The 144179-nt window shown below is 36.7% G+C and overlaps 6 protein-coding genes across 6 annotated transcripts; 4 read left to right on the forward strand and 2 right to left on the reverse strand.

Annotated features, from left to right (window-relative positions):
• Positions 1–7847: 7847 nt before the first annotated feature.
• On the forward strand, positions 7848–30866 carry LOC585434 (Y+L amino acid transporter 2). The gene is made up of 10 exons (XM_785263.5): positions 7848–8614; positions 15035–15160; positions 17854–17950; positions 18653–18697; positions 20293–20416; positions 20759–20862; positions 21583–21679; positions 23998–24147; positions 25298–25475; positions 26887–30866. The coding sequence occupies exons 1-10, from the start codon at positions 8068–8070 to the stop codon at positions 26946–26948; spliced, it is 1530 nt and encodes a 509-aa protein (XP_790356.2). The 5' UTR covers positions 7848–8067; the 3' UTR covers positions 26949–30866.
• Positions 30867–37434: 6568 nt separating this feature from the next.
• LOC591610 (b(0,+)-type amino acid transporter 1) lies at positions 37435–60890 on the forward strand. Its single transcript, XM_030975062.1, has 11 exons — positions 37435–37912; positions 39848–40096; positions 42473–42598; positions 44548–44653; positions 50265–50309; positions 50945–51068; positions 52444–52556; positions 53665–53761; positions 54987–55139; positions 56866–57037; positions 60174–60890. The coding sequence occupies exons 1-11, from the start codon at positions 37636–37638 to the stop codon at positions 60284–60286; spliced, it is 1575 nt and encodes a 524-aa protein (XP_030830922.1). The 5' UTR covers positions 37435–37635; the 3' UTR covers positions 60287–60890.
• A 15255-nt stretch (positions 60891–76145) lies between these two features.
• Positions 76146–89394, forward strand: LOC579682 (b(0,+)-type amino acid transporter 1). Its single transcript, XM_779784.4, has 11 exons — positions 76146–76655; positions 79227–79475; positions 79891–80016; positions 80609–80714; positions 82328–82372; positions 83332–83455; positions 84844–84947; positions 85578–85674; positions 86107–86259; positions 87027–87195; positions 87891–89394. Exons 1-11 carry the CDS (start codon positions 76361–76363, stop codon positions 88010–88012), a joined length of 1590 nt encoding a protein of 529 aa, XP_784877.2. The 5' UTR covers positions 76146–76360; the 3' UTR covers positions 88013–89394.
• Positions 89395–94786: 5392 nt separating this feature from the next.
• Positions 94787–96477, reverse strand: LOC115920149. Its single transcript, XM_030975105.1, has one exon. The coding sequence runs from the start codon at positions 96349–96351 to the stop codon at positions 94915–94917; it is 1437 nt and encodes a 478-aa protein (XP_030830965.1). The 5' UTR covers positions 96352–96477; the 3' UTR covers positions 94787–94914.
• A 5455-nt stretch (positions 96478–101932) lies between these two features.
• Positions 101933–110003, forward strand: LOC575939 (regulation of nuclear pre-mRNA domain-containing protein 1B). The gene is made up of 7 exons (XM_774837.5): positions 101933–102181; positions 103331–103460; positions 104041–104153; positions 104850–105058; positions 105744–105870; positions 107967–108142; positions 108857–110003. Exons 1-7 carry the CDS (start codon positions 102031–102033, stop codon positions 109007–109009), a joined length of 1059 nt encoding a protein of 352 aa, XP_779930.1. The 5' UTR covers positions 101933–102030; the 3' UTR covers positions 109010–110003.
• Positions 110004–120157: 10154 nt separating this feature from the next.
• Positions 120158–138977, reverse strand: LOC579553 (b(0,+)-type amino acid transporter 1). Its single transcript, XM_030975967.1, has 13 exons — positions 138918–138977; positions 137018–137175; positions 136186–136351; positions 135340–135585; positions 133928–134053; positions 131211–131316; positions 130423–130467; positions 129987–130110; positions 129133–129236; positions 125132–125228; positions 123568–123717; positions 122659–122827; positions 120158–122013 (listed from the first exon to the last, which is right to left on the reverse strand). The coding sequence occupies exons 2-13, from the start codon at positions 137126–137128 to the stop codon at positions 121904–121906; spliced, it is 1554 nt and encodes a 517-aa protein (XP_030831827.1). The 5' UTR covers positions 137129–137175; positions 138918–138977; the 3' UTR covers positions 120158–121903.
• Positions 138978–144179: the final 5202 nt, after the last annotated feature.

Raw genomic sequence — 144179 nt, forward strand, 5'->3', positions numbered from 1 at the left:
AGAAAGATGTATATGGACTACCCTATATCTCTCACAGACAGGGCTCAAATTAATTTTTTGTCCACGGGGGCTCTTCCAAAAAAAAAAGAGCCCCCGTGAGCCTTCTCACGGGGGCTCTTTTAGTGCTGACGGGGGCTCTTATTTTTAATACATATTTACATTGAATTGGTACCCATGGAACTCCTACATTCCTTGGTATTTTATCATTATCATTTATTTAAGTCGGCATTTGCCCTCTTAGAAATTTACTTGTTACATAGCTGTTATTGACTTTTATCCCCGCGATGACATTCTCTCCATTTCTTCCCGTTCTGCACATTATGTCCTCCTCGTTATTCGTAGCAACATTATTACATTCTTTCTTTACTTTTAGTCTTTACCATATCCTTCCAAAACACAGGGGCGGATCTAGATTTTTGCTAAGGGTGGGGGGGGGGGGGGGGGGTAACCCAAATGCGAGACGATTTTGTTGTTGCTATTTTTAACCCCCGTTAGTGATGTTTTCCTAGCATCTACTGACATCTATTAATACTGTGTAGGTCTGGACACAAGATAGCATTTTTCTATGCACATCACATTTTTACTTTACTTAGCAGCCCAAGGGGTGGGGGGGTTAAACCCCCTAAACCACCTCGATCCGCTCCTGCAACATCTTTGGTGATCTTCTTCTCAATATTGATTTACTGGTCGTGTTACATTATTTGCTGGTCTTTTAGAATAACTAGATTTCAGAGGATTCACACTTTTCACAACGAAAAACTTCTTCATGTTTCAGTCCTTGCGCAATCGTCTCCAGCTCCAGCAAATATTGGACGTCAGCGTGCCCACCGGTACTACCGGGGCAGTATAGCCATTGCTGACGGCCGCATTATTTGCACTGCTAGCTTCCGTTGTTTGTATCGGTATTTATTCATAGAGATGGGAGAGATAGCGCCATCTAAGTTCCATTTGATTGGTTTAAGGTTTGAAAATTGATAGGCCTAGAATCTACTCAATATTGTGTTAAAGTTATATTAGAAAAGATAATCTTTATTTTATAATTCCACGGGGGCGATTTTTAATTCTGCAATCGCCCCCGTGAGCAACCTGACAGGGGCGATTATGGAGCTCACGGGGGCGAATCGCCCACCGCCCCCGTGTATTTTGAGCGCTGAGCTCAAATTAATTTTTTGTCCACGGGGGCTCTTCCAAAAAAAAAAGAGCCCCCGTGAGCCTTCTCACGGGGGCTCTTTTAGTGCTGACGGGGGCTCTTATTTTTAATACATATTTACATTGAATTGGTACCCATGGAACTCCTACATTCCTTGGTATTTTATCATTATCATTTATTTAAGTCGGCATTTGCCCTCTTAGAAATTTACTTGTTACATAGCTGTTATTGACTTTTATCCCCGCGATGACATTCTCTCCATTTCTTCCCGTTCTGCACATTATGTCCTCCTCGTTATTCGTAGCAACATTATTTACATTCTTTCTTTACTTTTAGTCTTTACCATATCCTTCCAAAACACAGGGGCGGATCTAGATTTTTGCTAAGGGTGGGGGGGGGGGGGGGTAACCCAAATGCGAGACGATTTTTGTTGTTGCTATTTTTAACCCCGTTAGTGATGTTTTCCTAGCATCTACTGACATCTATTAATACTGTGTAGGTCTGGACACAAGATAGCATTTTTCTATGCACATCACATTTTTACTTTACTTAGCAGCCCAAGGGGGGGGGGGGGGGTTAAACCCCCTAAACCACCTCGATCCGCTCCTGCAACATCTTTGGTGATCTTCTTCTCAATATTGATTTACTGGTCGTGTTACATTATTTGCTGGTCTTTTAGAATAACTAGATTTCAGAGGATTCACACTTTTCACAACGAAAAACTTCTTCATGTTTCAGTCCTTGCGCAATCGTCTCCAGCTCCAGCAAATATTGGACGTCAGCGTGCCCACCGGTACTACCGGGGCAGTATAGCCATTGCTGACGGCCGCATTATCTGCACTGCTAGCTTCCGTTGTTTGTATCGGTATTTATTCATAGAGATGGGAGAGATAGCGCCATCTAAGTTCCATTTGATTGGTTTAAGGTTTGAAAATTGATAGGCCTAGAATCTACTCAATATTGTGTTAAAGTTATATTAGAAAAGATAATCTTTATTTTATAATTCCACGGGGGCGATTTTTAATTCTGCAATCGCCCCCGTGAGCAACCTGACAGGGGCGATTATGGAGCTCACGGGGGCGAATCGCCCACCGCCCCCGTGTATTTTGAGCGCTGCTCACAGACCATGAGAGAAACAAATTTACCAAATATATGAATTAGTAGGCGGTTTCCCGGCAAATTTTTTATCATCATGTATTAGTCAAAACATATTCTTTCACATGATTGGTAATGAGAGCTTCCGTTTCATTTTTTAAAATTGGGGCGTTTCCAATACTGGTCTTTACCTTTAAAGGAAGTTCTAAATTAGTATTATCTTTCAAATGCCGTTGGAGTTTAATCTTTTTATTTTTTGGCCTGCAAATGGGACATAATAATGTAAAACAAAAAAACATCCATAGAATTTAATGCCAATTAAAGATAAACTCCAGTTCTTTTAATGGTATTGCATTGTGAAAGAAAAGGTGTGAAATGGATCAGAAACAGTTGATTATGTAGCATGTAAGTATTGGTGTGCACTGCAAGGTTCTGGAATCATCAAAATCATAATAAATTTGGCCGAGTCTTAAAGTAACAACCACTGTACACAGAAAGCTATATATGGGACAACACACATGGTGTCGGGGCTAGTACTTTCTTGATTTCCTTGTCTTTCTATGCTCATTACTCAGCCAGTATACATTTTCTTCCAAAATTGTTTGGCACATGTCATTTATTTGTAATCTTAAACATTCAGTGTAAGTTTCGTTTGATTCTTTGAGAATTAATTTTCTTTTTTTTTTACCGGAACTGGAGTTTATCTTTAATTACGTCTGACTTTTTAACATTTCGCCTTCCCTCTTAGAAACCATCAATGCATATTGGCCTGCATCCAGACCACTTTTATGAGCATTTACCATGTCTATCATGTTTGTATGCATATACTGAACCTACCATTTTGTTTTTGTACGTTCCTATGTAAGCTTTCCGTTTCTAGGATCGCGATCAAGTTTACAATGTTCGTCTTTCTTTCTTTCTTTCTTCATTCTTTTATCTATAACATAATTTTTCAAAAAAGTGTGTATAGGGGGGGGGGGGGGGGGGTGCCGGCAGGGAAAAAAATAATATTTATGTTTCTGGGGCTACTTTTCAACCTCTCCTGCATGAAAATGACATTCTAAAATTTGTTTGCATTGAACTCCATGCGAATTTTCGGGGGCTCTTTTCTGATTTTCTAGGGCTCTTTTGGGCATTTCGGGGGCTATTTCGCCCTGAGCCCCCGTGTATTTTTTCACTAGGGGGGGGGGGGGCTCGAGCTCCCCGAGCTTCTGTACATGTATATTTCAGCTATCTGTGAAAACTGCTCAAGCGAGCGGTAACCAGACAGGCTATGGTACTAAATGTCTTTTTTTTCTTTCTTCATTTTGTCCCCCTTGAACTCCTAATCCTATCTAAATTTATAAACACTGTCTAGAAGATTTCAAAATGTTGAATAATACTCAATTCAATTCATTTATTTTTCCTCTTTCAATCGTCATATTTACAATGATGGTACATTTTAACATATTCACATATTTATATACATAATTTTATAGATCAATTTGCACATACAAGGCATTAAAAAAATGAAAGGGAAGGAGGGCCGACTAAAAAGCAGAGCTCGTAGGGTGTAAGCCCCCCTGTAAAAGTAATTATTGTGAATTATTATTTTATGAGAAAAAAAACAAACAATAACAATAACTGATTCAGTAATACATAAAAAAAAAATCACTTTTAAACGCAAAACATTGATAAATACATACGTGTTGATAAAAAGAAACAATCAAAGTTGCATAAAGTCACACTACAAATTATATTTGATTGGAGAATGCAATAGCCTAGTAAATATTCAGAAGAAAGCTTTTAAGTCTCCTTTTGAAAATTTGTATCGAATTACACTGTATAATATATTGTTCATTTATAAAGTATGCTGATGACACTGCCATCACCGGTTTCATTAAAGCCCCAGTCCCATATAAAGCCGGACCAGCACGGACGAGCACGGACCACTCCGGACCATCCCGGACCATGGTCTGGGGTGATCCGGGATGGTCCGGGATGTTTTGTTCAAAAAATCGCAACCGCCGACCGTCTCCCCGGACCCAACACGGTACCACTACGGACCGCCCAGGACCGTCCGGGCATAGCCCCGGCAGCAGTACAGATCATTCCAGACCCAGCACGGAGCCGCCACGGACCGTCCCGGACCACCCCGGTGCCAACATGGTGCCAACACGGATGACACCGGACCATCCCGGTGCCAACACGGATCATCCCGGGGCTTTCCGGGATGATCCGTGTTGGCACCGGGATGGTCCGGGATCATCCGTAGGGGCGCCGGGGTGATCCGGGGTCAATAACTCACTCCCGGACTGCCACGGATCAACACGGACCGCCCCGGCGCCACTACGGATGACCCCGGACCCAGCACGGTGGCTACACGGATCACCCCGGATCAAACTATTGTCCTGGACCGTCCCGGACCACCCCGGTAGTTTTTGACCGTCAAAAACATCCGGGGTCGACTCCCGGACCGCCCAGGACCATCCAGAACCATCCAGGACCATCCAGGACCATCCAGGACCACCCCGGTGCCAACACGGTGTCAACACGGACCGAATCCAGAATCACCCCGGATGGGGTCCGGGATGGTCCGGGACGGTCCGGGACGTATATGGGACTGTAGCTTAAAGCCCCAGTCCCATATAAAGCCGGACCAGCACGGACGAGCACGGACTACTCCGGACCATCCCGGACCATGGTCTGGGGTGATCCGGGATGGTCCGGGATGTTTTGTTAAAAAAAAGTGTGATGCTTTTAAAGCTACAGTCCCATATACGTCCCGGACCGTCCCGGACCATCCCGGACCCCATCCGGGGTGATCCGGGATTCGGTCCGTGTTGACACCGTGTTGGCACCGGGGTGGTCCTGGATGGTCCTGGATGGTCCTGGATGGTCCTGGATGGTCCTGGATGGTCCTGGGCGGTCCGGGAGTCGACCCCGGATGTTAAATTCTTTTTGACGGTCAAAAACTGCCGAGGTGGTCCGGGACGGTCCGGGACAATAGTTTGATCCGGGGTGATCCGTGTAGCCACCGTACTGGGTCCGGGGTCATCCGTAGTGGCGCCGGGGCGGTCCGTGTTGATCCGTGGCAGTCCGGGAGTGAGTTATTGACCGCCCAGGACCATCCAGGACCATCCAGGACCGTCCCGGACCATCCCGGACCCCATCCGGGGTGATCCGGGATTCGGTCCGTGTTGACACCGTGTTGGCACCGGGGTGGTCCTGGATGGTCCTGGATGGTCCTGGATGGTCCTGGATGGTCCTGGATGGTCCTGGGCGGTCAATAACTCACTCCCGGACTGCCACGGATCAACACGGACCGCCCCGGCGCCACTACGGATGACCCCGGACCCAGCACGGTGGCTACACGGATCACCCCGGATCAAACTATTGTCCCGGACCGTCCCGGACCACCCCGGCAGTTTTTGACCGTCAAAAACATCCGGGGTCGACTCCCGGACCGCCCAGGACCATCCAGGACCATCCAGGACCACCCCGGTGCCAACACGGTGTCAACACGGACCGAATTCCGGATCACCCCGGATGGGGTCCGGGATGGTCCGGGACGGTCCGGGACGTATATGGGACTGTAGCTTAAGGGAGGAAATAGTGAGAATGAGTATTTTGGTCAAGTTAATCAGTTTGTTGAATGGTGCGATCGACACAACCTATATTTGAATGTTCAAAAAACCAAAGAGATTATTATAGACTTTCGACGTGGTGACGTTAATCATATCCCTTTGTATATTCATGAACAGGCAATCGAACACGTACATGAATATAAGTATCTTGGTACCTTGATTGATGATAAGCTACGATTTAATAAGAACACCAACGCTGTACACAGTAGAGCTAATCAACGGATGTTTTTTCTAAGGAAGCTCAAAAAATTTAACGTTGACAGGACGATCTTGCATCTTTTCTATCAGTCTATCATTCAAAGTGTTCTTCTATTCAATCTCATTTGTTTTTATGGAAATCTCACACAAGCAGACAAAACTAAACTCGAACGTCCTAGGAAAATTGCTCAACGTATTATCGGCATTGAATTACCACCCCTATCAGTTTTGTTTGAAGATCGCTTATTGACTAAAATAACTTCTATTATGAAAGACCCATCACATTTACTATTTTCTTGTTTTACTTTTAACCGCTCAGGAATCCGCCTTCGTGTACCAATTACCCGTAGAGCCAGATACAGAATTTTTTTATTCCAAATTCCATGCACATCTATAATGCACAATAGTAACACGAAATTCTCAGCTTTAAGCGAAATAATAGCGATTATGATTATTTGTTAACTTTTTCTCTAGTAAATAAACTTGTAGGGATTGGGTTGGACAGTTTTCCACCTTATCACCTTTGTGGGTCAAAACATCCGTTGTTTAGCTCTGCTGCTGATTTTGTTGTATTTTTCTGTCATGCATTATAATCTGATGGGAAATTATGCCATCTATTCTTCTCTATCTCTCCCCTTTCCCTTTGGACCCCTACCAACTCTCCCTATATTTCTCTCTTCTATCAGTCCTTCGAGCTTGAGCTCTCTTTTCCTTTCTCTTTCTGCTCGTATTTCGATTGTGATGCTGCTCCTATTCTACTTTCATATTCACATCTATACTCATACCAGAATTTATTCATGATGTGATTCAGAATTGTATTTAAAATTCTTGCTATGTATAAATCATATAACGTGCTGAAAGCCGGAGGACCGTACCTGGTCCGAGACTTTTTCTTATATAGTCTTGACGCCCTTCTGGCTTTCAGCACACGACAGGCGCGGATCCAGGATTTCTTAGGGGAGGGGGCCCAACTTTTTTTTTTTTTGCTCCCGAAAATTTGAAAATCGCGCCGGTCGAAAAGTCGCTCAGTGGGGGGGGGGGGGGGGGGGGGGGGGGGGGGGGTTACAGAGCACAATTTTTTTTTTTTTTTTTTTTTCTTTTTTTTTCTTTGCTCCCGAAAATTTGAAAAACGCGCCGGCCGAAAATTCGCTCAGTGGGGGGGGGAGGGGGGGGGGGGGGGGGGGGGGGGTAGTGAGCACATTTTTTTTTTTTTGATCCTCAAAAAAAATTCAATTTGCACCCCCCCTCCCCCCTTGAGCGCCAGGGGGGGGGGGGGGCCCAACCCCCCAAAAAGGTAAAAATCACGTGATTTTACATGATTTTTTTTTTCTCAAGGGGGGGGGGGGGGGGCCCGGGCCCCCCCCCCCCTGGATCCGCCACTGGCACACGACACCATGTGTTTGTCTTATGTTTTATGTATTACATGTTATACCAATGGAAAACAAATTTCTGTATTATAATTATGGACAATAAAATCTTGAATCTTGAATCTTGAATCTAATAACATATGAAAGAAAATTCCAGTTTTGGACCGAAAGGGCCCTTCGCTTGCCAAACTTTATCTTAGTATGGTACGACTGGCTTTGAGGTATAGGCAATGAATTAAGTTTATACATTTTCGCAGGTATTGTTAGTAATGTATTTCAAAATGTTTTTTTCATCCTGATAGATTTTATGTACCTGTTAAAGAAAACGACTGGTTACTAAGGCTACTAGTCATGGACAAAAGCGCATAGCTGTCTGAATTCCGCGCCCATTCATGCTCGTTGTGTGTGTAGTATTACATGCTTATACGGAGATTTGTTGACATACTAACTTTGTACGCGCTATCCACGTGGCTCATTCATTCTCACCGGCCGAGTATTTTCTGTGTGACTGCAAAGATAAAGACAAGCGATCGATAAACTCATATATATTCATCTGAAGATTCGTATTAAATCATTCTTAGTTTTGTATCTCCTATATTTGTAATAACTTTCTCGAGTGACATTCGACGAAATGGTTTTGGAAAGTGATCAAAATGGAGGAGGAGATGCCCCGAGAGCAGCTGTTTCGCAGCCTGCTGGAGCACACGACGACAAGCATGATGTCCCCGAAAGTAAGGGGGACTCGAGCAACGACGACAGCCGTATTGCTTTGAAACCTGAGATTGGTCTCTTCAGCAGTTGTACAATCATTGTGGGTTGCATCGTGGGATCTGGTATCTTCCTATCACCCAAGAATGTACTCGATAATGCTGGATCTGTCGGAATGTCCATGGTAGTCTGGGTTGTATCTGGTATATTCTCCTTGATTGGTGCTTTGTGCTTCGCAGAATTAGGTACCACTATTCCCAAGAGTGGTGGAGAGTATGCTTACATCATGGCCAGCTTTGGTGATCTTCCAGCCTTCGTGTTGTTATGGGTTACTTTGATCATCATTAATCCGACCGGACAAACCATCGTAGCTCTCACCTTTGCATACTATGTAGTGCAACCCTTCTACCCTACAGAAGATTGCCCTCCACCAGATATCTTCGTTAGATTGATGGCAATTCTGTGTCTAGGTAAGACGGAAATGTGTTCGAGAGGACATCTATCAGTCTATCTAGATCTACCTGTAATAGACAAGCTTTTCGTCAGTAACTCGACTTTATAATTTATTGTCATCTACAATTTTGTGATATTTGTCAATTGTCGTCTTATGTCTAGTTTGAGTATCCATAATTAAGTGATGATGATGGTGGTTGTGGTGTGTCTGGTGGTAGCAATGTAGCAGTGGTGATGATGATGGTGATGGATGGTGGTGGTGGTATATGGTGATGATGATGGTAACTATGGTGGTGATGATGGCGATGATGGTTGCAGTGGTGATGTTGATTCCTTGTGAAGATGGTGATACCACTGGTATTAACGTTGATGAAAAACCACCTCTATCAGTATCAGGAATAATCAACCATAATCACCACCATGATGATGTCATGATGATGATGGTGGTGGTGGAATGATGCACAACAGTAGACCGGGAGAAAAGCCGAATCAGAAAGATTGAAATTATATATAGTGATAAACGGCATTGATTCCATAGACTTCTTAGATCTGTTGCTAGTTTATCTTTTCCTGTTGTAATCATTTTATTTATAAATATCAAGACATAGAAAAGGGTTTGTAGACGTCATCCCTACTTGCCGAGGATGCGTGCCATACACAAAGAGCAGAATACACATAGATACAGGGCTCTGTAATACAAATTTACGATTCAATCATTAAATAGTAACTTCCAGTTAATTTGATGTCACAGATAGATACAGCGGATAAGCTGCAATAAATCGCTCAAGAGTTGAGATATGAATTAAATGCAAGCCAAGTTTTATGGTACTGGGCCCTGATGTCGTTTCTGAATTGAACTATGGATATTTTACAAAAATACTTGTCTGACACGAATCGCTGTAGACATGATGTTCGATTTTATTTTGTTAATTATCTAATGTAACTGGTGCTGCGGAATATTACGGATGAGAAGGAAATAATATGGCGATGATGAGTGCTTGAAAGGTTGCATCATCCTCTTGCCTCTGCACTTCTCAATGAGAGCTCCGCATCCTGTATGATGCGTTGGCGTTGATAGTGATACTTGTATTGTCATATTAGTTGGTACTTGATAACGGAAGGTAAGAGAGTTAGAGATATATAATAGAAGAGCGATGCCTTCGTTTCCCCCCTCAATGTTTGTTTATGCTTTTATTTGATATGGGTGGAATTACATTGGGTTATTAGTTTCAACTTTCAAGATTCAAGAGAAATAATTTCGGTATGGTGATCTAGACCCAAGTCCCTGTCTAGATGAAGAGGATTTAGTGATAATGTTACAAGCCCCTGTAGTCTGTAGAAGATGATGGCATGTCACTATTTCCCCGGGATCCATAGGGGATCGAACTGTGACTGGAAGTAGTAAAACAAACTTATCTTAATCAGGTTTTCTTATAATACTTTCTTTTACAAATTATGGTCATGATATTGATGGTGATGGTGATGAAAAAACGATGCTTGTATAGCGCATATCGCTCCCCCGGAGAATAAGTACAGATATCGAATGAGAAATTATTCAGAAAATACAATTCAAATCGGATACCAACTAAATCTAATCGCTCATGAACAGAACGTGTGAGTCTTCAACTCTTCAGTCTGTTTTTTTATTAGTCAGCTCTAACCCTCCTTAACAACACCAGCTTGTTAAATTTCTCTCTCCCTCTATATCCTTTTTTTCCTTCTCTCTCAAATGGGACATAGTACCTTTAACAACACCAGCTTGTTAAATTTCTCTCTCCCTCTATCCCTTTTTTCCTTCTCTCTCGTTCTCTTTAATGAACTTTGTGTGCAGGCATGTGTTTGAAATATGTTATTTCCGAATGAACGTAGATACAACGGAGTAAAAGGAAGTCTTAACAGTTGATGTATCATGCATAATTTTGTTGTAGTTGAAAAGAAACGCACTATACCATGTAGGCATGTAATCCTAGGTTATTAACTCCAGCTACCCGAGCTACCATACATGTTCAGAGTGATTAGTATTAGTACCATGCAGCGTTGCTACGATATAAAAGGGCAGGGCCGAGATGCATATGGCCAATGTTCCTGGTCCGAGAACTTGGCTGGCTGCATGCTGTATCACAGAGCTCAAGTGTTAGTGCGTGTATAATAATATCCCAACGACCTTCTGTCTTCATTTCTTTGCCAGTTCCCATTGATAAAAGATATAAAAACGTCCACTGTTGACACGAGTGACTAGTTATCGTGTACTAGTATTGTGTGACTGTTTGCTTTAGCATTCTTTGTGCATTAACTAGCGAGCACGGTGTTTACGTCTGAGCTGTTTCACGTCATCCATGCAAACGCGGGAAATCTGTAAATTTGGCGCGCCGCGTCGAGGTGGCTTGCTCCATAACAAAGAGTTTGTGCATCCTCTCACAATGTGTTTCGTATTGGTTCATATCATACCAAGATGAACTACTATATTAACTATAATAATAATGGTGATAATAATGTAGTAATAATAATAATGATATAATCATTTATATAGTGCCTGCTATATGAATATATTCTATGGTGCATAAAGGGAAAGTCCACCCCCAAAATAAGCTTGTTTCGATAGAGGCAGAATAATAAGAAAATCAGGTGAGTGAAAGTTTGAGCAAATTCTGAATGAAAATTAGAAAGTTATGAATTATTGAAGTTGTGATCAATCAAATACAAATTGGCAACTCTGTGACTTATTATACGAGCTCTCCTTCATTTGCTTTGTGCATAATATTCCATAAAATCATGTTTTCTTCGTTATTGATGACAGAATATATATTTGTTCCTTGCAGGGGGAGTATAGAAACATATTTGCAATTATTATATTTAGGGTGCATGTATGGTTGAAATTTTTCTTGAGGGAAAATGAAAATTTTAGATACTTTTAGTACTGAGCAAATGGAAGTTGAGCTCGCATGATAAGTCATAGAGTTGCCAATTTGTGTTTGATTTATCACTACTTCAAAAATCCTTACTTCCTTATTTTTAATCGGAATTTGCTCAAACTTTCACTGACCTGTTTCTCTCATTTTTCTACTCCTATTAAAACTAACTTAATTTCAGGGTGGACTTCCCCTTTAATACAAAGTATCACCAGGGAGGTGTTTTAACTCTCATATCCCTGGTATCACATTCTAAATGTCAAACAACAGACCAATACATGGAACTTTATTTATTTTGAGTACTAAAATGGGAAACAGTGTACATTAGAAATTTAGAATTATGGAAATGTTCAGGTTGTTGCTATTGCATTACACCTAATTGCTTCCAGTGTACAATTACACTCATCATATCTCATGTCTATAAACATGTTATCAATCAGTGTTGGGAAATGCTATAGCCTGCTAGCTGTTATATTAACTACACTGAAGAGAGACCAAAGAGAGAAATGAGTTTCATATTATGTGGGAAATTATTAGAGGAGAGGAGATCGATATATTTTATTGATTTGTGAGAAATTATCACACGCACTTGGTTGAAGTTTTACTAAATGTACTGGTGGCCTGCCTACGGACAGAGACGTAATTCATTTCTACACGTTCTGTTCTGAGGTCCTAAACAGTACTACTACTAGGCCCGTATGGTTTGGTTTTTTTTGGAACCATAGGGTTCCTTAAGTGAAGTCTTAAGTGAAGAAAAATCCTATTTCTGGGAGGTGAAAAGGGAAAAGTACCACTTCATGAATGAGAGATGGCGATCTCTCTCTTCGCGGTCGCGTAGGAAACACGAGAAAAGTAGTATTGCATTTATAGCACTTTTGATCACACAAATAAAAGTCTAACCTAGCTCTTTATATTTATTTATCTTGACATGTCGCATTTGAACAATGAGAAAACAAAGAACTTCTCCATTAATGAAATGAAAATATGGCCTGTTGTACACCCGATGATAATCAATATTCGTTGTTTTTTAACGCCAATCTCATTTTGACCAAGGACTATACGAGACTCTGCATGGTTTATGAGCATGAGATATTGCATCATTATTGGCAGATCGGACTGCTAGACTTATGCGTACAGGATTTTACATGGACCTCGCAAAAATATCAATATAATCTTCAGTACCAGCATAAATGATTATACTGACTGGGATATATTAATCGAAACTATTGATATTGTTAATGTTAGGATTTTGTAACTCAATAAACATTTTGCTACTCGTCTAAATGGAATTGTAGTCTCGAGTCTCGATTCCCCTTTGTATACACCTCGTATTGTCATGGAAATGACTTAATAAAATAAATATTGGCGCGCATTTGAAAAAACAAAGAGAACGAAAAAAGAAGGTCGAAATTTTATATCAGAAGCAAACACAATCAATTTCTCTCATCCGAAACAAAACACTACAAAATCACTCCTGCAAAGCGTTCAAAAATATAACTTGATTATTGAAGCCTCACTTCCTTCGCTTCGAATACGAAGCTGAACGATTAATGAATAGACCAAGGCCAATTAAATGCGTGACAATAAAGATGACGAAATATGAATGCTCAATTCCGCTAGTTCACGTGATCATAGCCTTGACGTTCAACTGTAATTATGGCGGGAAATATCGAAACCACTTCTAGATCTTGTACAAAGCAGGCGAGGTTGTTCATGTGACAGTGTGGGATACATGAGAGGAGACGAGATGAGAACACGATGAAAGAAACATACCATGTACATGCATGTAGGCATGTAATACTACGTTATTAACTCAAGCTACCCGAGCTACCATGTACATGTACCCTAGATGTATATCTAGTTAAGAGTGATTAGTATATAAAGTAGGATATAAACAGGGAGGTGAGACTTTAATATAAAGTACCAGTGTTGTAAAGGGCAGGGCCGACATGGTAGATTCCCGATAGAGCTACCTCATGGTATAAACTATAAATACATGTGTAATTGTGTTTCCTGTTCGGAGAACTTGGCTGCATGCTCAGCATGCATGTTTCACAGATCTACAGTGTGATACAAAGGAGTTACGAGCACGTGGACTACAACTAGCACTGAACTTCTGTCTTTATTTCCTTTACTAGTTCCATTGGGAGAAAATATGTAGAGAGAACCTTCGATGACACACGTTATTGTGTATTGTCTTAATATTTGCTTTGTGCATTCTTTGTCATTGGCGAGCAAGGTGTATATGGCGGGAAATATCGGAGCCACTGCAGTGCTTTTTTTAATCCCCCCCCCCCAACAAAATATTTATATATCCATATTATTAATCATCGACTATCGATTGAAATTAAAAATGGACTAAGAAGTATTAGATACACTGTTTGCTGTTGGATTTCCAGTATGACATGCCACCCATAACTCCCCTTGAAACCTCGCTAGTTGTTTACATTAGGAGGACATAATTAATGGTTACTTTGTTTATCTCGCAGTGTTTGTAACATTCATGCAATTTTTGAACAGTAGAAGTATAATGTATGGTATATGCAGGGAGATCCATGGTATATGTATGCTAGGTAAAGTGACTGAAGACAAGATCATTTTCAGATCAGTTATATCTCGTTTGAAATGGTCAAACGTTTGGTGAACTTTTCTTCATGTGCTTTCTGTTGTCTTGGCCCGGCCCGGCCTGGTTTATTAGTCAGTAGAAGAGTTGTTGCTACGATGAGTGACCCGTGCTCAAGGTGACTTTCTGACGCATAATGAGTGTTGTATTTCATCATTATTTAGTTCATTACTTTACATATTATTTATTACAAATTATTATTAATATCAAGTAGGTCTGACTCAGTACATCTAATCTACACGACGTAAATATTCTGTTTTAATATGTTTTCACGATAATGAATGGTGTATCTGCAAGATTCATGTGTAGCGCGTGCTAATGATAATTGATAATGTTTTGATCAGAGACTATACACTGGACACACCCGGAAATATATTGACGCACACATCTCTATGGTGTAGACCTGTGTGTTGTTTTATGCCAACATCGTAATAGACTCAATTGACAGGAGTTCATTCCACTTATTACCCTAATGTCTGAACCACCATGTTAGCCTCTTCCTATGCTATAGACAAGATTTGAAGATTCATAGGACATATAGTGTACTACGTCGATTTATGAGTAACTCATTATTTGAGCAATAGTGAGACATGGCACTGACCACCATTCATTTCAATTTTTGTTACACTATGAACACACCATCATTCATTTCTCACATTTGTCATTTAGAATGTTCTTTCGTTCTTTATTTATTTATTTGTCTATTTATTTCATTAATTTATTCATGCATTTATTTATTTATTTATTCATTAAGCCGTTTATTTATTATTAAGACGTTTATTTGTTATTAAGAAAAGAGGATCTAAGTGGGGAAGGAAGATTCTCGTAACTTTCAAGTTCAACAAATTCGTTCATGTTTTCACTCCATGTTTTTTATGATTGTTCTCATTTTATCTTTGTTACAGCTTTGCTTACTTTTGTGAATTCTTGGAGTGTTCCTTGGGCTACACGTGTACAGGATGTCTTCACTGTGGCTAAGATCTTAGCTCTGGTTATCATCATTGGAACAGGACTAGTCTATATCTGCCAGGGTAAGTATCAGGACTAGACCCAAAGGTCGGATTCTTTTAAAACTTTCCCTATTCTGTTTCTCTACTTTGTTCTAGTTTCATAAAAATGAACTTAATTCAACATGTCAAGTGCACTTTCTCAAGGAAATCGGCACCATTGAGAAGTCTAAGGTTATCTTAATTGAAATAAACAATTGAAATAAACATTTTGATGAAAAGTGCAGTTCACGATGTCATAAGAGGTAGACACAAATTTCGTGGGTTCGAAAGGATTGTTCTTCGGTCATAGTATATTCCATTGTGTTCACATAATATTTAGACTCTATTTAAAAAAATATAAAACAAGTGAAAGGGGAGTGATGTTTAGTCTGTGGTTTAACCTTCAAATCAAATTACATCTACTCGAAGTCTCGAACAGCATGATATCATGAGCAATGATACATGATCGGCACAAACTTGATTGACCTTGGTTGATTCATTTCTGATATCTAATTTCGAGACAAAATAGACTAGAGGTAGAGTTCAGAGTTTTATAATTACGATATTTTTTCAATGGACAATCAGGTTGATACGACCCAGGTTCGAGGCTGAACTGAGTGACCTGTGCGTGAGACAGCTGTCCTTCTCTCTGTGTCACATGGTGACCTTTGAAATGGATTTTGTAAAGAAAAAACATGAAATGGATGTAACTCCTATTCCAGGATTTCCTATACTGCTGTAAATCTGTTTGTTTCTCCACAATCACTTCTGTCTCACCTTTTCAACCATGCCTGAACAACCCTTTAACGCTCTCCATTTCGTTGACCGAATGCATGAACTGATTATAGAAAATAAATAAAGTTTTGTCAGGTTTCCGATTTGGCTTATCTTGAAGATGCTTTGTCCTGTAATCGGATGTATTGAGTGATTATAAGAGCGTTAATAGAACGTTAAGTCCTGGTCAAATCAATAAAAGTTGAAACAAAAAACCAAACACATTTATCCTGATCAATAAAGGTTTTATCATGAGTCGGGATCTCTGTGCCGCCACACCATGATTATTGGATTCTAGGTCAATTAACCCCTGGGCATTCACCCCCCCCCCGGACAATTACCAGCGGGACAAATTACCGGTAAGGACAATACCCCCCCCCCCCTCCCGATTTTTTCCTGCTTTTATTAAAAACCAACTTATTTAGCAGAATGGACTTTACCTTTAATGAACAGGGGGTAATTTTCGGGGGGGGGGGATTATTGTCCCAAGGGTTTATTTCTAGGGGTGGGGCTAATTGTCCACCGGGGTAATTTTCCGGGGGGTGGGGTAATTTTCCAGGCGGTAATCTTCCAGGGGGTAATTGTCCTGATACGTGATTAGTGATATCCACCACACAACTTGGATGTGGACAGAAAAGAGCTTAACATAATATAAAAGGCACCTCAAAGAGTTCCAGATGAAATTCGAATTTAAATTGAGCTAGGGTGGTGCACTGGTTGTGCGGTTTGCGAGGTTTTGCAAGAACTTTGATTACTGTCAAACTCAGAATTCTTATTTATTCCATAATCATATTTGCAAATGAAAACATTTCACAGATTGTCATGAGCTTTGACGAAGGTCAGAAAGATGGTTTGAGAGCACCGAAATGCCTGTGTCTTACTGTATACTATAGTGTCTATGTTGATCTATCACGTCTTACGCTTTGTCTATACTATGGCCTAAGCGTTTCATAACGTCTAGTGAACATTGCGACCCCCTGAGCATCAAAACAGCTTCTTGTACACGTATCCACAGGGCATTGTAACCTTCGTAATGAGTTTATCTTAGTTTATGAAAGCAGAAAAAAGAAGAGAAACTATAGCCTATGGCTATGGCGAAAATTTGAATATATTGGACCAATATAGAAAGGAAAGGTATAATAATAATAATAATAGTGAATATTTATAATGCGCCATGTCTGTCAAAAATGACAACAAATCTGGTCAGGGATTGTGACGTCGTCACGGAAAACTCCCCTGTTTATACTAATTTCTGTTTTAAACATTGACATTTCAGTTATTTTGTGTATTAGAACAATACTTGGCAGTGACACATCGATTCGGCCGATTTGAAATTCCCTATAAGTGTAGTGATTACAAGTTTTACAACTTAACAAAATTCACAACTTTCACTAATCTGCTTCTCTGATTGTTCTGCTTTCTTTCAGAGCAATTCTTTAAATTTGGTTTTCAGCCAGAGAAGCAATAATGATGATATCACCCATGTATTCCCCACCTAACCTTATTTTGCTGACATATGTTTATCTGCTTTATAGCTTGGCTTGGCTTGGTTTGGAATGTAACCTGTCGGGTCAGACGGGGTCGCTATGAACCCTGCTGTTTTGTTTAGTCTTATCTAACAGGCTTTACATTGTAATTTGTTCCCGTCTCACCAAATACGATGTTTATGATATTGAATAGAAGGGGGAAAAAGTTTTCTGTGATGACTACAACGGTATATTTCTGAATGAATAAACCAGCTTTGAATAATTATTTTTAAAAATCTATGCGATATAATTTATCACAAGACGGTAGTCATCTAATATTGATCATGTTTTTGTACTGTAATTTCAGCCTGTACTGATATGATAAACAATAAATGTATGTATGATTTATCTTTCAAAAGAAAATAAAGTTGCCATAGATAATGGCTTTATTTATGAAGTGAAAATAATTGACATTTTGTTTCGTTGATTCCACAGGAAAAACTGAAAATTTCCAGAAACCATTTGAAGGAAGTAAGAATGGTGAGAGTATTGCCCTCGCGTTTTATGGCGGTCTATTCGCCTATGCTGCATGGTAAGTCTGTCCTACATTAAAAAAAAGGATGATCTAACTTCATGCGAATAAATTTCTGATTGGCAAGTGGGAGGGGGGGGGGGGCGGTCATTATTACATGAAGCTGTGATCTAACCTCCTTTTTGTTATGTCACTTATGGCTCGTTTATCCTTAAATTTGTTCATTTATTGGAAGGTTCATTTCAGGTTTATTAACCCGATTGTTCATTTATCGGAAGGTTTGGTAACCCGAAGGTTTTCCTATCCGAACGTTTGTTCATGTATTGGAAGGTTCATAAAAGATTTCTTAACCCGAAGGTTTAGTAACGAGCATCCCATTTAATCCGAGGGAACTTACATGTAATTCAATGAATATGAGCTTGGAAATTATACTGGATATTTGATACGGTTGTACATTATTTATGGAGATGCAATTATGTCTGAAATATCATGATATATTATAAGTATTATTACTGGTATAAAGGATAGTACATGTATATCAATATTTACTGTTATTTGTTTGTGTGCTTAGATGCCTTAAAAACTCTACTCCCAAATACGTTTTGATCGTATTTCATATTTTGTCCACAACATTATGCGCTTATTAAAATATTTCATAAAATGTATATAGGCCTACACTGTATGTGGGTCTTAAACGTATGCCGATCAGAAATCATATTCTTAACGTTCTTTTGTGTTTTGTGTTTTTTTTTGTCTTTCCAGGAATTATTTGAATTATTTGACAGAGGAGATCAAAGACCCTATCAAGTAATTAATTTTGTTTTTGTTGTTATTTTGTAGTATTTATTAAAAGCTCTTTACATGTACGTAGATAAGAAGGCTTATGATATACGTCTCTGAGCGTTGTCCAGTGATGGTGTACCTTTAGTAATAAGAACTGGTTATTATTTATCAATTTTGTGTACGGTATTATTGTACCATATCACCGAAAACGCAATGCATAAATAAATGGTCTGTAAAAAACGGTAATAATTCATGTGCAGGTAGCTTTAATAATAATTATAACTTGATTATCATCTATAATTGTTAGGTAATACCGGACTATAACACTGAAATTGCAATGCATAGTCTATCATGATTTTATGTACTGTACAGGGACGTCAATTAAAATGAAACTAAACGCTCTTAATAATTATGGATAAGGAAGACTTACAGGACGACGTCATTGTTCAGTGAACGAGTATAGCTTTATTAAGAATAAAGGAGATTATTTATTATCACTTGGGTATTATCTTACCAATGCATAAATCAATAGTCAACAATATAGTTCTATTTACAAGAGCGTTGATTGAGCTCTTTAATGGGATAGAGGGCGTTTTGGATGTGCTATCCATTATGGCGACTTCCCTTCACTGAATCATGACAAACTCATGTTGTCACAACCTCAGGTATGATCTCACTCTGAATAACATCGTACGAGGTGAAAGGAGTGAATACATTCAGTAATGTGTATGCCGCAAATCAACTATCGTTTATTGTTCAGTTTCTTCTATTAAAGTTCTTCCTACGTTCTTTCTCATGTCAGGATGTGAACATTTACCATCTTGTTGCTATGTTCCAGATATCAAACTAAAGAAACATGAATATGGTTTAGAGATGCACAATCCGTTCTGAGCATCATGTTTAAAAAAAAAAAAATGTTACAGTATTGTAATGAATAACGAGAGCCTGTACGATGAACAGACTTCAAGAAAGCTCAGTTGCCTTTGTTCAGTTCTTGAGAAGATTTCTCCAAGGTTTTTACTTTGCGCCCCATTTAAGGAAGAAGTAGAAAACCGTTTATTAATGTTAAAATTTGAAACTCTGCCGTTCGATTGCAGCGTTCCCTTGCATGTTCCTGTGCAGAATGCACGAAATTGCAAAAGTAAAATCTACTATCATTTTTTTTTACCCCGGGTGCCGTATTCCCATGATATGCCACTGCCCTTGGTGCCATGCATTTAGGTTTGATACATGATATCGTACTGCCAGGCCACTCAATACGTTGTTTCAATATATACCACAATATATACGACATATTATGTTGGTTTATCACACAATATATGCCACACATTACGTTGAAATACACACAATATCTATCACGATAACAAAAATTAACAATATGTACCAGACGTTTCGGTGAAATATTATGGAAAACAAATTACGATGACTTTTAAACATGTTTTCACCAAATAAAGTTTAAATATACACTCATAACCCAAGATTAACTTTAAAGCAAGTATCCTAAAGAATTATGTGAAGTTTATGCACATTTAAATCATTTTCTCGACCCGTGAAAGCTGAATTTCCGACTTGCGATTTGATAACATAAAATATATTTTTGCGATTTTTATTTTATTCAGAAATCTTCCACGTGGTATAATGATTTCTATGCCTATGGTAACAATCATCTATGTGTTGGCTAACGTTGCTTACTTCGCCGTTCTATCACCAGAGGAATTAGCCGCATCAAATGCTGTTGCTGTGGTACGTCTATTATTATTATCTTGTTTATCTCGAAGTTCTTTCTAATTATCGAATCATGTCACTCATTTAGTTAGTGTCCTAAATTAAACGTGTCCCATAATTACGTTAGGATTATTGTGATTGTTTTTGAGACAGGCTTCCCAACTAATGTCTATCTTCAGGAGATCTAGTTACGTGAGTTAAAGGCCAAAGGGAAAACAACTTCTTCGTTATATTCGCTCTCCAACTCTTCATAACAAATTAAAAAAAATGTTCCATATTTTTGTCCGAAGTTCATTAGTTTTCATGAAAAAAAAATATATGTTTTCACTTCTAATGATTAAATCCCGATATATTTTACAGACATTTGGTAAGAAGGTGTTTGGTCGAATGGCATGGATAATGCCAGTCTCTGTTGCTATGTCAACGTTTGGAGGTGTCAACGGTGGTTTCCTGTCGCTGTCTAGGTAAGCTTTTTATCTTGTCATTGGGAACAAGTTATACTTATGAGTTATGTAGCTTTGACAAACATAAGTTGAGATTAACTGTTTTTATATTTTGACAATTTGTTCATTGTTTATCACGTTTGCATGTGTTTTACTTCTATTTCAATTTTTTCTATTCATGATTTCACTTGCCCAAGTATGTATCATTCGGTCCTAAACGTAATCTATGTTAAAATAGATAATTACTGATTAAGAAAATTGGTTTATTTTACCGTTTCTAACGTCTGCGTTTATATCATTGTCAATGATGCATAAAACATTTCTGTGGTCTTCATTGTCATTTGACATGCGACTAGCTGTGAGTTGGCATACAGTATTTGTTTTAATTGTGTTCGGGAGGAAGGAAGGAGGGGGAGGGGATGTTCCACATCAATAACCCATCCACACATAATCATTTTCTGGTTTGTGACTATTTCCGTTGTATTGTGTCTAGTGTTGATCTCGAACGGACTACTCGGAATGTTACTTAAAGTCTCACTTCCCTTTCTTTCCATTTCTACAAAATATGCATCTTCACCCTTATTACTACCTGCCCTCAACAAATTGCCTTTCCACCACCACCGTCGCTACCTCCACCGCTACCACCACTGTTCCTTCAATGCCCCTCCAAACCCCGCCACCTACCTCAATCAACTCCCACTCTACTATCCCTCTAAACACCTGAACCTTTCCATCCTATAGGTTATTTTTCGTTGGTGCTCGTGAGGGGCAACTTCCCGAGTGGTTAGCCATGATTCAAGTCAACAGAAAAACACCTATGCCTTCACTTGTGTTCACGGTAAGTAATTGAACTATTTGATATTTTAAAAAAAAATGATTTTGATATGTTAGAATTTTGAAGCAAGCTGATGAAAAAGATGAGAGAAAAATTGAGAGGCTGTTGTGTATCTCGTCTTTAGATCATCCCGTCTTAAAATCTTCCCGTTTCTTAAATGAGATAAATGGTATGGTTACTATGGTATAGTGGTTTTGGCTGTGCGTATTGAATTCATTAATGACTTCATTAATGTTTGCTGTTGACCACACCTTCGTAACATAGTGAGACATGGCGAGGTAAACCGCCGCCCAAAACACACACACACACACACACACACAAAAAGTTTTGCTGTTTCGTATCTGAATGAGCCTGAAATTATCCTTTTATTTTTCCTTTTAAAATTCCTTGCTTTAACCAATATTTGTCTTGGAGGGATTGGTTCAATGTATGCATGCCCATCCTGTCTTTGTGACGTCATTTATTTATCAACCATATAGAAAGATGATCAATTTTTCAAACCCGAGATGAGGCCTTTGATTGTTTTAGGAGAGTAATATCTAATGCGTGGGTGGCTCAGATGACGAGAGCGCCATCTGTCATGTTGTCTAACAACGTGTGAATAATATAGTGAGCCAATAACCCTCCACTGGTTTATATTGGTCAATGTCTAAGCATGAATTAATGCTTCATTTCATCGCTTTGCAATAAAAGTTCGCACTCTTTTGTTTGGAATAAAAACTACATGTATAGACCGCGAAAAGTAAAATGTGTCTGATTGAATACATTTTTGGTTCATGATCCTAAATTGCGTTGAGTGATACTTGATCAGAAATTCGTGAAGAATACTTTCTCAATTCAAATTAGTCACGTGCTCTAGCTGGTTAGATTATGCCCAAAATGTTAGATTTGTGGAAATATCCCTTCATGTAACGTTTCGTGATATTGCGAGTTACTATCTTGCGCTTTCCGTCGTAGACTTCTGGTTATGAGAGAGGTAGTGCGTTACATAATCCACCGACCAATTCATAGGACAAAAATACTTGACAGTTGTATGTTTGAATAGATTGAATCTTATTATGTTATGACATAGCTTAAAAAAAGCACTTCTGAATACTTACTCCAGAATAGAAATCGGGACGGAGAAGTAAAGAATACAAGGGAGATGTATAGCCGAGTTTATAAACAAACTGCCTGATTCGGAAGCGTTTGGGGCTGTATTTTTTTTCTTCCAAAGCTGTTTGTATTAGCTGATCAGGAAGCTACTACATTGATCTTAGCTGCTTTGAATGGCTGTCATCACCGCTTTAGCACGACTTGTTTCCAAAGATAACTTGGAATCATTGATTTCACCATTTACCGAAACTAGAAAGCGCGCGATGAATATATGAATCGGCCCGAATTCACGAACGAAGCACAGACTCGTCGGTCGCCGCAATGGATTTGACCCGGCTCACTCGCTCACTAATCGATGTCGCGCTGTATAGAATCCCTCCAGAGAAAATATCGGCGGTCAGGCGGGACTGCCACCAAATAATTTCCAGCGCGTTAGAACGTTTGATCTCCCTCTTGGAATATGTTATGTCGTACACCCGCAACTCATGTCAATGAAGATATGTTTTTATTGCAAATACTCGTCAGTCCGTTGGAAGTTGAATAGGGAATACTTGATTTCTTATCTTAAGTCGGAACATGTTGTTGCTTGACACGTTCTTTTTGTATTTGCCAACCATTTTCGACACCTGATTATAGATACCTGATTATAGATACCTGATTATAGATACCTGATTATAGATAAGTAATCTTTTGTTTTATAGTGTAAACAAAAGTCTGTAGACCTGAAAAGAGGGCAATGTCTGTCGCATTTTTGTTTGTTTATTTAAGATTTAGTGAGAAATTAGATACAGTTTTATGATAACTTTCAACGATCAAACCACATATTAATAATACTTTTTCTCTTATTTATTCATATCAGTAGCCAATGGCATTGACAACAAAAAAAGGGGGTGTGACCCCTTAGTTTAGGGTGTGGTTTATTAATCAATCATTGATTAAAACATGGTCCCACCTCCGTTCTTTCTCCTCCTTCTTTTACAATGTAACAACTTTGATCAGGTTTTGTCTGCATGCACACTTATGATTGTGTAGTTATATTGATCATTTAATGATTATAAGGTATGTCATAGTTCAAATCATTGTCATTAAAATCACAATACATTGAACCCACATTACTTTGAATAGTTTTTTTAAAAATAAATTTGAGAATATTAAATTGTTTTTGTTTTAATTATTATTCCTTTATACTTAATAATCATCTATTTTTTATTGTTTTATTTTTGCAGTGCATTATGTCAATTGTGTATGTGTTTGTGCCTACGATCGACTCTCTACTCAACTACTTCAGCTTTATGACCTGGTTATCTATTGGAGCTGCTGTCGTAGGTCTCATCTATCTCAGGATTACTCAGCCTAACCTAGAAAGACCCATTAAGGTACATAATCTTTTACTCATGACACCTACAAATCTGTTAAATTCAGTCAGTATGCGCTATTTAGTCTCAGAATCACACCGACTATCCTAGACAGACCTATGATGGTATGACTTGATTTATATAATGGTATGGCTTGATTTATATGATGGAACAAACTAATATAATGTTTTACATAATTCTAAAATACCCTTTAGGATTAAAGGATTAAAGTTAATGCAAAGTTTTGGGAAATTTTAAAAATTGTATGGATAGTAATTCTTTAGAAATATATATTTGGAAGCCCCTGTGGATGTATTATAAGCATTGGAAAATTTAGCTCCTAAAACACTTCTGCTTTCAAGAAATTGAAATAATCCAAAAATCACTGGTGCTCCCGGTAAAGTTTAAATATTTCAAATAGCGCCTAAGGCCATTCCATGCTAGCTGCCACCTTGAAAATATCAGAATATGCAGTTGTGATACCGTATATAACTTCCAAACAGGAATAGCAAATTGATCGATTGTAGTCAAGAAACATTTTTTAAAAGCTAAAGCAATATCAGTCTTGAGAGGGAGCTATACAACATTAAGTTTTTCATCACTTTAGACTCGATTTCAACCGCGACAGTTGAACATTATAAAATCGCAAATGCTTCCAATATGTTTACTTGAACCAAATTCATGACCCCATACCCAAACCTTGTATTACCCTTAAAGGGTTAATGTATATGATAAAAACCAGAGGTACAAGTTAAGATAAAAGAGTGATTTCCTTGGATGAAATCACATGAACATCATCGCTTTGCCAATGGAATATTTCTCCATATTAATTAGATCGATAACAGTCTTTATAGAAAATTACACATTTGTGGGATAAAATCAAAGATTGAAACTGTTTTCTTCATTGTTGCGTGTTTGTTTTGGAAATATGCTACCCACGATCAAGTAATCCTTGAAAACTAGGACCTAACCATAATGTTCATTTCACTTCATTTCATATCTTGTTGATCCTTACATATCTAGATTAAACGTAATGTTCATTTTTTTTGCTTTGTAAAGCGCTAAGAAACTGTTTCTGAATACCAGTGCTATATAAATCTTAGATATTATTATTTTTAACCAATCTTCTGCTTTCTTTTTCTGTCTCCATTCTTTGATCCTATCATTCCAGTTTAACATCCTGCTTCCCATCACCTTTGTGTTAGCCTGTATCTTCTTGGTTATCATGGGAACCGTAGCAGCGCCTATGGATACACTGATAGGTCTGGCAATCACTCTCACAGGTTTCCCAGTCTACTTCCTATGTGTGTGGTATAAGAAGAAACCACTTTTCATCTTGAACATGAACCGTAAGTACATCTTTATTAATTCATATGGCCAGGTATTTTAAAGCTTCCTTAGAATATATGCTTTCATTAAAGAGACTTTGTAACATTGTTCAGATGAGAGATAGTGGTGCTAAGGTAGTGACTTCAATGCTAGATGTACAATTAAAGATAATCTAAAAATTTGAGTGAAAACGGATCATTATTTATGGTACAAATTGGGAAAAACTGATCTGATCGATTCCTTAATTCTCCCAACTATATTATTCTACTTCTATTCTGCTACTTGTCAAAGCCTGTTCAGCATCAAGACAAGGACAATTTAATTACATTTTAGGTGAATGTAAATCGTCACAAACCAATAAAATGGCTCTACATTCCATTCCAGACAGTTAAGTGTTGACAGATTTTTATAGCCTGTTTTATGTATTTTTCTCATGGAAAAACGGTTGGGAAAATTCAAAAATGGTTGCAAGAATTTACTGTTAATCACTGTTAGAGGGTGCCTCACATCGACGCCTTCAAAGAAAACCATAGATATCTTTGTGGTTTGAGAATTTGTTCGGGAAGGAATATAGTAAGTAACATTTTATACAAAAATTAAGTAATTTTTTTTCATCAACCTTCAACCATGTTACCGAGTCACTTTAAAGGCAGGGCATTTTACTGACGTCGCTACTACTGCTGTAATTTATTTACAATTGCGCCATCTTATGGTGAAGGGGTTCATAGAGCGAATTCCAGTGACTGTACCAGAGTATCATCACAATGGCGTCATGCAGCTGGTGATGCATTGTGGGACATGGCTGTTGACACATTGGGACATTGTAAGCAGCAGATGGCAGTATATATATATCTGAAGTAGTGTCAGTAGAATACCTATGCCTATAAAAGTCATGGACTGTATGAAAGATTGAATAGAACAACCTGTTATTTGAATCTGAATGTCTACATATTTTTCAGTGTATTAAAGATAAGTTGTTGCAAAGTCTTTTTTTTAAGACATACCCCATTACAAGTGCTGTCAGGCGAATCATTCCATCTATATTGATTGTTGTTACCCGATTTGAAGACTCCATGGAATGCTTTAAGCTTCTTTTTTTTGAAAACTTCTATTCATGCATGTAAGTGAGGAAAAAAGAATTAAATATGACGCCAGTACATGATCTTATAAAGTGCAGAAATTTAAAGGGCCCATGACATCGAAATAAAAGTGTATTCCTGTTGGTGTGCAGTCCTGCATACATCTCATATTTTGATATGTACATGTATTTTGTTTAAAAAAATATGAAACAAATTCAGAAGTTTACATGGGCTGTTTAACTGTAATTTTTAGTGTTCCAATTGGTATGAATCTTTTTTCGTCAGACTTTCTTATGCACATTTGAGGATACATCAGTCGCTAATGTGAATCTATTTCTGTCTATTTCTGCAGGTAAAATCACTCACTGTGTGCAGAAGCTGCTTGTAGTAGTAGGTGAGGAGAAGGAAGCATGAGGTAACTTGATTGGGCTTCCCATCTATGATGTCATCAATGATGTCATCAATGGGGTCATCAAACTTTGTTCATCCAGGAGTAATGGAACCTATCAGACTCGGCATCCAGACTACTCACATTCAGCGTAAAAAACTCATGTAGCTGTACATCGAGTAAATTAAAATGTTCCAGTCTTAACATCATATAAAGAAACATCGTATAATGAAATCCAAGTTTTAGCATTGTTTCGAACAAAACACTTGATTAAGAATCGGTACTGTGCTCTGGTGACGTGTAGGCGGGGCTTATCGTGAGCGTACAATGATGATTGGCCAGCTGTCGTGTCAACTGACCTCTTCAAAACTTGTTTCTTTATACGATGTTGTTCTCTACTCTGTACGCCCCTTTCACTAGTATTTATGGTGATTCTTCATACAACGTTTCTTCATACAAGTTAGTGTGATCAGGCTAGGATTGAGATTTCCTTGCTCATCAGTCTACAGCACTCATCATTAAACTTACAAATCTTTTCTATTCTACATAATCAGTATGGACTAGCACAAATGTTGGTTTGTCCTTCATTAACAACCAAGGTGATGATTGTTCACTTTGAAGTGTATATATCTATGAATTGGCTGAAAAGGATACATGAAACATGCAAACATATTTAGCATATGTTTGACTCCATTTATGTGTAGGAATGCTGTTTATTATGAAATGACGATTGTATTTATTAAGAGGTCTATTTTTTTTAAATGCTGTCACCTCTACAATACATCTACCCTACCCATGACATTAACAACAAAAGTAAGATATTTAAAAAAAAATGGAAAAGAAGAAGAACACAAAATTAATATATATAAAAATTGAAGTGGCATAGTGGCAATATTTTTATGAAAATAATCTGTTGCTACCGAAAGTCAATCTATCTTTATAACAATAATTACAGCATTAGATATTTCTAGTTTAAATTTGACAATATTGACCTCAACATTATGTCATGTATGAGATTAGCCGTCCTATCAGTCATAACTAAATATTAGGATTGAAAAAATAAAAAAAATAAAAAAAGAAAGAAAGAAAGAAAGACAAAAAAAATCCACCTAGAATCATTATGCTGGTTACATTCATGGGTGGCCTTATGTTTGGGAAAACTTCTACGTGTATATAGCTGATACAGTAAATTTACAATATTTCATGCACTTAAAAAGTTGGAATTAAATTACTAGAAAATGCAGAGCCATGGAGACTTTTGCAGAAATTATGTTATTTTTTATTTAGAGAGTTAATTCACTAGTCTTCCAAACTTTTTGAGAAAAAAATGACTCTGATTCGTACTTTCAAGTTTGATTTCAATCTGAATGTTTAATAACAATGTTTCATACATGTAAATATATCAGATGATAGTACATTTCGTGAGTAAATATCAGATGATAGTACATTTCGTGAGTAAATATCAGATGATAGTACATTTCGTGAGTAAATATCAGATGATAGTACATTTCGTGAGTAAATATCAGATGATAGTACACTTTGTGAGTAATACACTAATCTATCATTCCAATTTATTTATACTTCTGATGTAAATACAATATTAGTTTCATGATTGTCTGATGCAATGTACAGTTGAATTGTGGGTCTCTTTCCTGACATTATAATTGCAATCGTTATTTGGCATATAATGATTGTGCATTAACATTCAAATGGTAGAGCCCTTGTGCTACATGAAATTCATATGAACATCATATCAGCTATGATGTAGCACTGCTCTGCTGTGGGTTTCAATAGTAACAATAGTAATATGCATCTAACAATTGTTCTGGAACCATATGCACTGAAGTAAATTATGCTCCTTGTTCAGTCTGTGCTGTGTTCTTGAAATAAACCCCTCAAGTTTGATCTATCATATCTCTCTTGTCACGCCACGATTATCATTATGTTTAGTATCATTAGAAAGTACTGGTATGTTTATACCTTTGTAACATGATACCGTGTTTGTTATGTCTTTGCACGCATGAAGTGTGCATTACATCAGAATAAGGGGCAGGGTCAAGAGTTGCAAAATGCACGGGTAAGCACTGGTATTGTTATGCAGTACACTACACATAATAATATATCTGTTTGATCGGTGTATTGAGCGCTATATAAAAAAAACAGATTATTATTACACAGGAGCCCTACACTCTTCAATAAAAGAAGAATGCATATCCAAACGAAAGCAGGGGATTTTGCAACTTTTAATCTTTCACCTTGCCCCTTTCGTAAATTTAAAGCACATATCATGACTGAATAATCATAACATATGAGTTATCAATTTGAAGAAGAATCAACACACTTTCTGATGATTTTATGCATAGCGATGATTATGCTAGAGCTGGAGAGATATAATCAATCAAACTGAGGGAATATAATTCATGTAAACACATTCTGCACATCCTTGTGAGCTCTCTATGGTGCTTTTTCATGACTGTTCTAGATTAGTAGTATAGTACACTCTAGAATTTAAGAATAAAATGTTGAATTCATGTCTAATACAGGGTCATACTATTCATTTGTTTGAATATCTATTGTAATTTTGTAAAGGTCTTGATTTAGAGGCATCAAGATGCCGTATCTTACCACTTCCCACAGACATTGTAATACACCATCATGTACTATGTAGAGGTGTCGTGATCTACTGGATACGTTGTCCGACTGTGGATCACATGGTTCGTGGTTCGAGTCCCTCTGCTGCACTAATGTCCTTTGGCAAGACATTAATCTTCATTTGCCACTCTCCACCCAGGTGTTAGATGGTTACAGGTAGGAAGGAATTCTTTGAATGCTTTGAGCACCGATCGGTAGCCTAGCAGAGCCTGGGTAATATTGGAGCGCCTTGCGTGGTCGATCTGTGCACTAAAATATTGTTACTTATTATTATTATTATTATTATTATTATTATTGTTATTATTATTATTATTATTATTAATGTTATTGTTGGTCATCATTAATGAAGACACTGTTTTGCTATCACATAACTAGATGTTGCTCCTAAAAAGACTTTGGGAGTTGGTATGACGAACCATGAATTGACTTTGACTGATTTACAAAGTAAAGAAGATTTCCATTTATCATATATACATTATTAATATGTTCTCTATTTATTGGTCTGACACGAGATTACATATGATCATAAGTTTAATAAAATTGGTATCAAAACATGTGTATATCATAGGTACTAATACCATGGGTTGGAAAGGCATGCTAAAGTTGGCTACAATGGCTCTTTCTCTTTTCAATTTGGTTTAATTTCATGAAGGTTTGAATCTTGGACATGATGAGTTGCCTTGTTTGATGATCGTATAGGAAGGAAGTCATTGAATGTACATCTTATATCAGCAGTAATGAAACACACTTTTGGTTTAAATCATATTTTTTTGTTAATGTTAAGATTTCTTCAAAGTCAGCACTTACCGCACTTCGTCTTACTGTGAAGAACTTTTCCCCTTCGAATACAGGTGCAGTGGTCTTCTATTTAAATATGTACTTTTTATATTCATTTTCTTGACAATCTTGCCTATGAATTGTGAGCTTACATGTAGCTTAATGCATGAAATGTTCAAACCAGAGGTAATAAGATATATTAGTCAGGTAGCTCCCTCTACGTCAGAGGTATGTGGATAGTATACTATCTTTCTTGATCTAAATGAGAAAACGTGGGAATCTTATCTCAATTTGATTTTACTTACGAATACTGTGCATTAATGATACCTTGTCATGACTACATTTCATGTAGAGCATATATGGCTATGTGCAGTGAAAATCAACATGATTATAATATCCCATTATTTTTACCTTTTTTTTCAATCAATATGATACTGAAAGAGAGGCAAATGAAGAAAGAAATTACTGAAATATGTGGAAATTTGTCGTAATATGATTTTTGTTTTGTTTTCGATGCGTTTACCATGCAATATTTAGAAATTGTATTTGAATATTATCATAGAAGTGAGTTCACATTTTTCATAAATATGTTGATACTTTAGTACCTTCTTGTAAGCACTGGCGCTAGAAATAGAGACAAGATATTCTGGGATATTAGTTTTTTAATGGTGGAAACGGATATTTTATGGCCATCTATGTGCAAGGATGCACTGGAGTATCAATCTATGTGTGAAGTGCGTTCTCACCTCTGTGATGTGCTGTATCACGTAACTGCTGATTTCATTTTCAGTTTGAGTTAAGAAAACAAAGAGCGCAAAATGAATGCTTCATGTAAATAGCTAGGGAGAATGTAAGTGATATGTTTTGTACGTTGTACATTTCTTTCCCTTCAGATTGCTATTTTTATGTTTATGCCTTGTATATTGTAAATAAGTGATGCATAGAAAATAGTAGAATTGCATTCTTTGAGTCGCAGTATAAGAATGGTATATCTGTCCCAAATCGTAGACTCTTCTCTACAAAGAAGGGGTTTTCTTGCTTTTGATTGTTTGTGTGTTTACTTCCTTCGTTTGTTTTAACATGCTTACTCCATACATGCATCCTAATATAGAAACACCTGTTTATAGGAGCTCTTATTTGAGTCTGTCCCGAGTCTGTCTTATTAAAAGGATTTCTATCCTTCTATAGTTCACTATTCCTTCCGATGTATTTCGTTTGACTTCTTTCTCCAATTCTAGTTGGCTGAAAAATATTTGGGGCAGTCATTACGTCCTTGTTTTCACGAAGTGACGGTAGTGAGGAAAATCGTAACGCAAAGTGAATGCAATTTGTTTTCACTACCGTCACTTCGTGAAAACAGGTATATAACCTTGCATATAATTGATGATTTATATCAAGAATATTAGCAAGAGAAATGTGTGTTGACTGATATGAAACGCTAAATTCAGTATACTCCAAACCTCAGTTCGTGGAATAATGAAATTGGTGTCCGAAGCATAGGAAGACTGCAAGTTTATTTGATTCTCATCAAATATTCACATTCCTGTGAGTAAAATTTGCTGTATCATGCATGCATGTTATACGGGTTTTTTTTTTAAAAACGTGCATGAATTCAAGGAAATGTTTGATTATTTTTATTTCTCTGCCAGTAAAGTCTCCTTACGTTTGCAGTTCTTTAATGTATATACTGTCTCTCATTGAAAAAAAGCATGATAGCTTGTGTATATAAAGCCTATGAGTGTAATGCTAGGGATAACAATAAAACATTATTCTAATAAAGTTGATTCACTTGACTTAACTGATCTCCGTGTCATTTATTGTCCCCAGTTGATCACATTTTCAATATTTACGTTTCCTTATAACTGTACTTAGGTGAGATCCGTCCCCCAATGAAAGTCTAACATGATCATAACTTCGATACTTTAACCCCCCCCCCCCCTTGGGAGGCCAAGTGAGAGAAAAAAAAAGGGGGGGGGGGAGAAGAAAAAACAGTAAAACGGCGCGATTTTTAGAAAATCCTGGATACACCACTGCGTCAACCCCCACCCCCCCCCCCTTCTTGGCAAAAAGTTAGATCCGCCCCTGCCAATACTCTTTTTCGTCACCTATTTAAATGTGCGAACATGACCATGACGTATTATGTAATCTGAACACGGTCTTCTAAACTCAAAATACGAGGGGGTATTGAAATCGCCCTTCAGTTGATTTTTTATATATTTTGTTTTAATCTTCTTGCCCTACAACCCAAAGATTGTTAAATACATGTATACCTTTGTTTTCATCATTAGGTACTTAGATCTTTAGGCACATGCGAAGAACACAGATATTAATTGTTTAATGGCCGAGTCATATACATGAGATGAGTTCAATGGCAGGCTTTCCTTTAACCCCCACCCCCCCCCAAAAAAAAATAATAAATAATAATAATAATAATAATATATATACAGTGCGTCCCAGAAAAAACGAAACCGAGAAGTATCGATGTTCTATCATAACTTACTCAGATAATGCATATTTCACGCATGTAGACGAGAGTCTTCATGCATGGCTGATTGTCAACGAAACGGAGTTGAGTTTTTTGTCAAATCTGCTTTTTGCTACGGCAGGTACCCAGTGAAAACGAATTCGTTTGTTAAAATTATGAAAATGTAAGGGCTACTTTAAACAAACAGAACTTTGTTATTCCTGGCTCATTTTTCTTGATTGAGGTATCATATAAAAGAACAGAAATAAACTTTCTAGAAATATGAATTTTTCTTTAAAATTCAGATACCGCCCGCCAAATTACTTTTTGGTTTCCTTCCTTCAAATTGCTTTTAATCACTCATGCGTGAAATATCAACTGAAAGAGGAGACTCTGAGCTTTCCAAATAGGTATCATTCATTAATTATGGTTGTGATTAAGTTATGATAAAACATCGATACTTCTCGGTTATGTTTTTCTGGGACGCACTGTATATATATATATATATATATATATATATATACTTATATATATCCTCTCTTATATGGATTACAATGATTCTAATGGTGTGTGACATTTATGCAGTTTAACTTATCAGCTTTTAGCCGCCACATTGAATTATTCAATAAGAAATATAAAATCATTTGATTTGTACCAGTGCACATCGAGGCAGTCGTACATCTCTTATCTAAATCCCTCAACCTAACTCAATTCTCCCTTGTAACGGCCGAGCTGTGAATTATTATTTGTTTCTTTATCCACCTATTTTTCTCCCGTAAAGCGGGAAAAACATGTACATGTATCCACAACTATATGATATTTAATAAAATAACTCTTCTGAACAATGTTCTAGTGAGCTGTGGTTCTTTGAGTGTTGTTTCTCTGGAGAAGTTGATTTTATTTTCATCATTTATCTGGCGATATCAATACAGGTTTTAAAAACCCCACCGTGAACAAAATATTCGTATATTTTCATTTCAAGTTCAAGTCAGTTTATTTCACATCCAATAAAAAAAACTTACAGCAATATAACATTCAAATACAATTATATTAAATTAAATATATACAAATATATATCATATAAACTCTGGTGTAGCAGGAGGCCTGGTAAGCAATAGGTCAACTAAATTACATAGGCTTTTTGTTTTCATCGTAATATGTGACGAACAATTCAATTCATTTCTTATACTAAATGTAGGGCATAGGCATAGGAGACGCAGACGCAGTCTTGTTTTTTTTTAAATATTGTCATTGTTTTTTTAGCAAATGATGATAATGATAATGGTGATAATAATAATAGTAATAATTAAAATAATACAAATAATATTAATAATTATGATATCAATAAAACCAATAATGATAACAAGCAATGGTGAAAATAACAATAAACATACTATCAAAAGTAATTAAATGCTCTGTATCTTCTCATTTCGAAATTCGAAATATGATAAATTTGATAAATAACGAGAACTTGGAATTTGTCCAAAACCATTTTTCGTGATACGAACTTTTTTCCCCATCCTACAAATCCCATTAACATTGTAGTGCAATCTTTCTGTAATATAAATAGAAAATAATCTATAAAATTTGTTATATATCCATTTATAGAAATAAATAAACAAATGGTGTTATTTGATGATTGATAATTTTGTTTGCAGCGGATGGCAGCGGACCGCCCATATTATGTGGTATGATATACGGTGTAACGACGAAATAATACTATGAAGAGATCTTTACAAACATGACACAGCATTACGCCCTGCTGGTTGTCAAAGGTCTAAAGTGTTTGATAAAGCTCCAGATAACAGCATGAACAAAGGCCCGAGTCATCTACTCATCTAGTGAATGGAGGTGCCGTGAAGATGAAGAATGTTAATGCCCTACCTAATATTACCCCCTCCAAATATTTCTCACGGACGTATTATTAGTTTGTCCTTCACACAATTATGATACAATTACTTACACACCTGTTGAGTTTGAATAAGTTTTTCTGAAAAACAAATATTAGACGGTCAGCACTCGATGAAGCAATTTTCATAATATTACAAAAAATTACAGCAATATTATGAAAAATCTTAAAAGCTTCGAAATGTCATTAAATCGAACCATGGATAAAAACTGGCTCCTCATAGCATGATCCACTTTTTGCTTTATGTCCCCCCAAACTGATATCAATTCATTAATAAGAAATCAAAATGATAAGATACGGGGAAAAAAATTAGCGCATGTATAAGACCCCTTTCTCACTCACTTCCTGGACCGGTCTACGTTAGAGCAGTCTCACGGTGAGTGTGAAAGCACAACCGGGCCAGGAAGCGTACCTCTGGACTAGTTAGGTCTTAGCTTCCTTAAAATGCTCCATGACCATGATCAAGAAAACAAAGAAAAAATATAAAGAAAGATAGAGAGAAGATGATAAAATCATTAACACTAAGAATAACGTAAGGAAAGATAGAAAAAGAAGATGATAGAATGGTAAAGATTATGAATAAAAACGGAATGATAGAATAGAAAATGATAGACGGGAAAAACGAGAAATAACAAGAAAAGACAAGTAAAGAGAAAAAGAATAACACAGTCAAAGATGTCAGAAAAAAACAAAGATAAAAGTAAAAAGAGGAAATGATAGAATGATAAAAACAAAGAAAAATAAGAGAGGATGATAGATGGGAAATCAAAGAATAACATAAGGAAAGATAGAAAGAGAAGATGAGAGGAAGATATCTAGTAATTTTAAGAGGGGAACAATACAAAGCGATGACTTGCATGCCAGATGTACGTTCAGTTAGATTCATCGGAAAATGACCCGTGCTGTCATAGCAACATGAACGGTTCCTGCTTCTGTGGCATCACGTGTCTCATCAGTGTTAAAATTATGACGAGTGTGAAACCAAACGAACCGTACTTCTGAAGCGGTCCAGTCCCGCCCCCCCCCCCCCCCACTCAGTGTTATTTAGGGTACGCATATGCTCGTTCCCTCTTTTTGAAAGCACCCCCTATCTGAGGACTGCCAACATTTCCGAACCCCCCTTTCGCGGGCTTTTCGCGGGCTTTTCCTGCCATGGAGACCCCCCTTAATCAGGAAAAATGCTCAATGTACCCCCCTAAATTCTGAATAACTTCTCAGGAGTCCAAAGAGATGAGAGAAAAAAAAGGAAAAACACCCCCTTTTTAAAGAAATCTCCGGGTGAAAAGTCAAATACAACCCTTTTTTTACAATTCTCGGGCCGGACTTTGTCGCACGAAAAGCACCCCTTTACCGGATATTTTGGCAACACGCATGCGGTCATTCCGACCCCTGAGTGTGGGGGGGGGGGGGGGGGGGCCGGGGGTCCAGTGGATCGTTCTAGCGTAGATCGGTCCAGCAAAGTTAGTGAGAAAGGGATATTACTAGAATAGAATATGCTTACACATCTATATTCGTTACATCTAGTTAATGCTGAATCCACGTCATCAAGACAAGGAACGATATAGGTCATGCACATTATATCTCATTACCCATAATTTGGGTTTTTACAGACGTGTATCAATCAGATATGATTATTTCGGTCTGGTACCAAAAATATGTTCAAAAATACAAACTTGTGTTATTTTACAGATTTATAATTTGTTCGTGCAATGAATAAAGACAAATGTAATGACTTCCCTTAACATGAAAAAAAAAAAGAAAAAAAAGAAAGGGGGGCATTTATGAAAAGGGGATATGTCCCTCTTTAGAAAAGAAAAAGGGGCACGTATCATTGTTAACAGGGGCACCTATCGCACCTGAATAGGGGAACTGACCGGATATGAAAAGGTGCACTTATGAGAATGAAAAAGGGGCACTTATAGTTTTAAAAAGATAAAAATATATGTTTAAATCTATTCCCGATAGCGCATGTTTCGTGTTGATATCGCGTGCAGCCAGTAAACAAACCTGCACGGTAATTGACCAATCAGATTGCAGGGATTTTTCTACCCATTCTATAAAACCGTATGATTGTTTATCACAGTAACTACGAGGTCGAACATATAATTTCTTAGTTTCAAACTGTGTAAAACATAAAGTTTGTTTCTTAAAATTTGAACTCACCATGGCAGTCTGATTATGTTTTTGAAGGGATTGAGTAACTTTGTCTCGAATCCTGAAACAAAATTCTGGATTTAGTTTATGCTGCAATGATACTTATAAACCTTTTTGGGGTCAGTCAGGAACCCCATGACTTTTACAAGCCGATCGCCCGTCTGATTATCAAGATATTTATGATTGGAATTCTAAATTTAAAAATTCGTTTTCCTAACGGGTTTCATAACACTACAGACTATTTGGGCAGAATGAGTACGGTAAAACCGGTCACTCAAAGATTTTTACTTTTTTTAGGCACTTCATGATCATTTTGAAGAGTAATCTCTTTAGGGTTTCAATATTACACCCTATCACTGCAGACACTGATAACACGTAGGGCCATGCATCTCAGATTTAACATTGTTAAACGATGCCTTTAAAGTGCATTAACTCGTCACAAAGTTCAAGGGAAAAGCATGGAAGGTATTTCAGCAGGTTATGTTAGGATAGAGAGTAACACCCAATGACTAACAGAGATTATCAGGCGAGTGTTATCAGAGCAAGGTCTATACATACAATATTTCAATTTCATAATATTGACTGGCAGTTGATAGTTCTTACTACTTAAGTGTATACACAGCACTTGATTAGTCAGTCTGAAAGGTAGTGTGGATTGCGCGTGGAAATCATTGTCTCATTAAGAACTTCGAACATTCAGAAGTGAGTTTAATTAAGCCGGTTCAAGATTCATTATTCCACAAATTCAGCAAGCGAAATGGAGGATGGTTACACAGAAAAGGCCACGCATGGTAGCATGCATCGGACCAGGACTGCTACCATCCTCAGTGCAATATCAGCAAGATTCTGGAGAAAGAACAGCAGTACTGTTATCTTGTCCAGACGGTTAGGGCTTGGTAGCACGGTATCTTTACTCCTTGGTATCATGATCGGTACTGGTATATTTATATCACCACGAGGAGTTCTGGCGTACAGTGGAAGCTTTGGGGCCAGCCTCATAGTCTGGTTTCTATGTGGTGTTATTGCCACGATAGGTAAGCAAATACATTCCATCTTTCTGAACCCTCGCTCGCTTTGCTAACTTGCATTTTATGTCAAAAATCAGTATTATTATCCTCAATATTAGACAAAGAGTACAATGGTATAGAAAGACAGGGAAGATACACAGCGGAATAATATAATCCCAATTAGGAATGATAGGCATGATAGGTGTTCTTATTCCTAGGTGCCACGATGACGAGGATGATGATGACGACGATGATGATGATGATGACGACGATGATGATGAAGATGATGATGATGATGATAATGATGATGATAATGATTATGATTATGATGATAAATAAACAAATAAATGAATAAATAAGCAAGTAAATGGATAAATAGATCAATTAATAATAATATGAATAACCATGTAAGTGTGAAACGGCACCGGGGCCTCGTTGAACAAAACTTACCATTGGTGGTAACTTTGCCATCAATGGTAACTACCATGGAAACCTTGATTTTGATTGGCTGTTGAGCCCTGTTACCATGGTAAATGTAGTTGCCATTGATGGCAAAGTTTCCATCAACGGTGAGTTTTATGGAACGGGGCCCTGATATTGATAATGGCACCGTTTACACACTCCAATACCTTAATACATGTCTGATACAAGCCTCTGAAAAAGGGACATCCAAATTGGAAGTAAAGAACACAATAATTTCACATTATTCCTTGGTAAATATATATATCATTGGAAAGCTCAATTTCTCGTTTTTCATAATGACACCAAACTCGTGATCAAGAAGGAACGCATGCTTAATTTCAGACAGCCGGAAATGGCAGTGTCAGAAACCCAATAGTCCAAATTAAGTGGATGACGGTTACCTTTGGGTCATTATGGTCTCAGAATGATATTAAATGATATTTAATTAATAATTTTTAAATATGCACGTCATTGAAAAGCTCATAATCCCTTCTTTCATATATGACCATAATCAGAATAAAAGGATCACGCACGAGGGAGCAGGTAGCATAATTTGCAATAGGTTAAGCTCATGCAAATTTGTTTTAGAAAATGAAATTGTTGAACAAATGCCATTACCAATTGTGCCTGCTCGGTCCCAGCGTGATTCTGACATGATTAGGCGTTAAAAAAAAAAAGATGTTGTTTTGCCCTTTGTGACCAACCCATACATCTCAAAATCTTCGGTCGGCTTTTAAATTAAGTTCATTTTTACCCTTTGTTAGAAAAACAAACGTTTAATAAATAAACAAATATGTATTTTGTTTGTTTAAATAGGATATAAATCTATAAAATCATCAAACTATTCCAAAATTCTAACTCGTCTTCTGCACTAGTTTCGAAATCCTGCTAGCGTAAACAAGTAGACTCGGCCTCGTGTACATGCACTGCCCCGGCTAGAAACCAGCGAGATTTGGGCGACGTTCCCGGTTTTGAGGTTTTTGGGGGGCGACGGTCGGTATTTTGAGGGGGAAAAAGCAACAAAGATATTCGACCGACCGACCGAGGTTCTGGCATCTAAAGGGCAATACAACATCTTTTTTTTAGGCCTTATGGTGCCATGTGGAAGATGAGATTATGAGCTGTTACATGATGTGTATTTCCTTTCCTTTCCTAAAAAAGCACAATGCGCACAAAATAATAATGAAGCAGCCATTCGATCGATTCTTTTGGACCATTTAGGTTTTGCCACTTCTACTTCAGACTGTCTGGAATCAGTCATTGGTGGCTTCTTGATCATGGTTCATACATTGTGTATGTCACATGGAAAAAGAGAAAGTAAGCTTTCCAATGATGTACAAATTATTCTAAAAATAATGTGGAGTTTTGATTAATTTACCAACAAACTTGGAATATTCTGTATGTGGTTAGGAGTCATGTTATACATCCATGTATCCATTAACTGATACATTTAATGAGATGTCCTTATATTCATCAAGATGCTCTCATACTTTTTGTCAGGTTCCCTCATCTTTTCCGAGCTTGCGTTGATGTTTCCTAAGTCTGGTGGTGATCACACATATCTACATGAGACATATGGGAACGTGCTAGCTTTCCTACACGGCTGGGGTGCATTACTAGTACTCAAACCAATGAGCTTAGCCATCTCGAGTATAGTAATGGGTGAATACATCTTCTACCCATACTTCAGCGATACTTTGTGCTACCGAGATGACACAATGGTCAGGTTGCATGCTGCTACATTTATCAGTAAATATCCATCTTTTCATTTTAACCTAATTTATGTTTCTACTGCATGCTGTTGTTGTTATTATTTTATCACTTTTCGTTTTATCATGGAAAATAAGTTTCATGATTTCGATATACTTAACTTTAAATTTGTCTTGTTAATAAAAGATAGGAACTCTAGGAACATTTATACAGAGGCGGCGCTCCGGGGGGGGGGGGGGGGTTGGCAGGAGAGCGGAGTGCCTCCCCCAATTTTGTTGAGTACCCCAAAGGTGCCCCTTTTTACATATGAAATGTGCCCCGTTTTACTTCAGATAAGTGCCCCCCCCCCTTTTCTTTCACATAGATGCCCGTTCCCATTGTTATAAGTGCCCCCTTACCTCTTAAAATTGCCCCTATTCAAATGTGAGAGGTGCCCATTTTTACTTTAACAAGTACCCATTTTCCTATGTAAGAAGTGCCCCTTCCTCTTCTGATTAGTGCCCTTTTTACTTTGACACGTGCCCCCTTTACCTTTCAAATACAGTGCCCCTTTTCCTTCTGATAAGTGCCCCTTTTATTTTGACACGTGCCCGCTTTTCTTTCCAAATAAGTACCCTTTTTTACTACTCATAAGTGCTCCTTTTTCTTTTGACAGGAGCTTCTCCCCTTTTCACAAAGTCCCCTTTTCATCTCTGACAAATTTCATTATTAAAATCTCACAGTTGCCCCTTTTTCTTCAACGAATGTCCTTTTCCTTTATTATGACTGCCCCTTTTCATCTCTGATAACTGCCCATTTTATTTTGCTACGTGCCCCGTATTCCTATTTTATCAGAACTTCTTTCCTTTTTCATAAATGCCCCTTTTCATCTCTGATAGATGCCCCTATTCAAATCTATTCAAATGGCAATTTTCCTTTTCTAAGTGTCTTTTCCTCTTTGATTTCTTTTACTATAACATGTGCCAATAATTTAAAGCGACTAAGAACAACTTTTCCTTACTTTTCCCCAAAGCTTGCCCGCTCGCTACGCTCACTCGCAATAATGGTAGACATAATTATGTTTCTTATTAAAGCCACTTCCGGTCTTTCATGATTATATTGTGCTTAAAACTCCATTAGGATTGATTTTTTTTTCCTCTTTAAAAAACGTGACATTTCGCATTGCGACCTCACAAATATTTTACATTTTTGCTCACTCGCTTCGGTCACTCGCAAATTCAGACCATCACGTTATACTGCTAAGTAGTATCTTGGATCACGTAAAGGGAGAAACAAATATTGAAATCATCCGTGATAAAGTAATCAAAATGTAGTATATTCCAATGTCTAAAAAAATTATATTTTCGCTTTGAGGTTTCCCTTTGTAGGTGCCCCTTTTACCAGAACGTGCCCTGTTTTATTGGTGCCTCCATTCTGGAAGACGCTCCGCCGCTCCTGCATTCATATTTATCAATATCTTGTTTATGATAGATAGGGAGTCTTTGTTATATTCATTGAACAATGAGAGTATGTGACAATAAAAATACACTTTAATTCCCAGTACAATTTAGTAGCAGTTCGTTTCTTTAGCGATATGTTTATCAGCCGAAAAAATCTGGCAATCTCCTTTTTTAGAAGGCCGAATATTGAGCCATTAAATCGCTATACTTTATACCCAAAAAGAAAAAAATAGCTACACAATGTATACGTATATCATCATATTTCTAAAAAAATATTATTCAAAGGGTTTAAAGTATGAATCGTTATGAAACATTATATCCTATCTCAACTCAGTTTATATATACTCTCCATTTGCGTTTTTCAACCTTTTTAAGTTCGCTGCACATTTTTGAGAAATAAAAGGTTTCACATCGACCTCCCACAGTCATTACAGAAGATTCATTTTCCATCACTCTGGTACACGTCAAATGCCATGTACACATTTTATTTCTAAAATAGATGTTGGTTAATTATCTGCCCGAATGTGACAATATTCGGGCACCTCACTGTCAAAAGAGATATTTTAGCACATCGTTGACTAATTATGTGGGTATTCAGGCACTTCATCTAAAATCATATTGTTTCTTAATGTTGCGAGCGAGGAAAGAAGACACTCAATTGTCATAAAAATTTTATTTCTTAATGAAACACAGCGGTTTCTAATATTTTGTGTTCACGAAAGTGATGTTTGTTTCATAATGGATCAAAAAATAGATGTTGGTTAATTCTCTCGTGATGTCCTATGGCACCCCAGGGTGCCGGGGTACCCCGGCTAAAAACGCTGCTCTAAATGTTTGATAGCATCATTATACTTGCCTTTGGTTATTACCAACAATTTTAGAACGTCTTTCATAATTTTGTAGCGACTTCATGATTTACTACTGTGATTTCAATCAATCGAATACTTAAACTGTTATTCTCTTGTATGTACTCTAGTATTCCTGATGCTAGTCCATGGTTCAGGTTTGAAGCTCATTTCAAAACTCCAGGTGATTTTTACCGGCCTCAATGTCTTTACACTGCTCCTCATCATCCTCAACGGCATGATCAACATCTCATTGGGTTCGTATACATTCGTTGGTAGTTCGTACTACAATCGTTGTGGGTTCGTAAATATTCGTTATGGGTTCATATACCTTATTTAATACGATCGCAACTTCTTTCAAAATGCCCCCAAAACAAACAATTTCAATACCTCATTGTATATCCTATATAAATCATGTTCTGATTACACAAAACGTCTTTATATCATTCGTACATTCAAAAGTTGGTGCATGTATCCGGTCAATTCTAGAATATGCATGCCAGATATTCCATGGTGGTTTAAAGAAGGATCAATCTGACATCTTAGATCCAATTCAGAAAAGGGCCCTAAGAATCATAACAACGGAGCTATCATACGAGAATGCCCTTGAACCCCCTTAGCACTACAATATTGGCTGAACGTAGAAGAAGATTGTGTGTAAATCTGTTTACCCAAATGAAGTGTTCTAAACATAAGTTAAACTCTGTCCTTCCTGTCCCAAGGGAAAAATGATACACCCTCGGGGAAACTATCCAACTAAATGCAAAACTAACAGATATAAGAATAGTTCCATTCCCTGCATGGTGTCAATTTAACTTGCGGGTACTAGTAGTACTATTGGTTTCCATTCTCTGTTATGATTCAAATCGCACAATATATACATATATATATATATATATATATATATATCTTTTGTTTAATCAGTCTCATTTGGTTTTTATTTAATCAATCGTATCATGCTCACATGACATTCATAAATTGAAATTGAAACTTTGTACTCTTTCTCCTCACTGGATGTTGAAATGTTTCCAAAATAAAACCATGTCCGAAATGTAGAGTGAGGCAACAGATGAAACCGTCAGAATAACACTGGTCAAGTAAGGGAAATAAGTGAATAGGAGACGACGAGACAAGCACTAAAAACGTGTGCATTGTTATGGGACATCGCCTGCTTATACTAATTTGGTCCCTTGTGTGACCTCACAAATCCCGGCGGTGTTCGGAGAGCTCTTCAAGTGCGAGAGTGGGGCTGCATTTTACCGTTTTAAAATTGATCATAATCGGTCCTTTGAATGTTTCCAAACGCTAAATTTCGATAACCTTCTTAGATTTAACATTCCCTTATGCAATGAGACAAATTAAATCAATATTTAAAACTAATGAATGTCTACTTTAAGTTTCACTTCCTTTAAATACTATTAATTGTACAGCAGATCCGAAATCATGCTCCATACTCTAGGCTCAGTTTGTTAATTTCATTATTTGATTTCAATAAATTTATATGACATATTGTCTGTTGAGAGCTGAGAGGGTGTTGGGTCTATGTAATGAATTTGAGTTAACGCCCTTCGGTCTCTCAACAGACGACACACGATACCATCACTCACAACTCGATTCATTATTATTATGAATGTCTTTAATAAATTGCTCCATTTATAACACACATATACCCTAATTAATTCTGACGTTATATACAATCTTTATGAAATATTGTACCCATTAGCTGACTTTAATTTATTTTAAGTGTAATAATTCAATTGTAGCACATTCTCATTCAAATATTTATGTATCAGACTCGACATTTTCTATGACTTTGTGTACATTTTACCATTATTATTTATCTGTTTTGTATTTTTATTTTTTATTTGAAATCCAACCACAATTTTTGTTTGCAATAGAGAAATAATAAGAATACCTTCGTCATGGATTCCTATAACTTCGTTATGGGTTTGTATTAATTGGTTATGGTTCGTAAACCTTCGCTATGGGTTTGTATTAATTGGTTATGGTTCGTAAACCTTCGCTATGGGTTCGAATACCTTTGATTAACTGTGGCAGATCCAAGGGGGTGTGCTTGAATCGGCCGTGGACCCCTTATCTTTGCTTTAAAAATGGTAAAAGAGGGAGGGAGAGAGAGAGAGAGAGAGAGAGCGACTGAAGAAAAAGTGCTATCCGTCTGTAGTACAAGTATCTTCTTTGTTTTTAGGGTACACGCACTACTTGAATGTGAGTTCATCTTTCGAGGGCACCAACAAAAATGTCTTCTCGTTTGGGATGGCCTTCTTTTCAGGAATGTTTGCTTATGAAGGATGGTAAGTTCGGCTTTATCGTTACTTGTTGTTATTGTTGTTGTTATAAGGCCTTATCGTTACTTGTTGTTATTGTTGTTGTTATTATAAGGCTTTATCGTTACTTGTTGTTATTGTTGTTGTTATAAACACGATCGCAACTATTTTCGAAGATTAACTTAAGGGCGATTTCACTACCCTCTTGTACATCCCATAGAAATCATATTTTCGGATTACGTAATACCTCATTGTCATGTCGGTACATTGTTATAGCTAGGTGACGCTCAAGGCTATTGAAACTGCTTCAGGTTGACTTTTTGGAAATACACTTTTGCCCATGAAATTTGAATAATTTGTTTTACCTCTTTTCATGAAATGATTTTACAATATGATTTATTCTTCACAGATTAAGTTTATAACTTCTCAGAACTTCACTGACCAATACAGATTAGTACAAAAAGATTGACCAATAAAGTTCCGAGAAGATTAACTTTATCTTTTAAGAATAAACCATATTGTCAAAATCATTTAATGAAAACTTATTCGAACTTTATAGCCAGTAGTGTAGTTGCGATCGTGTATATATTAATATTATTATCATAATCATTGTTATTATTATCATTAGTAATATTATTATTATCATCATTATTATTATCATGATCATTATTATTATTATCATTAGTAATATTATCAGGTGGGCTGTATATTTATTATTATTACCATTGTTATTATTATTATTATCATTACTACTATCTCATTCACCAACTGATGACGCGTGCGTGATGAATAAATGAAATAAATATACAATACATAATTAAAAACATGAATAGATAAATAAATAAATAACTACTTTTAATCAAATAAATAAATAAGCAAAAGTAAGCCCACATGAATAACCAAACAAACAAGCAAACAAATACATAAGTAAAATAGATAAATAAATAAGCAAAAGTAAGCCCACATGAATAACCAAACAAACAAGCAAACAAATACATAAGTAAAATAGATAAATAAACAAGTTTAGAGGTGACAAATTATATTGATCAATAATGGATTTAAATGCAATATTTTATTAATGACATATCAATCGATCTTTCTGTATAGCTGGTTGGTAATCAGGATTACCACGACATGATTTTTAATATCATTGAAAGAGATTTTTGGCTCATTCAGTGTTTGTTTAAAATCTCCTTTTAAAAAAAAGAAAAAGACAAGTACTAAATGAGAAACTTCATCAAATCGCAACTATTTACAAGACGGGGTCCAGACAAGAAAGAGATTAGAAAGATGATAAATATTTAGTAGTCGAACTAGCCATTATATAAGTTGTATACCAGGCATATTGTTTGCGCTTCCCCTGTTTATCATATATTTGTGGTTACGGTGATGATGATGATTGTGGTGGAGGTAGCGATGGCCATGGTGGTGATATTGATATTGGTGGTTACGTTGATGATAGTGATAATTAAGGTGATATTGATATTGATCTTTATGGTGATGATACTGGTGGCGGTGGTGATGATTATGGTAGTGGTGGTGGTGGTGGTAATGTAGGTGGTAATGGTCATTGTGATGATATTGATATTAGTGGTTGTGGTGATGATGGTGGATGTGGTACTGGTTATGATCGTGCTATTGGTGTTTTTAATTGTGGTTGGCGTGGAACTGGTGGTGGTACGTCAGGGGCAACGATTGCGTGTTATGATAGGACATTCGTTGAAACTCAGCGACCGAGGGAGGAGGGCTCCCACTCCCGTGTAAAACGATTTTGCAATTTGCTCAAGAAAAAACTTGTCATTATTAACAATGGTAAATGATATGTGTTTACTATAGCCTTTGATTTCACATACAACATGTACAAGTTAAAATCTGGTTCTCATCTCTGTATTTTCCTGTTTTCTCTTCGTGTGATTGAGCAGCGCTAAATCATTATTTAGGCAATTTATAGCGCTTTCTTTATTTTTTTTCTTGGGGGCAATCCCCACGACGATTTTCCAAGGAGAGTGATCAATCGTCGACCATGCATTTCATAGTATCGGTCTTGTTCAACATTGCATTCACTAGCTCTTGTATGAACTCAACGTATGCTCTGACTAAATAACACGATGTACGATATATATGAAAGGGTAGCGACCGAACAGAGGAATTTTCCATTTTTAAATGGTGAAGCGTTTCATTTTAGAGCTCTACAGAGCATAGTATATTAGTAGCATAGTTGTGCTCATTATTCAGGATACACCCTGATTATTTAAAAATGTTTTGGAGGGGACGGTGCTAGACACACCCGTCCTCATAATCATTTCCCAACATTCGCAGACTTTGTATTGGCTATAAGCCAAACAAAAAGATGTTTTTATCTTATCATCAATGTTTGTATGTGTTTGGTCACGCTGCGCAACCTCGATAATCTAAAATGCATGAACCTCATTGAGAATTAACCAAGTAATCATGAAGATAACAATTTGTTTTATCAATATTTGATACCCTGCCATTGATTGTATAGAAACTATTTACCTATCATACGTACAGTGACATCTCTACGGGGCACCAAGTTATCATGCACATGATAACATAATTATTTTATCAATATTGATACCCTACCATTAGTTGTATAGAAACTATTTTTTACCCATTATAGGTAGAGTGACATCCCTACTGGGCACAAAGTTATCATGAAAATGATAATACAATTATTTTATCAATATTGATATCCTGCCATTAATTGTATAGAAACTATTTTTTACCCATTATAGGTAAAGTGACATCCCTACTGGGCACAAAGTTATCATGAAAATGATAATACAATTATTTTATCAATATTGATACCCTGCAATTAATTGTATACAAACTATTTTTTCCCCATTATACGTAGAGTCAGGTCTCTCTACGGGACACGTGCCATTCCACTCAATCATTGGATCATTATCATTGAAGTATATGTCGTTTTTTTTTTTTTGTTGAATACAAGATCATTCTCCACTCGCTGACTCAAAATGTAATTCAATTTAAATTTTTATATTGTGCCTTCTCATGCTTATTTCTTTTCTAATGCGCAGTTACCTTTCCTTATCTTCTTCTCAACCCCACATGCAGCTCATCATTTTGTATTATTTTCTATACCCCTGATCTCTCACTTCTTTTTGTCATTGTCTACTCTTTGTATTTTGATTTGATTTGATTTGATTTATTAGTTTCTGCATTTTTTTTCTTTTTTTCATCATACATTTTCATGAACATAATATGGCTTGATACAATATTTCAAGTGTATATAATTTTATACAGATAATAAACGATATTAAACAAATATATTGAATTTAAACATATACATTGAATGCATAATTAACATACATTAGATGCAGGAGGGCTACATAAATAAGCAAAGTAGCTTGACGTGCCGGCAGCCCTCAACTTAGATACAACAATACAAAAAAAAAAAGAAAAAAAAAGAGTGACTTGCAGAAAAGAAAAGGAAAGGGGAGAGAAGGAGGAGGAGGAGGAGCGTTGGTAATAATACAATAAATCTCATACATCTGCTGATTGAATGAAGGTTCATTCATGAATGGAAAAACGATGCTAGGTCATGGACGATTACACATCATTGTTGAATATACAGTCAATGTACACGCGAACATGAATACAGTAGAATTACACACGACATGATCAATACTTAGACAATAACATAGTTTTAACTGCCTTCTTAAAAGAATACAATGTCCTAAGGTTTCTTATTTCAATGGGCAGAGAGTTCCAGATGTCTGGGCCGGCGTGTCTAATGGATTTGAAAGCCAATGCGGTTTTTGGATTTCTTAAATGGAATTTTTCAGTTTGTCTTGTGGGGTAAGAGTGGATGGTTTTATTCAAATTAAACAATGGGGGAAAGTATGAAGGTAGTAGACCATTTTGTAAGCGAAACATGAAAAGTGCTATTTGTAGAAAATGACCGTGTTCTTCTATCTTTGTCATGTAAAGTATTGTCTTGTCCCTTTCTCGTCTCTGTTGGCATCCCCCTTTTTCTTTCCCCTATTTTGTAGTTCCTTTGTAGTTACGGATTAGTTAATTTAATTACGCACTATTCCTAAGTATCATTTGAGGTGTTCACACTTGTACAATCATTGCTTTATAGTGGACCCCTCTGTTTCCAACTTGTATTTTTTTTTTACATTTGTTTTAAATGCTTATAATTGATTGGTAATGTTTTTTTTCTTGGATACATGGATAAATTGAAATTTAAATTATACACAGACCCATATTGATCAATGTTATGAAAGTGCAACTGCTTATAATATTCAGTATATTTGAATATGAGGATGCATATAATGAAATGTTTTATATATTTTTAATGTTTACTGGAGGAACAGAAAAAAATTGTTATCTGAGTACAGAGGAAAAATAGCACGGAATACAAGTATGTGTTTAATGGGTTCACGTGAAATTGTAAATGATTGATTTCACTCTTAAGAAAATATGAACCCATAGTCAAACATTTTTCTTCATATTAGATATGCCTATTGTTTAACATCTTTTTGCATAGCCTCATTGAATGTATTTACTACAATAATTAAAGGGACTTGGTAACATTTTCAGATAAAAGAAAATAGTGCTAAGGTACTCATTTCAATGCTAGATGTACAATTAAAGATAATCTGAAAGTTTGAGTGAAAACAGACCATTAATGATACAAATTTGGGAAAAACTGATCCTGCCGACTCCTTGATTCTCCGAACTATATTATTACAATGTAATTACATTTTAGGTGAATGTAAATCGTCATGGCAATGAATTGGCTCTATATACCATTCCAGACAAATTTCAGTGTTGACAGATTTTTAAAAGCATGTCTTATGCCTTTTTTTCATGGACAAACGGTCGGGAAAATTCAAAAATGGTTGGGAGAAATATTGTTAAAAGGGTGTCGCACTATGACAAATTGGGGGTACCGCAAACTACGTTAAGCTGCGAAACGCAATTTTGAATTTCCCGCCAATCATCGTGTGTTGCCTTCAATATTATTGCTGCTGATGAATCCGCTAGCGACCGCAAACGGCCGAAATTATCAGTCGCGTCCGTCGTCACAATTCCGTTGGTAGTCGGTGTTAGCGACGACGGCAAAACAACGGCAAGTGACGTCACATCTCGAACCCTGACGACACATTGCGGCAAGTAACGAAATTGTAAACGACCTTGGTGCGACGATGGATTGCGAATTTTGGCCGGAGGGTGACGGGTGATGACTGTTGATATGGCGGGTCGTTTGCGAGTACCAACGACATTGCAACGGTGGTCGGCGATGGGTTACGATTTTGCAACGATGTTTCACGATTTTAAACTTTTAGTGCGATTTTTCACGTTTTATAAACATCGTCACTCGCCGCCCAGACAACCTCCGATTTTGTTCGCTAGACTCTGTTTCCTGCCGCACCCACTCGTCCATTGCCGCCGTGTTGTCGCTGAAGATCGTTCCCACCTGTCAACGAATCCTGGTTTCCCCCTTTCCCCCTCTCCCCAAATTAAGGTATACATTTTGCCTTACTCCCTTTGAAGGACTAGCTGTATATACGGGGAGGAGAAGCAGGATGGAAATACTTTGGTTCGATGAATAGACCACTAAAATATTCGTGTATTTTGTTCTTTACAGGAACACTTTAACATATACCATGGAAGAAATGAAAGAACCTGCGAAGTAAGTGACACACATCTATGACCTAAGATAATGATTTATTTCAAAGTTGACGAGCGGCGATGAATTTATTATCTGCATGTCAGGAAGCAACTCCTCACGAAAGATACAATATAAAGGAGATATCAAATTTCTTACACAAAGCCAATCGCATTGAACGTGTGAACGAAGTCATGCGTTTCTATATTTTCTCCTTTGAATTTGACCAGAATCCAATGTTGATAGACAACTGCTCTAAAACAAAGAAGAGAAATCATAAAAGCAGACTAATGAAATTTTGAATCAAATCAGACAAGAAATAAGAAATAGTGTGAGAATTGTCCATGACTACGTCACAATAATTCACTGACTCCATTGCTAATTTTAGATTCGCATAGATTTAGTGATACACTGTGTCATATTTCAAACATTCATATATCTTTTTAATATGATTGTTCTGAATAATTTAAATTCCGTTTTTTTTCTTTTCCTGCTGTAATACAAATGAACTTATTATAAATGAAGGATTACATTTTAACCAAAACGAATCGTTCTACCCGCAACAGTAAAGCTTACCATTTACCTTTTGCACAGAAATGTTGTAACTTAACATATCTCTTGCAATCGACTCATCTTGTAAATTCTCTCTGATCGAACAGAACTCTGCCCAGAGCTATAATGATTGCCATGCCAACCATTACAGTGCTGTATGTCTTGGTCAATGTCTCCTATTACACCGTACTCAGTCCAGAAGACGTCCTTGACGCCGAAGCTTTAGCAACGGTAAGATATTATCTATTCCCATTAGTCATTAAGACATTTCATTGATCAATATATCTCAAACTAGGAGCCATTGCATTCTTCGCATACATAAAAACATTTTAATTTAGTATAGTTTTGAGAAAAGCTCAATGTAGTGAAGAGGATATTCTTGATCAGACTATGTCAGTTCTTTAGATTATAATGAACAAACTATGTATTTATGGTTATGTTCATGCTATAATAATGATGCCTTAATTTATTTTGTGAAGATATGTTTCGTTCGGTAACATTGCTGCCCATAACAAGTTAGCGTTATTTCATCTCAAATTAGAACAGTACATGCCTACACCAAGGTATACGTGCGTTTGAAAGCAAACAGAACAAAAATAGTAAGTTAGTTAGATCAACTGGACATTGTAATTTGTTTGCCATAACAGAGTATGTACCATTTTGGGCAAAATGAGAAAATTATACACTCTTCGCAAGTAGCACAAACAAATAACTTAATTAAACAACGAAACATGTAGTGTTAGAAAACAGTAAACTCTTGTGTAACAGAGGCTTAATAAAGTTTAAAGGCATCGTTTAACAATGTTAAATCTGAGACGCACGGCCCTACGTGGTAGCAGTGTCTGTGATATGGTGTAATATTGAATCAAGAGGTGCCTCAAAAAGTAAAAATCTTTGAGTGACCGGTTTTACCATAGTCGTTTTCCCCAATAGACTGTAGTGTTGTGAAAACCGTTAGAAAAACACAACTCGCCCTAGAAAACAAGACTATAGACAGTGTAGATATTATGAAAATGAGATTTATTCTTGCCCTTTAACTATTCCTTACGAAAGTGTACAAGGGATTTATAATTGAAGACATTCTTGGCATGATGCAATGCTTTTTAGCATGACATGAGCTATTTTCTTGAAAATGTGACGTACCAGGCAAAGTTGTACATATAAAAGCTTTAGTTGGAAAGACTTTTTAATTCAATAACAAAACCATAACTGTTGAATGAGGGAAATAATAGCTTAAAAGGTAAACATTATATTTGGTGAAAAATATATAACAGGGGAACTTTTATAACTCGTTTATTTAAAATACTAATATATAGCAGTTGACAAATCTATCCCAATTATGCGAAACATTCACCCCATAAGAGAACCAATCAAGAAAATGGCGATGTCCATGTCGTACCTCGAAACTATACATTATTCTTGCTTTATGCCTCTTTCATACCTCATACACTTTCGTGGAGAATGTTGGCAAGAATACAATACGTCTTTCAGTATAACTACAATTATATTTGGGAATCAGGTTTCCTTTAAACAAAACCTGGCTATGACAGAATACTATGACAGAATTGCCTCGTTAAACAACAATATACTTTTCCTTTCTCCTCAGTCATTCTCTAGACACACAACCCGTAGTACAAGTCTTCTGCAAAGCCTTTTACCATTTCTTGTATGTTGTGCTGCTTTTGGGTCTGCTAATGGTATTTGTTATACATACTCTAGGTGAGTATTATCTTGTTTATTAGCAAAGCCAGATTTTTATTCGGGAAAGGAGGGGGAGAGCAGGGAGCCAACCCAACTAAAATATAAACTTAAGTTCTGGTTAAAAAAAAAGAAAATGAATTCTCACAGAATCAAACGAAACTTACACTGAATGTTCAAGATTACAAATAAATGTCATTTGCCAAACAATTTTGGTAGAAAATGTATACTGGCTGAGTAATGAGCATAGAAAGATAAGGAAATCAATGTAAGTAGGCCTGGCACCATTTGTGTAGTCCCATACATCTTTATGTGTACAGTGCTTGGTATTTTACCAACACTGTGCCAAATAATATATTGTGATTTTGATGACTCCAGAACCTTGCAGTACAAAACTGACGTGCTACATGATCACCTTTTTCTGATCAATTCCACACCTTTTCTTTCACAATGCAATCACATGACCTGAACTCAACTTTATCTTTAAAGGCAGGTGTTTTTTTTTTTTACTGACATTGTTACCACTGCTGTAATGTATTTTCAGTTGCGCTATCTTTCGTACTCTAGCTTCTCACCTCGTATCATGCAGTTGGTGATGCATTGTGGGACATGGCTGTCGACACATCGGGACATTAGGGACTTTTAGATTTTTTTTTTTTAGATTTGCACGTCGACATAGTGGACTGCTACGTGTGTCTTAAAAGGACGTCACGCGTAGCAGTCCACTATAATTATGTGCCTTAAAAGGACGTCACACGTAGCAGTCCACTATGTCGACGTGCAAAGTCCCCATTGTGAGCGAGCAGCAGATGGCAGTATATGTTAATCTGAAATAATGTCAGTAGAATACCCTGCCTTTAAGGTATGAATATATATATATATATATATATATATATATGTAAATGTTCTGAGGGAGAATAAAATAATCACCAGAGGGGCATCTTTCTGACGATATTTAGTAAACGGTATTCCATCTGTGTACAATAATCGTTTGAAAGTGATGGATCAAGTACATTAATTTACTTCCATTTCATTTCGAACATGTTTTTAGTAAGAAAAAAAATACCGATGAAAGGGATAAGTTACCCTACCAGTAAAGGTGAATTGGTGTGATTTCTTTGATTTTTAGAATGGCTGTAGCTCTTGGTCGAGAGGGCCACATGCCACAGATTATAGGTATGGTGAATCCGGATACCATGTCTCCAAACTTTTCACTTTTCCTCATGGTGAGTCTCATACTTCAAATTGCAGGTTTATGGCAAGTAAACTTAAATCGTGCATTTCAATCCACATTACAGAGTACTAAAAAGAGTAAGTAATTGATAACCTCATTAAAGTAACCCATGACTCATTGTGGGAGCGCTGTGGTATATGGTTCAGAAGTTTCGATCCTTGCTCGGTGCTTACATCCTTGGACAAGGTGTTTTGCCCTCATTTGTGCCTCTGTACCCAGATGTAAATGGGTACCTGGCAATGCTATGGTAATAATAGTTTCAGGGCCATCAAGAAGAACAATATGTTGCTACCCTGGGTAGATAAGACCCAATTATTATTATTAGTAGTAGTAGTAGTAATAATAGTAGTAGAAGTAGTAGTAGTAGTGGTAGTAGTAGTAGTAGTATCATTGTTTTCACTATTATTATTATTTATTATTATTTTCATTATTATTATTATTATTATTAATATAACATTTAAAACACATGTGGACGCATGTCCCTTTAATTCATCATAGCTCAACTCATGATTATCTAGGAGAAAATCTAACCTCAGTCACAGAGAATTTGAAATACAAAAATATGACCAAAAATCTGTAACAATAGAATGTCACCGAAATCGAATATTTATTCCATTTTTACCCAATATGCATACAGACTATTTGTCATGTTTGTGAGTGCTAGGATTTTAATAATTGAAGGGCCTGTAAGAAGGGCAGTATGTCGCTACCCTGCTTAAATATTTCCTAGAAAATGTTAATTTTTCAGATTCCTTAAAAAGTTCGGTGTTTCAAACTATTTTGGATAAGTTTATATGCCGGGATTTTTTTAATATTTTAAATAAATTGTTTAGAACTGATGATTTTTAACGTTAGTATGAGTTCTAATATGTTTTAATGATGTGGTTTTAGGAATTAAAACTCTATGTAAGTGGTATTTATTTGAACACTTGTATAATTTGCATCTTGATGACAACCCGATTCACGTCAGGTGTTATTCCGATGGTGGTCATGGCAACATGAAAGGGGTCATTGAAATATATCTGCCATGCATCATGCTGTTTAAGAACCATTGACAAAACGTTATTTCACTTCATCGAAAACCATAAAAAACGGTTGTAAGAGTGATGCAACAAAATAGTCTCAGAATGATATATAATATATATGAGATATGAGATAAAAACGACTTGGGTTATGCTAATTACAATAATGAAGATATGTTTATATTCCACCTACAGGGCTTCATCTCAATCATGACTCTGTTGCTCCCGGTCAGTTTAGAACACATGATTGAGTTCTTCAGCTTCGCCATCTGGCTATCCTATTTCCTTATCTCTATCAGTGTGCTCATCTTAAGGTACACCAGACCAGACTTTCATCGACCTTTCAAGGTTAGTTTCCTTATCTCTATCAGTGTGCTCATCTTAAGGTACACCAAACCAGACTTTCATCGACCTTTCAAGGTTAGTTTCCTTATCTCTATCAGTGTGCTCATCTTAAGGTACACCAAACCAGACTTTCATCGACCTTTCAAGGTTAGTTTCCTTATCTCTATCAGTGTGCTCATCTTAAGGTACACCAAACCAGACTTTCATCGACCTTTCAAGGTTAGTTTCCTTATTACATTTAATATAATTCGTTGTCTCCAGCACGACTCTCATTTTAAGATGGACCAAACCAAACCTTCCTAGACCTCTCAAGGAAAGTTCTCTTTACTTAATGTAATTCCTTGTCTCTAGCACGACTCTCATTTTAAGTTACACCAACCAAACCTTCCTAGTCATATCAAGGATAGTTCCCTTAATGTAATGCCTTATTTCTAGCACGACTCTCATCTTAATTTACACCAAACAAAACCTTCCTAGACATCTCAAGGATATTTCTCTTAACTTAATGTAATTCCTTGTCTCTAGCAAAACTCTCATCTTAAAGATAAACTTGAGTTCTGGTAAAAAAAGAAAATGAACTCTCACAGAATCAAACGAAACTTACACTGAATGTTCAAGATTACAAATAAATGTTATTTGCCAAAGAATTTTGGTAGAAAATGTTCCTGGCTGAGTAATGAGCATAGAAAGATAAGGAAATCAAGGTAAGTAGGCCCGACACCATTTTTGTAGTCCCATATACATCTTTCTGTGTACAGTGCTTGTTACTTTACCAAGACTGGGCCAAATTTACTATGATTTTCATGACTCCAGAACCTTGCAGTACACACCAATATTTACATGCTACATGATCAACTTTTTCTGATCCATTCCACACCTTTTCTTTCACAATGCAATCGCATGACCAGGACTCAACTTTATCTTTAAGGCGGACCAAACTAGACCATCATTAACCATTCAAGTTTATAATGTCCTTAACCTTATTTCATTAAAGTTACTGCATTGTTGTTAAACGATACAATACACTCAAGACCCAACCAATAGAGACCGTTCTTGGCAATCCAACCTTTGTAATTCGTTCATTTGTATTAAGGAAGACAATAAGAAAAACAAATTGGCGAAAGTTTGTGATAAATAGGACGAGTCATGATAAACTTATGAATGATTGAACTATGAAATCACCACATCTTTGCGAACCCCTTATAGGCAATTACTGTTTTTCTCCCATGTGCCTTCTCCCTTGGGGCGCTACGCAAAATATCTTTTGCATTGTATGTTATAGGTTTACTTTAAGGGACAAGACCATCCTGAGTCATACATTTTGAAAATTAATATTTAAGGTGGGAGAGTTGTCCGTCACTACATCAAAGTGACATTACCGATCCAGCCAATTTGAAGAGCACATACCTAAAGTGATTACAACTTTCAAAAGTGTATAACTTTCTTATTCGTTCAGAGGCCTACTTTCTTATTCGTTCATACTTTCACCAAACTGCTTCTATTATTTTCTGCTTTATTTCAGAGCAATATGCAATTAAGTTTAGATTTTCCTTTCATGGTGATTTCCATTCGATAACTGAATTATCGTTTCATTTCCTGATTGTTGGTGTAACATGTGAATCCAAAGTGTTTCGGTCACTGTCTGCAGCTTTGAGGAACGTAAAGAAGTTTATACTTCGCATTCTTTGTGTAGTGTGTTTGAACACTATCTGATTTTCTTTCTGAACAGGTCCATTGGATACTACCAATCCTCATGGCAGCTGCATCATTGTTCTTTATTGTCGCATCTTTCTTCGCAGCTTTCGGGCCACTTGAACTGTTAATTGTGTCGATGGTCATCGTGGCTGGGCTAATAGTCTACGTTCCCTTCCTCTATTACAAGTACCAGCCACCTTTCATGGGTAAACCTATAGATAGATTTTCTTTTAATGGCGCTAATGTGCCTCTTAAAGGCAGGGTTTTCTACTGACACTACTTCAGGTCAGAGCCATCTATATAAGAGTTTGGCCAACCCGGTTCGAGTGGGTCACAATATGGCGACTGCTGCTTTGTTGGGCAAGCACAGCACAAACGGATATACGCCATTTGTGACCCAGTGAAACCAAGTTGGCCAAACTCTGTATATAGATGGCTCTGCTTCAGATCTACGAATACTGCCATCTAGCACCTCACAATGTCCCGATGAGTCGACAGCCATGTCCCACAATGCATCACCAACTGATGACGCGCGCGTGCACGATGCTTTGGTACAGGAACCGGAAATAGCATTATGCATGCCCTTACCGAAAGGTGGCGCAATAGAAAATACATTACGGTAGTGATAGCGATGACGGTAAAATACCCTGCCCTTGAAGACCTGTTACACACGAGCGTTATGGCTTGCATGGGACTGCACCCACCAGAGGCGGCGGAGCGACTTCCAAAGTGAGAGGGCACCAACAAAAAAGGGCACTTTCTAGAAAATAAGGGCACCTTCAAAGGGAAATCTCAAAGCGAAAATATTGTGTTTGTTTTACATTGGTATATACCCCTATATATTGTGATTACATTATCGGGGATGATTTCAATATTTGTTTCTCTTTATACATCATATAAGATGTTGCTTAAGCATTATACTTTGCAGTTGGGTGTTATGGTCTGAAAATTCATTTGCGAGGGAGGAAAAATTTTAAGATTTGTGAGGTCGCAGTGCGAAAAATTTCATCTTATAAAGAGGAAAAACTCAACCTTGATGGGGTTATAAGCATATTCTCATAACGAAAGACTAAAAAGACCTTTGTTAAGTTACATAATTACCACATATATAACTATGAGCTAGCGTAGCGAGCGAGCTTTGGGGGAAATCGCTCTTATTCGCTTGAAATAAGGGGCACATTTAATGATGAGAGGAAAAGGGGACACTTATCGAAAGTGTTATAATACTTATTAGCAAAGAAAACACGTAAGAAGAGCACGTATCAAAGTACAAAGGCTAATTATCAAAGGTGAAAATGGGGCACTTCTTACACCTAAACAAAGAGGCATGCACCAGGGATGAAAAGGAAATGGGCATTTGTCGACGGAAAAGAGGCACCCATCATATTTTGATAAGGGCATTTATAAGAAGTGAAAAGGGGCATTTATGAAAAAGGAATAGGTTCCTTATTAAAAAGGAAAAAGGAGCACATATCATTTTTAAAAGGGTAATTATCAGAGGTGAAAAGGGGCACTTATCGCATCTGAAAAGGGGTACTGACCATACATGAAAAGAGGCACTTATGAGAATTAAAAAGAGACACTAATTTTAAAGGGAAATGTGCATTTTTTGAAAGAAAGGGGGCAATTATCAAAGATGATAAGGGGGTAATTATGAGCAGGGGAAAGGGCACTTATAAGAAGGAAAAAGAGCATTTATTAGGAAGAAAAGGGCGACGTGTCAAAATTAAGGGGCATCTATAAGAGATAAAAAAGATCACTCAACAGGATGGGAAGGAGCACTTGTCAATGTAAAATTAGAATTTACAAGACATGAAAAGGGGCACCTATGAGAAGGGAAGGGGCTCTTTTTAAATCGGGACACTAATAAGGAAAGGAAAAGGAAAGGGGGGCACATGTAAAAATATAAGGTGCGCTTATCCAAGTTAAAAAGAGGTAAGTTTTAAAAGGGGAAGGGGCACTTTTTACAAAGGAAAAAGGGAACTTGTCAAAACAAAAGGAGAACCTCTCAGATTTGAATAGGGCAATTATCAGAGGTGAAGGGGGTGCTTATCAAAAGTGAAAATGGGCGCTTATCGTACCTGAAAAGGGGAACTTACTAGAGATTACAAAAAAGGCACTTATGAGAATGGAAAATGGACACTTATTGCAAAGGAAAATGGGTATGTGTCAAACTAAAAGGGGCACTTTATCAGAAGTGGAAAAAGGGGAAAGGGCACTTTTAAAAATTAATAGGAGCACTTGTCAAAGTAAAAGGGGCACTTTTCCTATTTAAAAAGGGGCACTTTTTACAAAGTTAAAGGGGCACTTTTCCGGGAGCGCCGCCTCTTGCACCCTGCTGGGGTGATCTAACTTAGATGGACCATGTGAGTGAAGGTCGCATTATAATGACAAAGTGATCACAAAATGTAGACATTTCTTTGAATTACAGGCCAATCAATGCACTGCTTGCTTTCATAGACTGAATTAGCAGAGGTGATAAAGGACATGACACCTCGAGTGTAACGACTATTTCCATTCTATGATTATAAAGTTTTATTATGCCTTATGATTAAAATGTATTATTTGTTTAATTATTTCTTAAGTAATAGTCATTTAAACAATGGGAGTTTACCTGCTTTAAAAGCAGGACATGATTTGTTCTGTATTTATTATTTATAACGGATAAAGAAACCGTTCAGTTTATTATGCTTTTGTTTAATTCAGTTTGTTGATTAGTACCTTAGGAACAATGACAGAAAGTTCAGTGAGCTGTATCTATTCATTTCATTAGGAACAATGACAGAAAGTTCAGTGAGCTGTATCTATTCATTTTATTAGGAACAATGACAGAAAGTTCAGTGAGCTGTATCTATTCATTTCATTAGGAACAATGACAGAAAGTTCAGTGAGCTGTATCTATTCATTTCATTAGGAACAATGACAGAAAGTTCAGTGAGCTGTATCTATTCATTTCATTAGGAACAATGACAGAAAGTTCAGTGAGCTGTATCTATTCATTTCATTAGGAACAATGACAGAAAGTTCAGTGAGCTGTATCTATTCATTTCATTAGGAACAATGACAGAAAGTTCAGTGAGCTGTATCTATTAATTTCATTAGGAACAATGACAGAAAGTTCAGTGAGCTGTATCTATTAATTTCATTCACATGTGTTTTTATTCTACACATTTTTGCATAATAGCAGTGAAGGGATGTTCCTTTTTCTACCACAGCAATTGTTGAGGGTAGAATGATGAACTGTATATTTTGTCCTCTTTCTTTGTCCGTCATGTTCATAGTGATTATCTTATCCTATTTGACATATAATTAATTACGATGTACCTTGATTTAATCTTTCAGACAAAATCACCATCTGGGTCCAGCTCTTCCTATTCATCGTCAACACGGAATACAAGCCTCCAGAGAACTTCCCTATCTACGACGATGGCAGTGAAAACGACAGCAACATGTAACTCGTCGCCGATCTTTATAAACTAAATTAATCATTATCTATATTTTCTTGGTCATTATTCAGTTTCAATATTCAGTTTAGTGCTTCATATTTCACATATATTTCACATTTTTGCAATAATTTCAAGAGGTAAATGTTACAAATAAACGCTGGATCTAACTACAGACTCAAAAACAGAAAGTGAGTACGTCATATCGATTGTTCGAATGCATTAAATTAAAAAACTGAACTAAAATAAAGAAGATTGAAATATGGAGGGCCTATGATGAAATATATGCTTGTGAGTTATAAGGCCCCACAGGGTAGTTATTTTTCAATAAAAGTGTCAAAATTAAAGAAAATGAGAAATAAATGTTGATCACAGTATAGTATTCGTATTCTAAAATAGGGAGTTCAATTTTATCATAATAATAAAACATATTTACATCATTTGAATATATTTGCATCACACCCGTACAAACTTGCACTTCCTGTACACATTTGCATTTAATATGCTTATGCAACTACTTCTAAATAAACATCGGAAAAAATGACAATAACTGGACTGCAATGTTAGTCTTCCGATGTTTAAAAAACACAAAACATTAGGGAAACAAACAAAAAAACCTCACTCCGAGCGGCCTGGAGCGCGACATAAACATGGCGAACGGAACTCCTCGAAAAAAGGCACTACCCCCAGCTGCCAGAACACACTTGATATTAAAAATATCAACCGCTACATCACTTTAGTGGTTCGTAGATTACGCCAAGAAATATGTTTTTTTGCCAGCAAAATACATATTTCAACAAAATTATTCTCTAGTTTAGTCCTTCTGGAACTTTGGATTTCCTGTTTTGTAAGTTCATATGGCTTCGGTCGTCCAGAGAGTCTACCCTTGTCTTCCGTAAAGTAAGGTTAGACTCGCAGTCACGTGCGACCCCCGACTGACCCAGAATGGGGGTAAGACTTTGGGTTCAGTTTGAGGACAGACTCTGCCCGTAGTTCGAGATCGGGTTGTATCTTTGCTCTGAGGTCAGCCTGCTCGAAACAGTATAAATATTATAGATAGATCGACTGCTATGAGAGGCCTGGCTGTTTTTATAGGCTCAAGTGGACGTTTGTTGAGGTCTTAAAGTGTAACATGGTCTTAAAGTGTAACACGACCCCCTAGCTCCTGAAAAAAGAGTCGCTGCGTGCGCGCGACGTACAGCTAGCTGTAGTTATCATGCATGCAAACAGCAGTATACTGCTCGCTTTCATTCCAGCTTACTAGCTAGTTGCTGCAATTGTTCGACTAAACTACTAAAGTGTACCAATTCAACATTTAAAGCTTAATACAGACCGATAGGAAAGATTATGCCTTACATGAGTAGCTTCGTAAGCTTTCTTTTATCCCATAAAGAGAGAGAGAGAGAGAGAGAGAGAGAGAGAGAGAGAGAGAGGGAGAGATTCAAGTGGAAAAGGCCGAAGATTGTCATTACCGCGAAGCATTAATTTTATAGACTGCGCTCCGACTGCGCTACATGCACAGCAGGCCGTGTTAATCGCCATTCGTTATGGGGGGACAAAGCCATCACCTACCTACTACGTAATTCTGGCGTGTTTCATCAAGTGACTTCAGTCTAATAGCAATACCAGTTGCCATTAGAATTTGGAGATATCATTGTTTCTGATTACATCTATCTAGCACATTTAACTTCTCTTGATGATGAAAATATGCCGGAAAGTAAGCCGCAAAGAAAAGAAAACAAATGAAAAAGAAATTGAAGAAGCAGAAGGAAGGAAAGGAAGAAAGAAAATGGGATAAGAAAGAAAAAAGAAAAAGTAAAAAAAGAAAATAAATATAAATAATAAATGAATAGAATATAGGATAAAGAAACCAAGAAAGATAGAAATAAATTGAACGAAAATTGAAATGAAAAGAAGACGAAAGAAGAAGGGAAAGGAGAAAGATAATATTGATACCATGTCTTCACTTCTAGTCAACCTCTTGTTTTTTTTTATAGGCCTGGCTACCTTTTTTTCCCTTCTTTCCTTTATCTTTTTCTTATTTTTTTCTCTAATTTTAAAAGTAATCTTGGTTTCTTATATTTTTCTTTCCTTACTCGTATACTGTGAAGAAATGATTTCATCCTATGGCGTATTTCATCTGGATTGTATGTTTGTCACAAGTTCATAAGTGCCCCTTATGATATCTGATAATAGCCCTTTTTATTGTTTACCTTGACACGTGTCCCCTCTAATAAGTGCCCTTTTACTTTTTGATATGTGCCACTTTCCCCTTTTTAATAAGAGCCCCTTCCCTTTCTCATAAATTCCTCTTTGACACATGCCTCCTTTTCCTTTCTTGTAAGTACCCTTTCCCTCCTAATGGGTGCCCCTTTCCCTTTTTTATACGGCCCCTCTCCTTTTCATAAATACCCCTTTTCATCTTTCATAAATGCCCCTATTAAAATCTTATAGGTTCCCGTTTTCCTGCGACAAATGCCCATTTTTCATTATCATTAGTGCCCCTTTTAAAAATCTCTGGTGAGTGCCCCTTTTCAGGTGCGAGAAATGCCCCGTTTTCACCACTGATTACTGCCCCTTTTACTTAGACACATGTTCCTTTTCTTTTCAAATAAATGTCCTTTTTCCATCTGAGTGCTCCATTTTCATTTATCCATAACATGTGCCCCTATTTTTTAAGCGACTAAGAGCAACTCTTTTTCTTTAACCCCCCCCCCCCAAGCTTGTGTCTACGCTAGATCGCATTTATAGTTGATATAAGCGTGTTATATAGTTTTCAGTCTTTCATCATCGTGATTAAAATCCCAAGCTGCAATTTTTCGCACAGCGACCTCACTTATCTTGAAACTTTTGCTTCCATGTCATGTAAGTGAATATTCAGATTGTGCAAAGTAACATGATGCTTAAACAGTAGCTAATATTATTGGACCATGCATGTTCAGTTAAAAGAGTCTGAGAAACAAATATTGAAATCATCCCTCATTATTGTGACCACAATGTAAACAATTTTATATTTTTGCTTTGAGATTTCCCTTTGTATGTGCCCTCCCCCCCCCAGAAAGTGTCTTTTTTTTGCCCCCCCCCTGAATATATTGATTAGTTAGTTAATTCGGCGAGACATTGCTGCGGCCAGCTGGTTAGTTCGAGTGAACAGCAAACACTTAGCTAGATGTATTATGCCAAGGCGCTGTGCGCATCGACTAATTTTTCAGGAACTTAGGCACCGTGTTACACTTTAAGACCATGTTACACTTTAAGACCTCAACACGTTGCATCCTGCCAAGACCATGAACCCGAGGCGCGTCTGGGTGGGCGGGGCGCCGTCCCCGAGAGCCAGTATAGAAACAGCCAGGCCTCAAATATTAAAGTAGTCGATATATCTTTATATACCGAATTGACACAAACATCTACCAAGAATTCTTACATTATCCTTTTCTTGAGTAAAGATTGTTAGAAAAATCTGAGACTCTGTCGGTTAATCTTCGCTGGAAAGATGACTATAAATGTTACAATCATTTGGGAATCGCAGATAAAAAGCACTGTATGGCATCCGCGCTCGCACAAGTTTTAACCCCTAAACCAATGGGGATCTCATAATAATTTTTAATATTTTCCCGGTACCCGGGAACCTCACTCATGAACTATTAACCGTTACTGGCATTGTTCGTTTCTTTACGGGAATAGCTAAAATCACGACTTCAATTTCTACCAATAGATGGCTAAATTTCTAAAGAGAGGTGTATGAAGCTTCATATAGGGATCCATAAAGCAGGAGAGACTCCCTCTCGCGTCTTTGCTGTCGCCATCCAAATTTGCCTGCGATCTGATAATTCATGTAGTTAATACATGTAGTTCACGCCAGCAACATTCAATGACATAAGTGAAGCAGAAAATCTAACAATGGGTTCATGAAAATGATCTTTTTAGTGGCATATGAATGAACATTTGAGTTTTAATAAACATATTACTATACTTTTCGGGGGAAATGTCTTGCACAGTACACACGAATTAGAGTACTGAATGTAATCAAATCGTCTAAAGGCAAGCTTTGCACCTGTTTAAAGAGTGATATACTTGGACTTTGCATTTGTGACTTTGTTATATTTCTAAAAGACTTTTTCTGTAGGAATGTATAATTTGTTAAGATGTGATTTATAAGTATTTACCACAAAAAGTAGTTGCAGTTGTTCAGGTGTAGTAAAAACAAGGCTATTATATTGAATATATAAAACATTACTAATCAATATGAATTTAAATTTAATAACAAAGCTATCATTTAAGAGAGGAGATAAACAAGTGTCTTAGATAATTATGATATATGCCCATTTTTATTAAGCTACCCTTCTTCGTAATAAAAGAGTTATTAAATAGAGCTTAAATATATCCTCTTCCCTCTTCTGTTAATTATGGTTTGTGTTCTTTGGTGATGTTCAAGCGAGAGCAGCATACAAAGTTTACATGGATGGTTTAAGAGCAAGATGTAAACTGAGTCATACTAGGTCGAATCACTATATTCGATCCAACTTCGATCTTGTTACTGACTTACATCATTATAATACAAGAAATAGCCGATTCAACTTTAACTTACCAGAAAAAGTAGGTAGAATTGGAAATTCGTTTTATTACAATGCCATAAAACATTGGAATTTCCATCCCAATGGTATAAAGGAAATAGAAAAATATGCTCATTTTAAGAGGAAATGAAAGGAATACCTAATACTTGAGAGTCAGAGAAGAGAAGTGAATGACATGTTATATGATTGAAATTTGTATTCTTCTGCCGGTTCATACTTTTTCATTTTGTATATATTTATGTAGGCTATTTGCACATTATAGAAATTCTAGAAATTCATCATCATTTTCCTCTTCTGCCTCCTCCTCCTCCTCCTCCTCTGTTTCTTCTTTTTCTTCTTGTACTTATTATCATTTATATCATCAGTTTAATGTTGCTATTATCATTAACTTTGATAAGTAATTTTATTTCTATTCCTTAACTGTTCGTAAATATTTCAACTTATTAATTTTGCACATGTTTGTAGGGGATCCCACTGGAAATAAGCTCTCGAGCTTTCGTGGGTTATCCTGTTCAAGCTGACTTATTTTTTATCTTTTATTTTTGTATATTGTTGTATGTTGGAAGCTTGGCGAATAAAAATCATCATTCATTCGAGACGAGATCAGTGAGATCGGCAGTTTAATAAATGTGTTACAATAACATGAATAAGAAATAAAATGTAACTAGGGCATATGCCTTATAATCATCATTCGTCAGCAATTTTATGATTATGTTTTGTTAGCATTGCAAACGTGTAGCGGTATTGCGTTTTGGTAGCATCATTTGAAATGTAAGTGTTCGAATGAATAAAAACAAATGAATGAAAAATCTAAGGAAAAAAAAAAAGCAGAAGAGGTGTAAAATGTTTAAAGGGAAAACCACAATTTTGTAAAACTGTATGGTAAAATATTTCCATGGATGGAAATGTAGCGGAAGAACTACCCCCTCTAGGGTCGGTTTTCAAATGAATAAAAATCACACCCAGATAGCTATGATAATAATTGAAGCAACGACTTTATGTTTTTATTAATAAATGGATACAAAACAAAATTAATAATGGTTTGCTTAATAAAGAGATATGAGATCAAATGCCCATTATTCTGCAGGTACTAATGGTCCGTTATTTATTTTGTCTAACAGAAAATGCTGAAAAGAGCTGGAGAGGGTTTGTAGCGCAGAATAGAATACTATATAGAAAAGAAAAAAATGTAGAAGATGATGTCCCGAATTCACAAGGAGGCTTGTCGACACACAAACCTAGGTTTATGTACGTCATATGACGCGTTTTGACACGTTTTGACAAACCTAGGTTTGTATTTACAGAGTGCCTAGGTTTGTCAAAACGCGTCAAAACGCGTCATAATTATGACGCACATAAACCTAGGTTTGTCGACAAACCTCCTTTGTGAATTCGGGCCGATATGTTTAGATGTCTAACTGGCCATTAGTTAGACCAGGCAGGCGCGGATCCAGGATTTCTTAGGGGAGGCCCAAGTTTGAAATCAATTTGAAATTTAGTGTGCTGTAATTTGAAAGTGATATAGATGGTGGTGGCGGTGGTGATGGCTATTGTGATGATGGTGGTAGTGGCTATGGTTATGGTGATTGAATTGGTGATGTTAGTGGTGGTTGGGGTGGCACTGGTCGCGGGAGTGGTGGTGGTGGTGGTGAGGGCTGCGATTCAACTAAGCGCCCGAGGGAGGAAGGCCCCCACCCCCGAGTAAGCTCAATAAAAAAAACCTGTGCATTCTAAACGACGTCATGGTAAGTAGTGTATAGAGCGTACAAGAACAGCGTTTAGAACCTACAAGGCAAAGTCTGGTTCTTGTTATCTCTAAATGGGGTTGAGCAGCGCTAAATTATTATTTAGATGATGACTTTATATGAATTTCAGCGTTTTTTTATTTTTTGGGGGTAACTTTTTGGTTGCGATCCCCTTGAAGATTTTTCAAGGAGCTAGAGTAATCCCTCTCCAATTATCGACTCTGTATTTCATAGTATTGATTTTGTTTAACATTGCATTCTCTAGCTCTTGTATACCCAACGGAAGCTATGGATAAATATTAAGAGTACGATACTATGGAAGCGTAGCCACCGAGCGAGGGAACTTTCCCTTTTTGAATAGCTAAACGTTTTAATTTAGAGCTCTTCAGAGCATATTGTATTTGTATCCTAGCTGTGCTCACTATTTGAGATACACCTTTATTATCGCCTTCTGCCAGATCCCTCCGTTCATCTTCCTCCATGCAATTAATTCACGACCCACGTCAGGCGCGGATCCAGGATTTCTTAGGGGAGGGGGCCCAACTTTCTTTTTTTTTTTGCTCCCGAAAATTTGAAAATCGCGCCGGCCGAAAAGTCGCTCAGTGGGGGGGGGGGGGGGGGGGGGGGGTACAGAGCACAATTTTTTTTTTTTTTTTTTTGCTCCCGAAAATTTGAAAAATGCGCCGGCCAAAAATTCGCTCAGTGGGGGGGGGGGGGGGGGGGGGGGGGGGGGGGGGGGGGGGGGTAGTGAGCACATTTTTTTTTTTTGATCCTCAAAAAAATTTCAATTTGCACCCCCCCCTTGAGCGCCAGGGGGGGGGCCCAACCCCCAAAAATCGTAAAAATCACGTGATTTTACATGATTTTTTTCTCAAGGGGGGGGGCCCGGGCCCCCCGGGCCCCCCCCTGGATCCGCCACTGACCCACGTACACAAACCCGGTATGGTGACCGTGCCTTTTTCATCGATTGCCCCCGACCTCTGGAACAAACTCCCACCCCATATTCAAGATACCCTATCCATTGAATCATTCAAAACCCACCCTTTTAATCAGTTATAGTTTACACAATTAGTTAATTCCATTCAACTGAATTGTATTGTATTAGTAATACTTTATTTCATGTTGTTGCTTTTAAAGGGATAATTGGGTTTTGTTTTCAGACCACAACTGCATGGTTATTGCTCTTATTCTTATCTCTGACATTTCTAATGCCCTTTTAGAACCTAAAATTGCTATGAAGGTAATTTTAGACCCCAAACTGTGTGAAATCTAGCCTATACGATCATACCAATTCAGCTCCACTTTAAAAAATACGGTGATCGTTATTTAATTATTTGATTAAAAATAAAATACATGGGCTGGCTGGTTGTGCATAATAAAACCAACACGAAAATGCCAACAAAAAGCCAACATCGGCATTGGCTGAAATACGTTTTTTCAACGGCTTTTTCAAATTATCTAATATTTGTGGTGGTACACAAGTATTAGAAATCGTTATATTTATGGATATTTCAGCCGTTTCTGAACCGATTTTGATCAAACAAAGATTATTTTGTCATTTAAATTGTATGTTCTTTCAAATTTGATACTCAGTTTTTTTTTTATCTCACGAAAAATGTATTTAGTGTAGCGCCCTCTGCAACAGAACTACACTATCCCTTTAAGCTATTGAACATGTTGCATACTTATACTGAGTTTAACAATACCACTTGTACGCGCTTATAAACGCCCGTATTAAGCGCCCTATAAATATAATTGTTATTATTATTATTATTATTTTAAAATGTTCGTAAGTGGATTATGCTACGGACGTGCGTTCGCAATGTTTGTTTTGGCTACAAGCCAACAAAGTGATGTTTTATCTTATTATCCATTTTTTGTGTGTGTTTTGCATGATCAGCCTGCAACCTCGATAATCTAGAATACGTGAAACTCTTTGCTAATTAACCAAGTTATCATGAGGGTGATAATGTATTGTATCACTATTTGATACCCGGCCATTAATTGTATAGAACTATTTTTAAAACTTTACAGGTACAATAACATCCCCACGGGGCACTGAGTTATCACGAAGATGATAATATAATTAGTTTATCACCCTTTAATACCCTGCCAATAATAATTGTATACTAATTATATTTTACCCATCATACGTAGGATCACGTGTTACCAACTAATCGGCGAGAAAAGAAAGAAAGAAAGAAAGAAGAAATAGTGGGAGAAAGAAAGGGAAAAGGGCAATTTTCATTCAGCTAAGACCGATTACTTCTCAATGACTGGGTCAACGCTATACCACCGTTACATATTATATTGCTATATAAAAATGTTCAAACATTTCCGGTAATTTTGCAATAATTTACTTTCTAAATGGTTCGGATTAAAAATCTATGTAAATAATTTAGTTGATTTAAATTTGACATTTGAAAAGTCTTCATTGATTGCTTTGAGGTATAACATAGAATGATAGAATAGACCTGGTAATCAGCAATACTAAAGAATATTTTATACTTATTAACTCCTTGTTTGGTAAAGTGTGTTCGGACTTGGAGAAACACCCTTCGGTATTCTTTAGGCTTAGATTTTACTAGAAATGCTATTGCACTCTCAACTAGATTGTCTAGATTTTTCAAACTTATGATACAAGTTACATCCAACCAGCGAACTGCGCGTACGTGCCTCTATGTTAGACTTTGACCAGGTATAACCGGTTCTGACAGGATTGTATCTATCTTAAGCCCAATCCCCTTATCTAGCTGCTATCATTTGAAGTGAATCAATACTAGTAAGGTACGCAGACGGCTTCAACAGGGAAATAATAAATTACCTAGTCATTATTTTCTTTCTTAACACATTGTACAATTTGATATTTAGAATTATAACGCCATGCCTCTTCAGCAATGCTACAGTAAACCCAACTGTAAAATATTATTTATGCTGGTAACTCGCTTTATTTTGCCCATATATTAAATTAAAAAACTGTTTCTATAAAATTCATTATACCTAAATGAGAGAAAAGAAAGGCTTGATACAAAATCACATCCAATGATAGGGAATAACTTCTCTTTTTCCTCTTGTTACTCACCTTAATTAGGACAAAAATGCCACACACGAGTGTTTCGACAATCAACTGAAATACAAAAGAAGATTTCTTCTTCCATTTTTGTTGTTGGGGATCCTACTATATTAAAAGCTGATTGGAACAGGTATACCTTCTTTTTAAAGCTTGTAATCGATTCTGAAGATTGCTTCAGCGTAGATTTAATTTGGTTATCATTTATTTAAATGATACGTTGCATTCGACGAAAACAACTTTAAAAAAAAATCAATTAAAGCAGAGTTGGACGGATAAATGAAAAGAAAAAATAATAATAATAGTATTAATAATAATATAGACCACATCCACCGTTCTAGTTAAGGTTACACAATATCTTTATCTAGATCTTGTGCAGGTGGTATATATTTGCTCATCAACTTATGGTTACTATAAGCCTAGGAAAATACAGATCACATCGCAATCGAGTTTGCCGAGTGTCAGACAAAAGGGAGGCAACCCAGTTAAAGTTTGTTTGATAATATTTCATATTGATGTTGGCTTTTATCATCCTACCAGGTTCCCATATCTCTCCTGGGAATTCTTACAGGCGCGGTACACAGTACACTACACTAGGCGGACAGAGGTCCGATTACATTGGTTTAGTTAGCGACCTTAATTTAGAGCATCTTAGGGATACTAGACGAAGGTTCCATTTTGAAGAACCGAGTAACAGAAAATGGTCAACTGAGAAATTGGAGAATTTTGAAACTTGCCATATTTAAATGCAATGTACACGTACCCAAATGTTTGTGACAACAGAGAGAGAGAGAGAGAGAGAGAGAGAGAGAGAGCATGTACTCTGCAAAAAGTGCACTTCGTACCTTTCATCTTCGATTAAAAAAACTTTATTTGATCATGAGTGATAACAAATAAATGATGCCATAGAATAACAATTAAAGATAAAAAGACTATTTTTTTTGTATGTTTAAATCAAAGGAAATTGGGGCGTTTGAAAGGAGCGTTCTTGTTGACCTTAATTGTCTTTTCCCGTTATTATTTTATTGACGTAGCGCTAATGAGGACTGCAGCCCCCACTCTGTAGTCGAACTGTTGTAATGTTCGATATAGCATGTCAGTTCTGCGATACATCTGCTTCGCGGTCAATCTACTACACTGACCCTATTTTTGGATTTGACCGACAAAATGTTTGCTTGATGTTGGTGTGGCATCTATACGCCTTCTTTCGTCCGTGTTATCTCTATAGTTCTAATTAACCCCACTTATGCTATGACTTGCCGTTTCTTATCAAGTTAGGATGAGGTTAATTGATCATGTTGATTACGCTCGCCCCACTCTCTTGTTGAGTGTACTGCTCTAAACAATAGTATATAATATTGCTTATCAATTTTCTCCTTTTGTAATCGCATCAAGACAATAACCCTTCCTCCTTTTGGAACAATGCCAAATTTATTTGAAGGTGTATTCAGTACTGGGTAAACTGGGGGTATTGCCTTCCTGCATGGATATGAAAGGGAGGGGATACTGGATTGTCATCCTCTACATTTTGTAGATCTAATATAAGTCGTAAATGGACCTGAAAACTGGTAGGTGGGTGTGGGCATGGTGTGGGGCGGTTCAAATTTATCGGGAAGATGCCTGACAAAATTAGCTCACCTCGAGTTATCACCTTGTTTAAAGGGCTCCTGGTATATTTTCCTGACCCTTTAAAGAAATAGAATTGGCTCATTTTTCCTCAATATTCCTGTCTCCTATCTTTTAGGTGTTTAAAGATGGAATTGAATATATTGAATTGAATTAGACATGTATTTCTTTTCAAAGTCACTCATAATAATTTGAACCTCCCTAAAAGTGCTTGAAGCTGATGAACAATTTGGAAGTATCGGATACTCTTGTCTTCATTATTTGTGTAATATTATGATAATCAGAGGCGGCGGAGCGACTTCCAAATTAGGGGGGGCACCAACAGAAAAGGGCACTTTCTGAAGAAAAAAAGGGCAACTACAAAGGGAATTCTCAAAGCGAAAATATCTATTAAAACAAAACATTGGTACATACCCTTATATCGTGAATACATTATCAGGGATGATTTCAATATTTGTTGATCTTTATACATTGTATAAGATTTGTATGTTATATCATTTGCCAAACCTTGTGATGTTTTGTATGTTATCAACTTGCCTGGAAATAAAATAAATAAAAATATATAAAATAAAAACTTGTTGAAGGAAAAGGGGTAAGCGTCAAAATAAAAGGGGCACTTATCAGAGGTGGAAAGGGGAAGGGGCACTTTTTGTGTAAAAAGGAGCACTTCTTACAAAGTAAAAAGGGGCAATTTGGGGGTAATTGAAAACATGTGTGTGGGGGGGGGGGGGCACTGTGCCCCCTGCCCCCGGGAGCGCCGCCTCTGCTGATAATAATATCCATGTAAATAGATTATCCTTATACAAGGACCATCTTTGAAGAAAAAAAACCCCTGATTATTTGCATTCAATTTACCCGACCTTTCCATAACGTGACGCGCCCGAACTTTCCTGTATATGGGGGTTTATTTTCACGTAAGTTGTGTAACCTGAAAAACCGATCCCACGCGAATATCATTATATTACATCTAAACTATGACACACGATAAAAGCTATATGAACCACTCCAAAATGTAGGAATCAACGCCCGTTAGTTTGCCTGGGGACAGATCAAGTGCAAGATATTAAAAATATCCATTATGTTTTCAATTTGTATAAGAGCCACTTATGGGCGTACATAATAAAAATTATGTGCGAACGAGTCACAATTTGTTCTGCATGGACTTTACTCGTAGACGTAATGTACAGCGCGTGCATCCTTCGCACAAATAAACACGACAACATCTTGTTCTTTAGCCAAATAAAAAAAAAATTTAATGGAAGAGTGATGGAAAAGGAAAGCTGATTATTGCAAAGTAAGTATTAAGAAGTAGTCAGGAATATGAAACAAAAAATGAACAAAAACACAAATCCGTTGTATAAGACATGCTTATTCAATTACATTTAATTTTAATTCGAATTTATTTCATTTCCAACAGAAAGATAAACAAAGGTATTACATATTTTATTATAGAAAGTATGTAAAAAAAAGTATATGTACATATTCATTTTTGTTTATCTTGAAGGTCATTATCATTGTGAAGGTCAACTAAAAGAGGGAAACAAATTATTTACTTACCGACACCAACGAAGTTGCATTACGCCTTTTATTTTACATACGTATGTTTAATGTATCCAACAAATGTAAGTACACCCTATTACAAAAATCCTATGGAACTCCTGAGTAAGCGACACCGTTTTCATAAATGTACCTATGGAACTCCTGAGTAAGCGACACCGTTTAACATAATGTACCCAAAAATGCCAACTCTTTTATTGGTTCAACGCATGTGTTTTTATCCAAATTTGTAAGACGTTATTTTCAAATAACAATTTTGTTTTGCTATGATACTGTAATATAAAGTATTTTAATTCCTGTATTGAAGTACGAGGGATTGATACACCAAACAACTTTTTGATGCTTGTTTCGAATTTCAAAAAGAATTCTCATGCATGCACCCACCTTTTATATGATTTATGCCTCTGGTAATTAAGTTTCCAAGGTGATGTACTCGACAATCATGTCTTATTTTGGAATGATTCTCAACCCATACAAGGGCACTAAAAATAACAATTTATTAAAAAACACTGTGCAAGATAAGTGATTTAAGTCTAATCTGGTCCAATGACATCATGATTGAAGGTTCTGATTCTTACGGTTTGTTATCCGGAGGAAGGGTTGTATAAGGTGCCGGATTGATGACATAATTCCATTCTTCTGCTCACCAATTTTGTAACTAATTTATTTGCAGAGGTCTCAAACAAAACATGATAGATCAATAGCAAGGGAACAAAGTTTAGGAATTAGAGAAGAACAAAAATAATTTCGTCCCCTTTTGCTTACAAATTAGAGATACCTCAAGACAAACATGCCGACATCCACTTTAGTACGCTATCTGAATTTTTCATCTCATTTGAGAAATTAGGTCAAATTGAACTCTAAAGGATGAAGTGTATGCAGAATTGTATAAATACACAGGACTTATGAGTACTTGCGATGATAAATATTTGCAGTACTAATACGCACTCGCACCAAGCTTTGAGATGTTTCAGGTCGAGATTCGAGAACGCGTAGTGACCGAGCTTGGAAGGGTCTACGGGGGCATATTCCTAATGAGTCTTCCTTCCCCGAATACGAATATATTTCACTTTATCAGTATAACAATCTGTGCAATTTACAGTGCCTTTGGTCACAGAATTATCATAATCGTGTTAGGTCGTGAAGCCCCTGAAAACAACATTTTTATTTCCCAGTGTGAAACATTGAGTTTTCACAGCACTTTTAATCACACAGGGAAATCAAACTCTGGTCGTTTTCTTTTCTTTTTTCTCTAACTGATCATTTAGCAACTTTAAATCAACAAGAACGTGATAATAATATCAATGAGATCAATAATAATAATAATAATAACACTACTACTACAAATAATACATAGGCCACTACTAATTACTACTGTTGCTACTAATACTACTATATTACTACTACTACTACTACTACTACTACTACTACTACTAATACTAATACTAATACTACTAATATTACTACTACTACTGCTGCTACTATTACTACTACTACTACTACCGCTACTTCTACTACTACTAATTCTACTACTACTGCTACTTATGGGCGTTCAACTCAAGCTATGCTGTTCGGGTTTTCGCCTCCTTCTGTTTAATATTTGAATTATTTACTGTGTACTCTATGTTGAAATTATTGTTACATAATATATACATTGTGTTTCGTATTGTACTGCTAAGAAGGAAATAAATGTTAATAAATACAAAATACAAATACTACTACTACTTCTACTACTTCTCCTACTACTTCTACTAATACTTCCACTACTACTACTACTACTACTACTACTACTACTACTACTACTACTACTACTACTACTACTACTACTGCTGCTACTGCTGTTACTACTACTACTACTACTACTACTACTACTACTACTACTACTACTACTACTAAGACTAATACTAATACTACTACTACCCCGGAAGCTTCATCAGCATAAATGGGTTTTTTTTCTTCCTGAGGGCGCGGCAATTATTGTTGCCCCAGCAATTGACAGGTTCCCATTTACACCTGGGTTAAAGATGCTATGTCCCTTTTGCAGCCAACATCAAATTCTGTACAACTTTCCAGGAATTATGAATTTGTAATGTATCTCCTATCTGTGGAATTGAAACGTTAGCAGTGTCCTAATATTTAAATTATGCAAGGAAACCCGTTTACTTGCTAGACTTCACTGTCAGACACTATTGAGTAACTGACTGGCCTTTTCCTTCTTTGGTAATAACTAATAACATACACAAAATGAGAATTCGTCTACATCAATAACACACTTCTTGTCATGGCCAAAATTAAATGTGCAAAACGTACAACCATTTGGTACAATTGTCTGAAATTAAGCTATTACTTACTGACCTGGTAGCACTTAAGTCGATTTGACAACTAATAAACGTTTTTTTTCTCCTCTTAAAGATATGTTCAAGCCCCCCCCCCCCCCCATTTTTTTAAGGGAAGTTCTAAATTAGTATTTTCTTTCAAATGCCGTTGGAATGTAAACTTTTCATTTTTTTTTGGCCTGCACATGGGACACAGTACCTTTAAGAGTGGCAAATATGAATTAACGTCTTCACAAAGGACGTTAGTGCCCGGCTGGGGCTCCAACTCTCACTTTTGATGATGTTTAATATCAAGGGCGGCCCCTTCAAAAGAGTTGCCCTTTCGTAGCACCCCCTTTAAAGAACAAACCCCATCTCCGTTGCTGGCTCTGTGTGGACTCTGTATTTCTCTAGCTTGGGTAAACAAACAATGTAGTCTCAGCTTACTAATACGTTTTGAATAATATTACAGATTGCCTTGCATCTATACAAGGCAGCGTAAAGACCGATTATTTTGTATAGCCTAGAAAGTAGAGATTGCCCTATGCGTGGTCTAGTGGATATCTAATCAGACTGTTGATCACATGGTTCGCGGTTCGAGTCCTGACCCGGCACTTTTGTCCTTTGGGAAGACATTAATCCATATTAACTACTCTCCACCCAGAATCTGATGTTAAATAGGTACTGGTAAGAAGGAATACCTTGAATGCTGTGAGCATCGACATCGGTAACCTAGCAGATTATCAGATTAATATTATGTAACATTAAATCGTCTTAGTGATGAGTGCAGCCCCAATAAAATCAAAGAAGAAATATACGAACTTAATCGTATCTTATCGCTCTGTATGACGAATACTGGTGTTCGAGTTGATGTGTGTGTTTCGTGTGTGTGTGCGTGGGTGTGTGTGTGTGTGTGTGCGTCTCCTTTTATCACGTGACCGTCTAGCAGTTTATTTAGTAATGATTGATATGGATCGTGCTTGTTGTTTCATTAAGTATCAAGACCATCGACATCAGCGTTCGTTTATGGGACGAATTCAACTGGAATTGATCATTTCCGGGCCCTGGCAATTTCGTTTGTGGACATTAGCGTGTTGAAATGGACCGTCTAATATTTGATTGTTAGCACTTTAAACATAAGAAACCTGTTAGAGAATTATAATTGTGACAGTCGATCGTTGAATAGGAGTTGTGGAAATATGACGGAATTAAAGGAGCGAAAGAAGGGGGAGACCAACCATGGTTTTGAATCTGAGAATGAAAATGGACTAACACCGTACAATGAAAAAGCCATTGAGATCATCGACGCTGTCGACAATGGCGAAGGTGTGAAGCTGAAAAGAGACGTTGGGTTATTAGGAGCTTTCTCTTACGTGGTCGGATCGATGATCGGATCAGGAATCTTTGTATCACCCAAAGGAGTACTCGCTTCAACAGAGAGTGTGGGAATGAGTCTCGTTATATGGGTTGCATGCGGTATAATCGCCATGTTAGGTTAGTTACTTCATCTTAACTCGTGTGTACTTATTGAAGTCATATAATTACCAAGTCTCACTTTGTCAATAAAGTTGAACACTCTCGGCAAAGTGGGAGATAACAATAGCAATAAAACTGGACATGGTTACAATCACTATTATTATCAACGTTTTCAAACAAATTAAAGCATTCTAAACAAGATAAATTGTTATCATGTAGGGACATAGAGCACACAAGTTTAATCACAAACCAACTCAATCTGACGTAGAAACTAAAAATCTTAGAGAAAATGAACGATTGACAAAAAATATAATTCTGTAATATAAACTTTAAGCTTAAATGTCTTTGTAATGATAGTTTGTGGACGGTTGTGAGTCTGGTTGCTACATAGCAGTTTTCTCCATGATTGTGTACATCCAATAGTGAGCATGTAGCTGGCATTCAGTGCAGGGGCGGATCCAGCCGGCGACAGGAGGGGTGGGGGGCCCAAATCTTGAGAATTTTTTTTTTGCGCCGACTCAGCCGGCCGGGCCGGTGAATAAGCGGGGGAAGGGGGGGGGGGGGATGATTTGAGAGGAGAACCACTAATTTTTTTTGAGGGGGGAGAAAATATATTTAATTTTTTTTTGTTGGGGGGGGGGGCCCGCTTTTGTTTTTTGTTAAAAAAAGGTTAAATTTACGTTATTATCCTATTTTTTTAAACAGTTTTGGAGGGGGCTGGGGGGGGGGGGGCCGGGCCGGAAAAATCGCTACGTGGATCCGCGCCTGATTCAGTGAGCTCCGTCAAGTATATCCCCTTTAGACTATTTAAACACGGAATAGCCAAATATAGTCAACAAACCAATAATTTGCCTACATAATCACCCTGATATCTTTTCATTTTCGATTTAGTGCCATTAAAAAAAGAAGAATATTTAAATCGTTTTGTTTTTATTCCTTTGGATATAATAGTTGTAACATCGTTGTTTTATCTATTTATAATTCACTTACGTGAAACAACATGTTTAGTTATCTTCTTTGTGCCTACATTTTGTTTTACATGACCTACAATATTTTGTGTTATACAGTGTGTATAAAAAAGAGTACCTAACTTTGGTAGCTTATAATTAAAAAGTTATAATCTAAGTGACCTTGGATTATATTTCACAGTCAAGGGTAACTTATACCCTTTCAAGCGATACCTTATTTATTAAATCCTCTTGTACCAAGTTTGGGCTAAAGCACTAAATGTGGGTCAAAGCCATTATGTGTTTGTTATCTTATTACAAAAACAATTGCTCACTTATTTTTATTGACTGTTAGGCAGTTGAAAATAAAAGGTGTTAATATAATAAAAAATCAAGAACATTGTTATTACCAGCAACATTTGCGAAATTATCTGTGTTATGATGATTACAATTATATTGACGTTATTCGCATACCTTCTTTAATGTAAGCTTTCTCATTGAGTGATACAACATGGATCAAGTTTGCTTGAAAAGTTATCTTTTTTTATGAAAGTCTACTGCCAATTTCTTTGATACTTATCATCATATTTGTTCTATCTTGCATTTTTGGTTTATAGTAACCGATGCCTTATCATCCGCTATTCGATATAAACATCTTATGCTCATTATAAGTCGTGTGTAAATGGCGCAGAAGAGAAGTGAGCAGAGAGAACATAGATATCATGAGACAAGGATGTAGTATACGCTGTTCCAAAAAAATAACGTTTATCATATGGTTTGAAACAAGGTTCTGTGAAAGCCTAGAGACATTGGATCATTTTAAACAATGAAGCACGAGGCATAATTTAAGTTTTAAAAGGATATAAGACCAAAGGAGCACCTGCATATGGCCTAACCCACATCCGTTCCATAGGCCCAAACTTTGACATCGGTTCTTAAAGACCCTGGTGCTTAGTCACTCGTGGCAGAAATAATATGAATAGGGTATCATCGGACAGATCATAAGTTACTCTTCATCATAAAATAGATATCGAAGTCATATTGGTCATGAATTTTCAATTAGGAGCAACCAAAGTTGGGTACAATTTTTTTGTATACGCACTGTATATCAAGATTTTCAGATATGTCATGTACTTAATAGTTTTTTGTTCAGTGTGAATTATATGATTTGTATGTTTATGAAACAAATATTGATAGGCCAGTTTAACATGTAAATTAAAAAAGGTTAAACACGAACCAATACTATTCACTTTATATTGACAATCCTTTTTTTTTCCTTCTAACACGCTACCTTTACATTAGGATGGTTGCAATGTATTGAATCTATTCAAGAATATACTTCAATGGGAAGTTCGACATGAAAACAAAATACGCACTTTTTCAACGTATGTGAATCGTCCCTTTGCTTTGTCTTCCCCTCAAACAATGCTCCCCTATTCTTACTTCATTCTGATTGTCAGATATTGTGATCAATTTTTGTCTTCTTCTGTCGCCATGTCATTCTCCTTGATCCCCGATCTTGATCTTTCTTTCTTTCTTCTCCTCCTTTCTCTTCATTCTTCTTCGCCATCTACATATTTAACCCTTGTCTTGTTCAGTCATCTTATTCTACCCCTATTACGTCTTCGTATTTTAATTACAGGTGCTTTGGTGTATACCGAGTTGGGTCTGATGCTACCTAAATCGGGCGCTGAGCACACATACTTGAATACGACCTTTGGATCGTCCATAGCCTTTGTGTATGCGTGGGTGAGCATCACGGTGATTCGCCCTGCTGGGATTGCTATCATCTCACTCACATTCGGTCAATACATGGTGGCGCCCTTTTACACGGGAGAAGAATGTGGACCACCTGACTCAATCGCAAAGCTCTTAGCTGGATGTTGCATTGGTGAGAAAGTGAATTAAAGTCCCCTTCATTAAACATTTTTTTAATATAAATGTAATGCTTCCTGGTAGAAATTTCAATTATTTAAACATATATTTGCTTTATTAAACATGTTTTCACGTTTGACTCGATTTTATCCAATTTATTCATACACTAATCAGAAAACCTTTTTACCGCAAACATGGCAAATTTGATTTCAAAGTTACGGGAATTCATTTATACCGTTTATGTTTAATTTCCTCTTACCATCTCTCTCTCTCTCTTCCCCTTTTTTCTCTTTATTGAATAATTATCCTGTATTATATTACATCTGTACCTTTAATTCCGCTTATGTAGTTGCACCATTTGATAGAAAGCATATATAAGCCATGTACTATCCTTCACTCTCATTGTTTTTCTCTTTTGTTCTCTTCTTCAGTCTTACTGGCAATAATTAATTGTTACAGTCTGAAGGCTGCAGCTCGAGTTCAAATCATCTTTACTGTTGCTAAAATTCTAGCACTTATTGTTATCATTATCCTCGGCTTCGTGGAGATTGCTCAAGGTATGAAGATCAAAAAATACATCAAATATTTTATCTATTTAAAGTTCCATGACAATGTCTGTATAAGTCTAAACGTAGACGACATAGCGACAAAACATTTCACACCAGTAATTAAAGGTAAAACTGCGCATGTGCTGAAATATGTAACACTTGGAAGGAGATGTTGATTAACAATGATGCAGGCTCCACAGTTTGAAGTAGCACCCATGCAGCCATAATGAGGAGTATTGCACCCCTGTCAATCCCACTTAACTACAAATGCAAAGATGAACATTTGTGATTTATCTTGGATAATGATTTCTCAATTTGAAAGTAGGTCATACATATTACATCCTCAATCTTATTTTCTAAGTTTATGGCATGCAAACTGCTTATTTAGAAGAATTTTGATATAGATGGCATTGGAGTTATAACGGAGGTGGTTTTAATTTGGTAGTTGGTATGACCATGTAACCTACTCGTATTCCCTGAAGAAACCGTGGGGATTATTTGACTTGAGTAGATTCTGAAAAGACATGTTCTGTCTATCAACATAAGAAAGTCACATATAGAAGGAATGTTAAGACAAATGCATTGTACTCTATATTGACAGGAAACACTGAATACCTAGACCCGAAGGTATCATTCAAAGGTTCTGCTTCTAATGTTGCTGCCTATGGACTCGCATTCTATGCTGGTCTCTGGTCTTACGATGGATGGTAAATACAATCATCTATCAAAACAAAAAGTTGTTTATTATCACATTTGTCTGCGTAAAGCACACATACTATATACTAACATGTTGTTTAAATAGAACATAATAGAGGAATCATAATGTTTTGTATAAAACATTAATCCTCAAATCCGAGGAAAACTTACAATTAGCCCCAAAACATAAAACTGGCAATATTTTACCAATAGTTTTTTTTCTAAGCCTTTACATAAAGTGCGCATAGATATTTCCAATGCTTGCAAGTAAAAGTAATAATTTGATTCTTGTCAGAAAATACTAGCAATTGCTTTTGCGAAAAGTTAGATCGATAGTAATATATTTTTGTGTGGATGCACTAATATAGAGTAATTTGTTCAGTTAAATAATGAAAAATGTGACCTTTGATAAACTATTTGAATACAAATCAATAATTATGAATAAACAATATTCAGAAAATAGTATCAATTCTTCAAAGTTCATTAAACAGATTTTGTGCAATGTCATGCACGCTTACAAATCATATAACCTGGGCAAAGGCATGGGGAAATGAAGTTGTTGGGGATAAAAAGATAAATTAATGGGATTAAACTATATAAAGCAATTGATAAATAGTGTGGACATGACGTCAAAAACTGATAACCAGATTAGCAATTCATGTAGTGATTTCCATTGTTCCATTGTTTCACAGACTCTTTAAAAATTCTTAACTTTCTTATTAGTTATCCGATTTTGCTCAAACTTTTTTTGATTGGATTATCTGATTTTTCTGCCGTTATTGAAAGTTATTTTTGATGTGGACTTGTACTTTAATATGGAATACGATTTGTAAGTACTTTACATATATCAAAACGGTATTCAGAGTCAGTCACGCACACAGTGGGCATCATCTTCACTCCCTAGGAGTATTTCTACTATTACGGTTTCTTTGAGGGCATATATGGCAATTTCTATCACAAAAGTTTTCCTCATCGTACCAGGTCCCCAGTTAATGTCTTGTCATGCTTAAGGACATTAATGCTGTGTCGTAGATCGAATACGTGACCTTTGCTTGTGCAGTCAAGTCCCTATACCACTGGACTACGACACCTCTACACTATAAGAAGATTATCACTGTGTATATAGTGTGTGTATTGTGAAAAGCCACAGGTGTAATTATAACGAGATAAGGTGTGGATCTGTTGGTAATCGGAATAAAATATCAGCACATATTTGAATAACCTTGCGTATCAAATTTTGTTCTACTTCAAGGTGTTTCAAAGGTGTTTCAAAGGTGTTTCAATGCAACAAATTATTTTCGTACTGACAAGAGTCTCGAATGCATTTCCACTCCTTCATCTTTGCATTCTAAAGAGAACAATACTGTTCACAACCGTAAAACTTGAACCTTATTATATTTGACAATCAAGGTGAACTTTGGGAATGGTTTTGTAAATGATTTTCTCCCTGAAATAATGCTAACTTTAAAACAGAACAGCTCGTGAATGAAAACGTACTCAAAGTATATAATACATGATGTCATGCTTAAATTCTGTAAAATGTAAAGTGATAACACCGTTGACATTTTTTCACTGGAGCTCAGTACATTATTTTGTAACTTTTGTAATATTTTCTCCATACTAGGAACACGTTGAATTTTGCAGTAGAAGAATTGAAAAACCCAGAAGTGTAAGTATTTGTTTATTTTACACTGTGTACACTGTTTGTTATATTCATTGGTTTTGTCTGACATCTTATCAACTCTATACACATGTGTGAAATATTGCAGTTTGGGCGTAAACTTATCTCTTTTGCACCGACATTTAATTGATATTAAGATATTGACACATTTGAAACGCCCTTCTAATGGTTGTATTTACCTTCATCATTCTGTGATTAAGGTTTGTGAATTCAAATCGTTTCAGACATTGAACTTTGTTCCCTTTTAATATTTAGAATAACAGATAAGAGATCGTGTTTTTTCTTTTATGTCATAATCAAGATGTATCGTTTTAGATGCTATCTTCATTCGTATATCAGACAAGAGGGAAGATTAAGGCATTTTATATTAATTTAGACAATTAAGACACCCTTGATTGTTGAACAAAAAAAGTAAGGCACAGGGAGAGGATAACCTATCAATAAAAAAAGGAGTTTTATATAAAAATGTCAATTTAACTCGATCTTAATTATCTCCGATATCTCGACGTATTTTTTTACCCTAATGTAGGTGGTGTCAGAGGCCAATTATCTAGAAAATAGCTATCTAGATAATTCAAGATGGATCGGGAAAATTGTGTCTGACACCGCCTTGTATGTCCTATACAAAATGTTCGGATTAATCAATACCTAATTGTCTTGTTCGCACATTTCGTCAATAGGAGACGCACAAGGCTATTGAAATTGCTTTAGGTTAATATTTCAATAGTAGTTGTCATGTGTAATTCTTGTTTATCTCTCTTTTCCACCAAGCCTTTGTATTTGCCCAAGTTATAAAGTGCAATTTGTGGCGACCTTTCCGCCCCCTCTCCCACGAAAAACCCTGACCCATAGCCCCCCGCCCCCGAGAGTGTTCCATTGCAATTTATATCAGTATGGCAGGTATTCGTTCACAGAGTAATATTGTTATAATCTTGTGTGTCTATTAGAACTCTTCCTCGTGCTATTATGCTTGGTCTACCAGTGACTACCCTCGTCTATCTCCTGACAAACATTGCCTACTTCACTGTCCTCAGTCCACAACAACTTCTTCAATCAGACGCAGTCGCTGTGGTAAGGACTTAAATCTCGTTATACAGGCTTAATTCGTTCCGTCGGATCTCGCGTCGGGTCAGTTTTGGGGTTACACGAAATCTTGTGAAAACATGCCCTCATATTCACGAAACGTTTGGCAGATTAAATGCAAACATTAACATTTTGTTCAAAGACAGTCTTTGATATAATAGTATCTTTTAACATGAAGGGCTTTTTGTGAAAACATGCCAAAACAATCAGACAATGACGAAATGTCGATCGCTAGCCCTTTTTTCTTCTGTTTACAAACTCTTGTGATTAATTATCTCGTATTGCAAAGAACCCACTCGAGACGCGAGTCTTTACAGATTTGCTGTCGGTTTTTTAAAAAGTGTCGGGTAAACTGGACCCAACACATTGGCTATAAGAGGTATGTTTTTTTTACAACCTTACACACAACCCTTTGGTAATTCGGGCTTGATTATTCATGAAAGTTCGTGTAACCCGAAGACGCGAAGACCTCATGAAACGAAGAAAGCGTACTCTACGTACAACAGTGTTATCCCACTACCGCCAGTACGCAATTGATTATATTGACAATAGACCATTTTCATATATTACATGATGTTAGGTAGGGCAAGCCATTTTGTTTGCCGTACCTAGCAACAATTAGTCTATGCACAGGTGAAATAATAGTATGATTCGTATCAAGGCACTTCACAAAGACGTATGCATTAAATTAAGGTTACATTACGAAAATAGCCTAATTTAAAACACAGTAAACATTCAAGGCCCCTATACAGGTCTCTGACAACTCTCCATTCATGTCTCAGTCCTTCAATATCGTCTTAAATGACCAAGCGCAATTAAACACGCGGTATACTGCTAAGCATAAAACGGTGTCGCTTGTAAATGTCGGATTACTGGGCGCCTTTCTTACAGAGCTTTGAATAACGGAACAGAACAACCATGCAGTTTGAAGGAAAAAAACAAATTGAAATATGACGTAGATGAATATATAGCACCCCCCCCCCAGAACAAAAAAATGGGGGGGGGGGGGTGATTCCATGAACCCATGTCACAAGTTAAGCATACTGAATGGCACTGTCTCTTACATATCAAATTATGCAATGGTTTGAGATCATACACACAATCATTGGAATAAGATTTTGTACATAACATTCGTTCATAATATTTCGTTGTTAGTTATTCGTACATCGTTAACTTAGCACGAATAAGTTGCCAAGATATGGTGATGGTGTTTGTTTTACCTGACTGCTAAGAAAGCATAAATGCATGTAAGTAAACAACCAGAAGGCCGACGGCTTTAGGTCCTCTCCGAGGGACCTGGTAATGAGGATTAATGCCTTACCAAAGGGCACTAGCGCATCTAACATTGATTTTTCATTTTCCATTTTATTCGACAGACATTCGCGCTACAGACCATGGGTGATGCCTATTGGTTAGTCCCTATCGCAGTCGCCATGTCAACATTCGGAGCTGCTAATGGTATCTCCTATATCGCTTCAAGGTCAGATATAAATGAAAATGCACTCGATAACAAAACTTCTTTCTCACTGTCATTGAATTTAACTTATTGTTTGATTCAATTGAATCGAAACAGTCTCAGTGGGTGAAGTCGAATTGTCGTATAAATAATGTAGAAAAAACACAATATCAGAACATATGAAAGTACATGATTTTCTTTCATCAACCGTGACTAATATCCAAACATGCATCTTAAGTTAAAGGCTGGAGAGTCATTTACTGACCTCTTGTAGTTGAAACGTGCATTTTCTTTCTTTTTGGAGAGGAATCATGAAAAGTCTCAAGCAAATGATCATGTAACTCCTTTCCTTTTCATATTACTTGCTTCTGAAAATCCGATTTGGGAAATCACATAAGTGACATAACTATTAAAGTACAACATGGAACTTAAGTTAACTTAGCTATCCAAATATTTCATGGCAAGCCATTTTATCTACATTGCTTCTCTTCACCCATTATATTATTTAATTCAACACTTTGAATTATTTTTTGGTTTGTTGTATTCCTTTTTGCATCACAACAAACTCTTAATTTTTGGGAATACGAATTGAAATTTATCTTATGACCTGTTTCTGTTTTTAATCTTTTCTTTCAAATAATCTGATTTGAATAGGTTAGCTTACTCAGTTGCACAAGAAGGTCATTTCCCTCAAGTATTATCAATGGCGCAACACAAGAGAGTCACACCAGTTGTATCATTGATCGTTGTGGTAAGTCAAATGCTATTCAAATAGTTTATCAGTTTTATGAATTTCAATAACAACCATATGAAAAATCATATACACGCCCATGGCTAGTAATCATCATACTCTTGATAATTTAACGGTGTCGTTAGGTGTATAACATAACCGAACACACTTGAGATGTGACGATGTCGTTAACATAGCTACTCAATGAGCACCTATGACACAATTCGTACATATTTACATTGAATGCGGGAGTCATATATCACCTTAAACGATTCATGTACATTAGAATGAAAACCGACAGCAAATGTTGTTCAAAATCATGTGAAAGAGAAAAGGAGACATTGGGAGAACGATCCCTGATCGATAGATCGTGGCAATTATTTTCGTCACTCTTCCTCTCTAGTCAATTTATCACCATTAATGTTAACACATTGATTTTGTCGTCTATTTTAGTCTTTGATTGCATTGATTCTTCTGGTGCTACCAACAAGCTTGGATAGTTTGCTGAATTATTTCAGCTTTGCTTCATGGTTCTTCTATGGCATCACCGCATTCACCTTCCTTTACCTCCGATACAAACATCCAGATTGGAAGAGACCATACAGGGTAAGAAATCTCTCACATCGAACTTCGATATACCATGAAAAAAACCTTAGAGGTGTACTACATTTTGGAGGTTATTTAGTTGAAGTAACAACAATAACAATGATGATATTAATAGTAATAATTTGTTAACCCAGGGAACCCTCAGGAACATCAATGCTGTTCTTCATGAGGGCCCTCCAATAATTATTACCCCACCAATAGCCAGGTACCTATTTACACATGGGTGGAGAGTGGCAAATGTGGATGAATGTCTTTTCCAAAGGACTTACGTACCGTGCTGGGATTCGGCCCCTCAACCCTTGAATTGAAAGGCAAGTGAATGAACCACTAAGCCACCACACCTCATGGAGATTCTCTCCAGATATTGCTAATATTGTGATTTCATAATCTTCCTCTCCCTGCAGAATACACTGTAATTACTCATATTAATGCAGATTCGCTTATACTGCCATCTGCTGCTCACGATATGTCGACAGCCATGCCCCATAAGACATCACAAACTGCATGACAAGTGTGTGATAATGCTGGGGTACATAAACCTAAATTCGCTATACGCCTTCACCGAAAGATTGCGCAGTTGAAAATACATTACAGCTGTGGAAGCGATGTCGGTAGTATACCCTGCCTATAAATGTTCCGAAGACCATGGTTAATAATTAAATTAGGCGTTTAAAAGTAATATAAAAAGCGCTTAATTCCTATATTTATGTATCAATTAACTCAGTGATTTTTTTCGTCAAATTTGCACATACTTTTATGATTTGCAGGTGCATTGGTTGGTAGCAGTTTTCCTCCTCGTCGCCTCTGTGTATTTCATTATCGCACCGTTAATCAACGACCCCGCCCTCGAGTACCTCTTTGCTGCTATCTTTATGTTCGGTGGTTTGATATTTTGGGTGCCTTTCATTCACTACGGATATGAACCAAAGTTTATGGGTAGGTACAATCAATTTCCATTTATCACGAGAGTGATCAAAATCGTTACTATGATACTGAAAGTGGTATTTTACAATTTATCTAAATTCGAATAGAATCGCTTTTCTATCCCAAAAAAGGGTAAATGATCATTGAAAAGCACTTTAATTTATGCATTTCTCGTAATTGTATGATAAGCATAAAAAAGCGTTATTTAGAACCAAAATTCAATTTGGAAATGTTTCCGTAACGGTTATAGAAATAGTAATATAAAAAGTTGAAATAAAGATCCTTTAAAGTTTAAATTCACTATTACTCATTTACTATTATTAATATTATTTTATTTGTCATTATATTATTCAAACCATATAGAAGAAAGTATTGAGTTCTGCTCGGAATTCGAGAAAAATAAATTATTATTTTTGTCCGCTCTCTTTGCAACTTAACGCCATTTATTAGAATAGGATAGGAGCATATTTTTACGCATAACGATTTCCATAGTCATATAAGATCATTACTTGACAAAGCCCTAACGGCCAACATTTATAAAACGATTTCTTATTGTTCGGAGGATCATTATTTCTTGTGTTTGTATTATCTTTCATTTATATTTTCACTACACACAAGACGCCCCGTCATGCTTAGTGGTTTCCCACTCATTATGATTATATATAATATATTGTCAAGCATATTGTTATTATTGTTACACATTACAGATTATTTCACGACGTTCTGTCAACTCTTTTTCGAGCTTGTCCCGACACACAACACAGAATTGGAGGATCAAACTACCAAGGAGGTAGAAGATAAGAGCATAATGCCAAATGAAGATGACTAAAGAATCAAGTTCCTTAGAATGAAGTGTCTTGTGCCGCTTGTATATGCTACCACGCTGATTCAAGAACACATCTTGAATTAAGCACTGAGAAATATCTACGGACATACGTACATTGGAAAACATGTCCTGCGACTATTTACTTTGACAATCTATACACATATTGTAAATTTCCATTTGTTCCTATTGCAAAATTGCTCAGATCATTTGGTCAATCAACATTTCCTCCAAAAACTAGTTTGTCCAAAAATCCCTTTATCCCATGACCCATTTTGTCCTATTAATATTTTTTTGGACCACCTGTATTGTGGTAGACCGAATGAATTTAAACAATCTGGGTATTGGACCAAATGGCGATAAACCATACCAATTGCTGCGTTAGTCTAACGACTTAATTCAAGTTAATATTCTTGCAAAAATAAGGGCAGTTGTTGATATGAAAGCATTCACCTCACTTTGAAATTCATTTCTGCTGGGCTATATACCGATAATGATCCGTCAAAAATATGATGTCTTAGTTTTATTATGGATATGTTTATGACGTCTGATCATAACGCTCGGGAGCTATCAACACCGTGTTATTTAATAAACGTAAGTTGGTTGAGATTTTCTTGATTAATATTGCATAATAATTGTCAGCTATTGTTATACGGCTATAGGGTAATAATATGATTGCAGGGCCCTCAAGGAGAACAGTATTAAAACTATAAATGAGGCTTATTATTATTATTTAGCCTCTCAAAGCCCACCATGATGCTAACTTGTATGGCATGCGTCATCCTCCAATTGCATGTTACTCTGTAAATATATTATGTTTAGGGTATTACAATTAGACTAACATAGGTCTACTTAACTAGAGACGTACAGGAAAGTAATAACATAGTACTATAACAATGTTAAAGCTCTGCAATTTTATCCTTCGTATTCATTTCCGATTTTTTTCTTCTTTAGATTTTAAACACTAAGCTGTAATATGTTATCTAAATTCAAATACGTGCAATAATATTTTGTCTTATTACCACGAAATTTGGCCTTTTCTCTCCAGGTAATGGTAAATCGAATGATATATCAAAACATGTTTAAATTTAACTCGCTTTTATTACCTGATCTCTACCTAATCGGGAATACTAATTCCTGTATGGCTGTATATAATATCTTTGGTAAACCAGTTTATTCGTCAACCCTTCAAGGCTCATCATGTATATTAGAAATTATCGTGATTATCGTTCGTATAGAAAAGATAAACATTATTGCGCTACCTCAGCCTGAAATCTGATATGAATGCAAACAAATATGAAATGTAACGATGCAGATAAACTATCCAGCAAATTTAATACTAATTTGACTGAAGAAGATGAATATTAAATATATTTTATCTCTAGAAATGTATCTGTTATTTTGTTTATATTTCTTCTCGTGTAGGCCTATTTAAAGTTTCATTCCGCTATGGGTAATTACCTTATAATACAAAAAAAAAAGATATGTTACGAATTCAAATCTTATTTCGCGATGAAACTACTGATCCAATGGCGTATCCAGCATAGTACACACACACACACACACACACTTCCTACGCACACACACACGCAACACACGCACACGCACGCACACACGCACATACAATATTACATGTATTTACCTGGTTACCTGGTTGCCGCCGTCAGTTGCTGGCGATTGGCGACCACATCTGCACATCTTCTTGTTGTCTTTCTCCATTTGTTTCTATTCTGTGCTAATCTTTTGGCTTCTGAGTATGTGAGACCTGTCCATTCTTTGATGTTATCAAACCACTGTTTTCTCTGTCTGCCTCTATTTCTTTTTCCTTTTACTTGGCTTTCTATTATTTGTGCAGCTAAGGGGCTCCCACTGCCACGCAGAATGTGTCCAAAGTAACCCATCTTGAGGCGGGCCACTTTTCCAAGGAGATCTCTTTCTGTGTTTAGTTCTTGTAGGACACTGAGGTTGGTTCTTTTATCCTTCCAGCTGATTTTGAGCATTCTCCTCCAGAACCACATTTCTGCTGCCATGATGCGATTTTCATCGGCTTTGAGCAGTGTCCAGCTTTCAGCACCATAAAGTAAAGCACTCCAAACCAGGGTTTTGACCAGTTTTATTTTTAGGCCGGTTGAGATGTTCCTGTCATTCCAAAGTACATGCAGGTCAACCATTCTCTTCTTCGCTATAGCTATTCTGATCTTTATATCAGTGGTACAGCTGGCATCGCTGTTCTTTGTAGATCCAAGATATTTGAAGCTTTCCACATCTTTGACTGTTTCCCCGTCGATCTGGATGCTGCGATCGGTATCTGAGGTTTTACCAGCAATTAGGAGTTTGGTCTTTTTAACATTTAGATGTAAGTTGAGTTTCTTGCCGGTATCGTTTACTGCATGTGTGAGACTTTTAATTCCATCTTTGGATGATTCAATAAGTGCTGTGTCGTCAGCATGAGATTTGAGATGTTTTTGCCACCAAATGTAATGCCATAGTGCGCAACATCTGCTTCCCTCATCCCACTTTCCGTGTATTACACCTGCACATAAACCTATTCACCCTTTGATTACTAGAGGCATCATAGATCGTCTTAAATTCACGTAAAGTTTTGGTAGCAAAAATGATATTGGAATGAAACATGTCATGCCTTTCTCATTGTGTTAAAAATATACATCGAAAAAATCATGTATTCAATCCAAGATTTCCGGTGAATTGTAGTGTGAACATCTACGAGTAACACTGGATAACGGCTATAACCTCTCCTATATATGCTCAATAGGACCCTTCGAAGTTGATGGCTTCGGGAACATAATTTATATCTTAGTGCTTTACTTTATAGAGACAGCGTACATGTGTAGACTGTACCAATTATATACACACAATGCGGTGTTTTAAGGTGTGTAGTAAAGGTGCGGTTATTAAAATGTAAGTCCCAAAAGGGTATCTAAACTATTGTATAAATCTCATTGGTTTAATTTTTCACTTAAAGGAAGAACAAAAAATTCACAGCACCTTATAATATTGCCAGTATCTTTCTATTTATCATGTCAAATAAAAGAAATATGACAACGAGTTTTCGAGGGCTTACCAAAACTGTACATTATACCTTTAATATATGGCCAAATTCCGCCCACTGTTGATTGGAAGGTGAAGGTAAAGCACACAGGCGCTTAGCTAGACATGTACAAAATATATTATTAGTTATAGGAAAATACCGTCTTGTATGTGATTCATTACAATCGGAGATATACCACTTTTAGATGACTTGTAACACTCCAACGAGGTATTGAAAGAACACCGATGGCCGGATGATTGCTGAAACAACTACTTAGTCATACATAATGATGAAAGGGTAAATCAACTTGGCTATAAGTTCATGTGTATGAAAGCAGATCACTAATAGAAAAAGAATGACAAAAATTTGAAATCAATCGGACCAATAATAAAAAAGTTGTGAATATGTGAAATAAGGAACCCTAAATCTTTGCGAATCTCAAATTGGCAATTTGGAGTTTTGACGAAATCACGGACAACTTTCCATTTGTGGAAATCCAGTCGTATTTTATTCATATAGTATAGGCCTTTGTATTTTTGTCTTTTTACTGGACCGGAAAAATAAATACTATACCATAAGTCCACGACTACTACTACTGCTACGACTACTGCTGTCGCATAATTATGAAAATATTATTATCATGAATGTATGTTTTCCTCCTAATCGCCTTCTCCCCTGAGACACCACTCAGAATATAATCATGGATAGCATACTACAGTATTATAGCTCCTCTCAACGGTAGAGTCCCTCCTGACTTATAATTTTATAGGGCAAAAATGTTATTTTAGTAATTTTGTGTGTTTGAACAATGGAAGTGACCGCCACTACATCCCAGAGCCATTACCAACTCAGCCGATTTGAAATTCCCTTACGAGTGATTATGAAAAGCTCTTATTTTTTGACCGAATTCCTTCAAGATTTCACCAATCCGCTTTAATTTCTAATTTCTCTGCTTTCTTCCAGCAACAATTAAAATTCTATTAAGGTTTGATTTTTCTTTGCACATACCATTGCATATGTTACAACTTACACTTTTTCACACTTGGCATACCATTTTTTTTAGATCAAAACACAGACAACAACATCATTGATATCCACTTTAAAAAATATAATTCTAGTTTGTGTGCGTGTGTGTGTGTGCGTTGTGTGTGTGTGTGTGTGTGTGTGTCTCAAGTCCCATCAAGCTACGTCATGTTTGCTTAGACGTTATTATTATTTGAACACGATTTTAACGCGCCCGAAGATTCATTAATTATTAATTTTCTGTTCGATGCTTCCTACATTCGCATGTACTCTTCACGTGTTGAGGGAGGTCATCTCCACTTAATTAATTTATGTATCTTAATGTCTTCAACTATAATGAGAACTCAAGAATCACAGAGGGGACATTTACAGGAAGCACTCTTTAAAGATATTCATCGTCTAATTTATTCGTTTAATCAGTCTACGGTGGCTTAAAAACAACACACGCAAAATGAAAGTAATGAAATATATAGGGGTAGAAACACGTTTATATCTTCCGTAGGCAATGAAGAAGGCGTTCTTTCCTCGTTGATAAAAAATGGGATAGATTTAATTTTTAATTAGTGAAAATCCTCATTTCTACAATTTATTTACTATTAATATAGGCCTTTATATATATATATATATATATATATATATATATATATATTTGGGGGGATGTTCAGCTTACTTTTTATCTAAGTTGACCCCACCCCCTTATATAATTTGTTTTTCATTTTAGAACCCAAACGAGTGTAATTTGAAAGGCCCTTCCCCCTTTCAAACCCACTCGGCTAGAGGGGACAGGGGCAATGGACATGGAAAAAGTGTATTAATGGTGGTATTTGCCCCCCTTCCCCCATGCTCCGACTGTTTACAATACTTATTGGCAACACTCTTTCTATATCTCCCTCCCTCCCCCTTTCTCGCTCTCTCTCTCCCTTACACACAACACACACGCAAACTATCTCACAGGATATATTTCTTATTTTTCATTACATCAACATTTATCACCATTAAGAGGTTCTCTCTCATCTCCCCCACCCCCCTCTCTCTCTCTTACGCAATCTCCCGACTTTTTCCACATATGATTCATCAAAATATTCACACAAAATATCAAAGAATAGGAAGGGAAAATTGTATGTTCATAAAAATATAATGGAAACTACGTTTATTTGTTTTCTTACGAAGGCACAACAACTTAATTCACCATGTTTACAGATTATGAAGTTGAATGACAATATATGTAAAGGTCAAACGGCCTCATCTGCTAATTTAAGCTATTACATGTTCATTCTTATGCATTGGGGGAGGGGGGGGGCACATTTTTAACTAGCATATGCGTCTTCTGAGCTCCAATTCTTCTTTCTAGGTAGTGCATAATATCATGACTTGACACTAGTTATATCGTATTTATAAACACACTTTAAAACACGTTTAAAAAAAAAAAAACATTACTCAAAGTTGCAAACTTCTCAATAAAACAATGTTGATGTATCAAAGAACTTCCTTAAGAATGATGGTTGCTTTGTGAAACAAACACGGCAAGGACTTATCAGGCTCTACGTAGTAGAGATGTTACTCATGTTAGAGGAAGCAATCACGAAACTGTGATGAAGTAAACCTTAGTTGCTATATCAGATTCTTTTATAGCAATACTTTTCATAAGAATACAAAAAAGTCTCAATGCGAATAAGGGCTTTAGGAGCAAAGAAAACAGAACGTGGAATAGTAGTTCATAACCGCTTTACTGCCTCGGATGTCTCTTGATTCCTCACTTTCCTATACAAACCTTTTTTTGTACAAACATTATTTGAATGGTTTAAAATAAAAGTATGCTCGTATTTCTAGTAATTGTTTTTCAAATACATATATTATATAAAATGGTCCCAGTGTCCTGGTGTGGTATGTCTACTGCTATAGCTGAAAATACCCGAATGAAGTACACTTATAGGATAATAATTGTCATATATATATATATATATATATCTCCACTGATATAAATCAATACAATTCATAACAGATTTATAGGTTTTTGTTCCATAAAGAGTAATGTTATTACGATCAAAATAGAAATGACAAACAATAGATCCCTTTAAAGTAGGACTAAACAAAGGCGATGAAAAGCTTTTTTTCTTCAAATGGGGAGAGGGGGTTGTACATTGTATTTCATTTGTTAAGAGCTAGAAGGGCATTAAACCTGTCTTCAAGTTTATGAGTTGACAAAAGATTAGGAAATACATAATATGTATGCAATAAAGCAACGATTTATTTATACAATTGACTTCTTGGGACAGGCCTATCCCAGGAGACCGAAAACTCAATAAACCAACCAATCTCTGAATAAAGTAGTCAGAAGGAACATGAAGCATGTGACGGACATTGTCCGTCTCTTGTGCCGCAGTTCTTTATTTCTTTCAAGAAAAAAATGTCCCAAAGAAGCAGCATTTTAATGGCTATAAAACTTTTAAACTCACAAGAATCCTTTAGAATAACGAATATTGCTCTTATTTGCAATATAATAATGTTTGCCATAAAGTATAGTGTCTCAACATGCAGTAAATGAAAGAGATTAAGTCGATGCACGCCTGCACATAAACCTATTCACTCTTTGATTACTAGAGGCATCAGAGATCGTCTTAAAGCTCACGTAAAGTTTTGGTAGCAAAAATGATATTGGAATGAAACATGTCTTGCCTTTCTCGTTGTGTTAAAAATAAGTCTTTATGTTGCTGTTGTAAACATGTTATAAACTACTCAACTAAACTAAATTCCAGAAGGTATGAAATAAATATGTAAAGTATGCAGACAACATTTTCAAAGTTTATGTTGGACGTCTCGTGGAAACGGGTGGTAATTATGCCAAACCCATCTCAAGTAGAAAATCATCAACCGTAGCTTTCTTGAAAACTGAGAGCTTCTTAGATGTGCACATGACAAGACATAAAGGGCTAGGGGAAGCCAATAGGATGCTACCACACTCATCCATCATCACTTGAAGATCGCATATCACAATCTCTTCTTTGGACATGTCACCTCCTATGTACTTCCTAATCGTGATGAATTCAGCATCTTGAGTATAGGCTATGAATAGATTGCCTTCTTTGTCGACGGTATGACCGATATTTCTACCATGAATATGAACTTTATCCTGGAGGCAAATGTCAGAGGCAATTACTTGTGGACTCTCCGACAGCTTACAACGGAAGCTTCTCACTACTTCTGAATTATCCATCAAGATCTCAATGCAGCGATCACTTGAACCACTACTATGCCCATGAAACTGCATTCGATGTGGCTTGTCACCTTCGTCAGATGAGAGTTTGATGGTGTGTTCAGGTACTCCTTCATTTATAGAATAGCTCTCAACTCGATCTTCATATAACAAAGCAAGCTTATTGCTCGCGTCAGCTGCAATTAAACATGGTTTGTCCTTATCCAGCAAGTCCTTACCCTGTTTGAGAAGACAAGCAGATTTATTCGTAGAGGCAGAGACACGACTGACATCACCATCTTGATCTAGGACTAGGAAGCAATTATTGGAAAGCGGGGCCATATCTTTGACAGCCATTGGACCGACTGGTCTGTAGCGCTGACAAGATTTATCAAATAATTCAATATCACTCTTCATGCTAAATCCCACAGCCATCAATCCATTTGACAACTCAATGATGCTTGAAGGATTGCAATTGACATGAACTGCAAATCTGACCTGCTCCACCATCCAATGTCCAGTGTTTGACATGATTCTCCCAACCATAGGGATTTCTTTTTTTGATTCCTGCTCGAAACGAATGTCTGAAATGAACTCCAATCGGCGTTGCAGTGAACCAAGTGCATTGTTTGGCGCTACTCTTTGTTTCTGTGACTGATACCCATCAATGATTTCTTGGTGCATTTCCATTACAGCGCCAGCACCACCTTCAAGGATGTCTTCAGTGAGGCAGTTTAGATCTGATAATATGGGTGTTGCTTCCTCCTCAGCGTTGCATCGCTTCTGTAGCGCTGTTTTGATGGAGCTCTTCATATCCCACAAATGTTTTTTAAGATGTTTCTCTCTGTCTTCTAGAAGCTTACGCTCTTCTGCAAAGGTACGATCGATAGCTGCTTCGACTGCCATGAATCTAGTGGTCACTTCCTGTTGTTTCAATTCCAATAATTCTTTACGTTCGACTTGCTCTCTTCCTTCATTCTTCCCCCACTCGAGTAAATCTCGGAGATCCTCTTCCATCTGTTTGAGCTTCTCATCAATTGGGAATGTTTGGTGCTGTGTAGGATCACGGTGATGCGTCATACCACATGACCCACAAATTATAATTTTGCATGATTGACAAATGAACTCGGCTCTCTGGCGTATGTCATGCTCTGATTGGCATGTAAGAGTTTTTTTGACCTCAGATCCATTTCTTTTAACCAACTCCACCATTATTTGAGCTAGGTTGTTCTTGGTGAGACCCATAGCCCCATTGTTTGGCAGGGCCGTCTTCTTCCTGCAGAGAGGACATAACACCGATCTGTCACCTTCTGCTAGTCTCTGTAAACACTCGAAACAAAATGTATGGAAGCATGATAAACATCGTGGATCTTCAAACAGATCTTGGCAAATACTGCATTCAATTTCCCTCTCAAATGATGATGGTATAGCTACGGCCATTGCTATTATTGTTGATTCTGAATTCCGTTTAAAAATCCGTTGCTGATGACTTGGCAACCATCTACACACACAGCAGTACAATCTCGACAGCTTACAGACACAGGAAAAGCAGTTAGCACTGACAATGTTATTGCACAATGTACTGAGGGGATTCCCCTGTTCTCTTTTCTGAACGTTGATGGCTTGCGAGATTTGCGGTTAATAAATTATTGCGTTAATTTCTTCATTGATTTTAGAAAAGGTTAATAAATACAACAATTATCACATTTTGATGTAGCCTACATCCAGATGAGGATACAAAATTGTTCACCCCTTCTCTTTCAAACAAACACACAAACAAAAAGATGCAATCGTTGCAAGATACTAGCTACCCATTGATGGTGGATGAGGTTTATGAGCCTCCCTCTTATAGTTGCGGCTGTTCTAGTTATCAACAAGCAGGGATAACCCTTTTTCAATCTTAAATACCCTGTGCATATAAATAGATAAATGATCCTCAAGGGTGATCTGTATACCCCACTAATATGTAGGCTAAACTACATTAAAAAGAGTGGTGCATTATTTTTTTTCTTCTATTTATCCTCTTTCGAGGGACTTTATTTGTTCATATCATAAAATAACAGCTATTTACAACAGTGTTTAAATACAGAATTCATGCAGGTGTAACATATCATACATAGTACAGAACATGAAACTAATGTGACATAATCACTAACTAAAATAATGAAAACATTTTTATAACTTTTGTAACTTCGTTTGTATCGATTTTTTTTGGATTACATTTCATATTGAGATAGGTGCGAATTTCCACCTTTAATTCTTTTATCAAATATACAGCATGTATCCTGTGCTTTTTACTTCCAAAACATGCTCTACTATAGTTTCTATAGATAATAAACTGAGCGAAGTTTAAAATAAGATTGACAAGATTCATTTCTCTTCTCTCTATTTCATGACCTATTAAAAGAATTTCTTCGTTCAAAAAGATTTTAAAATTAAACAAAGTATCAATTAATTTGGATACAATCTTCAAAAAAGCGAAGAGTGGTACATTATACAGCAGAGGCGGCGGAGCGACTTCCAAAGTGGCGGGGGGGGGGGGGGGGGGCACCAACAAAAAAGAGCACCTTCAAAGGGAAATCTCAAGGCGAAAATATACAATTTGTTAGACATTGGTATAATAACCCTATTATTGTGATTACATTATCATGATTTCAATATCTGTTTCTCTTTATACATCATATAAGATATTGCTTAAGCATCATACTTTGCAGTTGGATGTGATGGTCTGAAAATAAATTTGCGAGGGAGCAAAGCGAGCGAGGAAAATTTTCAAGATTTGTGAGGTCGCAGTGCGAAAAATTACATCTTATAAAGAGGAAAAACTCAATCCTGATGGGATTGTTATAACATTCTCATAACGGAAGACTGAAAAGATCTAGATAAGTTACATAATTATAACATCTATAACTACGAGCGAGCATAGCGAGCGAGCTTTGGTGGAAATTGCTTTTAGTCGCTTGAAATTAGGAGCACGTTTAATGATCGGAGAGGAAAAGGGGACACTTATTGGAAGGGTTAAGACACTTATTAGAAAAGTAAAAGGAGCACGTGTCAATTTACAAAGGCTAATTATCAGAGGTGAAAAGGGGGCACTTCTTACACCTAAAAAAGAGGCACGCACCAGGAATGAAAATGGGATTTCATGAGAATGGGAAATGGGCATTTGTCGCCGGAAATGAGGCAACCATCAGATTTTGATAGGGGCATTTATAAGAAGTGAAAAGGGGCATTTATGAAAAAGAGATAGGTTCCCCATTAGAAGGGGAAAAAGGGGCACATATCATTGTTAAAAGGGTAATTATCAGAGGTGAAAAGGGGCACTTATCGCAACTGAAAACGGGTACTGACCATACATGAAAAGAGGCACTAATAATAGAGGAAAAAGGAGCATTTGTTGAAAGAAAAGGGGCTCCGATCAGATTTTAATAGGGGCATTTATCGAAGGTGAAAGGGGGGCAATTATGAAAAGGAAAGGGGGCACTTATAAGAAGGGAAATGAGCTTTTATTAGGAAGGAAAAGTAAAACGAGTATCTCTCAGAGTTGAATAGGGTCATTTACAATAGATGAAAAGGGAAAGTTTCAAATGGGGGCACTTATCAAAAGTAAACTAACTCCCTTCGGCGCTCCATTACACAGCACACCTCCAGTCAACACAAATTCAATATAGTTGATCACTAATTTTTTTTTAAAGCTTTGTTTTGTTCGGTTCTTTTATATTATTTTTACTTTTTATTATTATTATTATTATTATTATTATTATTATTTTTTTTTTTTTTTTAAATTTTATTTATTTATTTATTTATTTTATTTATTTATTTATTTATTTATTTTTATTTATTATTATTATTATTTTTATTTTTTTTTTTTTTTATTTTATTTTTTTTTTTTTTTGGGGGGGGGGGTCCGCCGTCGTATGAAAAAGAGAAATATAGGAAATTTTTTGTGTCACCAGAGTTAGTTCGCCCTCTTCTTCCGCCTTATGGGAGTTGGCCCTAAAATACAGGCATATAAGAAATCAAATTTGCTAATCTCAATCTGTCCTTCGATCAGTTGCAAGCGCGTAGCCAGGATTTCATTTTAGGGGGGCGGTAGTGAGCACGCGAAGCGTGCGAATCAATTACAGAGCGCGCGTGGCGCGCTCCCTATAGGGGGATGGGTGCAGGGAGGGGGGAGCTTTGACGCTTCATTGCATTATTAGAGAAAGAAGACGATTCGTTGGACCGTTCTCGACTCTTAATCCTTATATAAATTCAGTTTCTGTTGACGTTTCATTAGAAAAAGAAGACGATTCGTTGTACCGTCCTCGACTCTTAATCCTTGTTTGGAACAAGTTCCCCATCCTCCGCGCGTAGCGCGGAAGCTCTGACGCTTCATTATATTATTAATGAAAGAAGACGATTCGTTGTACCATTCCCAAACGATTCTTATTCTTAATCCTTGTCTGAATTCAGTTTCCCCCACTCCCGCGCGAAGCGCGGTAGCTTTGACGTTTTATAAATTATTAGAGAAAAGACAATTTGTTGTACCGTTCTCGACTCTTAATCCTTATCTGAATTCAGTTTTTCCCCCCCCCCCTCCCGCGCGAAGCGCGGAAGCTTTGACGTTTTATTAAACTATTAGAGAAAGAAGACAATTCGTTGTACCGTTCTCGACTCTTAATCCTTTGTCTTCCTACGTCCTCTTCCTTTTTTTTTCTCTCTTTTTTTTTGGGGGGGGGGGGGGCGACCGCCCCCACCGCCCCCCCCCCCCCGGCTACGCGCCTGTCAGTATCGGATCGATTCGAGAAAAGCCTGGAATGGTCGCACTTTGCAAGCAAAAACGAGAATAGATAAAAGGGTAGACATACAATGAAGGGTAAAAAGACACTTAGAAAAAATAACGAGCAAAATTTATCATTTTTCAAAAGGATGTACTTATCACATTAAAAATGAGCACTCACCATAAATCGTGATCACTTAAAAGGAGGAAAAGGCAGGAATGAAAAATTGTGGCACTGAGTACAATTGGCATTCATCAGAGGGAAAAAGGGAACTCATAAAGAGGGGAAAGGGAAAATTAAAATTAATAAGGGCACAAGAATACAAGTCGGAAGGCCGCATTTATTAAGGTCAGTTTTTTATATTTTATCACACTTAAAAAGAGACACTTATCAGAAATAAAAAGGAGGATATATAAGCCTGGCACGTACGAGGAAAAGCTACCAGGGGCACTTATCACAATTGGATAGGGGCATTCAGAAAAAAACAAAGGGGTACTTATCAGAGGTGAAAAGGGGCTCTCATAGGAAGGGAAAATTTTTATTTCACATATCTTTCAAGCATACCTTTAACTACAATTTTGTGTAGTTTCATTGTTATAGGCATGTGGAAAATATGTTAAATTATTAATTAGAATATTGTCTTTTCAGCCATGTGTGACATGGCCCGCTGATCGCCCATTGATTCTGCGTGGTGAAAATGCACTTCAATGTATAAAACTCTCCTACAAAAATGCAATATCCTTATATGTTTCACTCATGGAATCAATTTGTTATTTACACTCAAGGGAGCTACATCTGTACTGGGGTCACCAAACTTTCTTTTTCTCTGAAATTCAGTCCCTGTGGAATGTTATGGCCTGTTTAATTGAATGGTTTCTCGGAAAATCGTCATAAATCCTCAAATCTGACATTTTTTTAAAAGAAACTGTACTGTGATGTAGCTGAAAGTCTGCAAATTCTTATCATTTGTTCGGTTTTTCTGAATAATTTGTGAAACATATGAGGAAATAGCTGTAACAGTGATCCAAGTATTTTCCATCGCCATATTTTATTGGCATTGCAAAAATATTAGGAATTTAATGTTAATACTTGGTGTAAATATGATCTATAAATATATGATTTTAAAAAATACCAACAAAATGAACAGTTTGACTTTCCTATATACATAATTAGCTGAAATGACCTAATTGGCATTGATGATATATTCATAATTTAAAAAAAATAAAAATAAAAAAATATTTCCATACCTGTCTGATATACATAGGTTTCATAGATGTATCACGTTCGGTTTTGATTTGATTACATATGCGCATAGTAATTAGACGGACTTAGTTATTTTCACAACTTTTTCATATCTGCAGATTCGCAAAAATGGCGAAAATGACTTATTTTGTTTGCTTCTGTTTTTTGTATTTTTTACCACAAAGATGATATTTTAGTGTCTGATAATTTAATTTATTATTTGTGTCCAAGAAAGTGTCGAAATAAGTTGTCAACTTTGTCGAATTTTGCCATTTTTGCCAATTTGACCATTTTTGGCAGGTTTTTCGGTAATTTTGTGATATAAACAAAATGGTTTAAAATCACAACGCATTGACCGATTTCAATTCTGTTTTTCCATTTTTTGAAGCTTTCATAAAGCTTGATCATTTGCAATCATCAAATAACAAGTGTTTGTTGTACTTATTTTTGGTGTGCGCTATACCTAATATTAGAAAGGGTAAAGGTATACTACTCATAGACCTCGCGCCGGTGCGTGCTCGTGTGCCCGGTGCATGGGCCCAGTGGCCGCGCATCACGGTAGCCGTGACCGCTTCGGTACGGTGGTACTGTATGGTGGGTGGATTCCGTACCCGTACCCGGGTCGTTTATACGTACCGTCCGCGCAGCTACAGCATGTAATCTGTACATGTGGGACTAGACGCGTGATAGATCTGCGGGAGAGTTGGCTGTAGTCTGAGAATATTTCCTAAGCTTGTGAATTGAATCAGAAACAATGAGTTCCTTTACAGAAAAAGCACTTGTAGACAAGTTAGTCACGCTAACAAATACACAACAGAGCATTCAGACGATGTCTTTGTGGCTGATCCATCATCGAAAGCATGCCAAGAAAATAGTGACCGTCTGGTACACATTGTTAGTGAAAGGTAAGCCGTGTGATTGGGCAGAGATCCTGTCTGGTTTGGAGTACTGAGCTGAACCGCCGTATACCGTAGATCTATACGGTATTATGTCTTGTGTTTTAGACATGTTCAATGTGGCGCTTGTTCAGAAACCTATCCAATATTTGACCTGTAACTCCGGCGTGGAGATACCCTACTAAAACATACCCACAATGAAGTAAATATTCATTAAATGTCCAAATAAAGATCATGAGTGAAAAGTTGTTAGACTATGTTTATTAGAATCTAGCTGTTTCGTGTCAATTTTTTTGTTATGTTTGGAGCATTTTTCGGTTAAATGTTGATATTAGATCTAGTATGCACTTTTTCACAGGTTTCATGGCAAACTGCTGTACAATACAAGTCCATACCAAGAACTAGATAGTTTATTCCTCAGCACTAGAATCTAGATCCTGACTTATGGATCCTGCTGAGTATCGTCATATCTAGAAGAAGTAGAAGATACCGATGGTGGGTTGCGGACGGTCGCACGCCTGTGTGAAGTTATCTACTGTATACCGTGTTGAGGATCTGAGACATTACGGTACATAACTTCACACAGCTCACAGGCGGGCGCCCGCCCGCAACTTACCATCGGTATGGACTTCTTGTATTGTGCAGCGGTTTGCTTAGAAAGGTACATTTTTACCATGGTAAAGATGTCATTTTTTGCTTGCTCATTCGCTTTGCTTTCACACAAAATTTTGAAAATAATGTGCCCTAGGCCTAACTGATATTTCTTTCTAAAAAAAAGAAATCAAAATCAAAATTCATACAAAGGGTTACATTATTGTTATTATCAAATCCATACTATAATATCCATTTGATGCGTTAACCATTGAATTATGTTACATAAGTGCTGTATCCAAGATGGATGTAAAGAGGTAAATCTACATGAAATTATTCCTGTGAGAGTTATATTTTATATGCTGGTGAAAACTAATACACATAACCAGTATGCACACCAAACTGGACTCATATACTGATATTCCTATTATATATGGTTAAGTATGATTTTAAAATGTACTAAGAAAATATATACATTGCTTGATCTAGCATTACATTTAATTCAACTGTTTAACATTTCAAAAGGAACTTATGAATTAATGTGTTTCTTTGATTTTGTTTGTACAGCAAAACCTTCTCGGAAACTAGGATTCATCTATCTTGCCAATGATGTGGTGCAGAACAGTAAGAAAAAAGGGCCTGAATTCAACAAGGAGTATGCAGGTGTTATGCCGACAGCTTTTGGACATGTGTATGAGTAAGGTTTGATTCATCATCTTTGTATATATATATCTATCCTGCATTTAAAGTCATGAATCTCTACAATGTTCATGTATGTTATTTTATTGTTAGGTCCTCCTTGTTCGATAATGCATATTTTTTCTCGTCTTGCTAACTCTTTGCTTTTCTTCAATATTTTACAATAGTGTCTAGCAACCACCTTAGGTATTTGCTAGAGATGCAAATTTGACATTGATTTAGATGCTTAGCAGCACAAAAATGTTTGACATCATGATTTGTTATGAAATGTTCATTTTAGTGCACACAATTGCATTGTATTGGTAGGCATGGCCTTAAGGGCAATCACTATGTAATTCTATTACCAATTCGTTTAAAGAACAAAAGGGTATTTGCATAAATAACTACTAGTATGTTACCAAGACTACTTTAAGAAACATAGTCCATCAAGTCAGAAATAATTCACTATGTTCATGTATCTGCATTTATGACATGAGTATTAAAGACTCTAACATTTTGTGGATGTAGTTAATCATGATACTGATGTTGTGACACAATGACTGAATCTCTTTCTTGCTCCTTTAATCTCACCCTCTCAGTACCACTACTGACGGAAAGACTTACGCAGCTCTACAGAAGGTTCTCAAGGTCTGGCAAGACAGAAATGTCTTTGAAAAAGATGTCCTCAAGAAAATTGAGCTATCAAATGATGGTATGTAGGATTTAAAAAAAATTCCTATGCCACTGAAGGTGGTTCTGGAGGCATTATTGTTTCTGGTTGTGTGTTCCAACTTTTGTTGCTGCAATAACTTTAGAACCATTGAACGGATTTCCACCAAACTCCAGCATGAACTTGAAATATGTTTGAGCATTGTAAAGTGCATGTATTACCCTGATATCCATTTGATGTTGACACGTGTCATTGAGTGTCTAAGATTATGGAAAGTATATTCCATGTCAAATTAGTTATTTATTCATGCATTATACAACCTTTACTGAGAGGCCCTGTACTCGTACTGTTCTCCAGTACAGACTTGCACATGTCTCTTTTTTTGGTGCTTTTTTTTGTGAGAAAAGGAAAGTTTATTCTTGTGGGTTCTGTTGCAAGATAGGAAATGTTCTATTTTACTGGTTCTATGTTTGTAAAGTGTATAAATGGTGCAATAAAGTGTGACTTTTTGATGTAGATTTATTGAAAGATTTTGTTAAAACTGTCCAGCAATTCTAACCATTTTGATTAGTTGAATTGAGTTTTAGTGACCCATTAAAAAAAAGAATCTTTTAGAAGCTTTTAAAATGCCTCAATAAGAATTAAAGAGCTTTCTTTCCAAATCCCAATAGAGTATGTTTATATAGTACATTTATGTACACAATATTATTATTGTTTTGTTGATGTTATTGACTGTAGAAGGTGAAGACATACCAGAGCCAGACATTGCTGAGCCTGAGGATGAAGCTGTCTCCCCTCCACAACAAGATGAAGTGAAGGAAAGTAAAAGAGAGCAGCAGGAAGAAGAGGAGTCTACTCCAGCCACTAAGAAACCAAAGCTAGAGGATCTTCAACGTATTCTCGATGAAGAAGAAGAGGAGTTACAGCAGATAGAAGATATGCCTGATGTAAGAAATTGTGCAGGGAGGGATTTTCAGTTAAGAAAACATATTAAATGTATAGACCAGTTTTGGAAACGCCGCCCTCTCAAAAAATAAGATGAAAGCTGTTATTACCAATCATGTGAAAGAATACATGTATGTTTTTACTAATCTGTGATTGAACAAATTTTGCCGGGAAACCACCTACTAATTGATATATTTGGTAAGATATCGCGTCGTCCCATATACATCTTTCTGTGTACAGTGCTTGCAACTTTACCAAGACTGGGCCAAATTTCTTATCATTTTGATGGTTCCAGAACCGTGCAGTACGCACCAATACTTATATGCTAGATGATCAACCTTTTCTGATCAATTCCACAACGTTTCTTTCACAATGCAATCGCATGACCAGAACTGGTCTATATCTTTAACTTTTCCCTTATTTAAATATTAAAAGATCTTTATAAAGCTTATCTGAATAAAAAAATATCATTTAACAAAATCATGAGAGCTATTTTTAATGCCCACATTCCTAAATAATTTGTCTTTCCTTATATTCTATTATTCCCTAAATGTCGTACATCTCATGATATATGTGATGTTCTAATTAACTGCAAACTTAATAATGATAATGATAATAGAGAATATTTATTAAGCGCATAATAAATTGAAAATTTCTCTATGCGCTTGACACGTGTTGTATTAACAGCCTGATGAACTGGCCCAAGTCTTGAGAGATCTGGAACATTCTGCATCCAGTGATGCATCAGTCAGAGAGAGAATAGCCAAGCTACCACCAGAAGTACAAGACATTAGTATGCTGGAGAAAATAAAAGGTAAGATGTAATATGTAAAGAGAGAGAGAGAGAGAGAGAGAGTAGCCAAGCTATTAAGAGGAGTACAAGATATTAGTGTCACGGGGTGGGTCGGATGTGATACCTGGGGTGGACTGTGTTAGGGAGCAGAATGAACTCAGATCAAAGCTTAGTGACATCTGATCTTTGCTTCATGTTTATGAACAGAAAAACCCTGCAATCACAGAAAAATATACTAAATATACTCAAATGATAAGTAACATCATTCCAATGTATCACATCATTAAACAAGTAATAAATGCTAAATGACACATGTTTCATTAAACCTCTCTAATGCCTCAGTCACACTTTTGCCTATTTGGCTTGCGTATTGCTACATATTTATGGCAAGCCGTTTTAACATACATTATTCCTATTTCTTCATATCGTCACTGTTTTCACAAAGTGAGGGTAGTGAATGAAAATTGCATACACTTTGCGTTACGATTTTCCTCACTACCGTCACTTCGTGAAAACGGACGATATCAAGAGTTGAATTCTCGATATCAAAAAATGAATTCTTACTATTTAAAAAAAAAAATGAATTTTTGATATCAAGAAGTTGGATTCTTGATATCAAGAATTACCATTGCTATTCAGCAGAAAATCATTTCTTGAAATCAAGAAATAGGAATAAATGTTATAACGGCTTGCCATAATTATGCAGCAATATGCAAGTCCAATACGCAAAGGTGTGACTGAGGCATAAAAACAAACCAACAAGTCATTGAGCTTATCCCTTTCTAATCCAATCGTCCAGGCGATAAATGTCAAACTTTCTCTTGATTGATTGCCACATTCTGTAAACAACTACAGTCTTCAGTGAATTTGATTTCTAAATGAAACATTTATACAACACAGTTTACATCTTTCAACCAATTGTCCAAAGTATAATTTAGAAATACAGTAATTAATGCCTACCCCTAGTCCATATGATTAGGCTACTGGTGGTAGTAACCACCAGCACACCTAGAACCTGCAGGAAATCGGGGGGGGGGGGGGGCGTTTCACAAAGCCTTTTTCAATGACAAATAACATAAATCAGTGACAAATCTGCTGATAACTAATCAGAAGCAAGGATTTCAGTAGCTTATAACACAAATTGTCATTTGTCACTGATGACAAGTTTTGTCAGGGTATCTTGTCTCGATGCCACGTGATGATGCATTACACAGGTCAAGCTAAAGAAATACAGAACCAAACAGTCATAACTACAAGACCAAAATTAATTTATCGGTTTGGGTCATCTGAAAAACAAAGCAAAATTACATAATTTCTGCACTTAGCAAGTTATTACTTCTTATAAACATGTCATAAACATGAAATAAATTAATAATTAAATCTTACTGTCCACACCTCTGTCTTTGTGTAAATGAAATCAAGTAATCAAATCATGTGCATCGACTCATAAATTCCTATTAAGGACCTCTGAGGTTCTGAGTTCATTGAAATGTAAAGGTTTTGTTATTGAATTAAAAAGTCTTTCCAATTAAAGCTTGGTGCATGATACATGTACAACTCCGCCTGGTACGTCACATTTTCAAGAAAATGGCTGCGCCCATGTCATGATAAAAGGCATTACATAATGCCAAGAAATCTTCATTTATATATCTCTTGTGTGCGTTTGTAAGATCAAATTAACATGGTCTTTTACTATTTTAAGAAAAAAATAATTAACCCACTTCGCTTTTGATAAAGAATGTCAAATAAATACAGCGATATCCATGGTGTCAGACTGTAGACTGTATTCTGTAAAGATGTCGTGGTCGAGTGTTCTGAACACTTTGATCCTTCAGCAAGTCATTTTATTAATATTGCTTCTCTCCACGCGGGTGTTAAATTGGTACCAAAAGTCATTGTCGTTGGTTTAGCATTATGAACGTTTGTAAATAGATGCCTGCTGGAATGCTCCCCAGGAAGTGGGGAAGGTGCATACATTGTATGCGGACAAGCCTGAATTTGATGAAAGGGGTAATAATATATCTGTAAAGTACTTAGAGACATTGTAGATGTACTTGGCAATTTATAATTCAGAATATTATTATAAATATTACTTATTACTATCATGTATTGTACAGATAAAGAAGATGCAGAGCACCTATCATCTGTAGTGAATGAAGCAGTATTGATGTTATCAGATTACAACAGTAGACTATCATCTGAGATGAATCAACGTGAATCATTAATGAAGATGCTCTCATCCTATAAGATTGGACAACAGCATCATCTCAGGACTTCTGTCAAGAAACTTGAGGTAACTCATCCCATCTCATTTGAAAAAGTTTAGGGCCTCATGTACAAAGTGCTTATACTTGAAGAAAAAAATAAAGAACTCAAATCAATTACTCATACATGTAGCTACTCATTCATTGCTCAAACGGCAAGAGAGAGTGTGCTTACATGTATTACTATTTGTTTGTGAGAGCTGCTATGATATATGTCAACAAGAAGTAATTGGATCCTTCCAACAATGCTAAGAACTGCTTTTTATCGTATGGGGGAGGGAAGGGCAGTTTTTATTGAACAATGGTATCTTTAATGCATCCAAATGAGGATCACAGATGGTCTTTGGCAACATTTATGGTCATGGGATTCAGTTACCTGTGGATGAGCCACATTCTGGTCATTTCCTTGTTATTTCATATAGTATACAAGGATACAAGCTGTAAATTACATTTAACCTTTAGTTATCGTTTTCTCTTCTTTAAAAGAACAAAATAGATGATCGACATTTGTCGATAAATTAAACAAAAAATAAAAAACAAGGAATAAAAACAAAATAACGGTAACATGACACTCCTGGTGTTAGTTTTCACTTTAAATGTGGTATTTGGCTTTTAAAACACATTACAATTACAATTAGAGAATGTAGGATTATACTTGTAGATCTTTGAAATGAATCATACTCCTTTATCTCTTAAAGTGTCTCTGTTGATATTAGTGTGATCTCTTTGATGTGATCTTTCAGGAATACAAAGATCGTCTAGAACGAGTAACGATGGTGAGAAAGGAACTGAAATCTCACATCCAGAATCTACCGGACCTATCCCTGTTACCAGATGTGACAGGAGGACTAGCTCCATTACCTTCAGCTGGGGATCTCTTCTCAATTGATATGTGAACACTGTTAGCCATGGTGTTGTGGTCCAGTGAACCACAAGGTATAGGGGACGTATGCATGGCGCAGCACTAATGACCTTTGGCAAGACATTCTTCTACATTTGCCACACTCGACCCAGGTGAGGTTAATATGTACCTGGTAGGAATTAATTCCTACTAATGCTAGAGCGACATATTGGCAGCCATGCTAAAGCCGGGGTAATAATTGTGGAGTGCCAGGAGTGACAGACATGAAGAACCCAATATTGTTATTATCGGTATGGTGAGATAAGCTGAAATGACTGAGAAGGACTTGCATTGATGAGGGAGCAGCAAGGAGAAAGTTAAACGCTATCAAGCTAAACGGAGCAAGGTGGCCAAAGGGGGACCATATGGCGACCGTGCAGTCAGACTGATATTACTGCTTCACCCCTGGAGTATATAAAACGCAAGGCTCCTGTATGCCCGACGTACAATCACCGTTGAACCGCTCTACAGCATGGCTAGGGCGTGTCTAATCACTACGAAGAACCTAGAAATGTTATAAACAGTTATAACTCCGCGTTATAATCACACGGCAACCCGTATGGCCTGTAAAGATAGGGATACGCCCTAGGGTGACCCTGAGGCCGCTGCAGATTCTCTGCGGCCGCTGCAAGTATCTCTCGTTTTGAGGGGGGGAGGCGTACGGCTGCCGTATCCTAGCCGTAGAGCAAATGTGACCTAGGCATAAAGAAGTGGTTGTCTTACAAAACTCAGAACCTTTCTAGAATATAACATCTTATATACATTTGTGAATACATCATTATGAGGTGTCTTAGTCGAGAGGTTTAAACGCTTAACTGAAAATGCAAAGGTTGTGGGTTTGAGGGACTAGTGTCCCATGGCTAGACAATTATCTGCATATGCCACTTTCCACCCAGGTGTTCAATGGGTTTCTGGTAGGTTGCGACCATTAAAGTGTACCAATCACCTACAAAATAATTTAAGACCAGCTAGAATGCATAAAATCACCCTTAAAAAAACTTTATTTGGCTTTCTATGGGCTAACAGATGAGGCGTATGAAGAAAATAAAGAATAACAAAAGACTATGCACACAAAATGGAAGTCAGTCTCAAGTTCTGTGCAGGACTCATTTCATGCGAGTGCGTTGAGTAGTTTACTCACAAGTTGCTTTTATGTAAATTGGGAGTGTTTTAAAGCCTGGAAAATGTCTTTACAGAAGTCATATTTTAAGCTCATATTTTGACTATAGTATTATGTGCGGATTGGCAATTGAATCCAATGACCAGGTTGAAAAAAGGAAGTATTATGCACTTTACAAATGTAAATACTGTTATTATTTTTATTATTATTATTTTTTTAATACTTTTTTTATTACTATTATTATTATTACTATAATTATTATAATTTGTTGTTATAATTATCAGTATTACCATTATTATTATTATTATTATTATTATTATTATTATTATTATTATTATTATTATTATTATTATTATTATTATTATTGTTAGTATAAATTTAGTAAAAAGCATTCTAGATTATGAGCGAAAATACTGAGTGCATTTAAGATACCAGGGACCCATTTTTCTTAAAGTGTTAATATGCAATAGAGATTCTCTGTGTTAGACTCCACATCTATTAAAGAGTGTCAATACATACAGCTTCATATCTTTTGTACTGAGTAGATTTTTAAATATATTTGTGTCTTTATTTTGCTTATTTTGATCAACTTTGCAAAAAAAATAGCTAAATATGGGTCATTTTAAGGTACTATGTGAAATTATGAGAAATAGAAATGTTTGTGTTGAGGAGAGTAGCAAGGAGCCTTGTGACTGTCCTCTTACATCGTGATAAATCTATCCTGTTTCTGATATCAACCTGAATATTTGCAGCATTACTTTGTGAGATGTTGGTTAGGTTTCTTTACTCTCTATAATCTTCACAGGGTCTTGTGATTCAGGCCCTATATTCTGTTATTCATTCATTCCATTTGGGGAAAGCAGCAGCTACCGTATATCAAACAAGGATCCACGACCTGTGTATCGGTAAAGATCGTTTGAGCCTCTTACAATATTTTAGAGTACTTGCAATATTCTCTTGATCCATGTCAGATTGATATCATGTTATTCCTTTAAGTACCTTTAAGCTCAACTCTTTTTTTTCTTTTCTTATTTTAAGCGGGACTGCACTACTTGCGCCCTCTATATAGCCAACAATGCCTAAGCGGTACGTTTTGGTCCCCCATGATCCCCTTTTTCTTATGTTAGTTGAGAGCTGATTTGATCAGATATCCACCTGTCAATGCCCACGCAGGGAGGTCTAGTCCCTCCTGGCCAAACTAGTGCAGATAGGGTAGAAACAGAATGTAGGTCAACATGAGGTCTCAACATTCACTTGATTTACTTGATGCTCTGGAGAGAGATTAGCCAGTCTGCTCTATAGTAAACCTTTCTACTGACATTGATCATTGTAAAACTGAATTCAGTAGTTCGCCAACTTCACCATAAAATTGAGAATCTCATGTTTTAGGAAGTGTAATTATTAGCAGAAACTGATGAATGTGTGCCTCTGCTTTATGCTCAATAAAATGGACACAAACATGTTCTTGAGAATATCAACTCGCCTTGAGGTCCTCTTTTTTAATAGTGAATTTACCATGTGTGTGCATGACAAGCAATATATTTAGTAGGAGTGTTAATAGGAGTAGGAGCAGTATTAGAATGGTTCCGCACGCAACGGTGAAACCCTGAATATTGGCATAAACTTGTTCGTGAGAGAGGGATTCTAGAATATACCTAAGAATATTATTGTACCTCCATTTGTATCTTTCACGAAATTCGTTTACATAAAAAGTGACAACTGAAATACAACTTTTTTTTATTTAAAGCAATTTTGTTTTATTTCTCCAAATGTGTAAAACAAACAATGACATACAATTTAATAAAATACACGTTTTCAATATTGATTGCTTATATATAAACATAATTGAACAAACTTGTTTGCAGTATATATATAACTTAGCATCAAAGTAAACGTATATGTACCTAAACATAATATATATGTCAATTGTACATGTTATTCACTTATATATATATACAAAAAAAAAACACAATGTCTGCTCCTCCCTGCCCCCCTCCCTCACACAAACACCCCACTCACCCGCACACATATTCACACACCCACCCCCCCCACACACACTACTCACTCAGTGGATGTCTGCTAACATTCTCAACTTGAGAAAAATATACTAAATAAGTAAGTTAACCAGGCTGCAAAATAGAGTTACACTTTTAACAAGCTCACGGTGGAGAAGAAAACAAATCTTAATTAATATTAAGCTGCTTCCACTTTAAGAAATGTGATCCCAGCTTTCCCATTCTAATGGCTATTTTCTTTTCCTCATCCCTATACTCCTTATACTTAAAAATACCCTTTTTCATCTTTTCTAAAGTTGGTACTCGCCCCCCCCCCCCGAACTTGACATAAATGTAACATACTTCACCATGAAAATTATAGTATTACACATTTTTATTCTATATGAACTACCTGCAAACCCAACAAATATATCTCGCCATTCTAAATCTTAAATTTCATCTAACTCAAAAAGTTGTATGAAAGCCTGCCATATCCTTTGAACGCTCTTGCAAGATAAAAATAAATGTTTGTATGTTTTTATTTTCTGCTTACAAAACGAACATAAATTATCACCAACAAAACCAAATCTATGAAGATGCTCATTAGTATATATGGCTTCAGGCTCCATGCAATAATTTAAATTGAAATTCTCGTACAGTAATTCTTGGTCTAACAAATATTTCTTTTAATTCTTTATCTATAAAATCATAATCATTTTGCCCACACACACGAACACACACACACACAGGGGCGTCGCCAAAGGGGGGGGGGGTGTGGGGGGGTGCGACACCCCCCCCCCCCACCTGTCAGGATATTGTCGGTAAAATTGCGCTGCCGTCGGGAAAAAAGAGAAAAGGGGGAGGGAAAAAAAAGAGAGGGAAAAAAAGAGAGGGAAAAAAAGAGGGGGAAAAAGAGAGGGAAAGGGAAAGAAAAGAAGAAAAGGGAAAGAAAAGAAGAAAAAAAAAGGAAAAGAAAAGAAGAAAAAAAAAGGAAAAGAAAAGAAAGAAAGGAAAAGAAAGGAAAGAAAGGAAAAGAAAGGAAAGAAAAGAGAAGAAAGAAAAAGAGGGAGGAGGGGAAAGAAAGGAAAAGAAAGAAAAGAAAAAAAAAGGAAAAAAGAAGAAAAAAGAGTGAAAGGGAAACAAAAGAAACGGGGGATGAAAGAGAAGAGAGAGAGGGGAGGTAAGAGTCTGAGAGAGGAGGAGTGGGAGTAAAAGAGAGAAGGGGGTTGTTGGGTGGAGTCGTCTCGTCGAGGGAGCAAGAAAGACACGGGTAAATATGTTGCTGTGTCGGGTCAGCTTTGTCGGTATTCTTGCTCGATCCTCGTGTACTATAACAATGCAGAAGTTTGAAGTCGGTGAGATGTATATTGTCGGTCGGCCGACAAGTTTTTTTCCCTACGAACTGTGACTACTTATCCACTGTGACGACTTCGAGAGTGACTACAACTACAATACTTGTATTTTCTCGAAGTTTCACTTGCCTATAATATCAGCTAAAGAAATCAGAGGTTTAACATTTTCGGGGAAACTAAATTCAAACAAGGTTTAAGAGTCAACAACGGTACGACGAATCGTCTTCCTTTCTTTGTGATGAAACGCCAAAAATTCCGCGCTTCGCGCGGAAGGGGAAACTTCATTTAGACGAGTCGAAAATATGAAACGAATTGTCTTCTTTCTCTAATAATTTCAGGAAACGTCCAAGCTTCCGCGCTTCGCGCGAGAGGGGAAACTGAATTCAGACAAAATTAACAGGGCTTATTTAGAGTCGAAAACGGTACAACGAATCGTGTACTTTCTCTAATAATTTGAGGAAGTTTCAAAGCTTTCGCGTCTCGCGCGAGAGAGAGAGAAACTGAATTCAGATGAATAGGGCTTAATAACATTCGAAAACGGTACGAGGAATCGTCTTCCTTTCTCTATATTGTGATGAAACGCCAAAAATTCCGCGCTTCGCGCAAAAGGGGAAAACTTCATTTAGACGAGTCGAGAACGGTACAACGAATCGTGTTCTTTCTTCAATAATTTAAGGAAACGTCAAAGCTTCCGCACTTCGCGCGAGAGGGGGAAACTGAATACAGACAAATTAATAGGGCTTATTTGGAGTCAAAACGGTACAACGAATCGTGTTCTTTCTCTAATAATATGAGGAAACGTCAAAGCTTTCGCGCTTCGCGCGAGAGGGGGAAACTGAATTCAGATGAATAGGGGTTATTAATGTTGAAAACGGTACGACCAATCGTCTTCTTTCTCTAATATTTTAATCAAACGTCAAAACTTCCGCGTTTCGCGCGGGAGGGGGAAGCTTCATTCAGATAAGGATTAAGAGTCGAGAACAGTACACCGACTCGACGTCTGCTTTTTCTCATAATTTAATGAAACGTCAAAGCTTCCGCGCAAAGCGCGGGAGGGGGGGGGGGGGGGACTTCATACAGCCAAGGATTACCAGTCGAAAACGGTACAATTAATCGTCTTCTTTTCCTAATAATTTAAGGAAACGTCTAAGCTTCCGCGCTTCGCGCGGGAGGCCCATCACCCACACCCCACTAATGAGCGCGCTTTAAAGTGATTCTCTTGCTCACTACCGCCCCTCGCTAAAATAAGATCCTAGCTCCGCGCCTGCATTAAAATGTATAGCTATGATGCTGACTAAATAGAAGAAATAATTCGTATATTTATGTCGTCGAGGAAAATGACCATTTTGCGCATAATGCAAGTACTATAGATAGTCCATAGGAAAAGCAATTTAGCCTTCGGCCCCAGGTTTATAGGGTTGAATTTGTAGATATTGGACATTTAATTTTGTCGGTAATTGGTGGCTAGTTTTGTCGGTAATTGTTGGCCTCTACACCCCCCACTGAAAAAGGTCTAGCGACGCCCCTGCACACACACACACACACACACACACACCCAAACGCACGAATACGCACACTCACAAATGTTCTTTGATATTTGATGTTAGATATGTGATATGTGTGGCATGATCAAAAAAGAATTAGGGATTTTATTTGGATTTGCAAAAACCAAAATAATACCCAAATCCCAATCGTTTTATCCAAACATCACATAAGCAACCTTGGCGCAAGTCGATGTTTGCACTCTCGCAAACAATGCCTCCTGTTCATCCAAGCGTCATTCATGCTAACTGATTTGGGATAAAACATTCCTTCATAATAATTTACTGTTCATTGGTGATTTTTTTAAAATAATTATCAATTTTCTTGGTGCAAACTTTTTTGACTCACACTGTATGCTTAATGTGAATCTTGAAGGGAATTACTCTCAGCTTGATATGCACTGATACATACGGTTGAAACGAACAGTTTGAAATAACATAGATTGTAGCGGTGAAAATGATTCCAGGGAAATGCTACATTTAGAATTGAAGAAATACCTGACATAGCTATGCCAATTATGGAAGGTTATTACAGGGGTTCACTCTATATTAGAGGAAACGAGAAGCAGTATAATTATGAAGAAGGAAAAAGAGAGAAGAGAAGACTTGTCTGAAAGTACGAAATGAATTTAAAAAGAAGTTGGGAAGAATGACTTAGAAGAAAACAGGGATATCTACTAATGTTAGAGATGAGCAAGTACGGTTTAAAAATATTTAGACAGGTATACTGATTCTAACATTCTCACAATCCTTGGACCAAGTGTTTTGCCTACAACCGTCCGATTCGACACAGGTGGTGGTGTTGGTTATTTTATCTGACTGCTAAGAAAGCATAAGTGCTTGTAAGTAAGCAACCAGACGGCCGACGGCTTTAGGTCCTCTCCAAGGGACCTGGTAATGAGGTTTAATGCCTTGCCAAAGGGCACTAGCGCATCGCCTCGGGTTTCGAACCCGGGTCACCGGATTACGAGACCACTGCTCTACCGACTGAGCTATCGTGCAAACATGAAGTTGTAATTCAGGGCAATAATAAATGCATTATTATCAAAATCATCATGAAATTATTATCAAGTTCTTATTTATTTTTCAAATGTACTATAACTGACCAATGAAATACGACTATGTAGTGAACAGTTCATTTATTCACATTAAACTAAGTATGGAATATCTATAGGATATACACAGTTTTCAGCGATCGAGGATACCGTACGTGTGCGAAGAATTGGTCGGTATTTTTAATACGGCAATCTCGATCGTACTGAATTCCAAACAAGGCCAAAATGGCTGAAGAAACTCTCCCAAAATTTCAACTTCTTGATGATGATCAAATGCAAGACTTGCTGACAGCAAGAACACCAAAAAGGGTACGTGAAATTCTCCATAATTTTTTTCAAAAATAGATCTAGTAGGCCTAGATTCTAGTAGTAGGCCTAGTGCTAAAATCCTTCCCGTAGAGATTGCACACATCCCTATGCATTGGCCATTGCGCACTCATACCAAATTGGTCGATGTTTTAATTACCAGAGATTCAAACTAATCTTGCTCGTGATCTTGAAGGTGATACTCAATAAGTGAGATGTCATATGTAAGCGCAGGTTTTTCTTCATATTCCGCACAGGGCCGGCCCACCCTCAAAATTGTAAAAAATCTTGCTTAGACTAGAATGTAGATCTTGTCTACTCTCAAAGATACACTCATAAAAAACAACCGTGCAGATAAACTAGAGAAAGGCCAAGATGGTGTCATAAGTTGACTCTTTTTTTTTCGGCATATAAAGGTATTAATGACTGCTTTAATATTCGAGAACTAGTTGTTTTGATACGCTAAAGGAAAGGTTACAAAAATTGTGCTATTGCTCTCGGGAAGGTTACAATTGGGCTATTGCCCTCGGCACGCCTCGGGCAATAGCACAATTGTAACCTTTCCTTGAGCGTATAAAAACAACTATTTCTCTCAAAGCAGTCATTAATACTATATTATACATGATCGAAATATGATTGAAATGTATATTTATCAACGATTAATGTATAATTGTAATTATGCATGATTGATATATATTTGTAATTGTAATGCATTAATGTTTGTATTTGTTTTAAAGGGACTTTGTAACATTGTTCAGATGAGAGATAGTGGTGCTAAGGTAGTGACTTCAATGCTAGATTTACAATAAAAGATAATCTGAAAATTTGAGCGAAAACGAAACATTATTTATGGTACAAATTGGGAAAAACTGATCCGATCGATTCCTTAATTCTTCCAACTATATTATTACAATTTAATTACATTTTACGTGAATGGAAATCTCACAAAGCAATAAAATGGCTCTACATTCCATTCCAGACATTTAAGTGTTGACCAGGGCTCAAATTAATTTTTTGTCCACGGGGGCTCTTCCAAAATAAAAAGCGCCCCCGTGAGCCTTCTCACGGGGGCTCTTTTAGTACAGACGGGGGCTCTTTTTCCATTGAATTGGTGGTACCCATGAAACTCCTAAATTATTTGCTATTTCATCATTATCATTAATAGTCGGCATTATTTCTCTTACAACTTTACAAGTTATAACATGCAGCTAATGGTCAGATCTCTTCCCTTTGTACGAAATTTCTGGTCCAAGCCCGTATACATACGTATTACTCAATCTGTATAGTGGATATGATCGTCGCAATATAGTATAGTCGAATTGGAGTTTCCTTTGTTCGTTAGGACTAGTTCTCTTAAACATATACAAGTATTATATAATTTTATGAACACTCGTGAATGCCAGAGGGAAAAACCGTTGCAATCGACTGAACTTTAGCCTATTTTGTTAATTTTGTTTGTCGCGCCCATATCGCCTTTGTAGTTGATTAAAAGCTGAAATAAGGAAGTACTTGAGCTCGAAAATATATATCTTCACTGTTCTCACGCGGGGGTGATGTCGAAATAGAAACTTGGCCAAAAAACACAACTACACTATTCAGAATAAATAGCAGAAAGGACAAAAGACATGAAGACCTTGTCGATCTTATTACACAAGTGTAATTAACACTCCTCTTCAGAAAAGTAGAGACCTAGACCAGACCCCCCCCCCCTGATTTCGTGGAAGAAGAAAAAAATGGTTTTAATGGTAATGGTCGACATAAAAACTCTGAGCTCATCCTGTTTTCTATTTAATTATGAATCGAAAGAGAAAATTAGCGCCACCCTCGAAGTTAGTTTCGAAAGATGGATGATGTATATACTGGGCTGTTATCTTATTGTTACGGCCCTCCATCCTTGAACGGATCCTGGATGCTGGAGGGCTGGCCTGTCCCTTGCCTCTATCACCGTCATCTGACGAAGAATTTGCCATCCTGAATAATGCGAGCGGTTTCTATTTGGCTCGTAGTTTAGAGACCCTGACGTGGCTCCGTTTTCCCAAAGTATATGAGTGTGGAGATGAGAGGTGTTTTGGATAGCTGGACGTGTATTCTCTATGAAATTACATCAGTTTATGGAGACTCAACTAATTACACGTTATGAAACGATGGATTGTTTAACTGTATACTTTATTAATACAAACATAAGTCAACTTCTCCAACACGTTATCATAGTTAACACCGACACCAATTACCTGTATTAATCTCAACAAGTAGTAAGGGCAGGGATTGCCTTTTGTAGGAACTCTATTTCTCGCTTCCAGTCCTTTTCCTTACTTTAGCTCAGCTGGAGGAAAGCGGAGAGTTCGCTATCTGACCAAGACGAGAGCCAGCGTCGAAGTGACGATATCTCAGCTCAATACCGCTATTTATAGGATCTGAGACGCTCTGAGAGCTGCTTTACGCATGGTGCGTCCGTAATCGCGCTCTGAGCCCTTACGCCCCAAAAGCTTACTGCCCTCTACGTTTTCTGCAAGATAACTACCTGTAACGGGCTGGTCCGTTACATTATTCTTATTTTGTCCTCGTTGCACAGGCGTGCGTGCTTTTCTATTATTTTTTCAAGTCATGTCGATTCGTTTAGTGGAAGCACCCGTAGACATGTCGATTGTACCTTAATTACTATATTTAATTTTGACTACATATTATTTATTGGGATTTAAATATGAATCTGAAAGTTTATTCCTCGAATAACCTTATCTGGATTAACATGACTTTGACATAATATGGTTGTCCTCGCGGTGCACTAAAAGTATTGCACGTAAACAGATTTCGACCTTCCCCTCTTTCCATATTTTTTTTTCTCGCTTCCGGAAACGCATTTGTTTTGCTTGATCCAAACACAGAGATATATTAATTTATGGAACTATTTTTTATAGACTGTAAATGCTTAACATAGTTATTTAAAGATGATTCTGCAAACTGTATTTAATAACATAATATTAATGAACAATCTCAGATTTACATGTGTGTGTGCACTTCAAATTCGTTGTGTAACGACTTTACACAACATTAGATGGTTTACTCCTTAAACACGGGTTGTGTTAAGTCGTGTAATAAAACATTACACAACTTTACACCCTGCAACATCTTTGGTGATCTCCTTCTCAATATTGATTTACTGGTCGAGTTACATTATTTGCTGGCCTTTTAGAATAGCCAGATTTCAGAGGATTCACACTTTCACAACGAAAAACTTCTCCATGTTTCAGTCCTTGCGCGATCGTCTCCAGCTCCAGCAGATATTGGGCGTCAGCGTAAACACCGGTACTACCGGCGCAGTATAGCCACTGCTGAGGGCCGCACTAGCTGCACTGCGAGCTTCCGTTGTTTGTATCGGTAATACTCATAGAGATGGGAGAGAAAGCGCCATCTAAGTTCCATTTCATTGGTTTAAGGTTTGAAAATTGATACTCAATATTGTGTTAAAGTTATATCAGAAAAGATAATCTTTATTTTATAATTCCACGGGGGCGATTTTTAATTTTTCAATCGCCCCCGTAAGCAACCTGACGGGGGCGATTATGGAGCTCACGGGGGCGAATCGCCCATCGCCCCCGTGTATTTTGAGCGCTGGTGTTGACAGATTTTTTATAGCCTGTTTTTATGTCTTTTTTCATGGAAAAACGTTCGGGGAAAATTCAAAAATGGTTGGGAGAATTTAGATTCAGAAGCGCCGCACATCGACGCCCGTTCGAAAACCCGTTGAACTTTGTTAAAAATCTTTATATTGCGTGAATTAATTTCGGATTCGGGGCATCGTAGTTGGATAATCCATACATACAAACATAATTTTACGTGTTTTGCATCCTGATTCAACAGATTTGTTAAATCAACCATCACAATGTTACTAAGTACCTTTAAATGTAGTTTGACCTGCCATGGTTTCGAAAAGAGCAATGGACCTGGTCTTAAATGTACACATGTATTCCTTTTATATAAAATAAAGGCGTGATTTAACAACATATTATATACTATCATTGTTATTTGAATATTTCGTATCTCATTTTTTAATAAATGCAGAAACATCGGCAAAAAAGAAGGTCTTGAGTAATGAAAAATGTACATCAATTATACTACATGTACAAGGATATACATATTTAAATCTTTTCTCCAGATGGATTGAATCAAACGTGTGTCCGGATTATGTTCATATTTTACCCACTGTTAAACCCCTAGACGAATAGGTGGGCTCTTTGATGATAACAACTGTTCCATCATCTTGGCAACTGTATAACCAATCGAAAACAATGTACCCGAGTTTGGAGGAGTCATAGCCGTGGGAGAACCGTCAGGGAATCATGAAATTCGTTGGAAAAGAAGAATAAAACAGTTGTTGCAGTGATGCTATCCTGTGTAAGTAGATATTATTCGAATAATAATTACCACCCTCTTAAAATACATACTTCTATCACGCACATATATTTCTTTCTGTTTTGCTTTGTCTTGTTTAGTTTTACATATTATTATTGCCGTCATTTTGTTCTCTTAATAATGAATTATATTTTCTAATGAACATTCATAAGGCATGGTTGGCCAACGTTCTTAGAATTGAAGTATGAACAGATGTGGACACAGGAAATGACCATTTGCATTTTAAATTTTCTCTGCAGATTTTCTTTATTAATCAAATGTGTAACTCTACAGCATAACGAGATGAATTCATTCCTGAGTTAATCTCTATTACATGAATCTTACGGCAGAAGGCCCCCCCCCCCCAAATGAAAAACTTGCAAACTTGCAAACTTGCAAACTTAAGTCTGATCATTATAAAGGTGATGATAACGTTGCATAATGTAAGTCCTATAATTATCTGTCTTATTTTCTTTTTCTTTTTTTACAGGAAGTAGGCGAACAAAGCTGAAGTATGACTGAAGAAGGCATGGTCCCCGGAAGCAGTGTAAGGAAAAGACAACTGATATACAACAAATAAAGAATATAATCTACAAAGAACACTTTTACATTATATACAAGAGAATTGAAAATGAATAAAAAAAAATGGAAGAGATGATTTTTGGTGTATACATGTAAGGATTGAACACCAAGGCCAATAATACTCCTTATTCTCGAAAGCGGCCAAAATAAAATCTAGCTTAGCTTATTTAGTCTACTGATTTATGAAAGGGCGTACGTGTTTATATTCCTGAGTTACATATACATTAGATTACAGCATTATCACAATAAACAAAACCAATTTCGTAATGAAATGAAGAAGAGCAATCACAAAAGCAGCAATACAAAAACTATTTTACAGAGAAAATTATTTGTATTTCTATTTCGTTACATAAAATGTTAAATTGTAAAGGAAACAAAGGTTGACATTCATAACCTCGGAACCTTGCATGATACTCATTTTTTTCCCTCAAGACATTGTCAGCCTTCAATAATTCAGTACAAACAAATTAGAGTTCACAAAAGTGCAATCTCAGTGCAACAATGATTACATCATAAATGAGTAAAGTTGGTGATGTTAGTGAGAAAGCACTCATGATTCCACAACGATAGCTTCCTCTTCTTCTTCTTCAACCTCTTCAGGAGCCACGTACTTAGAGGGCGCTACTTGAAATAACAGCTGGAGGAATACTGTTAAGTATTCTGAAATGAAAGGAAACAGAAAAATGTTGCCTAATAAGCTAGTTCGTAGATACAATCTGCGCATGGGCAGATTAAAGTCATTTGTACAAGAATACTGGATTCGGGCTCATGCAAGTTATGTTTTCATGAGGCCCCTATTCATATTTTCACCGACGGCACATTATCTGACACACAGGTGGAAGTGTTATTTTCAAGAGGGCAAACATGCAATTGGGTATTTATAAAGCACCTCCATCACTCTGTCAGTGATTATTCTAAAATGCAAAAGGTGTGACGTCTATTGATGTAAGATTTTTTATGTAGGAGGTTTCATGTGGCTATACTGCATTCAAAATAAGCTTCAATTAAGTATTACTTTTTCAAAGTGAACAGTGAAACGTCTTTCTGAGTAGACTAGCTAACGCATGCGTAGGCACTCGCATATAATTTTGCACGCACGGAGCCCGATTTGGATTCCGTGCGAAATGAAACGTTTTATTGTACTGTTCCTTCTTCATCATATTCCTTAACCGTTTACTGAGATTGATTTCATACCTTCTACCTACGCACGATATGTTTTTCTTTCAGGTGAGTGGTACAATTTAATCTCACTGTGCCATGCAGTGCATAATTTTAAGATGTATACATGTTGTATCTTTAACTTACTCATGCAGCCCAATTCCTTCTTGTAGAAAACGAAAGGTAGATAGAAGATGAGACCAGATAGAATGAAGAGGAAGGCATAGAGAAACTCCAGAGCTGGTTCTTCAATGATAGGAGCAATCACGAGGTATACAGCCGCTATCAACACAATGATAGGTAGCACGATGGGAACCTGTCATCAAAAGTATATCATTCTTTTATTAAAATGACAAGGATGCCGGGGAGTCGCTTGGAAAAGTTTTTTTTTGTATACAATGATAATAATGATGATGATAATAATAGTAGTAGTAATATAACAATAATAGCAATAATAACAATACATGAGTATGATACCTTATTATGAAAAACGTTTAGACCAGCTTATAATTTTTATGAAGATTAACTTCAGCTTTAAATTGTTATAATAGGCCTACATAGTAGTGTGTTAGTAATAAACAAAATAAGGAATTTCCGAAAGAGGTATGACGCTAATTTGAAATGAAATATTTAATCAGTTTCGATTTACTAATACCTTAGTATTGAAGTACTTGAGTGACATCGATACAAATACAAGGATGAATCAATAAGGAAGTCGGATTTTCAAAAAAAAATGACTTTCCTTCATTCCTCTAAATACCCAATTAAATGATTCCTTTGACGAAAGAATATAATTATCATCCTTTTCCGTCTTAATGCTATCACATGATGTTACCGAAGCCTTTAATATTGAATACTCATTCACCATGAAAAATTACAGAGAACATCTAAAAAGTAAAAAGTTATCATTTTATTGTAGACATAAAATCCTGTACATAACGTTGTTATTCTTTTTACGTTTATGTGACTTATGTCAGTTCTTATGTTAAAACCGATGAAATTATAATACCACACTTTCAACTGAATTCTTATTGAAGAGAATACTTAGCTCTGTACCTTAATAGGTCTGTGAGCATCAGGCCATTTGTATCTCAGATAAAGCAGGGCCGATACCGTGATTCCATAGAACATCCAGGCTGCAAAGCTGAAGTAGTTGACCAGGGTATCAAAGTCACTGGGAAGAAGCATTGCAATGGAAAGAATCGCCTGCAAGATACCAAGTAAGATAATGTAAAAGAAACGATAGGATGATTTTTAAACCAAAGAATGAGAAAGATGGTGATCTATGCACCTACGGATGCCACTCATCCTATAAACAAAATATGAGAAATGATGATATGAAAACTACCTTTGGATTATCGCCCAACCTACACCAGACATGTATCACCATTGCCCAACGGAGATAAAATGTTCGCTTTTCCGATATTTACGCATCATGGTTTATGCATCTGCATTTTTACAGAGCGATGGTTGAAGTTACTAACGCTTTTTAGAACAAGGACCCTACCTGCATAACCTTGCTCGTAGAAGATTCAAAACATTTCTCTCACTTATTCCTCAACCCTCTTGGCCGTTTTCTGGGTGTTTGATTTCCTTTTTCCCCCTTCATTTTACAAATTACCTTATCAAGCACCTGCAGGTAATTTTCAAACAACTGTAGCCCGAAAGTGACTCTCCTTTTAGAATATGTTTTAGAAATTGTCGACTAATTATAACTATCACTCTCCCAGTCAGAAAAGTCTAGACTGGCCATTTTGGACATGAAAGAAACTAGGATATCATGGCATCACGTTGGTAGTAGCGATGGACGTGGATGGTACCAATAGTTATATACGTGCACGACAAGTTCAACCCTCGTACTTTATCAGAGTTATATCGAGTAGAAATTCATATAGACCATGGGCCAAGTCTCAAAATTCTTCAGTTCCGTGGTCTCCCCCTAGGAAGTACTTTTTTGTTCTAAATGATCAATGGACATATAAGAACAATGGTCAAATGTCCCCATCTCCAAATTTGTACATTCTTTCACAATTTTGATAAAAATTTGACAGTAGCGTTGGCAGTGCGGTGGTGATGCTGGTGGTGTGATAGTGGTGCTAGTAATGGTAGCATGGTGGTGTTGATGGTGTTGGTTGTGGTGAGGTGAAATGGTTGGTGGTGTTGTTTGTGGTGGTGTTGGTTGTGGTGAGGTGTAAGTGTTGGTGGTGCTGTTTGTGGTGGTGTTTGTTGTGGTGAAGTGTAAGTGTTAGTGGTGCTGTTTGTGGTGGTGTTGGTTGTGGTGAGGTGTAAGTGTTGGTGGTGCTGTTTGTGGTGGTGTTTGTTGTGGTGAAGTGTAAGTGTTAGTGGTGCTGTTTGTGGTGGTGTTGGTTGTGGTGAGGTGTAAGTGTTGGTGGTGCTGTTTGTGGTGGTGTTTGTTGTGGTGAAGTGTAAGTGTTAGTGGTGCTGTTTGTGGTGGTGTTGGTTGTGGTGAGGTGTAAGTGTTGTTGGCGTTGTTTGTATTGGTGTTGGTTGTGGTGAGGTGAAAGTGTTGGTGGTTGTTGTGGGACGTTAGTGATGTTATATTAATAGCACATTTAATCAGTGTTCATAGCAGCTATATTAAATGAGATATTAAGCTTACCGTGAATATCATAGCAGGGAAAGGAGTAAATCTCTTCACATGTACCATAGACAATACTTCAACCATGTGGCCTTCTCGTGCTGCTACGTACGCCAGTCTGCAACCAGATAATTCAAATAAATTTAGAAACATCCTTAAAACTCAGCTGCCCTACAGTAAATGCTTAACACCATTCCCTATTACGCCATAATCAAGTTATAATCATCATTAATCTGCACACAAATTTACATTTATTAAAATAGACTACTTTGATTGTAGGTTCCCTGTCGAGGTAGGAAGTTCATAGTCCATCGGGATAAATTCATTCACGTCAGAAAAGAATAATCCATGAAGTGTACAGTAAACTATCTAATTCGCCAAAGAATCAGCCGATTTACAGTGTTTTGTTAATGATAAAATTGGCAATGTCTAATTCTCTACTGATGTGGTACATGGCGAACATTTCGTTTCAATACGCATTGCACAAAAATAGAAACTTTGTAAAAGCACAACTATTATAAAGCTGATATATCAAACGTTTAAAAAGCTCAAACTGTTAGATGATAACGCAAGAAAAGCCTATTTAGCATTATTTGGCTACATGCATCTACATAAAATCAGATATTCGTTGGTCTAACTCTTCGAATTAAGTTCAACATGAAAAATATGACTAAACTTTAATCAAAATAATTATGTTGATTCATGTCTTGTGTCACATCGTGATACAACTTAACATTTAACCGCCAGTACACCGATAACTCTTATAGATCAATCATGATCAAGAACAATTCTTAAATTTCATAATTCTTTTTTTTTTGGATCAGAAATATTACTGATGAATATTCAATAGAGGATGGAACACTGAAACAGCATACAAATGATTCGATAGTGATACTTTTAAAATCACATAACACATTTAGTACATAGGAGAGACCGGGTCTAGTTGGTATAAACATTACATTATGACTTATATCATTTTAATGCATAATGCTAAAATCCATGAAGTTTCATCTTGATGTAAAGTTCTAATTTTTGCACAATGTATGGTGAAGTATGTTGATACAAAGAATATAGTGTACTGATGAGGTATTTTGTGGTTGTCTGACATATTTGTTGTTTGAACATTAAAAAAAAAGTTATCATTGAATCGAGTGTGTCTTTGCACTCTTTAAGTGTCTTGAACAAACTAGATCCTTTGTACGTGGAGTGTGTTTTTGTGTATGTGTGTGGGTAAGTGTATTTTGTTTGAGATGGGGTAAGTTGCTTACTAACACCCAATAAACATTAATTACAATGTTATACATATTCTATACTGTATGGTTGGTACATTATGAAATTATCGAATTGATCCTAAATCTAAACAGACATAATGGGTAGGCCAAATAGTGTTTTTGTGACCTACTCCTGTCACCTTGTGCGCAACCGTAAAACTTTGCGTCATGTGGTCATGTTGGTAATGCTACATTTATTGTACAGTTTTATAGAAATTGCTTGTGTAACAACTAGAATCGGTCTCCTCCTGATGAGAATGCAAAGCAACAGGTTTGGCAGGTGGAAGGAATATAAAATGCAAAGCAACAGGTTGGCAGGTGGAAGGAATATAGAATGCAAAGCAACAGGTTGGCAGGTGGAAGGAATATAGAATGCACTTTGAGGAACTGTGATAGACAATGTAGCAGTTTGGTGGTAGCAAGCTGTAAACAACTCGTTCTGGATATGAAAAAAAGCTAAATAAGACAAAACAAACAATGACAAATAAATACAATTGTATAAACAAACAAATGGATAAATAAACAATTGGTGCAAAAAGAAGAACAAATAACAAAAAACAATATAACTGGATAAATAAACAAAATTTAAATACCCAAATCAATCAAATACAATTTTTTTTTAAATTAAAAAAGATAAATCACCGGTTTCTAGGCTCTATGATATTAATTCATTTTAAGACAAAGTTTCTACCTTCCTGCGGTAAACAAAGTACCATTGGCTGAGCTGAACGTCGAAGAAGCCACCGATACAGTGATAACCCAAGACATCAAACTTAGCGTTCGATCACCCAGTGTCTTCTGATAATCACATTAATTAAAACATTTAACATAATTATATTGCCGTTCTTCTATCAAAATGCATAAAATAGTGATCACTACAAGAAATAATTTGTCTTTATAAGCTAACAGGTCCTGCAATTATAATGTAAATTATGTCTCCATTATACACAAAAGTGATCCTGAAATGGAAATGACATGATAGGTTATAACCGTTAATACTTGTAGATACAATAATCATGTAAAGAATACGCCTGAGCATGTCATGGAATTGCATGAGTTATGATGAAATGGTGAAAACTGATTCATATTGAATAGAAAATCTTTTTTTTGTACAGATAATAAATATATTACAGTTACATGTGAATGCTGGTGCTGAAAACTTATATACAAATATACACAGTGTAGAACTGTTTTCCTCCATACGCCTTTGTTGACACGAATTTGTTTTCCTTGGCATACATGTAGTTAACAGTAACTGTCTTCAATGTCATTTTTTTCCTCTGAATTATGACTATAAAGCTGGCACGAAGGAAAATGTCACGATGTGAAAATTACCTTCTTTGGGAGGCATTTAAACACTTCGTTAGTTAATTATTAAATTGATTTAAAATTACGTGTTTTTTTTTATTTTTTGCGAATTGTTATGATGTTTTGATGTCCACACGAGATGACGAGTATGAAAATGAACTTGTTTTTTCACGGGCCCGTATCAATATGAAATAAGATACATCACCCATTCCTTCGAAATCGAAAGTGAGCTTCCGAGAAGTATACAGATAGAGGCCTTTAGGTTATATTTGTTCTTACCCACAACTTACCATTCTTAAACACGTTACTAAAAGGTCTTGGTTTTAATTGCCGCAGTGGTTTACAACGTAAGGTGTGTATTTAACGACCCTTTATAAATGTAATTGAATTTGTTATGCAATAGGTTTTTGGGCGGTGATTTCGAAATGATAATTCTTCATTGTATTAAGATTGAAATCAGATCTGCATGGAAATGTTACCTTCCTGATGTGAATACAGATCCGTCATCATTTCATAAGAGCTATAAATTTGAAAAGGTGTCATTTCAGGATGATACAGACATATAGACGAGGGGAAGGGAGAGCAGTCGTACGTACTCGGTAAATGAAATGCGAATTGAGAAGGCCAATGGCTACGGGGAGGGTGTCGGGAAGACGCATCCTCTTCTCTGTTCGATCCCTTTCCCTGTTCTTGTATTTTCTTTCACCCCGTCTTCCTTGTCTCTCACATGTTGCGTTCCAATCCGGGGGGGGGGGGGCGTAAGCCCCTTCTCTGACCTACTAGCTTTTGTTATGTCATTGGTAGAAATACAGAACCTCCCGCAGTAAAGTTCTATATTAAAATACTTTATGATTAATAACCATGCCATAATAATAATGATAATAAACGGTGCTTACAAAACGCTTTCCACCGAAGTCTCCAAAATACAATTACAAACAATTATACATCAAACAAAAAATGGAGCCATGCATGAAAAAGAAAAACCAATTACGGCAAACTTTTAAACAACATGACGATCTTTAAAGAAATATATAATTATGCACACTACGTCATCACCATAGACAATGAAATGGCTAAAGCATACTTATTCTATCTACATTCATCATTTCATTTGAAAATACAAAATGAAATTCGATATAAAGACCTAATATGATAAATCAAATCAGATGGATATAACAAGAAGCGGATAAAGCCACTACACAGTAAGGCTGAGGCTCACTATATGGATGTAGCACAATGCTAAACGACATTTCGATGGAATATGCCTTCGATGTGTAGAAGTATAAGGAAAATGGCATCTCAACACATTGAACTTTAGGACACGAACAGATGAACTTAACATTAAAATGGTCTTGAACACGTGTTATCATTATGAATCATGACACAAACAACATTGAAATGAACGGCGATTCGACGTGTCAATGATAGTCATACATAGTGTACCTTCCACCCGTAAATAATGTTCCATTAGCAGCGCCAAAGGTAGAGCATGCTACAAAGAAAGGCATTATCCATGCCATGACACCCAATGTTCGGTCACCAAACGTCTGTCCAGCACACATTTAGAGGGATTTACAACGAGTTAGATATTATCAGCAGATAGACTATTTCCCGTAATTACAATTAATCTATTTACATTTCGTTGGGGAATGGAATAATTTGATCATAATTCTCCTTAATATCGGTTCATTTAAAAAATATATCGACTCAACAGTTTCTTGTTGAAGATATTCAAGTAGTCATATATGAATGGTTAACGGCGATTAAATGAAATAAGCTGAAAAGGAGATTTTTTTCCAGTTATTGAACTGAACTTACAAAGACTAATCAAACTTTCATATTGATTTTTGACGTCCTTGGTTGGTATTTTTCGTTACTTTCATTGTGTACGATTGAATGACTAAACAGGTTTTATGGACTACTGGATTCTGTTTACTCGGATATAAATTACAATTTCGATACGTTTACTTCTTTGTTATATATAACTTGGGGAAAATATAATGCTAGGTCTACCACATTGCACACTTCGTTATTATCATGCTTTAAGACTCGTTCAGATATGGCGGGGTAATCCGCAGCAACAAAGCTGCTGTCGATTTTGTTTAAACGTGTAAACGAATGGCAACAGCGCTCTTAAAAGGTCCTGCGCGTATTTACTAAATCTCTGAGATATTATTTTTCCGAAATGTGAAGCGTCAAAAACAAAACAAAAGGCTGCGTCGTATCTGAACGAGAATGATATTCCTGCTTTCGCCGGTGTAAATCTTGAAACGATATGAAGGATAGAATGTGCTTACCACTGCGACTGCACTGGATTGTAGAAGTTCTTCTGGTGACATGACGGTAAAGTAGGAGATATTAACCAATAGATACAGTACGGTAACCATAGGAATCCCAATGATAATGGCAAGAGGAAGATTTCTGAAGGAAAGGAACAAGAAGAAAAAAAGAGGTAGAAAATCAATAATTTTAGAATAAAGTATCTCTCTTTACCACTTAACAGTTTTCTTCTATCTTGTGAGTTTTATACTCAATCCTAATCTTTATGTTTCCAAAAATATGATCAAATTCAAATGTTCTGTAACGAAAATACATTCATTATTAAGAGCAACGTGTGCATTCAAGGTACACTAAGAATGTGTGTGATCCTTGTGTTTTTTCTTCTATATGGAGACAGTCTATTTCTCTATACATAATAAGGCATATCTACTTGGAATGATTTGAATTGCTTACCTATAGGGATTAATTAGTTCTTCTGTGACGTAATTAAGCTGATTCCTGTCGAATGGGAAATTAAAAGAAAAAGGTTATAGTTACGTAAAATACATGACATTTAATGCAAATTAAAAAGCATACACGTTATTATCATAGATGTATTTAAAAGAATCGTATGAATTGAATCGCCTTGAAAAATAATGTCATCGATGCATTAAGTAAAAAAATAACCATTGCGTTAGAATTTCCGGCTGTTTCAAAAGCATAGGCCTACGTGATTATATATATAATAATAACAATAATAATAGCTAGTTCTTATATAGCGCTTTTCAGGACCGAAGGCCCTCTCAAAGCGCTTTACAGATATAAATATTATTACCCCGGTCATAGGATTCAGGCTTACCCGCACACAATATATGCACATTCTCCACTCCCTGGGGAGCATTCCAGCCAGGCGTCTTTTTTTTTACAAGCGCACACTTGCTAATCTAACCACATTAGCTTTCGCATCCTTAAATAGTTGAACTTTGTTGCAGAGGTCACTACATGAGATAATGAAAAACTGAGTGTAGAATTTGGAAGAATATACAATTTAGATGATAAAATCATCTTTGTTTGATCAAAATCGGTTCAGAGACGGCTGAGATATCCATAAATACAACCATTTCTTTGTGGGGCCCCAGGCATTGTTTCCAAACCATTGCCAAGTTCATTAAAATTCTTTAAAAGTCAGCCAAGGTTAAGTCTGATGAAGAGTGATTATCAGATTCAGTCACTATTTGGCTTGTGACCCGGCATTGTCTTACCATCCATCATATGCCCACAGTCCTTGATAGAAAGCGATCCCATATGCGGCTACATTAGCAGTAGAACCTTGGAATGATGTCTTAGGATCCAAATATTGTGTGTTACCTGCAAAATCATAGGAATCACAAATCTTTGCAAACATTAACCCTACAAATAACTGGGCTTCAGATATTAAGATCTTAGGGACAGATCGACCGATCGAAGCGATATGTTTGAGGAGCTTCGAGGATTGGTTTACCCGACTTATATATTTTTATAAAGTGTCTTAATCTACCAAGATAGCCAATAATTTTACTAATTTTCTGACGCATTATATTTATATGAGCATCCCATTTCAATTCATTGTCTATATTTATACCGAGGTATTTTGTACTGTCAACCTTGACAATATTTGTATCTCTTATTTTCACATTAAGTACATTACACTTTAATAATATATGACGGGTGCCAATGAGCATGGTAACAGTTTTTTTTTGTATAATTCATTAATAACTTATTGCGAGACATCCATTTATCAAGATATTCCATTTCATCATTTAAGACAGATTCAAAAACAGTGGGACATTATTTTATGCGAAAAATAAATTACGGTATCATCTGCGTATAGATGTACGTGACAAAGATTGAAAATTTTAGGCAGATAATTTATAAATATCGTAAATAAAAGTGGGCCCAATAGGGAACCCTGGGGCACACCATATGTTAAAACATTATTTATCATGGTAACTATTCCTCTCATAGACAGATAGCTCTCGAAGCATTGTAACGACATTTCATCTAAACCAATAGAATACAGTTTATTTAAGGTGACTTCGTAATGGCAGAGACTGTCTCACCTACCTGGTAATGGTAAGCCAGATTGTCGAATAATTGACGGGGGGGGGGGGGATGATTCAGACTTGGCAAAAAATTGAAAACTAATTTAACGATAAAACATTTATTCTTGCGACCACGTTTCATTAACATTTGAATTATTCATTTCTAAAATTCACTAGCTGCTATAATAATAGAGCTCTGCCTCAAGAAGAAGATAAAAAGTCATACAACATCTTTAACATATTTCTTTACTAAGTTGATAAAGGCTATGGAGTCAAATGGCAATTCGTCTGTTATTCAACTTGTAATTTCGATTGATCTATAACCAGGAGTGTTTCCTAAATTCAAGAGGTGTCAATTCAGTTCAAATGGATAAGTGTAATATGGGTTAAACTTTGAAAAGCGAGCGATTAATTTCTTCTTGCCTTTTGTTTTCTTTCATTTTTTTTCTTTCTCTCCATTTTGGGGGTTTCGTTTGTGCGTTGTTCCAGTGCCTCCTGGGGCACGTGCCGTTGGATTCCCTAGATTTGTCATTACACCAAAGTTGAAAGTCCAGACATCGCTTTGCAGGGTATTGTCCTGTCGTATTAAGCCGGTTCAATCTAGTTTTCCTTTACATAACAGTGCAGGATATATCAAGGTTCACGCTTATCGGGTCACAGGTAAACAAAGGTATTTGCATTTCCAAATGATTTTATAGGCATTGACGGTCAGTTTATTACCCTAGTTGGGTCTGGCGTCTTTTCGTACGATAAAGGTATCTAGCTGAAGGTAGGCCCATCAGTGCAAGCAATATATAATACACGGTTAGTATTCACATGTACGTAATTATACGCAATCTATGATTTATGTAATCAGGTAGGGTGCATTTTATTTTAGTAATATGCCTAACACCTGATACATGAAGACAAAATAACTCGTATGATAATATGAATGATTAAAGAAGAGTTTAGTCCTTTTAGTACAGTACAAACTATCTTCCCCTCGGTGATCTCTAGTGTACATACACTATAGACATGTATGATATGTTATGTGTTGACAAGTTCATCGTTCTTTCGGATTTTTACCAGTTTTATTGACTTATTAACTGAATTGAAATACGATGTGGGATATAAAACAAATATTAACCTCCTTTATCAGTGACATGCACTGTTCGCACATGGGGCCCTCTTAAAAGAACGATATCAGATACAAATAAACAAAGATAAAACGTTTCCAAATGTACTAAGTTGTTGGTGTTGATAACGTGGAAATTAAAAATTCACGGTTTATACATCAATTCGCCAGTATGAAGAAATAACGAATTAGACTGTTGTTAAAGTTCTTAATGGACATGGCAAACTATCACACAATACCGAGCCATCAAATGTTAGTCTCGTCTTCCCGTTTTCCATGGATGTAGCACATTCCCAACTAAACTCATTTTTTAACCAGACCTTTTGTTTTCCGTTTGGAAATTTTACTCTTTGATGAGTATATTCGAGGAAAAAGATCAATTTAATTTTTTAATGGATCTTCATGGTATCATCTTTTAACAACATCAATAATTTTGTTTATCCAGGGAACCCTCATCAACATCACTTCTGTACGTTCTTCCTTAGGTTCTTACTGAAGGCCCTGCAATTATCATTACCCCAGGAATCGTCATGTGTCCATTGCATCTGGGTAAAGAGTGGCAAATGTAGATTTATGTCTTGCCAAAGGACGTTAGTGATATACTGGGGTTCAAACACTCAACCCTTGGATTGTGAGTCAAGTGAATAAACCATGTCAATTCATTAACAACTAAATGCTAAAGAGAGTAGCGATATTTGTTTGTCTAAACATTTATTCTATGACCTCTTAACTTATTTAATCAACCGATCAATGAGAAAAGAATAAACCATTTTACTTGTCTTACCTTGTGCCAGTTGAATAAACCCAACAATGATGATGATAACTAAAGCTAGAAGCTTGGCTACCGTGAAGACGTTTTGAACACCTGTTGCCAATTTGACGCTGGCACAATTGATGACCACAATCAAAACTAAAGAAAGATGGGAGAATAATAAGTTTAACTTTGAATGGTACATTCATATAGAGCCTTTTATATTGTGCTAATATTGTAAGTAATTTTTTTCAAATTTTATATAATGATCCGAGAATGTAGAGTAGAAAAGGGAGATTAATATCTTGACAACGAATATTGGTGCCGCGGCGGAACTCGAACCGTGAACCATGTGATATCCATGGTACGGTGACCTTATCCACTAAACCATATATAATTTATAATAAATGAATAATTGCAAGAGGTCTCATAATTTTTTCTCAGTTTAAACAAGAAACATGGGCTTACTTCGAATCATTAGGGGATTTGGGTCATTTCAATTGAATTCAATATAAATAATCTTATTTTCCAATACCTATAAAACATGAAATCATCGCGTCGGGTTGGGTGGTCGCGTTACCCGATCTTTTGTGAACCAACATAAAGAAATCCTCTGTGTGCCCATGCCTTGAGCCATAATGCGCGCCGTCTAGAGGATTTTTTTTATGTTGGGGACCGGGGTAAAATGCAATAAATTATTGATTTTTTTTTTTGCATTTTCTTTGTTTTTTTAATTTATGGAAACTGCCCCCTACCCTAGCCCCCGCTGCGTACAGTCATGGTTCAGTGACAAAGCAATGGCCTCGTAACTGTGAGGCCCCAGGATCAAAACCGTGTCGATGTGCTATATTAGTGCCCTTTTGTGGGGCATTAATCCTCATTACTGTCATTTATGACTTAAGGGCGTAGGTCCCCTAGTTGATAAGTATAGTAGCATACACATGCTTTAGCAGTCACGCAAAACACACATTGGAAAATTAATATTAATACAATCTGAGAATGTATACTATTATCAAGATCTATTATTTTTAAATTATTTTTAAATTATTTTTAAAATAATTCCATAAATTGGGGTAAAACAGAGTGAGTTAAAAAAAAGTTTACACCTAGAAAATTGCTAATTAATTAAAAAATCATCTATGGAAAGTAAATAATTATACATCTGATGAAAGAGTTTTTTTATCCCAAATCATTTGATATCATTTTTGTGTGGTATGTGTTCACGCTTGAATGAACAGGAGGCATTGTTTGCGAGAGTGCAAAAAGCGATTTTCTAGGTGTAAACTTTGTTTTGACTCACACGGTATGAGCGACAGTGTATGTCTGGTAAGAAATTTGTATAAGGCGCTATCTCGTTTTTCAAGGGTTATGATAGACTATGAGACATGTCGTTATTTTGCAACCAATAGAGATGGCGAAAGCGTGGTAGTGAATGTGGGACTTACTGACACACACTGCAGCAAACATCTTGATGATATTATCCGGTGGGCCACACTCCCCTCCAAAGAAAGGTGCTGCTACATACTCTGCGAAACTTAGACTGATGATCGCAACTGAAGATGGTCTGACGAGAAGAGTAGATACCCAAGCAAACAAGAAGGCGAGTGGAGAACCAAAGGTGTCCAATATGTACGAGTATTCACCGCCAGACTTGGGTATCAGGGTTCCTAGCTCAGCATAGCACAGGGCACCTTCACATTGAGCAAATGAAAACATTGGATTGAAAGTAAACACCGAGACTGAAGTGAATACTATCATTCATATTTTCCTCGAGGGTATTAAACTGAACACCAAACTTAACAAACGAGTCGGACAGAGACGTTATTGAGATTCAGTTCAACCAGTTTCAATGTTTAATATGACCAAGGAGGTTAGGCAGAGGCGGATCTAGGGGGGGGGGGACGGGCCCCCTTCCCTGGCCCCCAAACAGGTAAATTTAACCCTTTTTGAAGAAAAAATAAGGACGAGCTCCCTCCCCTTGGCTCGAGGGAGGGGGGGGGGGAGGGGAGAGTGGGTGTTGACAAATATTTTCTCACGAATTGGGAAAAAATAATTAGTGCTTCCCCCCCCCCCCCCGTTTAAAAAAAAAAAAGACATTCATATATCAATGAATAAGTAATTAAGTAAATCAATACATTGATAAATTCATATCTAAATGAATATTGAATATTGATAACGATTATTTAAAAAAAAACTAATGTCATAGGTTATATTCATTATTTTGATAGAGTGAGATTTCTGTCTGTATAATGTATCTTTGTCAAAATAACTTTTGGCGACACAAATCTTACCTATAGTAGAGAGAACACCACATAGGAACCAGATGACAAGGCTCATGCCAACACTCTCAGTTTGTCTCAGAACTCCTTTTGGCGAAACGAAAATACCCGAACCTATCATAGTCCCAACGATGAGGGCAATACCACTTAGGAGACTCACCTGCCTCTTCATAGCAACCTATAATCACAAAGAATCGACATTATCAATATCAGTTCAAATCTGCATTATCAAATAGAGAATGATCAAAGCACTCTCATTCGGTCCATAGAAAGCAAGCAATAATATCCAATATAGAGACAGGATATTTGGTAAAGTTATGAGTCATATTATGTTAGTAACAGTAGAGAAAGAAATGTTGATAGTAGAATAATTGGAAGTTCTTTTCTCTATTTGACGGTAAGCCTACATAACGTCCAGAGAATGTTCAAAATGCGAAAGTTCTCAGATTTGTAGGCAGGTGACAGTATGTGTAAATCAAAGAAGAGTCTGTAGAATACGCTGCGTTTAAACACCTCGGGCTTTTTGTTCACATTAATTATTCTTTTACTGCGTGTTGACCGAAATCAAAATATGATAGCTGCAGACGAGTGGGCTGACATACATGATATCTATAGTATCTTCCACTTAACTGTGAAAACTCCTGTGGACTGACCAATTAAATCCCATGATGAAAAACATTCTACTTCATTTAGGCTATCATCATCTTTTAGCGGTTAGCTCCCTTCAGTGTTTCAGCGTTACATACCGATTTGATGCTCACAACAAACACATTCACACAGCTAACACGGAATACTATCAAGTTCCGTCTGAAGAAAAGAAATCACTCAAAATTGTTTGTCTCACCTTGCCCTGTTTATTGTCTGGTTCTGTAACATCCCCGTTCCCCATCGTCTCCTCATGTTTCTCTGAGTTTGATCCACTCGTTTTATTTGTCCTTCTCTCCCGAGTCTCCATTGCAACTGATGAGTTGAGTCTCCTATACTGATGTAATTAAAAGGTATCTGCAAAATACAAAAATATAGAAAGAAAAAAAATCAATTGTAAATGACGGATGATGAGATTCCTAATTTTCTTACTAGGACAATTATTTGACGTATGTTGTGAATGTCGAGTATGCCGAGGACTGTCAATGACCCGATGCTGGTTGGTTAATTGTCCATGTACAGAAATATTTTGGGCCACATTTGATTTCTGTTTGATTTTCTTTTTCTTTTGCCTAACTATAACAAATATATAACAAACAAAACATTGCAAATTTTACACATTTCAAAAAAATATAATGTCGAATAAAGTAATTAATCGAAAACATCAAACAGGAGGGTTGACAAAGTAAGCAAAGCTTGATAGCATGACTACACTCAATGGATACATAATAATACGAATATGGTGGAACAAATATTGGTAAAAGGGGAAAGAGAGAGAGAGAGAGAGAGAAAAGAAAAAAGAAAGAGGGGTGTACATCAAGATTCACAGATGTATGTGGTACGATGTAGTTGGATTTCAATTTGATATATGAAGATAAAAAAAGAAGATGCACATTTGAATATTGGGTGGCCAACTTGGGATGTATTATAGAATGAGAATACTGACAGAGATAATATACACTGGAGGACTTGGGAATGGGTAGCGGGAGGGGTTGGCAGTATCGAGATGGTGGCGGGGGGGGGGGGTGGTGAGGTTAGGGGGATCGATAAGGGAGGGGGGTAGTGTTTGGTAAATTACTATGATTTTTTATAAAAATTGATACTGTATGTAAATTAATATGATTTTTGCTTTTGGACCCCATGGAAGAACAGGACCTTTTTGAAAATGGTTCTGTAATGGGCTATCCAACCGTTTGTCTATACTTTACACATTTACTTACTTTCTTATCGTTTGAAATGTGTTTTAAATGTATGTTTTTTAAACTTGTATGTATATATGGATTTCGGAAATAAAAACAAACAAACAAACGAGGTTTCTGGACAATATTAATACAAATGTGAGATCAGCGCGCTGGTTTATATAGACTGCGCATGTAGGTAATGAGAGACCTTTGGTGATGATGTCATGAATCATTCTTATCTTATTAATCAGTTACATCATGACCACAATTTTGTTACCAAATAAAGAAAAGAAGTTATTGAAGAGAATACAAAACTTTCTGTATGTGTTATAATGTTCATGTTTATGTAAATTATGCAAATGTGCTTAAGGGTATCCAATTCCCTACAACGACCCTATATTTAGCAGGATGATTATTATCATAACATTAAAGGTAATACAAAATTTTGGGAAATTTTGAAAATTGGGTGGATAGTGATTCTTTACAATTTTGATATATTTGGATGCCCCTGTTCATGTATTATAAGCACTAAAAAATTTAGCCCCTAAAACACTTCTGCTTTTGAGAAAAATTGAATATAAAAATTTCAAATAGCGCCTACGGCCGTACAATGGTAGCTGCGACCATGAAAATCTCAGAATATGTAGTTGTGATATATGATTCCCAAACGGGAATAGCCAATCGGTCGATTTTAGTCAAGAAACATTGTGTTATAGCTTAATTAATATTTTGAACTTGAGAGGGAGCTATACAACTTAAATAGTGTATTATTTACAATTTCATAACTTTAGACTCGATTTCAACCGCGACCACAAATCAATCATAGTAGTAAACTAAACCAATATGACGATGAAAAAGCTAAACATTATAGTACTTACGAAAAGCTTCAATGCATAATCTCACACGATATAGGCTTACCTTTGGTATCGACACCTCTAGATCTGGCTGGGGTCTTTGATGTGTTGGAAGACTGGTAAGGAGTAGTAAAGCTAAATGTTTGCAAACAACCATTGGCCTCGATGGGCGTATTGGACTTGGATGACCTTTAGACTATGATCATAGGAGTAGCTACGATTAGGCACGCATACTCTGGGACCAAACCTCGTGCAAGTGTCAGTGTGACTTTAAGATTTAATAACACGCACAATAATTATAGATGGTGTATTGCTATTACTCTTATTCGTGATAATGTATTGAATGTATAATTCTATAGCCACAAATTTCTCTTCACCCATTATAGTGAATGACGAATAATTCACTGTCATATTGAAAATTATGTGCTCTGTATATAGCCTTTGAACCCTGCACCTTGCGGTATATACAAATTAGCTCATTAACGTTCTCACACAAATAATATTTCAAGACTGGTATTTCATGATCAAAATCAGATCCACAGATATTTATTGACACTCCCCTTTATACAAACATGTATACATCTGATCTCTATATTGATTTCGTTTACGCTGTTGCATTAACAAATGGGCGATTCCAAAGCCTCGAACATCTAAGACATTATCATTACAAGGGGCAAGGGGCGGGGGGGGGGGGGGGAGGCTAAACGATCCAAGTACGTTACACTTTGCCTGAAATTAATATCTTATTTGAGTCCGATATTTTCTTACGATTTTGGACATAATTTGTCCTCCTATATGTTAAATGTGAATCTTGAAGGGAATTACTCTCAGCTGGATATGCACTGATACATTCGGTTGAAACGATCATTTTGAAATAGCAGAGATCTTAATGGTGAAAACGATTCCAAGAAAATGCTACATTTAGAATTGAAGAAATACCTGAAATAGCTATGCCAATTATGGAAGGATATTACAGCCTTTACAGGGGTTCAATGATTAGAGGAAACGAGAAGCGGTATATGTAGAAGGGGAAAAAAGACTTGTCTGAAAGTACGAAATGAATTTAAAAGAATTTGGGAAGAATGACTTAGAATAATACAGGGAAAATCTACTAATGTTACAGATGAACAAGTACGGTTTAAAAAGATGTAGACCTGTATACTGATTCTAACATTCTCACTATTCTATAAATATAGTGGGGCACTGTGGTATATTGGTGAATTAGGTTGTTACTTCTCATACGTGAGGTTCTGGATTCGATCTTCGCTCGGTGCGTACATCCTTGGACCAAGCCTTTTGCCTACATTCTGTCCGATTCGACACAGGTGCAAATGTGGAGTAAAAATTCAGGGCAATAATAATTGCATTATTATCAAAATCATCATTTTGAAATTATTATCAAGATCTCATTTATTTTTCAAATGTACTGAAACTCATCAATGAAATACGACTGTACAAAGTGAAAAGTTCATTTATTCACATTCAATTACATATGGGATATCGATATGAAATACACTGTTGATTGCGATATACAGTGCGTAAAAAAAGATGTACTTAACTTTGATAGATTTTGATTAAAAATGTATACCCTGTGTCAGTGTGACCTTGAATTATTTCCATGGTAAAGGGTAACTAATACACTGTCTAATTATATCATAGTCATAGATGTGCTGCCACGGATGACTGAGCAGCAGGCTTTAACAAAAGTATTATCAACATCTTCTTGAACCAAGTTTGGGCTGAAGAAATGAATGTTGGTCAAAAGCCATTAATATAGGTTTTCCCGCCCAATTTCATCAGAGTTGCATCCGATTTAACGATGCGATCATCCAATTTCGAGCGAATTTTATTGATCACTAGTTCATTCAATTTAATTGTATAAGCATGCGATTTCATGATTTTCTCACATAAATGTGTAAAAAGCGCGTTCAAATTAAAAATGCACGCAAATGCATTCAATTTCGCACCTGCACCGCCCTGATGAACGTTAAGGTATTCAAATTGACGAATAGGCAAGCATTTACAGCATTTGGGCAGTCAATTTCTTTTACTGTTAATTTTCTTTGCACTCTGCATCTGTTTGAATAAATTATGCAAACTTTATTAGGTACCTTGAAATGGGACCTTTCCCTTTTAGTGAAATATCTCATTCATCTGACAAACCGTCATGTAAAAATTATGATTTATAACCATTCTGTAAGTGTTATGTCCTTACTCATATGGAATACAGTGAAACTGAAAAAAAAAAGATTCGAAAGAAAAGAAATATATAGAATATGATTAAAATAAACATTATGAAACTTTGAGAATGAAAATTAAGTTATATAATTAAAAACAGAGAAAAAACTAAATATGACGTGAAAATTGCCGTAAGAATTACATAGAACTACAGAACTTGTTTATGTTGATTTAATTCGAACGTTCAAAGTGCGAGGGTGTGTGCCTAAAAATGAAATTGAAATGGATATTAAGGACGAAATTGAACGTCTATCCAACTTGCTCGAAATTGAATGACAACTTCGCGTCACTAAATTGAATGGATTTCTCTCTAAATCGAATGAAATAAAATTTAAAAGGAATGATATAAAATGAAATTGAATGCTCAAAGAATGAAAATAAACCATGAGAGCAGAGAGTTGACGAAAACCGTTCGAACTTGAACGCCTATTCATGAAGTCGAATGTAACTCTGATGAAATTGGGCGGTAAAACCTATATCAACTCAAACTCAAGGGAATGCTTATTGCAAGCAACATTTATGATATTCTCTTCGCTTTGACTACAATCTTGGCTCCCGACATTCACATCCCATATTAAAGGCAACCCTTCTCATTTAGTGATACAAAAGGGATAAAGTTTATTTGGGATGTTATCTTCTAAAAATGAAAGTCCATTGTCGATTTCTTTGATAATTATCAAAATATATTTTCTTTCTTTCATTTGGGTTTAGTAAATTTAAGTTACTCACTTTCGAGATAAACACCTTATTCTCCTCCTGTGTGTGAAATTGACAAGACTTAGTGAGCAGAAAGAACTTAGATATCATGATACAAAAAAGTTAGTAGGCTGTCCAAAATAATAAAAGGTTATCCTATGGATTGAAACAAGGTTTTGCGAAAGCCTAGATACAATGCATCATTGTAAACAATGAAGCACTGCAGTGCGAGGCGTAAATGCACTTTTAAAAGGACTTATGACAAAAGCTGGGTTCATATTTTGTATACGCACTCTTTACACCGCGGGTGAATTAATTCAGGTTTACCATTTTATTGCATCGGTTGGTGTAGATAAGCGGTGAGACGAATCTCGGTCAATGTTCAATTTCGTTTACTCCTCCTCGTTATGTAAATATAATTAACGTACAATAGACTTCAGGATAAACATAGATTTTTTTGTTTTGTTACACAAGGCACGTTTAACTGACGGTGAATAATACAGTGAAGTAGAATTGTGAATGGAGATGGGGGATACGAAAATCCACGATCCCTGCAAACGTTACGTCAACACGGTCAGCCAAACAGCTTTTATACCTGATCAAAAAGTCCGTGTTTTCTCAATAGAACATTTACTTGAAAATTGGAACGTCATGTAAATACAATATTTCCATAGTATCTATATACATTTGTTCTGTTCGTAAAGTCTTTAATGTTTACAAGATTTAGGACCCTTTATGGCCCGTATTCTGCAAAATGTTCAACCCGACGCTGGGTTTGAGCTTTTGTTCAGAATTCAGTTTACCAAAGGAATTCTGAGGTCCAAATTTTCATTTATGTAAAACAGGTTGAATAAGAATCACTCGACATAATTTGTATTAGTGGCCATTTAGTATGCACTCCCCATCCTCCCCTCCTCCTCTCACAATACCAACCCTGGATCGCAAGTCTCTTCCGATGTACTTGCCAGCTGGTTCACCACCACCGGAAATCCAACCTTACCAACCCCCTGTCCACACACAACATTTTCCGTGATTAGCTATACCGTTTCGCGATAGGTTTACGATGAAATTGTGTGTGTGGACGCTCACTAACGAACGATACGTCGTATAACGAAACTAGTCTAACGAAACGCAGGTTTGGGCATCGTTTCGAACTGAAACTCAATAAAGAATCACGCCTAATCACGGAAAATGTTGTGTGTGGACAGGGGGAGTGTAACTAGTGTAACTAACTGGGCGGGGCTTAACGTGACCTCGAGCGAAAGGAGACCAGACCTCTCATTTCCACTTCCATTTCATGACCGCAGTAGGAAACTGCGCACCTATACGACATTTCGCTGTAGAGTTTCAGGATTACTTTCTTCTGTGTGTGGACATCCTGGAATTTATACGACGTTTCTTGTGTGTGGACACTCTGAAATTTATACGATGATTCTTTATACGACGTTTCGTTATAGAGAATATGCGAAACCCCCACCTTTCCCTGAGATCATATCGTTCAAAAAGCTTCGAGACAATTGTTTATGTAGTGCATCTTGAAGAAAGACAATGTGCTTCCTTTAGTAATATATTAAACGATGTACGCATCCCATATCCGCCCCGTCCTGCCTGGTCTTCTTCAATCACTTGTCAGCAGACTGAAAAAGTTGAGAGAGTTCTAAGGTGTGTGACCCTTAGTGTACGCAGGATTTTTTCAAGGGGGGGGGGGGGTTAACATTTTTAAATTGGGCCGAAACTTTCGCAACGACTCAACAAGCCGCTGAATAAGCGGGGGAGGGGGGGGGGGGGTAAGAAGACATTTTATTTTGTTTGGTCGCAAAGGGTTAGGGTTAGGGTAAGGGGGTGGGTAAGAGGAAATTTTTTTTTTTTTTTTTGGTACCAAAATTAGAAAATTTGCCGGATCGTCATTTTGTTCCGTTGTGGGGGGGGGGGGGGGGGTCCTCCAAAATACACACATAACAAAAACCAAAGGGGGGTTGACCCCCTCCCCCCCCCCCCCCCTTCCTGCGTACGCGCATGTGTGTGACCAAATCATTCTCGGGTTCACCTCTCTCACATATGATGAAAGGAATTAAGAGTCTTAATCTATCCTCACCTCAAGCAAGAAGAATTGAGCTGGAGAAGAAATTTGCCCACTCTCTACTCAGGTCTCGACACAGACACTTGCTCCCACCATCTAAAGATTCCTTGCCCAATTTTGCCCCCTCCGTAGTAATCAAGGTTTGGTAATTCCTAGGTGCAGGACTAGCCGTTATCAAAATTCTACTGTTCCTTCTCTTGTTCGTACAATTTATAATCCTTGATTCTCTCTCTATCACTCTGTCTCTCTCTCTCTCTTCTCTCCCTCTCTATCTCTCTATATATTTCTCTCTATCTGTCTCTCTCTCTCCCT

Source organism: Strongylocentrotus purpuratus, unplaced genomic scaffold (genome assembly GCF_000002235.5).
Source record: "Strongylocentrotus purpuratus isolate Spur 01 unplaced genomic scaffold, Spur_5.0 spur5_scaffold_8, whole genome shotgun sequence".
Taxonomy (NCBI): Eukaryota; Metazoa; Echinodermata; class Echinoidea; order Camarodonta; family Strongylocentrotidae; genus Strongylocentrotus; species Strongylocentrotus purpuratus.

Coding starts and splice junctions, on each gene's coding strand:
- LOC579553 (XM_030975967.1), bottom strand. CDS start 137,128: ATGGAGACTCGGGAGAGAAGGACAAATAAAACGAGTGGATCAAACTCA. Junction 130,111..130,422: donor GAACTAATTAATCCCTATAG/GTAAGCAATTCA, acceptor CCTTTCCTTCAG/AAATCTTCCTCTTGCCATTA. Junction 125,229..129,132: donor ACATTATTTACGGGTGGAAG/GTACACTATGTA, acceptor ATCTGGTTGCAG/ACTGGCGTACGTAGCAGCAC.
- LOC579682 (XM_779784.4), top strand. CDS start 76,361: ATGACGGAATTAAAGGAGCGAAAGAAGGGGGAGACCAACCATGGTTTT. Junction 85,675..86,106: donor TTGTATCATTGATCGTTGTG/GTAAGTCAAATG, acceptor CGTCTATTTTAG/TCTTTGATTGCATTGATTCT. Junction 87,196..87,890: donor ATATGAACCAAAGTTTATGG/GTAGGTACAATC, acceptor TACACATTACAG/ATTATTTCACGACGTTCTGT.
- LOC591610 (XM_030975062.1), top strand. CDS start 37,636: ATGGAGGATGGTTACACAGAAAAGGCCACGCATGGTAGCATGCATCGG. Junction 52,557..53,664: donor ATTTGTTATACATACTCTAG/GTGAGTATTATC, acceptor TTTGATTTTTAG/AATGGCTGTAGCTCTTGGTC. Junction 57,038..60,173: donor GTACCAGCCACCTTTCATGG/GTAAACCTATAG, acceptor TTAATCTTTCAG/ACAAAATCACCATCTGGGTC.
- LOC575939 (XM_774837.5), top strand. CDS start 102,031: ATGAGTTCCTTTACAGAAAAAGCACTTGTAGACAAGTTAGTCACGCTA. Junction 104,154..104,849: donor AATTGAGCTATCAAATGATG/GTATGTAGGATT, acceptor TATTGACTGTAG/AAGGTGAAGACATACCAGAG. Junction 108,143..108,856: donor CTTCTGTCAAGAAACTTGAG/GTAACTCATCCC, acceptor GTGATCTTTCAG/GAATACAAAGATCGTCTAGA.
- LOC585434 (XM_785263.5), top strand. CDS start 8,068: ATGGTTTTGGAAAGTGATCAAAATGGAGGAGGAGATGCCCCGAGAGCA. Junction 21,680..23,997: donor TGCCTTCACTTGTGTTCACG/GTAAGTAATTGA, acceptor TTATTTTTGCAG/TGCATTATGTCAATTGTGTA. Junction 25,476..26,886: donor TTTCATCTTGAACATGAACC/GTAAGTACATCT, acceptor CTATTTCTGCAG/GTAAAATCACTCACTGTGTG.
- LOC115920149 (XM_030975105.1), bottom strand. CDS start 96,351: ATGACGCATCACCGTGATCCTACACAGCACCAAACATTCCCAATTGAT.